We start from the raw sequence: 144,179 nt of genomic DNA, 5'->3' as shown, positions 1-144,179 counted from the left end.
AAAATCAAAGCTGTGGTCTCTCAGCATTTGTGTCACCCTCTTGGTAATACATTGTGACAGTGCTATGCCAATCACAGGACTGGCTGAACAGAATTACAAATTATTTAAACAGTTCACAGAGTTATTTAAGTTGTAGTTTATTGGTTTGACCCCAAGCTCTGATTGAATTCTCAGGGAAGCCTCCACTATGTACATTTTGCACACTGATAGACCTCATGCAAGGAACAGGGAGAATTAATTTTATACCCTCGGCACATCTTGCTGCCATATAACCTTGTTAGCCTCAGATCCAGTTACAGGTCATTCATGATGGAGCACAGGGAGCCTTGTAAAAATTTTTCAGCAGCTGCTATTAGAAAGCTATGTAGCCTTTGGTCACATTCACAGCTTAACCCCTTCCATACCGCGCCATTGTAAAATGACGTCGGCAGGAATCCTTTCTCGATCCGGGCCGCCGTCATATGACGTCCGCCCGGTCTCGCCGCTACTGCGCGCCCCCGGGGGCGCGCAGCGCGGCGATCGTGGGTGAGGCTCGTCCCTCGGACTGAGCCCAACCCCGATCAAGGTAAACAGCCAATGAAATTGGCTGTTTACCACGTGATCGGCTGTGTCAATCACAGCCGATCACAGGAGCGGCTCCAGCGCAAGCGCTCGTTCCTTCCTCAATGCGTGCCCCCCCGGGGGCGCGCAGCACGGCGATGAGGCTCGTCCCTCGGACAGAGCCCATCCCCGATCTAGGTAAAGAGCCAATGAAATTGGCTTTTTACCACGTGACCGGCTGTGTCCAATCATAGCCGGTCACAAATGTCAACAGAGAACACGGTAACTAGCTGTCACCGTGTTCTCCTCCTCACACACTGATCCTGTGTGAGGAGGAGATTGTGGTAATAGCTAGTTACCAAGTACAGTGCACCCCAACCACACTGATTGCCCCCCCCCAATAAAAAGCACCTGTCACTAGCCCATCAAAGTACCTGAGTACCTGTCACCAGCCCATCATGTACTCTGATGACAGGTACTCGGGTACTCTGATGACAGGTACTCGGGTACTCTGATGACGGGTACTCGGGTACTTTGAGTACCCGTCACCGGAGTACCCGAGTACCCGTCATCGGAGTACCCGAGTACCTGTCACCTACCCATCAGAGTACCCGAGTACCTGTCACCTACCCATCAGAGTACCCGAGTACCTTCCACCTGCTCATCAGAGTACCTGACACCTGAAGTACCCGAGTACTTGCCACCTGCTCATGGAGTACCCATCACTACTCATCAGTACTCATCGGTACCCATCAGTACCTATCACCTATCAGTATCAGTACTGATCATCCGTACCCATCAGTACAGTATCAGTATCACCTATCAGTATCAGTACTACTCATCAGTACCTATCACCTGCCTATCACCTGCCCATAAGAGTACCCGAGTACCTGTCACCTGCCTATCGGAGTACTCGAGTACCTGTCACCTGCCCAGCAAAGTACCCGAGTACCTGTCACCCTTCATACAGCCACCATGTCTAAGTCCAAATAGGTTTATATACGTCCTCCGTTTAAACCTAAATACCGGTGTTATGGCAGCAGATAGCTGCCATAACCCTGGTATTTTTTTAAACGGTGGACGGTTGGCTTTCTGATAAGGGTGGTCCCAGCGGCGGATTCGCCCCCCCCCCCCCCCCTCCCGCCGCATTCTGGTCCTTTTCCCCGCTTACCGGACCCGCCGGCAGCGGGGAAAACGATCCGGTCCCGGATCCTCACAGACAGGATGTCGAGTGAGGGCAAGCTTGCCCTCACTCGACTCTATGGTCTTGGAGGACCGCAGCTACGGCAAACGTCGTTGCCTAGCAACCAGTTTAAAAGGTCCCTTTTTTTTTTTTTTTCATTTTATTTAATTTTTTTTTTTTCTATCTTTTAGTGTACTTGTGAGATCTGAGGACTTTTTGACCCCAGATCTCACAAAAAAGAGGTCCTGTCGTGCCTTTTTCTATTACAAGTAATGTTTACATTTCTTGTAATAGAAATAAAAATGATCAATTTTTTTTTTAAAAAAGCAGTGTAAAAATAAAAAATAATAAATAAAATAAATAGTAAAAAAAAATAAAAAAATTAAAGCGCCCTGTCCCCGTGAGCTCGCGCGCAGAAGCGAACGCATACGGAAACCCCGCCCACATATGTAAACAGTGTTCAAACTACACATGTGAGGTATTGTCGCGATCGTTAGAGCAAGAGCAATAATTTGAGCCCTAGACCTCCTCTGTAACTCTAAGATAGCAACCTGTAGAAATTTTTAAAGTGTCGCCTATGGGGATTTTCAAGTACCAAAGTTTGTCACCATTCTGTGAGCGTGCGCAATTTTGAAGCATGACATGTTGGGTATCTATTTACTCGGCGTAACATTCTCTTTCACATTATGGAAAACAATTGGGCTAACTTAACTGGTTTCTTTTTTTTTTTAATTCAAAAAAGTGAATTTTTTCCCAAAAAATTGAGTTTGGAAGACCGCTGCGCAAATACGGTGTGATAGAAAATATTGCAATAATCTCCATTTTATTCTCTAGGGTCTCTGCTAAAAAAAATATATAATGTTTTGGGGTTCTAAGTAGTTTTCTAGCAAAAACAACTGATTTTAGCTTGTAAACACCAAATAGGCCTAGGCAAGTGGCTAGGATGCATGATGATGCTCCTTGGATGTTGGGCCCCTCTATATGGCTAGGCTGTAAAAAAGTCTCACACATGTGGTATTGCCATACTCAAGAGGAGTGGCAGAATGTATTATGGGGTGTCATTTTTACTATGTACATGCTATGTGTTAGGAATATCCTATAAAATTGACAACTTTGTGTAAAAAAAAAAAAGTTTTTATTTTTTTCCCACATTTTCCAAAAACTTGTGGAAAAAAATAACATGTTCAAAGGACCCATAATGCCTCATAGAATATACGTTGGAGTGTTTGCTTTCCAAAATGGGGTCATTTTGTGGACTTTTCCATTGTATTGGTGCTCTAGGGCCTTGAAAAGTGTGATAGGTAGTAAGAAAGTTTTATGTGTATTTATGCTCCTAAAACGCCTTATAGTGCTACTTGGACGTGGAGTCTCTTTTTGTGGCCAGGCTGTGTAAAAGTCTCACACATGTGGTATCACCATACTCAGAAGGAGTAGCAGAATGAATTTTGGGGTGTCATTTTTGCTATGTACATGCTATGTATTAGAAATAGCTTATAAATTGACAACGTTTTGGGAAAAAAAAGAAAACATTTTTTCTTCATTTTTCCAAGAATTGTGGGAAAAAATTATAACAACTTCAAAAAACTCACCATGCCTCTTACTAAATACCTTGGACTGTCTACTTTACAAAAAGGGGTCATTTGGGGGGTATTTGTACTGTCCTGACATTTCAGGGCCTCAAGAAAGGAGATAGGCCATCAGTACATCTGGTGTGATCAATTTTCAGTAATTGGTACCATAGCTTCTAGACTCAATAACTTTCACACAGACTAAATAATATAAACTAATTTGGGTTAATTTTACCAGAGATATGTAGCAGTATAAATTTTGGCCCAAATGTATGAAGAAAAATTAATTTTTTGCAAAATTGTATAATAGAAACTAAAAAAAAGTGTTTTTTTTTGCAAAATATTTGCTCTTTTTTTGCTTATATCACGAAAAAAAAAACCCAGTTGTGATCAAATACCACCAAAAGAAAGCTCTATTTGTGTGAAAAAAAATGATAAAAATTTTGTTTAGTTACAGTGTAGCATGACTGAGCAATTGTCATTCAAAGTGTGAGAGTGCTGAAAGCTGAAAATTGGTCTGGGCAGGAAGGGGGTCTAACTGCTCTGTATGGAAGCGGTTAAAGATCACACAGAAAAGTCATGCACATGGAATAACTTCTGTGAAAAAGAATCACCTTGCAATAATAGAGTCAGACGATTCAGCAACTCCACTCCAGGCTTCTAGCAGGCAGCATGTGTTATCTTCGCAGTGGGGAGAACATCTCCTCCCCCTGCACTCTATTGGTGTCAGCTGGTCAGCTGACTTTCTTTCACTGTCCCACTGCATCAGCCTCCTCTGTTTATTGGAGGATCGGCAGGGCTGAGGGCGGGGCAGCAGCAGACTGCTTTACAGAGCAACCGGCCGCTGTGGACACCTCTCCCCTCTCCCCCCCCCCCCCCGCCGCTCCGCACAACGATCGGGGAGGACAGCAGTTACAGTACTAGTAGCCACTAGCAGATCAGTCGGGACTCATCAGGCGGACGGACGGGCCCATAGTTCCGCTACTGACTGGGGGGGATTTCACCATACCTGTCCCCCCCGCATTATTTCCTGGGGGGGGGGGATGTGTCCCCCCCGGTTCCTACGCCCATGGTTCTGTCGTGCAAAGCCGTGAACTCAAAGAGTCTGCGTTTCTGGCATTCATCCTTAGGCGCATACTGCCTTAAATGTTAGTACCATTCAATGCACTGTCGATCAGAAGAAACTTTCAGCCTCTTATTGAGCTTTACAGGCGGCTGGACATTTTTGGGCCTGTACATTCATTCCACTCCAACATGCCAGAACCTTGCTAAACGCCCAGTGTGAGTGATGCAAATAGGAGCAGACACACATTAGCACTCAAAATGTTGAAGCATTGCCTAATTAAAGTGCTTGAGAATTAGCCATGATCTTAGGGTTTGGGATATTGTGGCTAAATGCATCTCTAAATCCCTGCACTACACCCTTTTTTTTTTTAATTTAAAGTTTCTCTTTAAATGTTGATGAACGGGACTCAAGTTAGTACTTCTGTGTGGAAAATGTGACTGGCAGAAATAAGATCAACTTTACATTTAAGGGGCCCATTTATAAAAATGTCTCAAGCATTTACACAGCTGTCACAAATAACCCTTCTGTTTTGTCTAATATATTTATTTCCTGTGATCATCAGCTTCATCTAGTGGCCCTAATGCAGTATTTTCCTAAACTACCTCAATCAGGAAAATACTGCATTAAAAATAATGCTAACAATGCTAAAAATAAAACCTATGTGGCTCACGGCCAAAGTTAAAAAAAGCTATAATTAAGAAAAAAGAGAGGGATCCGCCCTTAGGATAAAAGATCTAGTTTGAGAATTTATGAAGATTGGCTGCAGCCTACCTCTTAACTGTTCACATAAGTGTTCAGTAGAGATGTAATGGGCCATACACACTATAAGATTTTCTGAAGACTTTTTCCTTTATATTTACCAGAACCATATAATATGAGGTCAAACCTAAACACTTTCAATTTGTACGCAATCTGGCAGGCCCTTGCACTACATAGAAAAGGTAAATCTGAAGGAAAAAGTCTTCAAAAAATCTTATAGTGTGTATGGCCCTTTAGGGTAACAAGGAGGTAAGTGGTGCTGCCAAAAATAGTATAGAGGGACAGAAGAAAGTATGTGACACTGTGTCCACAGGGTATGGAACTAATTCACAAATGAGTGTACAAATAATAGAGTGAACATCAGGTGAAATGTGATGATTAATATCAGAAAGTAAACATAAATAAATATTCAATAAATTCCATACAGAATTAATATCCAAAAAAATTACCCATATAAAACAGAAATATATATACTTATGGAAATAAAGTGCATATAAATAAGGTCACTGAGTGCCTCAGTGATATAAATAATACAGTATATCAAAAATAGTAGTGAACCACAGAAGGTGCAAAAAACAATTAAGGTGCAACTGCAAGGTGCTACAATTAAAGTACAACTGCAAGGTGCTACAGTGACTTGTGACTATATGCGCATATGCTCCATGCAGAGTAGACCCCGCAGGAAAAAAGGGGCAAGTGTAAAAAAATTGCGATTCCAAATCGCATATGTGGCAGGAAAAGTGAAAAAATTCAAAAATATACAAAAATACAATATAGTGAGGTGTAATCCTCCAAGGAATCTACTATAATAATAGTCCCAATCGCACAAAAGGTGCTTAAGTGCAGGAATTTAGATTGGTGCAACTTTGATGTTGGTATGATAGTCCAAATCACATAAAAATGTGCTCCAGTGCAGATTTTTACTCGGTGCAGCTTCACAACATGGGTGCTCGGTGTGACCTCAGTGACTCTTCAAGTGGGGCCGGTGTGGTGGGTCAAGGTGCTCCCCTCACTCCCAGGACCGCACTTACCAGAAGGGGGTACCCCTACAGGAGTAATAAGCTTATATTCCAAGCTAGATATGGCGTATGTTCTCAATGGCCAGGTGTGTTCTGGGTATACATATGAGGAAAAAGACTCGTATAGTGTAGTACAGTTTAAAAGGTGCAAATTTTAATAGAAAAATGTACTCAAATATACAAAGTAAAATTCTGGCATTCCAAAACGGCATAAGCTGGGAGGTCTGCCGCGGTCTGTCTGTTCCGGAATGCTATGCATTCCACGTGGTCCAGAAGTGCGTTCCAAGAGTAAGGGCGAAAGTGATGTAGTGATGCTTTACGTGTTTCGTCATAAAGACGTCATCAGGAGTAGGACACAAAAATTCAAAGTGAACGACAGATTGCAAAAGATTGTAGGACAGACCCCCAAAAAGTTTTCAAATATATTAATAGTAAAAAGGTCAGGTCTGAGCATGTAGACTATTTACAAAATAATCTGGAGTGGATGACTGGGACAAAGACAAAGTAAATTTATTAAATACTTTCTTCAGCTCTGTGTATACAAAGGAGCATGAGGGAGCTCATGACCATAATGAGGATGGTATTGACACAGCCCCAAATGATCCACAATGGCTCAAAAGTGATATGGTCCAGAAATATTTAGACAGAATAAGGGTGGATAAAATGCCTGGACCAGATGGCATCCACCCACGCATCCTAAAAGAACTGAGCTTTGTCATTTTAACCACTTCAATACCAGGCACTTTCACCCCCTTCCTGCCCAGGCCAATTTTCAGCTTTTAGCTATGTTGCATTTTGAATGACAATTGCGTGGTCATGCAACACTGTACCTAAACCAAATTTATGTAATTTTTTTCCCCACAAATAGAGCTTTCTTTTGGTGGTATTTGATCACCGCAAGGTTTTTTATTTTTTTAAACAAATCTAAACAAATAAAAAAAGACCGAAAAGTTTGGAAAAAAAAAGAAAAAGTTTTTTTGTTTATGTTATATAATTTTGTAAATAGATAAATTTTTTCTGCACTGATGAGCACTGATGAGGCTGCACTGACAGGCACTGATGGGGTGGCACTGATAGGCGGCACGGATAGGCAGCATTGGTGGGCACTGATAGGCAGCACTGCTGGGCACTGATAGTGCAGGCAGCATTTATGGGCACTGATAGGTGGCACTGATGGGCACTGATAGGCGGCACTGATGGGCACTGCTAGGCAGCATTTATGGGCACTGATAGGTGGCACTGATGGGCAAGGCGGCACTGATGGGCACTAATGGGCACTGATAGGCGGCACTGGTGGGCAATAACTGTCACTGGTGGGCAGCACTGATAGATGGCAATGATGGGCACTGGTGGGCACTGATGAGGAGCGCATTGGCGGGCAGCACTGATGGGGAGGGCACCGCAGGGCTCCCTAAGCCCTGATTGCCATCCCTGGTGGCCATGGTTGGCATCCCTGTGGTCATGGGCAGGCATTCCTGGTGGTTCTAGTGGCACCCCCCCCCCCCCCCGAGGGTCTGCACTGGTAATCAATGGTCTGATTACCAGTGCAAATATAAAACAAAAAGCTATCAGCGCAGCCAAAATAATCAATGAAGAGACCGGCAGCATACACTCACTGTGCTCACACCTCACAATACAAATTCAATAAACCAATAATAGTGATGCGCCAGTCAAAAAATGATGATGACCAGTGATTCGATAAACTTATAAATCAGTGTCCATATAGAATAAATCAATAAGTAAATAAACTCCCATGTGTTCAAAAAGTGATCCTGTGTAGAACTTTCAGTGAACTGTGCAATCCCACCACCAAGTGAATTGGTCTCTCACCTCCACTTAAGACCCTATCATGGGTCAGTAACAGCGTGGTAGTATACACAGGTATCTCCAGACCACATAGACTTTAGAGAGCCTTTTTAACCTCCAGAGCGATTACTCCACTCCAGACCTTATCATGGGTCACTAACAACGTAGTGGTATACACAGGGATCTCCAGACCACACAGGCTATAAAGGACCTTTTTACCTCCAGAGCGGTTAACATACATAAAGGAAAGGAAAAAGAAATCTAGTGCTCTCTGTTGTCGATAAGCAGTGTTGGGACTCTTACTTTTTATTATCTTTATAAATAATATGGGGCCTTTCCAGATGACACATCCTGTAACTTCCTTACAGGATGTCTCCAACTTACAAGCTGACCTCAATGCACTGTTTCATTGGGCAACTATGTGGCAAATGAGGTTTAATGTTGATAAATGTAAAGTTATGCACTTGGGGGCAAAGAAAATGCATGCATCATACATACTAGGGGGAGTAGAACTGGGGGAATCCATAGCGGAGAAGGATCTGGGTGTTCTGATAGATCATAAGCTTAATAATAGCATGAAATGCCAAGCTGCGGTTTACAAAGCAAGCAAAGTCCTTTCTTGTATTAACAGATGCATGGACTCCAGAAAGAGAGATGTCATTTTGCCCCTGTACAAATCATTAGTAAGAACTCATCTGGAATATGCAGTTCAGTTTTGGGCACCAGTTCTCAAAAAAAGGATATCTGGGAACTGGAGAAAGTGCAGAGAAGGGCAACCAAACTGATAAGAGGCATGGATGGGCTCAGCTATGAGGAAAGATTAGAGGAACTGAATCTATTCGCTCTTGAGAAGAGGAGAATAAGGAGGGATATGGATCAACATGTATAAATACATAAGGAGTCCATATAGTGAACTTGGTGTTAAGTTATTCACTTTAAGGTCAACACAGAGGACAAGGGGACCCTCTTTACATCTAGGAAAAAAGAGATTTTGTCTCCAAACACGGAAAGGTTTCTTCACAGTAAGAGCTGTGAAAATAATATTGTCTAGCTGTCAGTGGCGGCTGGTGCATTGGGGGCGCATGGGCGCCGCCCCCCCCATCTACATGCAAGGCGCCATACGCATAAAGTTCAATGGGGCTTTTTTTTTTTTCTTTAGCCACTTACTACCCCCCTGCCGTCAAATGACGGCGGAGTGGTGTACCTATTATCCTGGGACGCCGTCATATGACAGCGCACCAGAACAGCCTTTCTCGCGCGCCCCCGGGGGCGACCGGAGCGGTGATCGTGACTGTGCCGTGTTTCTAGGACACGGCGCGATCCCGATCTCGGTAAAGAGTCAATGACATGACTCTTTACCCATGTGATCGGCTGTGTCCAATCACAGCCGGTCACATGTAAATGAGGAAGTGCCGTTATTCGGCTCTCCTTGGCTCACACTGTCAGTGTGTGAGGTGAGGAGAGCCGATCAGTGGCTCCACCTCATAGGGGACACAAAGAAATGTAATCAGGGCACTGATTACACAACAGTGAAATAAAATGCCATAACTGCCAACCATCAGTGCCCACAGTGCCCGCCATCAGTGCCCACAATCAGTGCCCATAGTGCTGCCAGTCAGTGCCCATCAGTGCCTGCTCATCTAGGCACTGATGGGCACTGACTGGCAGCACTATGGGCACTGAGTGTGGGCACTGATGGTGCCGCCCCTCAGTGCTCATCAGTGCCGCCCCTCAGTGCCCAGCAGTGCCGCCCCTCAGTGCCCAGCAGTGCCACCTATCAGTGCCCAGCAGTGCCACCTATCAGTGCCGCCTATCAGTGCTCATCAGTGCAGCATATTAGTACCTCCTTATCAGTGCCACCTCATCAGTGCCCATAAGTGTCAACTCATCAGTGCCCATAAGTGCCACCTCATCAGTGCCCATCAGTGCAGCCTATCAGTGCCCATCTATGCCGCCTCATCAGCGCACATCAGTGAAGGAGAAAAATTTTTTTATTTTCAAAATTTACTCACAGAAAATAAGAAAAACTTTTTATTTTTTCAAAATTTTCTGTCTTTTTTCTTTTTTTTTTGTAAGAAATAAAAATCGCACAGGTGATTAAATACCACCAAAAGAAAGCTCTATTTCTGTGAAAAAAAAAAGATAAAAAAATGTCATATGGGTAGAGTGTAGCATGACCGCGCAATTGTCATTCAAAGTGTGAGAGCGCTGAAAGCTGAAAATTGGCCTGGACAGGAAGGGGGTGAAAGTGCACTGTAGACAAGTGGTTAAGCATGTGATTAGAGCCAGAGGCTCTAATAGGCTAAAAAAAAAAAAAAAAAGTGGGCTCGGGGCGCAATATGACAATAGCAAATGAATATTCACTTTTGTCACACGGATCCTCCTCCTGGCCAATCAGGAAGCGGGTCCTGAGACCCAATTTCCGATTGGCTGAAAGGAGAAGCCATGCCATTGGCCATGGAGGAGGAGACGCAGAAGACTGAGGGGAAGAAGCCAAAGCCGCCGCCATCGTTTGCTGCTGCCTGCCCTCCCTCCACATGTCCAGGCAGGGTGAGTGAACCAGCAATGTGGGGGGTGGGTATGGTGTGCGGACTGGTGTGGTCCGGGGGGGTATGGTGTGGTCCGTCTAACGCCCCCCCCCCCCCCCCCCGGCCCATGGAGCACCAGCCGCCACTGCTAGCTGTCTCCCTGTTAAGCAGAGAAACTGAAAACTATATACACTCACTATTGCACCTTCCTAGGAGAGTGCTACAAGTACAAACACATACACACAGTACAGTATATGCATAACTTATATTTTGCTCTCATGGAGCCTAAAAACCTAAGGCACTCTATAATCCAACTATCATTTTTCATTAGATCAGGTTGTAGCTTGCCACTGCCACCACCACATTACCTTCTTAGCCTTGTTATTGGTACTATACAGATAGCAAAATCAATGCTGACAAGTCAATAAAGAATAAACAGATCATGTAAATGCCCGTCTTCAAGGTTACATGCATACGGCCGTTAAAAGTTTACTGATATTTTCCTGTAAAAAAAAAAAAGTTCCTGCCTAAGTGATTCTTGCTTTTGCCTTGTAATTTATTTATTTTTAAATACCATAATGCATGGTATACATACATTAGCATGTCCCCAGATGCAGATTTTTGGATTTTGCATTACAGATCTGAAAGTAGTGCACATTTATGTATCTGTTATGTCTCCACTGAAAAGAATACAGCTGCTTTCAGATCCATAAATAAAAAATGCTTGTAAATGTGTGTTTTTATTGCTGTGTGAATGTAGCCTAAAACTGGATACACACTATACAATTTTCTTTAGATTTTTTCCCTTATGCCTCGTACACACGTTCAGATAATCGTACGATAAAACTCTCTTTCGAATTGATCGCACGATAATCTGATCGTCAGTACACAGCTTTCGACAGCTGATCACGACAGTTCGTCCAACAAAATCCGAAAGGACAAACACGAAAAACTTCTGTCGTACGATAGCCTAGCGAACGACAATCATTTAATCAGTACAGTATGCGTCCGCTAAAAATCGATCGTCAGGACTGCACATGATCAGAAACACTAAAATAGCACGGAAAAAGCCTGGCTGCCATTGTTTTTGTTTTTCACCATCTGATACGTAGCTACGCAACCAGGAAGCTTTTCCGGAATCGTACGTTTATGTGCATTGTTGAATTCGATATTAGTATCATGCAACAAAATGCGAACGATAAGTCGTCTGTACGTGTGTACGAGGCATAGACTTACCAAAACCATACAATATGAGGTCACACCAAAACACTTTCAATTTGTATGCAATCAGGCAGGTCCTTGTACTACACAGTTGAAGGAAAATCTAAGGAAATCTAACAACAAAAGTTGTATAGTGCGTATCCAGCTTAAAGCCCCGTACACACAATCAGATTATCAAACGATCTGTCGTCCGTTTTTTGTGGCATGCTAGTCTGATGTGGAAAGTGAAGAGGTTATTTTCATATGAATTTTCCCGTACGACAGAATTCTACTTCAGAAGTGATGTCATGTGCTGGATTGTTTTGTATGTCTTCTTTCTCTCTGAGCATGCCTAGTCTTGCTATTAAGATTTTTTTCTGTCTAAATCTGCACTAATGAGACGAAAATCAGACGTTGTATTACGGACAACAAAAATTTTATAGCCTGCACATCAGGATTTTGTCAGCTGAAAAGTCGGAGTCGTCTTTCGAAAGCACCATACTAACAATCCGAAAATCGGCAGATCGGTCGTCGGACGAATTTTCCCTACAGATTTTCTTATCGTGTGTACGGGCCTTTAGACTAAGCTTTGACATAACACAATCTAAGGGTGGAAAGTCACATACACACACTCACATGCGATCCATGTGCTAGAAACGTTGCTTAACTCTTGCAAATTAACGAAAACTTTAGAATCACATTACGTCTATACAAACAAATTAAAATCCATGACGGAGTGCCGTACCTGGAAAGCAGAGAATGTAGCTGTAAATGAGTCATGAAACACGCTGAACCGAATGTTCAGGAAGAGCGTGTCATGTCGTTACCTGCTGTGCTGAGACATAGAAGCAGTTAAAGATGCTTTACTCCACATTACTTTTCATAGGCTATTTTTTAACTATAAAACCTATTTCCATATTATGGTGAGGAGTTAGGTGGGGGCAAATGAGTAAAAAGAACTCCTTTCTATGTCCTCTTCCTCCAGTATGTTCCCCTCTATGCAGACCTCCTACTGCTTGTTGCATGTGAAGCAGAACATTTCCTAATAGAGATATACTGGACATGTGAGAGGGGAGGGGCAGGAGAAAACCTACTTGTGATATTGTATGGGCGAGACAGGAGAAGTCAGGTCGTTTTAGGGCTTGTTTACACTTGCAGCCATTACTACAGCCCCTCTGAAAAGCAATCTGCTGTGAACTGCTTTTCAAAAGGCATTTGACAGAAGTCTCAGGAGCAATTTGTCACCTCCTGAACAACTGTATTAACCCTTGAAAGCCTGCAGTACAACATCACAGTTGCATGTAATACACATGTTTGTAGCATAGCCATTTGGAGGTGGCACTGCCTGCGGGATGCGGACTGTGGTAATATTTTTGCTGATTCTTCATGGAAACTATGGCATTGTGTTTTAACAAGGCAACTGGCAGCTGGGTGGTCAGTGAACACCATGACTCAACCACCTATTTTGCCCCCCCCCCCCCCAGCTGCCTGTTTAAACTCTGGAGCCTGTGGGCATACAATCTCTACCAGTACACTAGCCAAACCCCAAACCACAGTGACATTGGTGAGCTAACAATGAAAATTCTAAACCTATTTAAGAGGAACCACAGCCTTTTTTTTTCCTGTCATCTATATCCTCTGTTTGGAAAAATAAATGTGTTCAATGGCTCATTCAAACAGGCACAGAGTCCTGTCCTTCGTGCAGATTCGAAAACAGACGCTGTGGGGTTTATTTACTAAAGCTAGAGAGGGCAAATTAGTCACAGTTATGCAGAGAAACCAATCAGCTTCTAACCTCAGCTTGTTTATTTAAAGGGGAAGTACAGCCTAATACCTTAACCAGTTCCTACCCGCCCCCCGTTAAATGACGGAGGAGCGGTGGATCCATTATTCTCGGACGCTATCATATGATGGCGCACCAGAACTGCCACTCTCGCGCACCCACAGGGGCACGCAGATCGACGATCGTGGCCGCGCCGAGTTGCTAGGACATGGCGCGACCGCGATCTCGGTAAAGAGTCAATGACATGACTCTTCACCCATGTGATCCGCTGTGTCCAATCACAGCCGTTCACATGTAAATGAGGAAGTTCCGTTATTCGCCTCTTCTTGCCTCACACTGTCAGAATGTGAGGAGAGGAGAGCCGATCAGCGGCTCCTCGTCATAGGGCAGACCAGGACAGGTAATCAGGGCACTGATCATCAGTGCCCTGATTACACAAAAGTGAAATAAAGTGCCAATCGATGCTCACCATCAGTGCCCATAGTGCTGCCAGTCAGTGCCCATCAGTGCCTGCTCATCTAGGCACTGATGGACACTGACTGGCAGCACTATGGGCACTGATGGTGCTGCCCATCAGTGTCCATCAGTGCCGCCCGCTAGTGCCACCTCTCAGTGCTCATCAGTGCCACCTTTCAGTGCTCATTAGTGCCGCCTATCACATAGTTGCCAACATTTGAAAAAAAATTCCAGGGACACTTTGCAGCACAGCTATCAATTATATACCACACCCACTTCTGTGAAGCCCCACCCACTCCACATAATGAATCTCCGCCTACTTATCATCAGATTATAGGGTCTACTCAATAAAGAGAGAATTACAGGAAATTGAAAAGGGAATTTCAAACTTGAGGCCAAGTAGCAGAGTTGGAATAATTCTCCCATTCAGCTGCACTGCTTCTGCCTAAAGTTTAAAATTCTCATCACAATTCCCTGCAATTCTAAAGTGTCAAATGTGCTCAGGTGTGACCATACAAAAAATGTAACATGTAAATATAAATAAAGTGCAAGGTAAATATCGCTAAGCACGATAAAACCTAATTATAATATCTGGTATAATTAGGTTTTATCATACTGTCTTATTTACATCTCGCACATTATTTATATTTACATGTTACATTTTTGTATGGTCACACCTGAGCAGGGTTTGCACATAAGATTGTTTCTTTCATCCTACCTACCTTCATAACTAATAGACAAAGCTACAAGCTATATTATACAAAAATTAATTAAATGAGGAAGTACCTACATCCCAATTATGTATAGGAAAAAAAAATGGAGAAACTGGGGCAAATAGGAGAAATGGATTTTTATGGTACAGTACTTGGACAGATAGTCAGACCTAGTAATGTATATAAAAATATCAACATTTTTTTATTGTATACACAGTAAAATAAAAATTTAACACAAAGAAAAAAATCATCAAATACATCAAAATATAATACCTTTGATCTTTTTTAAGCATTTGATGATTCATTTTTTTGATATTTTTTATATACATTAGTAGGTCTGACTATCTGTCCAAGTACTGTATCATAAAGAGCAGCGTGTCAGGGTGGGGAGAGAGGAGAGAACAGCGTGTCAGAGTGGGGAGAGAGGAGAGAGGAGAGAGCAGCGTGTCAGGGTGGGGAGAGAGCAGCGTGTCAGGGTGGGGAGAGAGGAGAGAGCAGCGTGTCAGAGTGGGGAGAGAGAAGAGAGCAGTGTGTCAGGGTGAGGAGAGAGGAGAGAGCAGCGTGTCAGGTTGGGTAGAGAGCAGCGTGTCAGGGTGGGTAGAGAGCAGCGTGTCAGGGTGGGGAGAGAGGAGAGAGCAGCGTGTCAGGGTGGGGAGAGAGGAGAGAGCAGCGTGTCAGAGTGGGGAGAGAGGAGAGAGCAGCGTGTCAGGGTGGGGAGAGAGGAGAGAGCAGCGTGTCAGGGTGGAGAGAGAGGAGAGAGCAGCGTGTCAGGGTGGGGAGAGAGGAGAGAGCAGCGTGTCAGGGTGGGGAGAGAGCAGCGTGTCAGGGTGGGGAGAGAGGAGAGAGCAGCGTGTCAGGGTGGGGAGAGAGCAGCGTGTCAGGGTGGGGAGAGAGGAGAGAGCAGCGTGTCAGGGTGGGGAGAGAGGAGAGAGCAGCGTGTCCGGGTGGGGAGAGAGGAGAGAGCAGCGTGTCAGAGTGGGGAGAGAGGAGAGAGCAGCGTGTCAGAGTGGGGAGAGAGGAGAGAGCAGCGTGTCAGGGTGGGGAGAGAGGAGAGAGCAGCGTGTCAGGGTGGGGAGAGAGGAGAGAGAAGCATGTCAGGGTGGGGAGAGAGGAGAGAACAGCGTGTCAGAGTGGGGAGAGAGGAGAGAGCAGCGTGTCAGGGTGGGGAGAGAGCAGCGTGTCAGGGTGGGGAGAGAGGAGAGAGCAGCGTGTCAGAGTGGGGAGAGAGAAGAGAGCAGTGTGTCAGGGTGAGGAGAGAGGAGAGAGCAGCGTGTCAGGGTGGGTAGAGAGCAGCGTGTCAGGGTGGGGAGAGAGGAGAGAGCAGCGTGTCAGGGTGGGGAGAGAGGAGAGAGCAGCGTGTCAGAGTGGGGAGAGAGGAGAGAGCAGCGTGTCAGGGTGGGGAGAGAGGAGAGAGCAGCGTGTCAGGGTGGAGAGAGAGGAGAGAGCAGCGTGTCAGGGTGGGGAGAGAGGAGAGAGCAGCGTGTCAGGGTGGGGAGAGAGCAGCATGTCAGGGTGGGGAGAGAGGAGAGAGCAGCGTGTCAGGGTGGGGAGAGAGCAGCGTGTCAGGGTGGGGAGAGAGGAGAGAGCAGCGTGTCAGAGTGGGGAGAGAGGAGAGAGCAGCGTGTCAGGGTGGGGAGAGAGGAGAGAGCAGCGTGTCAGGGTGGAGAGAGAGGAGAGAGCAGCGTGTCAGGGTGGGGAGAGAGGAGAGAGCAGCGTGTCAGGGTGGGGAGAGAGGAGAGAGCAGCGTGTCAGAGTGGGGAGAGAGGAGAGAGCAGCGTGTCAGGGTGGGGAGAGAGGAGAGAGCAGCGTGTCAGGGTGGAGAGAGAGGAGAGAGCAGCGTGTCAGGGTGGGGAGAGAGGAGAGAGCAGCGTGTCAGGGTGGGGAGAGAGGAGAGAGCAGCGCGTCAGGGTGGGGAGAGAGCAGCGTGTCAGGGTGGGGAGAGAGGAGAGAGCAGCGTGTCAGGGTGGGGAGAGAGCAGCGTGTCAGGGTGGGGAGAGAGGAGAGAGCAGCGTGTCAGAGTGGGGAGAGGAGAGAGCAGCGTGTCAGAGTGGGGAGAGAGGAGAGAGCAGCGTGTCAGGGTGGGGAGAGAGGAGAGAGCAGCGTGTCAGGGTGGGGAGAGAGGAGAGAGAAGCGTGTCAGGGTGGGGAGAGAGGAGAGAGCAGCGTGTCAGGGTGGGGAGAGAGCAGCGTGTCAGGGTGGGGAGAGAGCAGCGTGTCAGGGTGGGGAGAGAGCAGCGTGTCAGGGTGGGGAGAGAGGAGAGAGCAGCGTGTCAGAGTGGGGAGAGAGAAGAGAGCAGTGTGTCAGGGTGAGGAGAGAGGAGAGAGCAGCGTGTCAGGGTGGGTAGAGAGCAGCGTGTCAGGGTGGGTAGAGAGCAGCGTGTCAGGGTGGGGAGAGAGGAGAGAGCAGCGTGTCAGGGTGGGGAGAGAGGAGAGAGCAGCGTGTCAGAGTGGGGAGAGAGGAGAGAGCAGCGTGTCAGGGTGGGGAGAGAGGAGAGAGCAGCGTGTCAGGGTGGAGAGAGAGGAGAGAGCAGCGTGTCAGGGTGGGGAGAGAGGAGAGAGCCGCGTGTCAGGGTGGGGAGAGAGCAGCGTGTCAGGGTGGGGAGAGAGGAGAGAGCAGCGTGTCAGGGTGGGGAGAGAGCAGCGTGTCAGGGTGGGGAGAGAGGAGAGAGCAGCGTGTCAGGGTGGGGAGAGAGGAGAGAGCAGCGTGTCCGGGTGGGGAGAGAGGAGAGAGCAGCGTGTCAGAGTGGGGAGAGAGGAGAGAGCAGCGTGTCAGGGTGGGGAGAGAGGAGAGAGCAGCGTGTCAGGGTGGGGAGAGAGGAGAGAGCAGCGTGTCAGGGAGGGGAGAGAGCAGCGTGTCAGGGAGGGGAGAGAGGAGAGAGCAGCGTGTCAGGGTGGGGAGAGAGGAGAGAGCAGCGTGTCAGGGTGGAGAGAGAGGAGAGAGCAGCGTGTCAGGGTGGGGAGAGAGCAGCGTGTCAGGGTGGGGAGAGAGGAGAGAGCAGCGTGTCAGGGTGGGGAGAGAGCAGCGTGTCAGGGTGGGGAGAGAGGAGAGAGCAGCGTGTCAGGGTGGGGAGAGAGGAGAGAGCAGCGTGTCCGGGTGGGGAGAGAGGAGAGAGCAGCGTGTCAGAGTGGGGAGAGGAGAGAGCAGCGTGTCAGAGTGGGGAGAGAGGAGAGAGCAGCGTGTCAGGGTGGGGAGAGAGGAGAGAGCAGCGTGTCAGGGTGGGGAGAGAGGAGAGAGAAGCGTGTCAGGGTGGGGAGAGAGGAGAGAACAGCGTGTCAGAGTGGGGAGAGAGGAGAGAGCAGCGTGTCAGGGTGGGGAGAGAGCAGCGTGTCAGGGTGGGGAGAGAGCAGCGTGTCAGGGTGGGGAGAGAGCAGCGTGTCAGGGTGGGGAGAGAGGAGAGAGCAGCGTGTCAGAGTGGGGAGAGAGAAGAGAGCAGTGTGTCAGGGTGAGGAGAGAGGAGAGAGCAGCGTGTCAGGGTGGGTAGAGAGCAGCGTGTCAGGGTGGGGAGAGAGGAGAGAGCAGCGTGTCAGGGTGGGGAGAGAGGAGAGAGCAGCGTGTCAGAGTGGGGAGAGAGGAGAGAGCAGCGTGTCAGGGTGGGGAGAGAGGAGAGAGCAGCGTGTCAGGGTGGAGAGAGAGGAGAGAGCAGCGTGTCAGGGTGGGGAGAGAGGAGAGAGCAGCGTGTCAGGGTGGGGAGAGAGCAGCGTGTCAGGGTGGGGAGAGAGGAGAGAGCAGCGTGTCAGGGTGGGGAGAGAGCAGCGTGTCAGGGTGGGGAGAGAGGAGAGAGCAGCGTGTCAGGGTGGGGAGAGAGGAGAGAGCAGCGTGTCCGGGTGGGGAGAGAGGAGAGAGCAGCGTGTCAGAGTGGGGAGAGAGGAGAGAGCAGCGTGTCAGGGTGGGGAGAGAGGAGAGAGCAGCGTGTCAGGGTGGGGAGAGAGGAGAGAGCAGCGTGTCAGGGAGGGGAGAGAGCAGCGTGTCAGGGAGGGGAGAGAGGAGAGAGCAGCGTGTCAGGGTGGGGAGAGAGGAGAGAGCAGCGTGTCAGGGTGGGGAGAGACTCTACCTGTCCTAGGACACCTCCACACACTGTACCGTAGAGCCCCACTCAGTATATACCGCAGGGCAACATAATGCATATACCCAGCGTTGTGTGTACGTGCTTTCATCTTGTTTAGTGCATTGGCAGTCCATTAGGCTGGCATAACAAAACACACGTTAACGCATGCCATAATGCACGCCGCAATGGACTGTTTAAAATGTAGTGAATTATAGTATAAACCATAGAACAGCTTGAGAAATGCCCTATTGATTTCCATGGATTTGCAGCATCTGTTGTAAGATCAAACACTTTTTAAGATTTGATCTTTTTACAACATGGAGTAAAAATCAATCTTAAAAAGATTTAATAGAAAGAGTCATAATCCCAACTGAATATTGGGGTGCATGTAAAAATGAGTCTATTGAAAAAAACAAAACCCAGAACAAAATAAAAATGTAATATAACAGCTCTCTATACTGCTTTTGCACTGCTTTTTCTGTAAATCCAGAACCTCCAAATCTTCACAGATGGAGAAGGGGGACCCAATTTAATAACATATGCCCTTACCCTGCCCACTGTGCATCTTAATCATCACCAAATTCCATCATTGCTTCAAAAATATGGAACACAATCACAGGGTGGGCTCTAATATAAAGAGCAATATAAATACATTAGTCATTATATTTATTTATAACAATTTATATTTACTAGCTATAGGTTTGCATGACCAATAGAAGAACAATTATGGAGCAAGGAAGAACAGAGGGATCTGCGTCTAAAAGATGGACTCTCTTCCTTTAACCACTTAAGCCCCGGAGGATTTGGCTGCTAAAGGACCAGACCCCTTTTTTCAACTTGGCACTTCGTGACTTTAACTGATAATTGCTCGGTCATGCAATGCTGTACCTAAACGAAATTTACGTCCTTTTTTTCCCACAAACAGAGCTTTCTTTTGGTGGCATTTGATCACCTCTGCGCTTTTTATTTTTTGCGATATTAATAAAAAAAGAGCGAAAATTTTGCAAAAAAATGACATTTTCAACTTTGTCTTTTAAAAAATATCCAATATACTCAATTTATGTCATTTTTTTTGGCCAAAATATATTTAGCTACATGTCTTTGACAAAAAAAAAATCAATGAGCGTATTTTTATTGGTTTGCGCAAAAGTTATAGCGTCTACAAACTATGGTGTAAATACTGAAATTTACGAAGCTTTAATTTCTGACTGCCTATCTCATTTCATGAAGTGCTAAAATGGCGGGGCAGTACAAAACCCCCCCAAACTACCACTTTTTGGAAAGTAGACATCCTAAGGAATGTTCTGAGAGGCATGTTGAGCTCATTGAATATTTTATTTTTTTGTCACAGGTGTTTGAAAAATGACTAAAAAAATTTTTTTTTTTTTTTTTACACAAAGTTGTCATTGAAATGATATATTGCTCACACATGCCATGGGTATATGTGTAATTACACCCCAAAATATATTCTGCTGCTTCTCCTGAGTACAGGGATACCACATATGTGAGACTTTTTGGGAGCGTAGCTGTGTACGGGAGCCGGAAAACAAATCACCACCATCAGAATTTCAAAGGGCGTACATTTTTCATTGCATTTTCTCACTACCTATAACGGTTTAGGAGGCCCTGAAATGTCAAGATACCACAAAACCCCCCCAAATGACCCCATTTTGGAAAGTAGACACCCCAAGCTGTTTGCTGAGAGGCATGGTGAGTCCATGGAATATTTTATATTTTGCCACAAGTTTCGGGAAAATTACAATTTTTTTTTTTAATTTTTTTTTTTTACACAACGTTGTCACTAAAAGATAAATTTCTCACACATGACATGGGTATATGTGGAATGACACCCCAAAATACATTCTGCCGCTTCTCCTGAGTATGGGGATGCCCCATGTGTGAGACTTTTTGGGAGCCTAGCTGTGTACAGGACCGCGAAAACCAATCAACACTCTCAGGTTTTCTAATGGCGTAAATTGTTCATGTCACCTCTGCACTACCTGTCGCAGTTTCGGAGGCCCTAAAATTCCAAGATAGCACAAAACCCCCCCAAATGACCCCATTTTGGAAAGTAGACACCCCAAGCTGTTTGCTGAGAGGCATGGTGAGTCCATGGAATATTTTATATTTTGCCACAAGTTCCGGGAAATATATATATATATATATATATTTTTTTTTTTTTTTACACAAAGCTGTCAGTAAATGATATATTGCTCACACATGCCATGGGTATATGTGAAATGACACCCCAAAATACATTCTGCTGCTTCTCCTGAGTACAGGGATACCCCATGTGTGAGACTTTTTTGCAGTCTAGCCGAGTACAGGACCCCGAAAACCAACCTCCACTTTCAGGCTTTCCAAGGGCGTAAATTGTTGATTTCACTCCTGACTACCTATCACAGTTTCGGAGGCCCTAAAATTCCAAGATAGCACAAAACCCCCCCAAATGACCCCATTTTGGAAAGTAGACACCCCAAGCTGTTTGCTGAGAGGCATGGTGAGTCCATGGAATATTTTATATTTTGCCACAAGTTCCGGGAAATATATATATATATATATATTTTTTTTTTTTTTACACAAAGCTGTCAGAAAATGATATATTGCTCACACATGCCATGTGTATATGTGAAATAACACCCCAAAATACATTCTGCTGCTTCTCCTGAGTACAGGGATACCCCATGTGTGAGACTTTTTTGCAGTCTAGCCGAGTACAGGACCCCGAAAACCAACCTCCACTTTCAGGCTTTCCAAAGGCGTAAATTGTTGATTTCACTCCTGACTACCTATCACAGTTTCGGAGGCCCTAAAATTCCAAGATAGCACAAAACCCCCCCAAATGACCCCATTTTGGAAAGTAGACACCCCAAGCTGTTTGCTGAGAGGCATGGTGAGTCCATGGAATATTTTATATTTTGCCACAAGTTCCGGGAAATATATATATATATATATATTTATTTTTTTTTTACACAAAGCTGTCAGTAAATGATATATTGCTCACACATGCCATGGGTATATGTGAAATGACACCCCAAAATACATTCTGCTGCTTCTCCTGAGTACAGGGATACCCCATGTGTGAGACTTTTTTGCAGTCTAGCCGAGTACAGGACCCCGAAAACCAACCTCCACTTTCAGGCTTTCCAAGGGCGTAAATTGTTGATTTCACTCCTGACTACCTATCACAGTTTCGGAGGCCCTAAAATTCCAAGATAGCACAAAACCCCCCCAAATGACCCCATTTTGGAAAGTAGACACCCTGAGCTATTTGCAGAGAGGCATGTTGAGTGTTTTGCAGATCTCACTTTTTGTCACAAAGTTTTGGAAATTGAAAAAAGAGGAAAAAAAATGCATTTTCCTGTTTTTTCTTCATTTTCCAAAAAAAATGAGAGCTGCAAAATACTCACCATGCCTCTCAGCAAATAGATTGGAGTGTCTACTTTGCAAAATTGGGTCATTTGGGGGGGTTTTGTGCTATCTTGGAATTTTAGGGCCTCCGAAACTGTGATAGGTAGTCAGGAGTGAAATCAACAATTTACGCCCTTGGAAAGCCTGAAAGTGGAGGTTGGTTTTCGGGGTCCTGTACTCGGCTAGACTGCAAAAAAGTCTCACACATGGGGTATCCCTGTACTCAGGAGAAGCAGCAGAATGTATTTTGGGGTGTCATTTCACATATACCCATGGCATGCGTGAGCATTATATCATTTACTGACAACTTTGTGTTAAAAAAAAAAAAAAAATTATTTTCCCGAAACTTGTGGCAAAATATAAACTATTCCATGGACTCACCATGCTTCTCAGCCAATAGCTTGGAGTGTCTACTTTGCAAAATGGGGTCATTTGGGGGGGTTTTGTGCTATCTTGAAATTTCAGGGCCTCTGAAACTGTGACAGGTAGTCAGGGGTAAAATCAGCAATTTACGCCATTAGAAAACCTGAAGATGTGGATTGGTTTTCGGGGGCGCGTACACAGCTACGCTGCCAAAAAGTCTCACACATGGGGTATCCCTGTACTCAGGAGAAGCAGCAGAATGTATTTTGGGGTGTCATTTCACATATACACATGGCATGTGTGAGCAATATATCATTTAGTGACAACTTTCTGTAAAAAAACAACACAAAAAAAAGAAATAATAATTTTCCCGACACTTGTAGCAAAATATAAAATATTCCATGGACTCACCATGCCTCTCAGCAAATAGCTTTGGGTGTCTACTTTTCAAAAAGGGGTCATTTGGGGGGTGTTTGAACTGTCCCGGCATTTTATGCTCAATCTTATCCACACATCACCCACTCTTCTAACCACTTGAAAACCAAGCCTTTTCTGTGCCTTTTTGTTTACATGAAAAAATATTTTTTTTTTACTAGAAAATTACTTTGAACCCCCAAACATTATATATTTCTTTAAAGCAGAGGCCCTATAGAATAAAATGGGGGATGTTGCAAATTTTTTTGTCACACGGTATTTGCGCACAGATTTTCCAAACGCAATTTTTGCGAAAAAAATACATTTTTTTTTAATTTATTGCACAAATACACTATATAATTCCAATTTTTTTGGTAAAATTTAAAAGATGATCTTATGCCGAGTTCATAGACACCTGACATGACATGCTTTAAAAATTGCGCACGCCTGCGCAGCGGCAACAACGTACGTACATTTTTAAAAACTTTAAAAGTCTCTACAGGTTACCACTTTAGACTTACAGAGGAGGTCTACTGCAAAAATTACTGCACTCGATCTGGCGATCGCGGCGATACCTCACATGCATGCTGAAATTGCGGTTTACATATGACACTAGACCAACGCTTGCGTGTGCCATTGCGTGCAAGCACGGGGGGAAAGGGGGGGGGCTCAATTTTTTTTTTTTTTTTGCTTTTTTATGTTATTTTGACACCTTTCCTTTAATTTTTTTTTTTTAAATCATTTTTATTGTTATCACAGTGAATTTAGATATCCCCTATGATAGCAATCGGTAGTGACAGGTACTCTTTTTTAAAAAAATTGGGGTCTTTTATACTCTAGATCTCTCCTCTGACCTTAATGTATCTGACCACGCCAAAATTGGTGTGATAAAATACTTTCCCAATTTCCCAATGGCCCTGTTTATTTCTGGCGAAAAAGAAGTCATGAAATGCTCGTAGCCTCCGGCATCTTAGGCCATAGAGATGATTGGAGCCATTCTAATCTTCAATTAGCTCTATGGTTAGATAACTGAACCACCGGCTGCACTCTCGGGTTAACCGGTGGGACAGGAGAGCCCGAGAAAAACCACGGAAGGCTGCGGAAGGCGGCGGTGGGGGGGGGGGAGACCCCTCCCACTGCATGTAAAAGCAGTCTAGCGGCCAATTACCTGCTAGGATTGCTTTTACATGTTAGCCGACCGCTGGCTGTAAAAAACGATACCAAGATGATGCCTAAATCTGCAGGCATCATCCTGGTACAACCACTCAAAGTCCAGCAACGTACCAGTACATTGCTGGTCCTTGTTTGGCATATAGGTTTTTTTTTTTCATGCAGCCTGTGGGCTGAACGGAAAAAAAGAGAACCTATCAGAAATCAGCACAGGAATAATGCGTAGTATTACTCATCATTAACCGCCCAAACAACCACCCACTGAATTTAATGATGGGTATACACGACACTATCCACGTATACCAAAATAGGATTTTAACTGCAGTGCTGAAATCAGAAAATCACCACAGCTGCTATCAGCAAAGGTATCCATATATGCTGAGCGCAAACACTGTTTGTGTCAGAATATATAAAATCAATGCATGGTAGCCGACGAGGGACCTGCAAGAGAAACAGGTCACAAAAGAATGAAAAAACAAACAAAGTACATTAAAAAAAAGTACATTAGGAAGAGTAGGACATATAAAATGACTGACACAACAAAAGTTTTTGGATTCTCATCATTAACCGCCCAAACAACCACCCACTGAATTTAATGATGGGTATACACGGCGCTATCCACGTATACCAAAATAAGATTTTAACTGCAGTGCTGAAATCAGAAAATCACCACAGCTGCTATCAGCAAAGGTATCCATATATGCTGAGCGCAAACGCTGTTTGTGTCAGAATATATAAAATCAATGCGTGGTAGCCGACAATTACCTGCAAGAGAAACAGGTCACAAAAGAATGAAAAAACAAACAAAGGACATTGAAAAAAGTATAGTAGGAAGGAGTAGAAGGACATATAAAATTACTGACACCACAACAGTTTTTGGATCCTTTTATTTTACTTTCTAACTGTTCCTTTATTTCTTGATTTGGGAGGGAGTGCGATCTTCTGCGATCTTCTCTTCCAGCTTGGGTCTCTCAAAATGTCGATGGACATCCAACATCCTTCGAGACCCTGTGTTTATGTGCCCTACACTGTGTCGTGCTGTACCCTACACTAATACTCCACTAGTGTATGGTAGCGCTCAAAACATTCCCCGATGCAGAGACCAGGATGGTCAGGACATTTGGGACAATAATAACGGGTGTCACGCCTAAATCCGCGCCTGCTACAGACACGACATCGTCTTTGGGGTCGTATTTGGGTAGGGGTACTCGGGAGGGCATAAGGAAAATGCCTCTCATGCAGCCGGCTCACTGCATCTGGAAGGGGAAGTTGGGCAGGCATGCCTCCTGGGTACAGGTAGGCAAGGATGACCGCTTCCTGGAATTCCCGGAAGGGTCCAGTTCGTCCTGACGCCCTGTATAGGACAAAGGCGTTCAGCATAGCCAATTGGAAAAGGTAAACAGACACTTTTTTGTACCAGCGTCTGGCTTTACGGGCAACTAAATACGGCGCCAAAAGCTGGTCGTTAAGGTCCACCCCTCCCATGTTAAGGTTATATTCGTGGACACAGAGGGGTTTCTCCATAACGCCAGTTGCCGTAGGGATTTGGACTGTCGTGTCTGCGTGAAGGGAGGACAGAACATAAACATCCCGTGTATCCTTCCACTTCACCGCAAGTAATTTGTCCGTTTTCAAGCAGGCTCTCGCCCCCCGACTAAGACGGGAATTTACAAGCCGTTGGGGGAAGCCCCGGCGATTAGGTCGCACGGTGCCACATGCGCCAATTTGTAAATCAAGCAGGTGACTAAATAGTGGCACGCTTGTGTAAAAATTGTCCACGTACAAATGGTACCCCTTTCCGGATAAGGGTGACACCAAGTCCCAAACAATCTTACCGCTGCTCCCTATGTAGTCTGGGCAGTTCGGGGGCTCCACAGTGCTATCTTTTCCCTCATAGACACGGAAATTAACTGTATAGCCTGTGGCCCTGTCACAGAGCTTATACAACTTGACCCCGTATCTGGCACGCTTGCTGGGGAGGTACTGTTTGATAGCAAGACGGCCAGTAAATTTAATCAGGGACTCGTCAATGCAGACAACTTGTTCGGGGGTAAACAAGGCTGCAAACCGCTGATTGAAGTGGTCTATGAGGGGCCGAATTTTGTGGAGCCGATCGTATGCAGGGTCTCCCCGAGGACGACAGACTTCATTGTCGCTGAAATGCATAAATCGCAGAATTTGCTCGTATCTCCCCCTGGACATGGAGGCAGAGTACATGCGCATATGGTGAGCTGGGCTAGTGGACCAATATAGCCGCAATTCACTTTGTTTAGTTATGCCCATGTGGAGGGAAAGGCCCAGAAAGATCTTAAATTCGGAAACCGTTATAGGATTCCAGCCGAATCGTCTGGCAAGGTGCGAATTTGGGTTGGCGGCGATAAATTGTTGAGCATATAAATTTGATTGATCCACAATAGATCTGAAAAGATCTTCCGTGAAGAACAGCTCAAAAAAGTTCAGGGGCGTAAAACCAGCTGTCTCCACGTGGATTCCAGGTTGGGCGGTGAATGGGGGAAGTACTGGCGCTGTAGAATCAGTGGGTTGCCAATTGGGATATGCCAGCGCATCAGGGAGGGCACTATGGGCTCTACGGGCCTGTCTTCGAATACGCGGTGGCTGCGGGCCACTACTTGTGCTAGCCACCGCACCAGCTTCAACTGCACTTAGGGGACTCGCCACGTCACCAGGTCTTACTGCAGTGCTGGTTGTACTAGGTCCAGGTTGTACTAGGCCGCTGGCGCTTGCCAGTTCGCCAGAAGGATGAGCGGCACTAGTACCCACACTCTGCTCCATACGAGCACCCTGCGATTCCTGCATTTCAACAACACCAGAATGGGGTCGGGTACGCCTGGGTCTAACAGGGACCCATCTGTCGTCGGAGCTGTCTGTCAGGGAGCCGCTGCTGTCATCTGGTTCGTATACTGACCCTGATTCTGCCGGTGAGGCTTCCCCATCGCTCTCACCTGACATGGTCATCATACTGTAAATAGCTTCATCACTGTACGAACGTTTAGACATTTTGGTAACTAAATTTACCCGTACAGTGATGCGACTCACAGGTAATAAAAGCACCTGGTTGTCGAAGACTATTTCAAGCGCTACCAAAAAAACTGCTAATGCTAGCAGGGATCAGGCCTGACTCTGCTAACACAGCGGTTTTGTGTCTTGTGTTTTTTGTAAGTGACAGTAATCTATTGATTACTACACTTACCTGGGTGAAAGGGTTAAACGCAGGTGCTGGCCGGAATCAGTGCTGATCGTGCAAACACCGCGTTTTGGGAACCCTAAACTATGGGGGCGCTAGTATAGCTCTGATCAGATCAGATATTGATCTGTTCAAACACTATACTAGAAATGGAAGTGTAGGTGCGTGCGTGCGTGTGTGGTGATCAAGGGGTTACTTCTAAACTATGCGCCGGGGATCTGGGGGGGGGTGGCGGGGACCCTAAACCTCCTTTGGGAAAGAAACTAGCTAGCTAGCGCAACCTCAAGTCACAATGACACCAATACAAAATACAGTAAAAACAGTATATTATGTGTGTATTAGTGCTAATGTGACAGAGGGTGTAGGGGTTAACGGGATGTGATCAGGGGGGGATCAGGGGTTTAAATCTTTATTGGGAGGGACTGGCGGGTATCCTAAGGATAAAAGGAACGGTGGCAAGCGCTAAACCTGGTCACAAGTCACACTTATACGGGTATATAGAAAATGCTATATACTGTATACAGTGTGCGTTGTGGCAGGGGGTGTAGGGGTGATCAGGGGGGGATCAGGGGATTAAATCTTTATTGGGCGGGTGGCGGGGACCCTAAACCTCCTTGGGACACAAACTTAGTCGCCTGCGCTAATTCTGATCACAATCACACTAATACAAAAATACAAAAACACAGTATATTACGTTTGTATTAGTGCTGATGTGACAGAGGGTGTAGGGGTTAACTAGCGGTGATCAGGGGGGGGTCAGGGGAGATCAGGGGCTCAAATCTTTATTAGGGGGGGGTGGCGGGTAATTCAAGTGGAAAAAAGGGGGTCGCAAGCGCTAGACCTGACCACAAATCACACTTATACGGGTATATAGCAAAATGCTATATACTGTATACGGTGTGTGTTATGGCAGGGGGTGTAGGGGTGATCAGGGGGGGGTCAGGGGCTTAAATCTTTATTGGGCGGGTGGCGGGGACCCTAAACCTTCTTGGGACAGAAACTTAGTCGCCTGCGCTAATTCTGATCACAATCACACTAATACAAAAATACAATAACACCGTATATTGCGTTTGTATTAGTGCTGATGTGACAGAGGGTGTAGGGGTTAACGGCGGTGATCAGGGGGGGGTCAGGGGAGATCAGTGGGTTAAATCTTTATTAGGGGGGGGTGGGGGGTAATTTGAGTGGAAAAGGGGGGGTCGCAAGGGCTACACCTGTTCACAAATCACACTTATACAGGTATATAGGTATATGCTATATGCTGTATATAGTGTGTGTTGTGTCAGGTGCTGTAGGGGTTAATTGGGGGGGCGATCGGGGGTGAAATGTGCCTATCTAAGTGTGTATGTACGTGCTTGGTGCTGTACTTACAATTAGATGTGCTCTCCTCTCACGCTGGATCCGAAAAGACCGTTGGGAGGGGAGGGCACATCTCCTCTAAGCCTGTGTTTACATTTCACAGGCTTAGAGGGAGATCTGATTGGGCAGGACCGATCAACAGGTCCAGACCAAAAATGATTGGCCTGGACCTGATGACTGATCGGTTCTGAACCCAATCGAGTCATCGGCGGGACCGCGGGTGCGCGCGCGCGCGCGCCAGAGCGGCGAAGGCTAGTGACGTACCGCTACGTCACTCTGCCTGGCCGGGGCTGACCGCCGCAGTATATAGTCGTGCGGCGGTCGGCAACCGGTTAAATAAAGGCCCATTCTCAGATCTACAAATGCAAATGAGAAGATCTGGACAGCCGCTCTCCAATGCAATCACCTTTATTAGTATAAAAGACAGTCCATACAGCATAACGGAGGTGGAGGAATCAGCTGTAGCTAATGTGTTTCATGTCCTATTGGTGCTTAGTAATAGCTCAGATCTACAGAAATGGATTTGAATCAAGCAGTGTAGGCTTAAAATATTGTGGGACTACAAGAGCCAGCAAAACACAGTTGCTAAGTAGGAACTACAAGAGCCAGCATAGCATGGCTGCTGAGACACATAATTTAAAATTAATATAATTGTAAAAGACATTTTGTAATGTCTACATGTCACTTCTATAGCAGCCTCCTTTCTGATTCACAATGCATGTCTTAAGGCCCGTACACACGTGCAGATTGTCGGCCGAAAAGATTCGGCCGTCGACCGATCGGCCGATTTTCGGCTTGTTAGTATGATGCTTCCGACAGCGCACTTTCGGCCGAACAGAATCTGTCATGCAAGCATTAAGATTTTTGTATGCCGACACCAGAACGGCCGATTGTTCGCCAGTCAGTACAGAATTCGGCCGACAGACAGCAGATTCGCAAGACTGGGCATGCTCAGAAAAGAAAAAACACAGGGAAAGTTAACCATTACATGACATCACTTCTGCAGTCGGCGGACAAAATTCGTGTGCAGTCTTTTGCACTTTTCAGCGGACACGACAGCCCGGGGACAAAAGACGGCCGATCGTTCGGCCGACGATTGGTACGTGTGTACGGGGCTTTATTCATGCAACTCAACTCTGCATGATGCCTTTGTGTTGTAGATTACAAGAGCCTGCATACAATGGCAGATGGGACTTGTAGTTCTGTAACATCTGGCAACCCACGTGTTGCTTCCACAGCTGGGATGCAGATAATTTCATGTATAATTCATGAAATGCAAACCTGTGTGATGCCATTCTTTCAGCTGCTGATTAACTACAAGAGCCTACATGAAACAGCAGCTGGGACTTATAGTTCTATAAAAGCTGGCAATCCACATTTTGCTCCAACAGCCCTTTTGCTTACTGATAGATTATAATGCATCCTTTATTCATCTAATAGATCTCTGCCTGGTGCCATTGCTCTGGGATTGCTGTGGAACTACAAGAGCCAGCATAAAATGGTGAGCTAGGATAGCTTGCAAAGAACATGTTGCAGCTACAGTATTCTGATGCCCCCTGCTGCAATACAATGCACGTGTAATAAATTGGAGTACAATGCATGTGTAATAGATTGCAATACAATGCATGTATAATAGATTGGAGTACAATTCATGTGTAGTTGAAACAATGTCATCCCTCTGGCTGCTGTGGAACTACAAGAGCCAGTATGGAATGGTAAGCTAGGACTCCTGCAACAGCTATTAGTCATCCTATTGCATCTACAAAATTCTGATGCCCCCCCTGCTGTAATTCAATATATGTGTGGTTTGAACAATGGCATCCCTCTGGCTGTTGTGGAACTACAAGAGCCAGTATAGAATGGTATGCTGGGACTTCTGCAACAGCTAGCAATCAATATTTACATCTATAATATTTGTATTTCCTCCAGCTGCCATGTAATGCATTTTTAATGCAAGCAATGCCATTACTCCAGCTGCAGTGGAACTACAAGAGCCAGCATAGAGTGGTAGCTAAGCTTGTAGTCCTGTTCCAGTTAGCTATGGCCATGTGGCTTCCACAACCCCCCTGTTTTAATACAATGCATGTGTAACTCATGCAATGAAACCTTTTGTGATGCCACCATGCTGTGAAACTTCAAGAGCCTGCACCCCCATCAGATTGTGGCTGTCAGGGCATGCTGCCCCCTGTAGTTTCTAACACCTCTTGTTTCTCTCTCTCCCCCTCCCTTCTCTCCTCCCCTCCTCATCCTTTCCCTGGCTACTGCTCTGCTCACATCTCCCTGCCTGCTCCAGGGCTGCACAGACACCTGTACTGCTGCTGTGTTCCCTACTTGTAAAGAAATCTGCCGGCAGGCACTACACACTGTCTGACTCACTTGAGGAGGAATGTTGTTCTTCTTGTTCAGAGGACGTCTGACTCTTGTAGCCTTGTGTGTTCAGTCTGAGCGCGCTGAGTGCGAGGGCGGGGCATGCGGGCGGGGGCGGGGTGTACCCGGAGTTAAACTATTCATTCGACAGGCACAGTCAGAGGCCAGCCCCCACCACAGTTCACCCAATCACAGGGCGCCCGCCTGCCATCCTAAGCAGGAAGACAAGATAATAATGATTGCTGGACTCACACTGAGCGCAGGGACAAGAATAAAGGTCAGACCGCCCCTCCTGTCTTCCTCACTGGCCGGTGTTCTAAAATTTTGTCGGACCCGTGAAAAAATCGGACCTCGTCACTTCCGGTGACAGAGCGTCACAAAACAGTTGATAGGAGTCGTCCGTGCGCATGCGCAGAAGACATTTTTCGAGGTTTGGCAAAATTATAACAGAGAACGGACAGCTGATTGTGAGAAGGCGGGGCTGATGTGCGATGGGACGGAGGCACATATGCAGAGCTGGCGGAGGAGGCGGGACGGAGGTGCGGCCGTGTAATATATGCAGGGCTTAAGCGACTCCCTGTTTTATTATCTTTAGTAATTATCGTATTATTTATCCTTCGGATTTCATGACATTTAGTATTTCTATAATGCAACATAAGAAATACTAAATGTAATGAAATCCTAAGGGTAAATAATACGATAATTAGTAAAGATAATAAAACAGAAGGAGTCGCTAAAGTCCTGCATTTATTACACGGTCGCACCTCCGTCCCGCCTCCTCTATTCAGCTCTGCAGATGACGCGGCGGTGTCTTCCGTCCCACCTCAGCCCCGCCTCCTCTCATTCAACTGGTCGCTCTGTGTTATAAGTTTACCAAACCAAGATAATGTCTGGTGCGCATGCGCACTTGAGACTCCCATAACCGGAAGTGACGAGGTCCGATTTTTTCACGGGTCCGACAAAATTTTACAACACCGGGACAAGTCCCGGCAGTATAAATTGCCGGGACAAGGTCCTATTTGGTGGGACTGTCCCGCCAAAAACGGGACTGTTGGCAACTATGCTATCAGTGCTCATCAGTGCCGCCTATCAGTGCCACCTATCAGTGCCCATCAGTGCAGCATATTAGTACCTCCTAATCAGGGCCACCTCATCAATGCCCATAAGTCCCACCTCATCAGTGCCCATAAGAGCCACCTCATCAGTGCAGGCTATCAGTGCCGCCTCATCAGCTCACATCAGTGAAGGAGAAAAATGATTTATTAAAAAAAATGTCTGTCTTTTTCCTTTTTTTTGTAAGAAATAAAAATTTCATATGGGTACAGTGTAGCATGATCGCGCAATTCAAAATGTGAGAGCGCTGAAAGCTGAAAATTGGCCTGGGCAGGAAGGGAGTGAAAGTGCACTGTATTGAAGTGGTTAAATTCTCCCCTGCAATCATTATTGTGAGCGGAGTTCAGTCTAATGTGTTAAAATGAAAAAATTCCAGTTTTTCTACCTGAATTCTGCAGTATTCAGTTCTGTCACATGACTTCACTTCCTCTTCCTGCTGAGTCCAAGAGCAGCAAGTGGGTGTGGTTACTGAAAGCTAGTGAAATCAGTTCAGGGAGGAGCCCTGTTCCTGTCTAGCCAGTGGGCATATTCAGAATGGGAGATGCTGATTATAGGTTTCCGCCCAGTGTTCTCTCATCAGTAAGGATGCATTATCAGACATCCCAACCTGCAAAAACTCATTTCAGGGAGGTGGCAAAGTCATTTCGGGGAGGTGTTTAGTGGTTGCTTCCTCGTGCTGCCATTCAGTCTCTCCAGTCCCTTCAGTGTGAGGGGATCGTGGAGAGACGTTGGTTCCCCGGCCTTATAAAGCCTGTCGCGCAGGCGCCGTGGGTCCCGCACGTACTCGGCTAGTTACGCAATTGGCGCGATCCGGGTTACTGCGCATGCGCCCGAAGGTGCGCGCGCATCCCGAGGTCCGTCATTGCGTATTGGCCGCCGACACGGAGAGGAGGAACCAAGATCCCTGGGAGGGGGATCTTGATGGGGAAGATGGTATGTCCCGATGTTCCATCTTAACCCCTGGTTGTCCAGGGGCTTACCGTGCCGGGTGCGATTTTGTCCATGCTGATATGAGGCTCAAGTAAATAACACAGAATAATCATATAGTTAAAGGAAATCAAACATTGATATCACATAATAGGTCATATATAAGCAAGTAATGGAACAAAAAAGATAAATGAAAAAAGCTTAGTTTTAACAGCAGTTTCAAGAGTATAATTCTCTGGTTTATATGGGGGCGATCAGGCTTGGGGTACATTCTGGGAAGAGGGAGGGAAAGGGGGAGGGAAAAATAATAGTAGAAAATAAAAAATAAATAAAAAATAAAAAATAAAATATAAAATAAATGAATGAGGGGAGAAGGTAGAAAGGAGGGAGAGGGTAGCGGGGAAGTTTTGTTTAGTTTTGATGAACCTGAATAAGGGATTTCATCATGGTAAAGTATCTCTATGGAGTAGTATCCTGTGAGGTGGGTGTCACATTGTTTTTTAGTTAGCAGAACTATGTACAAGAATTTTGGTGAATGGATGAGAATACTTCCTTTTTTGGAAAAATGGATATCTATTGTCACATTCAATCAGTTTTTCCCGAGGCGAAACCCTCAAGGAAGGGACGGAAACTTACAATCTCGTTTAGGCCTGGTGGTTTGGTTGCCTTTAAATGTTGTATCCATCTTGTTTCTATTTGGAGGAGTCTTTTGTTCCAGTCTCCTCCCCTGTGTGGAATATGTATTCTCTCAAGAGCAATAAATGTCACTTTGGGCATTTTGTAGCCGTGTTGGTATATTACGTGTCTCCCCAAAGGGAGATAGGGGTTGCATAGCTCCATACTGTTTATATGTTTGTTTATTCTCTTTCCCATCTCTTGTTTGGTTTTGCCAATGTAGTATGATCCACATTCGCAGCGCATGAGGTATATTACTCCTCTAGTCCTACAATTAACGAAGTGTTTGGGTCTGAATTCTTCACCGTTAGGAAGTATTGTATCAGTACATTTTTGGATGACCTTACATTGGGCACAACTTCCACAAGGGAATGTGCCTTTGGCTTTACAGGGGTCTTTCCTGCTTCCCTCTTTGTATTCACTATGCGTGAGATTCTGTTGTAGAGAGCCAGCTTTTCGATATGTGATCCTTGGGGTGTCTGGTATAAGATGTTTTAATGTGGGGTCTTCTTTAAGTATAGGCCAGTGTTTTTGTAGTATTCTTTTGATCTTTGGATATTCATTAGTATATCTCATTATAATCCTGGTATTGTCACTTTCCTTCGTGGTTTCTTTCTTTTTCTTTTTGAATAGGATTTCTTGTCTTGATTGTATATTGACCTTATTGTAAGCTTTTCTGAGGTACTTTTTGTGTATCCCCTTTGGATGAGTCTTTCAGTTAGAAGTCTTGCTTCCTGTTGGAAGTCTTGATCAGCTTTACAGTTTCTTTTAAGTCTCAGGTATTGGCTATATGGAATAGCTCTTTTAAGGGGTGTGGGGTGAAAGCTGGAGGCATGTAGAATAGTATTTCCTGCAGTCTCTTTCCTGTAAAGTGTTGTCTGTATTTGGCCAATTTCATCTTTTATTATCCAGGTATCCAGAAATGCTACTTTTGTCTTACTATAATTTGACGTAAAAAACATGTTATGATTGTTGGTATTCATTTTATTTAGGCATCCTTTTATTAGTTCTTCTGGTCCATCCCACACGATCAGGATATCGTCCAGATATCTTTGCCATAATAGTATATGGTCGGTATACATACGGTTTTCTTCATTGTTTAGGAATTCTCTTTCCCAATCTCCTAGGTATATGTTGGCGTAGGATGGGGCACAACTTGTGCCCATCGCTACGCCACATGTCTGCAAATAGTAATTACCATCAAAGGTAAAGTAATTATGATTAAGAATGTATTCCAACATCCGGGTGATGAATTCATTAAATTTAGTTTCACGGTCACTTCTTTGGCTTAGTGTTTTTTTAATAATATCTATTCCTTTTTTATGTGGGATATTATTATACAGCAATTCTACGTCAACTGTAATAAGGAATGCTGTTTCTGGTATAATCATATCTTCCAAGATTTGAAGGAGGTGTACCGTGTCCTTAATGTATGAAGGTAAGTTGGTGACGTACGGTTTTAGGTGTGCGTCAATTACCTGGCTTGTAGTCTCGGTAATATTTCCGTTTCCTGAGACTATGGGTCTGCCTGGTGGGTTTATTTTGTTTTTATGTACCTTGGGGAGGGCGTAGAAGGTTGGTGTTCGTGGATGTTTAATCTTCATAAAATTCCATAGGGTTTCCGTAATTGTCCCTGCATTGAGGGCTTTGTCTAGTATTATGTTGAAATCTTCATTAAAGGCGTTGATCATAACTGGTGATATTCTTTTGTAACAGTTGGGGTTGTTCAAAATTTTCAAACACATTTTTTTGTAATTTTCATTATTCATAAGTACGATATTACCGCCTTTATCGGCTGGTTTTATTGTGATTTTTTCCAGATTTTGTAGTTCTTTTATTGCTAATTTTTGGTTTTTGGTAAGATTTTGTGTCTTATGGTCCTCTTTTAGTTTTTCAATATCTTTCGTAATTTCCCGAACAAACTACTACTCTGCTACATGATCAAAACAAACCCCTTCTTGCATTATACATCCTAATTCATGAGAAAATAAAGAAATAATTCACACAGGACACATGTACACATATACATATAGCACCCTACAGGTAGGTGCTAGTTAAATGTATAGTGGGCTTTGTCTGCCTAACAGCAGGGCCATGAATTATCTTTGCTAGGGTGTCATGTTTCCCAGGTGTGTCTGCTGAAGGGGGGAGTCTCCCCGCTGGTTCTGTGAGAGGCTTCTCATAGGGCAGTGGAGAAAACCCAATCAGGGATACATTCAGGCTTATAACTTACCCCGGAAGGCAGATTCTGCTGCAAAGGATTCTGGGAGTGGGTATAAGTTTGAGGGAAGGCATGACTCATGGTCTTTGGCGGGAAGCAGGGTCCCAGGAGGGAGAGGATGGCTGTCTCTCCTCCTGTCAGAGGAAGGGGATGTCTCGGGTGCTGCCTGAGAATCCAGAGAGTGCTGAGTTGAGCCGAGGGGGATCCGGTGTGCTGAGAACCAGCATAGAGCGAGAGGGGTCCAGTCCCAAGAAAGCCTTCACAGGTCGTGAGTACTGAGGATTGCCCCTTGGGGTCTGCCTAGTGTCAGAGGGGACCACTCCGGAGAAGGTTCTAGGATCCAAGTGTCAGCTAGCTGTAAAGGGGGTACCTAGTCAGAGGACCCTGAAGTGATAGAAGGGGTACCTAAGTTGAGGACTCTGAAGTGGTAAAGGGGGCGCCTGCAGTTTGGGCCCTTAAGAGTTAATGCACTGTGTGAGTGCATCAGTTGAGAGTTGCAGCCTTACAGGAATACTCAGCAAGCTACCTCATCCAGGGCAAGGCTGGAGAGAGTAGTCAGTGACTTTGCAGTGCAAGCAGTGTCAGATGTTCAATGTTCCACAGTCCTGGATCTGCTAGACTTAAGTCGGTGTTCCAGCACAGCTTTCAGAGATACCATGAGTTCAAAGTGTCTGTAAACGTTGGCTGGCATCAAGACAGCGCTAACGGGCATTTTTGCTACAAAAGTCCCAGAATTGTACATAGTAGAGCCAAATGAGTATCCCACTCATTCTCTTCTCCCATCCCCTTAAATACATTAAAACAACCAAACAAAGATGCCGGAGCTGTCAATGTGTCAGTTCTCACACCCAGGGCCACAGCTTGCATGGGCTGGAGAGGTAACTGGTAACAATGGCAGACCCACATCAGGCCACAGGCCTGGAAATCCAGCTACATACAGTATAGCTGTTCTGGGGGGGGGGGGGGGGGGCACATATACAGCATAGCTGTGGGGGGGAGGTGCACATATACAGCATATCTGTGCTGGGGGGGGCACATATACAGCATAGCTGTGGGGGGTGGGGGGAGGGGAGGTGCACATATACAGCATAGCTGTGGGGGGGGGGAGGGAGGTGGACATATACAGCACAGCTGTGCTGGGGGGAGGGGCACATATACAGTATTGCTGTGCTGGGGGAAGGGGCACATATACAGTATAGCTGTGCTAGGGGGGAGGGAGGTGTACATATACAGTATAGCTGTGCTGGGGGGGAGGGGCACATATACAGTATAGCTGTGCTGGGGGGGTGTTAGCTTGTTCACGTCAGGAGGCAGTTGCAAGATGAATTTGCATTTAGGTCCCGGACCTAAGACCTTTCAGTTCTGACTCCCTCGTATAGTGAATTTTCCTTCTCTGGCCAGGAGATGTAAAAGCATACAGCACTTAAGCTTGATGAAAATACATCTAATTTATTCATTTACAGTTCACATATTTATGGGCCATTTGAGCGGGAAAAACCAGTTTAAACTGGTGTACAATCCATGGGTCAGTTTAACAATAGAATAGATCTACTAAGAAAATACATGAAAAGGTTTTTGTTGTCCCTAACACATTGATGTAAATGTGAGACGTCTTGTGTTTGGAGTATCTTTTGTGGAAGGGCCTTCCCATCTATGCTGAGCTGTCTGATGTGTTTATATGTCTGTACGTATCAATGTGTGACTTGTTAATGTAATTGCAAGAGACCATTTTCCATTGTAAGGTGGGCACTAGCTGAAATGTATTTCTCTGGTATCGTGAAATATTATTAATATCTCATTAAGGCACATTGGTACACTCTTTCAGGGGGCACATATACAGTATAGCTGTGGGGGGGGGGGGGAGGTGTACATATACATCATAGCTGTGCTGGGGGGGAGGGGCACATATACAGTATAGCCGTGCTGGGGGGGGGGCACATATACAGCATAGCTGTGCTGGGGGGGGGCACATATACACTATAGCTGTGCTCGGTGGGTGGTGAGGTGCATACATACAGTATAGCTGTGCTGGGGGGGGGGGGGTGCACATATACAGCATAGCTGTGCTGGGGGGGAGGGGCACATATACAGCATAGCTGTGCTGGGGGGGCACATATACAGTATAGCTGTGCTGGGGGGGCACATATACAGTATAACCGTGCTGGGGGGGCACATATACAGCATAGCTGTGCTGGGGGGCACATATACAGCATAGCTTTGCTGGGGGGGCACATATACACTATAGCTGTGCTGGGTGGGGGGTGAGGTGCACATATACAGTATAGCTGTGCTGGGGGGGGGGGTGCACATATAAACTATAGCTGTGCTGGGTGGGGGGGGGTGCACATATACGGTATAGCTGTGCTGGGGGGGTACACATATACAGCATAGCTGTGCTGGGGGGGTGCACATATACAGTATAGCTGTGCTGGGGGGGAGGTGCACATATACAGTATAGCTGTGCTGGGGATGGGAGCTGCACATATACAGTATAGCTGTGCTGGAGGGCGTGCACATATACAGCATAGCTGTGCTGGGGGGTGCACATATACAGTATAGCTGTGCATGGGGGGGAGGTGCACATATACAGTATAGCTGTGCTGGGGGGGCACATATACAGTATAGCTGTGCTGGGGGGGGCACATATACAGTATAGCTGTGCTGGGGGGGGGGGTGCACATATACAGTATAGCTGTGCTGGGGGGGGGGGTGCACATATACAGTATAGCTGTGCTCGGGGGGTGCACATATACAGTATAACTGTGCTGGGGGGGTGCACATATACAGTATTGCTGTGCTGGGAGGGTGCACATATATAGTATAGCTGTGCTGGGGGGGGGGGGGGGGCACAAATACAGTATAGCTGTGCTGGGGGGGGGAGGTTCACATATACAATATAGCTGTGCTGGGGGGGGGGGGGTGCACATATACAGTGTGGCTGTGCTGGGGGGGGAGGTGCACATATACAGTATAGCTGTGCTGGGGGGGGGGGGGGGGTGTACATATACAGTTTAGCTGTGCTGGGGGGGGGACATATACAGTATAGCTGTGCTGGGGGGGGGGGGTGCACATATACAGTATAGCTGTGCTGGGGGGGGTGCACATATACAGTATAGCTGTGCTGGGGGGGGGAGGTGCACATATACAGCATAGCTGTGCTCGGGGGGTGCACCTATACAGTATAACTGTGCTGGGGGGGTGCACATATACAGTATTGCTGTGCTGGGAGGGTGCACATATACAGTATAGCTGTGCTGGGGGGGGCACATATACAGTATAGCTGTGCTGGGGGGGGGGAGGTTCACATATACAATATAGCTGTGCTGGGGGGGGGGTGCACATATACAGTGTGGCTGTGCTTGAGGAGCACATATACAGTATAGCTGTGGGGGGGGGTGTACATATACAGTTTAGCTGTGCTGGGGGCACATGTACAGTATAGCTGTGCTGGGCTTTGAATGAAGACTACCATAGGAGAAGGAAGCTGGACACGGGGGGGGGGGGGGGACTGTCAGTGTAGCTGGAAGTACTCTGGGATCTCAGCTCACCGTCTACAATGATCATAGTACAGGCCACCACACTAAGTCTATGTTTCCACTAGCGCAACTAATTAGTGGCACCTATTCCCATATATGCGACTTTGAAAGTCAGCGACCTTGAAAAGGTACCTGCACTACTTAGATGCAACGTTTGATGTGACTTTGATCCAGGGAGTGTAAAGTTGCATCAAAGTCGCACTCTAAATCGCAATAGTGTAAACGTAGACTAAGGCCCCTTTCACACAGGCGGACCGTTCAGATCCGCCTGTCAGTTTTTCAGGCAGATCTGAATGGATGCCCCATGCATCTCTATGGGGCATCGGATGTCAGTGGGGACATGTCCGCTGACATCCGATCCGATCCGTCAAACCTGGAAGGATGGAAACCCTATTTTCCATCCGTCCAGTGGATCTGATGAGAACGGAAAGACGGTCCGTTCCCATCCGATTCCCCCATAGAGAACAGCTGGGACCTGACAGCTCAGTCTCTGCACACAGCGCGGAGACAGAGCTGCCATCCGCCTGCTCAGCGGGGGGATCGGTGAATCAATCTCCCGCTGAGAAATACGGAGTCCGCCAACGGACTCCAATGTGTGAAAGGGGCCTAAAGCTTTGTTTCCAGTAGTGTGATTTTCATGCGATTTTGGGCACACAAAGTCGCATGAAAAGTCATAGCCCATTTATTTCAATTGCACCCATTCCCATCTATGCGACTTTGAAAATCAGTGACTTTGAAAAGGTACCTGCACTACTTTGATGTAACTTTTGATGCGACTTTGATCCAGAGAGTATAAAGTTGGATGAAATTTGCATCTAAGTTGCATTTTAATAGTCGCAATAGTGGAAACGTAGACTAAAGTCTCTTTCACACTTGTGCGACTTGCAATTTGGGAGTGCAAAGTCGCATGACAAGTCACACTCCATGATTTTCAATGAGTACCGTTCATTTCTGTGTGACTTCAAGTTGCAACGACTTCAAAGTAGTCCCTGCACTACTTTGGTCTGACTTTGATGGGTTTTGAGGTCCAAAGACATAGGCATTGCTTCAAGTCCAGTCAAAATCTGTGGCAAAAAAACGCGGCAAAGTCGCGCGACTTTTAGGCCACACAAGTGTGAAAAGGGCCTTAAGCTCCATTTCCACTAGTGCAACTAATTAATGACACCCGTTCCCATCTACGTGACTTTGAAAATCAGCAATTTTGAAAAGGTACCTGCACTACTTTAATGTAACTTTTGATGCAACTTTGATCCTGAGAGTGTAAAGTTGGATCAAAGTTGCAGCAAAGTCGCACTCTAATTCACAATAGTGGAAATGTAGACTAAAGCTCAGTTTCCACTAGTGCGACTTATCATGCGACTTTGGATACACAAAGTCGCATGACAAGTCACCACCCATTCATTTCAGCGGCACCTGTCCCCATCTATGCAACTTTGAAAATCATCAACTTTAAAAAGGTACCTGCACTACTTTGATGCAAATTTTATCCAGAGAGTGTAAAGTTGGATCAAAGTTGCATCAAAGTCGCACTCTAAATCACAATAGTGGAAATGTAGACTAAAGCTCTGTTTCCACTAGTGCGACTAGTCATGCGACTTTGGACACACAAAGTTGCATGAAAAGTCACAGCCCATTGATTTCAATGGCTCCTGTTCCCATCTATGTGACTTAGAAAATCAGCGATTCTGTCAGGAAAACTGAAAATTTCCTATCAAATACTTAATTTTCCTTTCCTGGTGAACTCCATGGCAGCAGCAGTTCCCTCCCAGAGTCATGAGTAGGCTAGTTACGGAACGCAACCTCTGGCTCAGAGCAAAGACTTATGGAAATGGGGTCCTATAGGTGAGGAGTGGAGGCGGGGTTAACTCATACGTATGCTGCCATGGAGTCCATCAGTAAATGAAAATTACAGTAAGTATTTGATAGGAAATTTTCATTTTTTAAGCTTGGGCCAGGCTTAACCACTTGCCGACCCCCACACGACTATTTACGTCGGCAGTCAGCCCCGGCCAGGCAAAGTGACGTAGATCTACGTCGGCACTTCCCGCCGGTCCAGTGCGCGCTCCCGCGCCCCACCACCGCCGCCGATGGCTCGATTGGGTTCAGAACCGATCAGTCATCAGGTCCAGGCCAATAATTTTTGGCATGGACCTGTAGATCGGTCCTGCCCAATCAGATCCTGTTCTGAGCCTGTGAAATGTAAACACAGGCTTAGAGAAGATGTGCCCTCCCCTCCCATGATCCTTTTTGGATCCAGCGTGAGAGGAGAGCACATCTAACTGTGAGTACAGCATCAAGCACACCCACACACAGGTAGATAGGCACATTTAACCCCCGATCGCCCCCCCCCCCCCAGTTAACCCCTACACCACCTGACACAACACAGACTGTATACAGCATATAGCATTTTCCTATATACCTGTATAAGAGTGATTTGTGGTCAGGTGTAGCGCTTGCGACCCCCCCTTTTCCACTTAAATTACCCCCATCCCCCCAATAAAGATTTAACCCCCTGATCCATCCCCCCCTGATCACCGCTAGTTAACCCCTACCCCGCTGTCACATTCAACACTAATACAAACGTAATATACTGTTTTTTTGTATTTTTGTATTAGTGTGATTGTGATCAGAATTAGCGCAGGCGACTAAGTTTCTGTCCCAAGGAGGTTTAGGGTCCCCGCCACCCACCCAATAAAGATTTAACCCCCTGATCCCCCCCTGATCACCCCTACACCCCCTGCTACAACACACACCGTATTCAGTATATAGCATTTTCCTATACTGTATACCCGTATAAGTGTGATTTGTGGTCAGGTGTAGCGCTTGCGGCCCTCCCTTTTTCACTTAAATTACCCGCCACCCCCTCCAATAAAGATTTAACCCCCTAATCACCCCTAGTTAACCCCTACCCCGCTGTCACATTCAACACTAATACAAACGTAATATACTGTGTTTTTGTATTTTTGTATTAGTGTGATTGTGATCAGAATTAGCGCAGGTGACTAAGTTTCTGTCTCAAGGAGGTTTAGGGTCCCCGCCACCCACCCAATAAAGATCTAACCCCCTGATCCCCCCCTGATCACCCCTACACCCCTGCCACAACACACACTGTATACAGTATATAGCATTTTCTATATATCCGTATAAGTGTGACTTGTGACCAGGTTTAGCGCTTGCCCCTGTTTCTTTTATCCGTAGGATACCCGCCAGCCCCTCCCAATAAAGATTTAACCCCCTGATCCCCCCTGATCACATCCAGTTAACCCCATTCCCCCCTGTAACATTGCACACTAATACACACATAATATACTGTTTTTACTGTATTCTGTATTAGTGTGATTGTGACTTGGGGTTGCGCTAGCTAGTTAGTTTCTATCCCAAAGGAGGTTTAGGGTCCCCGCCACCCCCCCCCCCCAGATCTCCGGCGCATAGTTAGAAATAACCCCTTGATTACCACACACGCACGCACATACACTTCCATTACTAGTATAGTGTTTGAACAGATCAATATCTGATCTGATCAGAGCGCCCCCATAGTTTAGGGTTCCCAAAATGCGGTGTTTGCACGATCAGCACTGATTCCGGGCAGCACCTGCGTTTAACCCTTTCACCCAGGCAAGTGTAGTAATCAATAGATTACTGTCACTTACAAAAAAACACAACACACACAACCGCTGTGTTAGCAGAGTCAGGCCTGATCCCTGCTAGCATTAGCAGTTTTTTTTGGTAGCACTTGAAATATTTCTTGACAACCAGGTGCTTTTATTACCTGTGAGTCGCACTACTGTACCGGTAAATTTAGTTACCAAAATGACCAAACGTTGGTACAGTGGTGAAGAGATATACAGTATAATGACCATGTCAGATGAGAGAGATGGGGAAGCCTCACTGGCAGAATCAGGGTCAGTATACGAACCAGATGGCAGCAGCGGCTCCCTGACAGATAGCTCCGATGACAGATGGGCCCCTGTTAGACCCAGGCGTACCCGACCCCATTCTGGAGTTATTAATATGCAGGAATCGCAGGGTGCTCGTATGGAGCAGAGTGTGGTTACTAGTGCCGCTCATCCTTCTGGCGACCTGGCAAGCGCCAGCGGCCTAGTACACCCTGGACCTACTACAACCAGCACTGCAGTATCACCTGGTGACGTGGCGAGTCCCCTAAGTGCAGTTGAAGCTGGTGCGGTGGCTAGCACGAGTAGTGGCCCGTAGAGCCCATAGTGCCCTCCCTGATGCGCTGGCATATCCCAATTGGCAACCCACTGATTCTACAGCGCCAGTACTTCCCCCATTCACTGCCCAACCTGGAATCCACGTGGAGACAGCTGGTTTTACACCCCTGAACTTTTTTTAGCTGTTCTTCACGGAAGATCTTTTCAGATCTATTGTGGATCAATCAAATTTATACGCACAACAATTCATCGCCGCCAAACCAAATTCGCCCCTTGCCATACCATTCGGCTGGAAACCTATAACGGTTTCCAAATTTAAAATCTTTCTGGGCCTTTCCCTCAACATGGGCATAACCAAACAGAGTGAATTGTGGCTATATTGGTCCACTAGCCCACTTCACCATATGCACATGTACTCTGCCTCCGTGTCCAGGGGGAGATACGAGCAAATTCTGCGATTTATGCATTTCAGCAACAATTAAATCTGTTGTCCTCGGGGAGACCCTGCATATGATCGGCTCCACAAAATTCGGCCCCTCATAGACCACTTCAATCAGCGGTTTGCAGCCTTGTTCACCCCTGAACAAGTTGTCTGCGTTGACGAGTCCCTGATTAAATTTACTGGCCGCCTTGCTATGAAACAGTACCTCCCCAGCTAACGTGCCAAGTACGGGGTAAAGCTATATAAATTGTGTGACAGGGCCACAGGTTATACAGTTAGTTTCCGGGTCTATGAGGGAAAAGATAGCTGTGTGGGGCCCCCCAACTGTCCAGACTACATAGGGAGCAGCGGCAAGATTGTTTGGGACTTGGTGTCACCCTTATCCGGAAAGGGGTACCATTTGTGCGTGGACGACTTTTACACAAGCGTGCCACTATTTAGTCACCTGCTCGAATTACAAATTGGCGCATGTGGCACCGTGCGACCTAATCGCCGGGGCTTCCCCCAACGGCTTGTAGATTCCCGTCTTAGTCGGGGGGCGAGAGCCTGCTTGAAAACGGACAAATTGCTTGCGGTGAAGTGGAAGGATACACGGATGTTTATGTTCTGCCCTCCCTTCACGCAGACACGACGATCCAAATCCCTACGGCAACTGGCGTTATGGAGAAACCCCTCTGTGTCCACGAATATAACCTTAATATGGGAGGGGTGGACCTTAACGACCAGCTTTTGGTGCCGTATTCAGTTGCCCGTAAAGCCAGACGCTGGTACAAAAAAGTGTCTGTTTATTTATTCCAATTGGCTATGCTGAACGCCTTTGTCCTATACAGGGCGTCAGGACGAACTGGATCCTTTCGGGAATTCCAGGAAGAGATCATCCTTGCCTACGTGTACCCAGGAGGCATGCCTGCCCAACTTCCCCATCCAGATGCAGTGAGCCGGCTGCATGAGAGGCATTTTTCACATGTCCTCCTGAGTACTCCTACCCAAAGATACCCCCAAAGAAGATGTCGTGTCTGTAGCAGGCGCGGATTTAGGCGTGACACCCGCTATTATTGTCCCAGATGTCCTGACCAACCTGGTCTCTGCATTGGGGAATGTTTCGAGCGCTACCATACACTAGTGGAGTATTAGTGTAGGGTACAGCACGACACAGTGTAGGGCACACAAACACAGGGTCTCGAAAGATGTTGGATGTCCATCGACATTTTGAGAGACCCAAGCTGGAAGATCGCAGTCCCAAATCAAGGAGCAACAGTTAAAAACAAAAATAAAAGGATCCAAAAACTGTTGTTGTGTCAGTCATTTTATATGTTCTTCTACTCTTCCTGCTGTAATGTACTTTTGTTTGTTTTTTCATTCTTTTGTGACCTGTTTCTCTTGCAGGTACTCGTCGGCTACCACGCATTGATTTTATATATTCTGACACAAACAGTGTTTGCGCTCAGCATATATGGATACCTTTGCTGATAGCAGCTGTGGTGATTTTCTGATTTCAGCACTGCAATTAAAATCCTATTTTGGTATACGTGGATAGTGTCGTGTATACCCATCATTAAATTCAGTGGGCGGTTGTTTGGGCGGTTAATGATGAGTAATACTACGCATTATTCCTGTGCTGATTTCTGATAGGTTCTCTTTTTTTTCGTTCAGCCCACAGGCTGCATGAAAAATAAAAAAACCTATATGCCAAACAAGGACCAGCAATGTACTGGTACGTTGCTGGACTTTGAGTGGTTATACCAGGATGATGCCTGCAGATTTAGGCATCATCTTGGCATCGTTTTTTACAGCCAGCGGTCGACTTACATGTAAAAGCAATCCTAGCAGGTAATTGGCCGCTAGACTGCTTTTACATGCAGTGGGAGGGGACGACCCCCCCCACCGCTGCCTTCCGGCAGCCTTCCGTGTTTTTTCTCGGGCTCTCCTGTCCCACCGGTAAACCCGAGAGTGCAGCCGGTGGTTCAATTATCTAACCATAGAGCTAATTGGAGATGAGAATGGCTCCAATCATCTTTATGGCCTAAGATACCAGAAGCTACGAGCATTTCATGACTTCTGTTTCGCCAGAAATAAACAGGGCCATTGGGAAATTGGGAAAGTATTTTATCACACCAATTTTGGTGTGGTCAGATGCGTTAAGGTCAGGGGAGAGATCTAGAGTCTAAAAGACCCCAATTTTTTTTAAAAAAAGAGTACCTGTCACTACAGATTGCTATCATAGGGGATGTTTAAATTCACTGTGATAACAATAAAAATGATTAAAAAAAAAAAAAAAAAAAAAATGAAAGGAAAGGTGTCAAAATAAAATAAAAAGCGCAGGAGGTGATCAAATACCACCAAAAGAAAATTTTGTTTGGGTACCACATTGCATGACCGCACAATTGTCAGTTAAAATCACAAAGTGCCAAGTTGAAAAAAGGGGTCTGGTCAGGAAGGGGGTAAAATCTTCCGGGGCTTAAGTGCTTAAAATTGGTGATAAACTTTACTGAAACTTTTCAGCAATACAGTCCAACAATGCAGTCACAGTTTTTCCTTAATTAGCTAATTATCTCTAGGCTACCTAGTGCATACCTCCCCAAGGAAGAAGTCCATAGGTGGTCGAGTCCTTCTTAGGCAGTGGTGGTCAAATCTTTTAGCTTGACCTCCCAGTTCTTCCCTTGCAGGTCCTGGACTGCTCTGAGCAGAGCCCTCCCTGTTAAGTAGAGCTTTTGCTTTAAAACTGGCCATACATGGATAGAAAATCATTAGAAAAAGCATTCTATAAGCCCAATCGCTTGACTTTACAAAGTGGGTGCATTTTGATTCTCGAAATGCAAAGTTTTATGCCAAAAGAAAGACCCATCACGTTGGAATTTTGTTGCGTAATCAAACGATTTTATAAACATTAGTAGGTAAATCAATCGTAAAAACGCGCAGCGCATGTGCATTCATCATTGATCGACAAAACATGTACCATTTACGTTGTTAACGATGAATAATGTGTAGAAAACAATTTGATACAATGATGGCATTAACACACAGTCGTTTCTCAGATCTTTATCAAAAACGAAAGTTTTTTCTATCCATGTATGGCTAGATTAACCACTTTAAGACCGAAAGGATTTGCCCCCTTAATGACCAGGACCTATTTTGCGATTTGGCACTGCGTTATTTTAACGGACAATTGCACGGTCGTTCAACGCTGTACCCAAGCTAAATTTACGTCCTTTTTTTTCCCACAAATAGAGCTTTCTTTTGGTTGTATTTGATCACCTGTGCGATTTTTATTTTTTGCGCTATAAACAAAAAAAAGAGCGACAAGTTTGAAAAAAAAAAAAACATTTTTCACTTTCTGCTATATAACATTCCAAACAAAATTTAAAAACCAAAATTTTTTAACATCTTAGGCCAATTTGTTTTTTGCTACATGTTTTTGGTAAAAAAAAAAATTGCAATAAGTATATTTTGATTGGTTTGCGCAAAAGTTATCGTGTCTACTAACTACGGGAAAGTTTTATGAAATTTTTAATGTTTTTTTTTTTTTTTACTAGTTATGGCGGCGATCTGCCATTTTTAGCGAGACTGCGACATTGCGGCAGACTGATCGGACCCTTAACTGACATTTTTGACACTTATGGGGGTACCAGTGACATTACTACAGTAATCAGTGCTAAAAATATGCACTGTTACTGTAATAATGACACTGGCAGGGAAGGGGTTATCAGTATAGGTGATCAAGGGGTTAAATGTGACCCTAGGGGAGGGATTCTAACTGTGGGGGGGGGCTTGGCTTCTGAGATAACCACAAAAACATGTGATCCTCTATAGAAGGATCACATAAGCTCTGTGATCCTTTCAGGGAGAAGAACCTTCTCTCTCTGCGGGGAGCAATCGCGGGTGTCAGGCGGCAATCGGAGCCACCTGGCACACGCATCGGTTTCCCCGCTGACAATCGGGGGCAGGAGCGTGCCGGCGGTGGCGCACGCTCGCCCCCTAGCTCTTCCCAGGTGAGCGACGTAGACCTACGTCATTTTGCCTGTACGAGCCAGCCTGCCGCAGTAAGGCCTCATGCACACTGGACGTTTTTGGAGCTGCTGTTAGCAGCGTCAGACATTTTTTTTTGCAGCTGCAGAACGCCCATCCATGTTATTCTATGGCCTCATGTACACATAGAGCTTTTAGGAGCTCCAAGTGGCATAGGCGTTTTACAGCTCCAAAAAAACCCCAGGAACTGTGCGTTCTGGAGCTGCAGCGTCAAGCTGTAAAAACGTCTGACGCTGCTAAAGGCTGAATAACGTGGCTTAACGTGTGCCACGTTACACGTTTTTTTTTCTTCCATTCAAAATCAATGGTTCCCTATGGGAGCCTATTGATTTGAATGGAAGTCGCACCGCAGGTCGGATCAGGGTGATCCGACTTGCGGCGCGACTTGCGCTGTGAGAATCTTGAGGGGGAACTCCACGCCAAAATGGGGAAAAAAACGGCGTGGGGTCCCCCCCAAAATCCATACCAGACCCTTATCCAAGCATGCAGCCCGGCATACCAGGAAAGGGAAGGGGACGAGCGAGCGGCCCCACCCCCCCTGGATCATACCAGGCCACACGCCCTCAACATGGGGGGTGTGTGGGTGCTTTGGGGCAGGGGGGGCTCTGCACCCCCCACCTCAAAGCACCTTGCCCCCATGTTGATGAGGACAAGGGCCTCATCCCCACAACCCTGGCCGGTGGTTGTGGGGGTCTGCGGGCAGGGGGCTCATCGGAATCTGGAAGACCCCTTTAACAAGGGGGCCCCCCAGATCCCGGACCCCCTCCCTATGTGAATGGGTATGGGGTACACTGTACCCCTACTCATTAGGCAGTGTATGGAAATAACGACAGGAGACGTTTTGGAAAGTTTATTAAAAATCTTCATCCGGCTCTTCTTGTCTTCTCCTCTCCGGGGTCTTCTGCTGTCCCCTCCTCTCGGGGGTCTTCTGCTCTTTTGCTGTCCGCCCTTCTGCTGTCCTCTCTTCTTGTCTTCTCCTCTCCGGTCTTCTGCTCTTTTGCTGTTGGCTGTCGGCTCTTCTTCTTCCTCCGGTCCTCCTCTGACGACATCTCCGGTGATTATGCCGGGCTCTGGTCTCTGCAGCTTATTATATAGCCATTAGGGGCGTGGCCGCCAGATGACGTCATTGGGAGACCACGCCCCCTTGTGTCACATGTGACTGTTTCCCGGCGTCTCTGTTTTAGTACCATCTAAGAAGCATATTTTCTCTAAGGGGGTCAGAGATTTGGAGAAGTGGTTATTTTTGGTTATGTTCGAGACATAACTATGGATCTGCCTGTAACCCCAAGGTGATAAGGCCCTATTGTCTAGCTCTGCTCTCAACGTGGAGTATGGTTTAATTTTCCCTTTGTGTAGGCAGTGGGTGATTCGTAGTGGACGATTATTGCACATGTATGGATTTGGTTGGATGGGGAGGCCTGGTGGGAAGTCTGGATTCGAATGCAGAGGTGTCAATTGTCCTGGAGTGTTAGAAAAGTCTGTTTTCGTAGTAAGCTGGCGGAATACTTTAAGAGTAGCCCCAATTAGGGGATGGTTTTTCAGGGGGGTTGGACATTTGGCCCTTGGTATCCACAGTGAATTAGTAACCAGTGAAGTAACTTCTCCAAAATTAACCCAGTCCTTATTGTCTGTATGACAGTTCCAGTCTATTATGCGGGCAATATGTCTGGCATAATAATACTTTTTAAAGTCAGGGAAACCCATGCCCCCACTTTGTTTTGGCAGTGTTAGTAATTTAAGGTTGATACGTGGTCGTTTTGATGCCCAAAGGAATTTTCTCAATTTAGATTGTAATGTGTGAAAAAAGGTCCTTGGTATGTCTATAGGTATAGTTTGAAACAGGTATAGTGCTCTTGGGAGTAGTGTCATTTCGATAATGACAGCTCTTCCAAACCAGGAAAAATGTTGTAAAGTCCAATTGTGAAGATCCTTGTTAATGGCTTGAAGCAGAGGAATGAAATTCGTGGCATACATGGCTTCCAGCTTAGGTGTGAGCCAGACTCACAAATATTTAAGTGCCTTTTCCTCCCATTTAAAGGAGCAATTGTTAAGGGCAGAGAGCAGCGTGTCAGCTTTTAGTGAGATATTAATCGCTTCAGATTTTTTATAATTAATTTTAAAATTTGATACGTAGCTATAATGTTGAAATATCTTGCAAAGATTTGGTAGAGTGACACGTGGTTGAGTGATAAAGAACAAAAGATCATCTGCATATGCTGCAGTTTTATATGATCTATCGCTGACCTAGAAGCCATGTATGGAGACACAATCATTTATTGTCCTCAATAGTGGTTCTAGGGTGAATATGAAAAGTAATGGGAAAAGGAGGCAGCTTTGTCTGGTTCCATTATATATGGGGACCGTTTGTGAGAGTGTACAGTTAATTTTCAGTTTTTCTGTAGGGTGTTGGTAAAGTGCAGACATCCAATTAAGCATATTAGATTTTAGGCCAACGTGTGAGCAGGTTGCCTTTAAAAAGCCCCAAGAGACCCTGTCAAAGGCCTTTTCGGCATCGGTTGACAGTGGCATGCCCTCAAATCTTTCGGTATGTGCTTTGTGGATGAGGTTCAGGGCTTACATGGCATTATTCCTTGCTTCCCTACCTGGCATAAATCCCACTTGTTTGGGTCCAATGATCATGTGCAAAAGAGATCGCAGCCTGTTTGCTAATATTTTGGCAAAAAACCTAATATCCAGATTAACCACTTCTGGACCAGAAGGATTTGCCCCCTTAATGACCAGGCCATATTTTGCGATTCGGCACTGCGTTATTTTAACTGACAATTGAGTGATCATGCGACGCTGTACCTAAATAAAATTTATGTCCTTTTTTCCCCACAAATAGAGCTTTCTTTTGGTGGTATTTGATCACCTGTGTGATTTTTATTTCTTGCGCTATAAACAAAATAAGAGGGACAATTCTGAAAAAAAACCTATATTTTTCACTGTCTGCTATATAACTTTCCCCCAAAAAAAAGTAAAAATCAAAATTTTTTAACATTTTAGGACAATTTGTTTTTTGCTACATATTTTTGGTAAAAAAAATCACAATAAGCGTATTTTGATTGGTTTGCGCAAAGGTTATCGTGTCTACTAACTACGGGAAAGATTTATGTCATTTTTATTGTTTTTTTTTTACTAGTAATTTGCGATTTTTTGCGGGACTGCGACATTGCAGCAGACAGATCGGACCCCTGACTGACATTTTTGACACTTTTGGGGGGACCAGTGAGATTACGACAGTAATCAGTGCTAAAAAAATATGCACTGTTACTGTAATAATGACACTGGCAGGGAAGGGGTTAACACTATGGGTGATCAAGGGGTTAAATGTGTACCTAGGAGCGTGTTTCTAACTGTGGGGGGGGCATGGCTTGTGAAATGATCACAGAGACCTGTGTTCTTATATAGCAGGATCACAGGTGCTCTGTGATCATTCCAGGGAGAAGAACGGTCAGCTGTGTCTACAACAGCTGACCGTTCTTCTCTCTCAGCGGGGAACGATTGCGGGTGTCAGTGTCGGGATGGTTGAAGTCCCCTAATATGATGACTTATCCCAGCTTTGCTGCGTTACCCAACAGTGATAAAAATTCCAGCTCTGCCTCCTCCCTTTGGTTCAGTGGCCTATAACAAACTCCCACAATTACTTTCCCCTTTACTTCTTCCCTATGGAGTTCTACCCTCACGGATTCTAACTCCGTACTCATCCATTCCATAATACCACTCCTCTCAACCACCTTTACATTATTCTTGACATAGGGACATCCCCCTCCCCCTCTTTTTCCTTCCCTGTCCTTCCGATATACAGAATACACTTCGATATTGGTCAGCCAGTCATGTGAGGGGTCAAACCAAGTTTCTGTTATTCCCACAAGGTCTATGTCCTCTTCATGTACCAACAGTTCCAACTCATTCATTTTATTAGCTAGGCTCCTGCCATTTGCGTATACCCCTCTTAGTTTGGTGGAAGTTGATAGTGAATAGTGCTTACTTTTATTCCTGTTTGGTCTGAGGTTTGTCCTCACAGACCCCCGATGGTTAACGTTACGGAGCTACTGTCGCTGCTGACCCCAATAATACCTTCTGTTCCTTGCTCCCTCCTAACTGACTCTACCTCTGAGCCCTCTCCCCATCTCCTAGTTTAAAAGCCCCTCCAACTTCGTGGCCAACTTTCTCCCCAATAGAGCTGTACCGTCCCCATTAAGGTGCAGCCTGCCCTTACTAAAGAGCCGGTAGCCGACTGAGAAGTCAGCCCAGTTCTCCAGGAACCTGAAACCCTCCTTCCTACACCAGTTCCTCAGCCACTTGTACAGTTCCCAAATTTCCTTCTGCCTCTCTGGTGTGGCTCGAGGTACAGGCAGTATTTCAGAGAAAGCCACCTTGGAGGTCCTATTGCTAAATCTATTCTCTAAGTGCCGGTTCACATTATTGCGGTTTGCGAGATTGCATGTAATTCAGAGCGCACTGCTCCTTCATTACATGCGATCTCATGTGCGGATGCGAGTTCAGCCATACACTTTGTATGGCTGAATTCGCACTGTATCCGCAACAAACATGCACAAGAAGCATTTTTTGAGCCGCCTCAGAATCGGATCGCACAGTGGTTCACACTTGTGCGATCCGATCCTCTGCGAACTGTCATTTCGCACTGCGATATGCGAACAAACTGGGGGTGTCGTTAACATTTAATTGACACCCCCTGCGTATCGCATATGGCAGTGTAAACTGCCAGATGTGCGGATGCGATGTGGGAACACGCTGCATATTCGCAGCGTTCCCACATCGCACAAGTGTGAACCGAGCCTAAGTCCCTGAAATCATTCTTTAGTATCCTCCACCTTCCTCTTACTTTGTCTTTGGTACCTACATGCCCCGCCCAATAATCTGTCCACCCAATCGGCGATGTGTGGAGTCCCCTACTACCACAACCTGTCTAACCTTTCCTGAGTCTCGGCCCCCCTCCTTCCTGGAGCCACCACTCTCCTGGCAGCTGGGGGGGGGGGGGCACCTGCTCTAGCACTGCCACCCCTGAGCTGATATCCCCATCATCATGCAACTTGGCATATTTGTTGGGGGTGTATCGACTCAGGACTGGCCTCCCTAGTGCTCTTCCCTCTTCCCCTACTTCTAACTGTCACCCAACTGCCTACCTCTGGTGCTTGCGTCTCCACTTCTTCACCTTCCTCTATGCAGGCCCCTGCCAGCACCTGCTGGGTAATGTCCAAGCTCCTTTCCAGGTTGTTGATGCTTTGCAGTGTTGCCACCTTGTTTTCTAGATCCAGGATCTGGGCTTCCAGAGAAACAAGTCGCTCACATCTTGCACAGCAGTATTTGCCCTCGATTGGGTTATCAAGGAACGCATACATGCTGCAAGAAGTGCACTGAGCGGAATCCCCAATCCTGTCAGACATTATTACCCTCTACTCTATGGGGATAATTTGGATAACGACCTGCTATTCGTTACCTACACTACCTCTATCTCCCCTGGTACTAAACCTGGGGTACTCACCGGTCACTAGGGTACTCACCCATCGCTAAGGTACTCACCAGTTGCTAAGGTACTCACCAGTCACAATGTCACAAGGTATTCCTGCTCGCTAAGTCCTCCTTGTTGCTACGGTTACTCCCGGTCGCTAGGGTTACTCCTGAGTCGTTTAGGTTACCCTCTGTCACTAAGGTTGCTCCCAGTCGCTAAGGTTGCTCCCAGTCGCTATGGTGGCTCCCAGTCACTACGGTTGCTCCCAGGCACTGACGTTGCTCCTAGTCGTTAAGGTTCCACCCGGTCGCTAAGGTTACAACCGGTCGCTAAGGTTACACCCAGTCGCTAAGGGTACACCCAGTCGCTAAGTTTCCTCCAGGTCGCTAAGGTTACTTACAGTCGCAAGGTACTCTTATTCACATGGTTACTCCCAGTCGCAAGGTACTCAGTCGCAAGGTACTCCCAGCCGCAAGGTACTCCTAATCACACAGTTACTCCCAGTCACAAGGTACACCCAGACACATGGTAACTTCCAGTCGCAGGTACACCAAGTCACACTGTTACTCCCAGTCGCGAGTTACAATCGGTCGCAAGGTACTCCCAGACACACGATTACTCCCAGATGCACGGTACTCTAAGTCGCAAGGCACTCCGAGTTGCAGTCGCAAGGTACTCCCATTCAGAAGTACTCTTAGATATTAAGGTATTCCCAGTCTACTGTTTGACTCTGATGTCAGTTTGTGCAGCCTACCCCTGCCGACCCTTCAGTAACGCCTGTCCCCCCCCCCCCCCTGGATCGTCCCACGCAGCCTTCCTGATTAGAGTGAGCAGAGCAGATCAGCTCACTACTCCTAGGCTCTGTATAGGTCTCTGTATAGTCTCTGTATACAGTAGTATAATATAGTCCCCCGCCACCCCCCCCTCCCGATCAGCTAATCAGCCATCCCTGCTCACGTCCCTGCTGCCTCTGTCACCTGTCCTCCTGTCCTGTTGTGTCCGTCCTCCTCCGCCGCCGTTACCGCCGCTCTGTCACTAGCGCTTCTCACCCTCAGAGGTCCCCCCGCACCCGACACCCGGCTTCCTTGTGCAGCTTCCCCCACTGCAGCAGCTCCTCTGCACACAGTGCACAGCTCCCCTGCTGCACACGCTGTTCCTGATCCTCCTCCTCACACAGCTCACACAGGTTCTGGCTTCTCCAGCTGAGAGACAAGAGAGAATATCCTTAGTCACACTACATTTAATGTTTGTATGCACTGTTTATTACTGATCTTGCTGATTTATGAATTAATATCAGTCTAGTGGTACAGAACTCTATTCAAAGTTACTTTGGCAAAGGGATTACATTTTCCAACATGGGGATGAACAAAAGTTGATCAGCAAATTAACTTCTGTTCAACCACAGTGGCCATACATAGACAGAACTTCAGCTGGTCCCTGGCCAGCTTGGTGGGACCTGGCAACAAAACAGGGCTATGAACAATCAAACTGCATTTAATACATTTTTGTGTTTATTGGAAAGGGAAACAAAATGAGATAAACAATTAAAAAGTGATATAAAACAGCAGTTTGAGAACGTACACACAAAGCATAATTTAAAACAAAGTTGATACAAATAGCTTTATACTTTCTATTCAATACCATCCCTAGATATAAATACTTTCATTCCTCTGAAGTGTTGCATATGTAGAAGGGCAATGCTGTTGATAGAGATGTTCTACCAAAGTGTTGCTCCCTGGTAGCATAGTTTTCTGGTTACGATTCATATAATTCCAAAGGTGCAAAGCATAGGATTCATTGAAAGTTGGCAACTTCTTCCAAACCTTATAGTACTCTTGCCAAGATGGGTACTTAATAGGATAAAATCGGTCAGGATTCAAAAAAGAAATATTGCCACACATGATATCTTCTGTATGGTTAAAGTTTGGTAAAGTACATATTGTTTTCAAAACACGAGTAAAGAGATGAGGTCCTTGATGTCCCCATCGTTTGCCATTATAATTTTGAACAAAATTTTCCATGCATGTCCAGGTGAAGTTATGCTGAGGAGAAAATCCAAAAACACCATTGCTGGAATACTGGTTTGATTCACCTGCCAAAAAGTCCATATAGGGTATTGACCGCATTGAGATGATGTCTGTGTCCATATAAATGCCTCCATATTTCCAGATCAGTGCTAGTCTGCATGCATCTGAACTTATATGGATCCAGTATGTTTCCAAAGTAGTATTAATCTAGAAAGAACAGGTAAAAAAAGCACAGATTCAATAGTTATGCTCACTTACAGGTTCTCATTTGTGCAGGTCATGGTATGGTTTCTGTTATAATGAAGTAGCTTTCTAAGTTCTAATAACTAAGTTCTGTTTTGAACCAAGGGAGGTACTTGGCTAAGTGGTGAAACATCTTCTTCATAACAGAACAGGACTAATTGAATGTGACTAGCTACATATAAATACCAACCTTATTGTTCTCTTCATTCTTCCCAAGCCCTCCTGTTCTCTAGCTTCCTTGTCACCTTTTCCCATGCTCACCTTCAGGACTTCTCCCAAGCTTCCCCCATTATCTGTAACTCCCTACCACAATCTACCTGACTGTCTCCTTGTCTGTCCACTTTTAGACCATCCCTGAAACTGTTTCTCTTCAAAGAAGCCTATCCCACCTCCACCTAACATATGTACTTGTATTTTCTCCATCAGCTCATCCCCAACAGTTATTACCTTTTGTATCACGTTACCCTCCCTATTATATTGTAAGCTCTAGTGAGCAGAGCTCGCAGATTCCTACTGCAATAAATATATTCCTATGTAGCTCTACCCCCACAGGAGCCTCTTGAGTTTTTTTGCTTGCCTGGGACTCCCACTGTTTAATCCGCAGCCAGTCTCAGTATATTTTCCCACACAGCCAGGTACACACACTCTTACGCTAGTTGTCTTCAATAACCAGTCTAGGGAAAGTGTTATTTTTTTTTTTTTTTTGTTTTATTGGAGAACTTGGATAGGAGAAGGGATTTAGTAGGATTCTCCAAATGGATTATTCATATATGAGGATAGCTTTCTCAGTAGAACTGTGTAGCAGATTGTCAGTAGAACTGTGCAGCAGACTGTACAAAATAGAAAGTCCCTTTGTAATAGGGAGAATTGAGTGGACCTTGCTTCTTCAAGACACCAACCGGTATCCCCTTTAGCCTACACCCAGAAGCTGATGTTTAGCACCCAGAGGGGGCGTTAGCAGTACCAGTCTATAGGATCCCTTTAGGGGGGTCTGTACTTACAAGGCCCTGACCACAGGTCACCTTCCTCTGTGATACCAGACAGGATACGTAGACATCCTCCCTCAGTCATCTCTCAAGAGAACCATAGGTTTCAGCTTTAATCTTTCAGGCCCTCAAGTCACCCACCTGAGGCCACATGGCAGCCTGTGCTGAGGAGCGGACACAGGTCCCCTCCTTACCTGGACCTCTCTCTGTAGAGAAAGGCCAAGAGTACATGCGCTCATCAAATATAAATACAGGCACCCAGTATGCTAAGGGGCACCTCCTCTTTTTTTTTTTTTTTTCCCCAAAATGTTTATTGAAGAAAAAAACATGGTTAGCAAACAATTAACAGACATTATACATGAGTATGAAGTTGTAGATAACAGAAGGTAAAAGTAATAACATTAAGTATGTGTTGTCAAACATGTAAGGTAAAGTTCAAATACTGTAAATGCAATAATATTCAGTTCATCAAACAACAAGGAGTAATTCAATGGTATTGGGGGGTAGCTTTATTATATTGCAGAATATGATGTAGCCTAAGTGGGGGTTAAGGAGAGGTCCTTATGACCAGCATAAGGACAGTAGAAGAGAAAGGAGAAGAGATAGAAGAGAGGGGTAAGAGAGAGAGAGAATAGAGCAAGGAAATAATGTAGAGGGGTGGGGGGGGGCAGGGAAGGCCATAGGGAAGGGTGCAAGGGAGAGTCGCTTAGAGTGAATGATATAATTCTGTGAAATGAATATCAAGCATAATGTTATTTATTTGTCATTTCTGTTGACGAGTTGGTTGTACTCTTGTGAATGTTTGAAGATGATCCAATCTTCCCAGGTTTTAGTATATCTGTTTGGAGAGTCGTGAATTGTAGAAATGAGCTCTTCCATCTCTGAGATTTTGTTGATTTGAGAGAACCAAGAGGTAAGGGATTGGGTTTTTGAGGTGCCCCATAGCCTTGGTACACATAATTTGGCAGCATTGATCATGATCATAGGAAGAGATTTGAAGTATTTAGGGTAGGGTTTGGAGTAAAAGTGGAGCAGAAATTGTGCTGGGTGTAGTTGCAGATCTAGAGAAGTGACTTTGTGAATATATAGTCTGACCATGTCCCAAAACGGCTGTAAACGAGGGCAAGACCACCAGATATGCATTAAATCAGCGTGTGATTGCTTGCACCTCCAACATTCATCTGGTATGTTTTTATTACATTTGTTGAGTATCAGAGGTGTGCAATACCATTTGGTAAGTATTTTGTGGTTGTTTTCTTGAATGGAAACATTTATAGAGCCCTTCAGGATGTTGCGAAATATTTTTTCCCACTGTGTGTCTGTGAGGGGAATCTGAACATTTGCAGACCAGTCATCAGACAATTTACCCATGTGCGTTAGACAAGTTTCCCAGAGGAGGGAGTGCAATGTAGATAGTAGGTGTTGTTGAGGCCGTTGAAGTGCACATATTTGTTAAAATTTAGTAAGTAAGGAATCGTTAGAGTTTTTCTTCAATCGAGGGGTAATGAAATAGTGTAGCTGGATATATTCCCATCTGGTCAGGGAGGGGGTGTTTAGTATTGTTTTTAAATCTTCAAAATCGGGAAGTTTCTGATTCCGCAAAAGGTGGAAAATGCTTATTCCTATATCATTGGGAACTGAGTGTAAAGAGTGATGTGATTGACCCGGAACGAATTGGGGATTGTTTAATAAGGGCGTGAGGATGCTATTATCTTAAATCAGTTTATGTTTGGCATTTACGGAATGGAAGCAGCGAATAGTAGGGCCAATTAGAGGATGTTTTTTTAACGCCTCTTGTGTATCTGAGTATGAAAGCCATGGAATACATTGAATAGGGATCGATGAGAAGGAGCTTTCCAGTTCCACCCAGTCTTTCCTGTGTTTTTGAGTGTGCCAGTCTGCTATACGCAAGAGGTGGGAGGCCTGATAGTAGAGGTAAATATCAGGAATGCCCATGCCCCCTTCGGATTTGGGTCTGGAGAGTAACGAGAATTTGACGTGCGGTGCTTTATGGTGCCAAATGAATAGTCTAATAGCTTTCTTCAGAGAAGAAAAGAAGTGGAGTGGTAGGTGAATCGGGAGTGTTTGTAGGAGATACAAAATACGTGGAAGGATGTTCATCTTAACAATTGCAGCCCGGCCGAACCAGGAGAAATGGGCTTTATTCCATTTCTTGAGATTCTGATATATTGTCTGAGATATGGGTAGGTAATTTTTCTTAAATATAGCATTCAGATTAGTGGGGATTTCAATGCCTAGGTAAGTGATGGAATCGGGTTTCCATTTGTAGGGGAAGGTTTGTTTACATTGTTCAACAATTTTGCTAGGTATAGATATGTTAAGAGCTTCTGATTTAGTTCTGTTGATTTTAAAATTTGCAATATATTGAAATATTTTCAGCTCCTTTTGTAGGTTGGTCAAAGAGATTAGGGGGTTGGAAAGAAAGAGCAAGACATCGTCTGCGTACGCTGCAATTTTATAATGGTTAGTGGCAGAAGAGACACCGGTTATGTCAGGGTTTAGTCTAATGCTTTTAAGGAGGGGTTCAAGTGTCAAAATGAATAAAAGTGGGGATAAGGGACAACCATTGCTGATGGTGAAGGCATTCGACAGGGAGCCATTAACGCGGACCCTGGTCGAGGGGCCATGATATAGAGCCAGAACAAAGGCCATTAATCTGGAACCCAGACCTATTGAGTTGAGGACAGCTTCCAAATAATCCCATGCTAACCTGTTGAATGCCTTCTCCGTATCAAGTGACAACAACAGGCCCTTTTGAGAAGTGGAGGAAAGGATGTGGTGTATATTAAGTGCTTTGAGCGTGTTATCCCTAGCTTCCCTACCAGGCACAAAACCTACTTGGTCAGAATCAACTAAGGAAGGGATAAACGATAGAAGACGTTTGGCTAAAATTTTAGCAAATATTTTAACGTCTACGTTAAGTAGGGAAATTGGCCTATAATTTTGTACTTGCGTTGGGTCTTTGCCTGGTTTCGGTATAACCGAGATATGTGCCTCAAGAAGTTTGGAGTGCCTTGAATTAGGGTTATCCAGACTGTTGAATGTTTTCAAGAATGGTGTTGTTAGGGTATCCGTAAAGGTTCTATAATATGCCAGGGAAAAGCCGTCTGGTCCAGGGCTTTTTCCAGATTTAATTTGTTTTAAAGCCAAGTTAAATTCATCTGCCGATAATGGGACATCGATATTGGCGGATTGTTCTTTAGTAAGTGGTTTAAAACCGTTGAGATGGAGGTACTCTTTAATATATTCGGTTCAGGAATTACTAATTAATTGCGGTTTATGTTCGGGGGGTAAATTGTAAAGGGATGTGTAATATTGTGTGAAGGCTTGGGCTATTTCAGAGTTGGAATGTCACTATGAGGTGGATAGTGTTCTGAGCTCTCTTGGCAGCCAGTGCCCTAGCAAGGTACTTACTGCTTTTATTACTAAATTCATAGAACAGTTTTTGTGATAATATGAAACGTTTTTTGATCTTAGTGTTGAACATTTCTCTGATTTTGTCTCTAACCTTTTCAAGGTCTTTTAGATTTTTTTAATGCGTGCGAACGTTTATGCGAAAGTTCGAGCTTTTTAGCTTGCGAGAAGAGCTCAGATAGATTTCTTTGCCCTAGTTTTTTCCTATGAGCAGCCATTTTTAGAAGAGTGCCCCTGACAACACACTTGTGGGCTTCCCATACAGAGGAGGTTGCCACATCAGGGGTATCGTTTGTTAAAAAGTAATCTGAGATTTGCTTTTTTATTATTTACGCATTTTGGGGATGCATGATGATGGACTGGTCTAAACGCCAAATTTTTTCCTGTTTGTGAGCCTGAGGTATAGTTAGTGTGGCTGAAATGGCGCAATGGTCCGATATGCACATTGGCTCAATGGAGGTTTTTTTAAGTAGGTGGATATCTTTTTGTGTGATAAATAGGTAATCCAACCTGGAGTATCTGTTATGTGGGGGTGAGAAATAGGAATAATCTCTAACTGTAGGGTTCAGTAAGCGCCATGAATCGTGTAACGTGAGATCCTGTAATTGTGTCCTGACCTGCTTCAATGCTTTATATGGGAGTGAGGAGGTTCCGGTGGACGCGTCCTCCACAGGGTTAAGAGCCAAGTTGAAATCTCCTCCGTAAATAGTACACCCCTCTTGAAAAGAGGTGAGAACTGAAGTCCTTTCTCGAAAGAAACTGACCTGAGCCTTATTGGGTGCGTAAACATTGACTAGGGTCAGAAGAATTTTCCAGAGTGTTCCTTTGATGCACACAAACCTGCCCCCCCTTGTCAATCAGGGAGTCAGATATCTTGAGGGGAACATTTCGCTATTAAAATCGAGGCCCCTTTGGTTTTAGCCAGATTGTTTGTGGCGTGAAGCATTGTTGGGAATTCTCTGGTGTGCCATTTGTGAACGTGGTCAGACTTGAAATGTGTTTCCTGTAAAAACACTACATCTGCTTTGAGTGAGCGGAGGTAAAGGATTCATTTGGATCTTTTTTCAGGGACGTTCAGACCTTTCACATTGATAGAGACAATTTTAAGATTTTTGAAGGAAGGTTCTTGTGTAGACATATCCATAACGAAGGCTGTATTAAAGGACAGGTGGGTGAAAGGAAGAATGTAGGAAAGGAGGGAGAGGGGCACAAAGATAAGGGTGAATAGGAAGATTAAAGAAGTACTCCCCTTATGGGGGTTGTAGGAAATGCGAACCAGCAGCAGAAAAAGTCCCTCTTTTGGAGTGGATCAAAGGTGTCCCCATCCATCTGCACAAGCGGCAATTTAATATTTGAATGGAAAATAGAGGTCATGTATAAGCATGAGTGCTGAGAACTACAAGGGCTAGATTTTAGCAAAAAGTCATATGTAAGATAGATATTACATTAGAGTGTATCACGTCTGAGTGGCACAATCTAATAGACCTGTAGGTTGTCAAATAAGCATAACTTGTAGCTGGAGACTAACTTTCCTTCATGAAAAAACAGCAGAAACTGATTGAACATGTATGTGCCCAGTAAAGACAAATAAGAACTACAAAATCATCAAGACATACCCACACCTCGAGGCGAGTACCGGCGTAGACTGGATTTCCACCTGTGCTCTGAGTATATAGGAAAAAATCAGGTGAATTATCAAAATTCAGCGGTAATACATCCTAGTAAAAATGCTAGGGTTTTAGATTGGTAAGTATCGCCATCTAGTGGTAATATTGGAATAGGGACAGCAATAATAATAATAAAAAAAAGGAAAAAAGAAGATATAGATTTCTAAAGCTCTACAGTGGAAGGTAGTATGCATCCAATACTCTTCAGCGAGGATATATTGTGGGATATGTCGAGATCTAAATGAACAATTAACTGATAAAACATATCAAACAAGGAATCTCGTTCGTGATACTTCTCTCTGAGAGTTACCCAACCCTTAAGAGTGTTGGCAGTTTATCTGGGAGAGAGAGGGAGGAGGAAGCACCTGTCAGCATTAGTTTAGTTTAATATAAGACAGATAAGGCTGTTTGTAGGTAGGCACAATTGGTACATTGTCTCTCCCTATATAATTAGCAGGGAGGGGAATTCTCCTTCATCAAATAAAGAAGAAGAGAGGGCAGTGAGTACACATGAGTCTGTACGTATGTTCAAGAGGGCCTATAAAGATACAGAGTTCAGTCAATCTTATATGCAATTTTCCCTCTTTTCTTCCCTCTTCCCCTTCCCCTCCCTCCTCTTCCATTTTTTTTTAAGTACTGCTAACCATGCAGTCATGGTCAGTGTACCCCTCCTTTTCTTGTGTAAACACTGAAGAGAAGAAAGCATTAAGCACGGTTGCCTTCTCTGTGTCCTCTGTAACCATCCTCCCATCATCGTTAATTATGTGTGCAACATCCTCTGACTTTGTTTTTTTGCTGTTGATAGATTTAAAGAATTTCTTAGGGTTCTTTTTACTATCCTCTGCTATTTGTCTCTCGAAGTTGATTTTAGCAATTTTGATTTTGTATTTACATTTCTTATTTGATTCCTTGTATTGCTGGAAAGCCGATAATGTGCCCTCCGATTTATATTTCTTGAAGGCCATTTTTTTTTTTCCCCTAAGTTTTTTTACATTACGGTTTAGCCAGCTTTGGCTCTTCTAAATGTATTTCCCATATGAATGCACTGTGGGATGCTTTTGTTTAATATGTCCCTAAAGCATTCCCATTTCTCCTCCGTTGTCAGTGTTCCTAGGGTTTGGTCCCAGATTATTTTCCCTATCATTGAGCACAGTTTGGGAAAGTTTGCCCTTCTGAAGTTTAGGGTTCTTATGTTCCCCTCTTGCCTTACTATATTGTTGTTTACACTAAATGTGATCAGCCTGTGATCACTAGAACCCAAGTTGTCCCGGACTCCTACATCTGAGATTAGATCTGGGTCATTAGTAATTAATGGATCCAGCACTGCATTCATTCTAGTAGGAGAATCCACGAACTGAGACATGTAGGTGCCCTATAAGGTTTTCCTGAAGAGATGGGCATTTAGTGAGTGTGCAGTCCCCTCTTCCCAGTCAGTGTCGGGATGGTTGAAGTCCCCTAATATGATGACTTATCCCAGCTTTGCTGCGTTACCCAACAGTGATAAAAATTCCAGCTCTGCCTCCTCCCTTTGGTTCAGTGGCCTATAACAAACTCCCACAATTACTTTCCCCTTTACTTCTTCCCTATGGAGTTCTACCCTCACGGATTCTAACTCCGTACTCATCCATTCCATAATACCACTCCTCTCAACCACCTTTACATTATTCTTGACATAGAGACATCCCCCTCCCCCTCTTTTTCCTTCCCTGCCCTTCCGATATACAGAATACACTTCGATATTGGTCAGCCAGTCATGTGAGGGGTCAAACCAAGTTTCTGTTATTCCCACAAGGTCTATGTCCTCCTCATATACCAACAGTTCCAACTCATTCATTTTATTAGCTAGGCTCCTGCCATTTGCGTATACCCCTCTTAGTTTGGTGGAAGTTGATAGTGAATAGTGCTTACTTTTATTCCTGTTTGGTCTGAGGTTTGTCCTCACAGACCCCCGATGGTTAACGTTACGGAGCTACTGTCGCTGCTGACCCCAATAATACCTTCTGTTCCTTGCTCCCTCCTAACTGACTCTACCTCTGAGCCCTCTCCCCATCTCCTAGTTTAAAAGCCCCTCCAACTTCGTGGCCAACTTTCTCCCCAATAGAGCTGTACCGTCCCCATTAAGGTGCAGCCTGCCCTTACTAAAGAGCCGGTAGCCGACTGAGAAGTCAGCCCAGTTCTCCAGGAACCTGAAACCCTCCTTCCTACACCAGTTCCTCAGCCACTTGTACAGTTCCCAAATTTCCTTCTGCCTCTCTGGTGTGGCTCGAGGTACAGGCAGTATTTCAGAGAAAGGCACCTTGGAGGTCCTATTCCTAAATCTATTCTCTAAGTGCCGGTTCACATTATTGCGGTTTGCGAGATCGCATGTAATTCAGAGCGCACTGCTCCTTCATTACATGCGATCTCATGTGCGGATGCGAGTTCAGCCATACACTTTGTATGGCTGAATTTGCACTGTATCCGCACCAAACATGCACAAGAAGCATTTTTTGAGCCGCCTCAGAATCGGATCGCACAGTGGTTCACACTTGTGCGATCCGATCCTCTGCGAACTGTCATTTCGCACTGCGATATGCGATCAAACTGGGGGTGTCGTTAACATTTAATTGACACCCCCTGTGTATCGCATATGGCAGTGTGAACTGCCAGATGTGCGGATGCGATGTGGGAACACGCTGCATATTCGCAGCGTTCCCACATCGCACAAGTGTGAACCGAGCCTAAGTCCCTGAAATCATTCTTTAGTATCCTCCACCTTCCTCTTACTTTGTCTTTGGTACCTACATGCACCATGACCGATGGATCCTCCCCAGCCCCGGACAATAATCTGTCCACCCAATCGGCGATGTGTGGAACTCAAGCGCCCGTTAAACAACATACTGTTCGGCTACCACGATCGCTTTGACAGATTGCCCTCTCTGTCCTTTTGGTAATTGAGTCCCCTACTACCACAACCTGTCTAACCTTTCCTGAGTCTCGGCCCCCCTCCTTCCTGGAGCCACCACTCTCCTAGCAGCTGGGGGGGGGGGCACCTGCTCCAGCACTGCCACCCCTGAGCTGATATCCCCATCATCATGCAACTTGGCATATTTGTTGGGGGTGTATCAACTCAGGACTGGCCTCCCTAGCGCTCTTCCCTCTTCCCCTACTTCTAACTGTCACCCAACTGCCTACCTCTGGTGCTTGCGTCTCCACTTCTTCACCTTCCTCTATGCAGGCCCCTGCCAGCACCTGCTGGGTAATGTCCAAGCTCCTTTCCAGGTTGTTGATGCTACGCAGTGTTGCCACCTTGTTTTCTAGATCCAGGATCTGGGCTTCCAGAGAAACAAGTCGCTCACATCTTGCACAGCAGTATTTGCCCTCGATTGGGTTATCAAGGAACGCATACATGCTGCAAGAAGTGCACTGAGCGGAATCCCCAATCCTGTCAGACATTATTACCCTCTACTCTATGGGGATAATTTGGATAACGACCTGCTATTCGTTACCTACACTACCTCTATCTCCCCTGGTACTAAACCTGGGGTACTCACCGGTCACTAGGGTACTCACCCATCGCTAAGGTACTCACCAGTCACAATGTCACAAGGTATTCCTGCTCGCTAAGTCCTCCTTGTTGCTACGGTTACTCCCGGTCGCTAGGGTTACTCCTGAGTCGTTTAGGTTACCCTCTGTCACTAAGGTTGCTCCCAGTCGCTATGGTTGCTCCCAGTCACTACGGTTGCTCCCAGGCGCTGACGTTGCTCCTAGTCGTTAAGGTTCCACCCGGTCGCTAAGGTTACACCCAGTCGCTAAGGGTACACCCAGTCGCTAAGTTTCCTCCAGGTCACTAAGGTTACTTACAGTCGCAAGGTACTCTTATTCACATGGTTACTCCCAGTCGCAAGGTACTCAGTCGCAAAGTACTCCCACCCGCAAGGTACTCCTAATCACACAGTTACTCCCAGTCACAAGGTACACCCAGACACACGGTAACTTCCAGTCGCAGGTACACCAAGTCACACGGTTACTCCCAGTCGCGAGTTACAACCGGACACACGATTACTCCCAGATGCACGGTACTCTAAGTTGCAAGGCACTCCGAGTTGCAGTCGCAAGGTACTCCCATTCGGAAGTACTCTTAGATATTAAGGTATTCCCAGTCTACTGTTTGACTCTGATGTCAGTTTGTGCAGCCTCCCCCGCCGACCCTTCAGTAATGCCTGTCCCCCCCCCCTGGATCGTCCCACGCAGCCTTCCTGATTAGAGTGAGCAGAGCAGATCAGCAGATCATCTCACTACTCCTAGGCTCTGTATAGGTCTCTGTATAGTCTCTGTATACAGTAGTATAATATAGTCCCCCGCCACCCCCCCTCCCGATCAGCTAATCAGCCATCCCTGCTCACGTCCCTGCTGCCTCTGTCACCTGTCCTCCTGTCCTGTTGTGTCCGTCCTCCTCCGCCGCCGTTACCGCCGCTCTGTCACTAGCGCTTCTCACCCTCAGAGGTCCCCCCGCACCCGACACCCGGCTTCCTTGTGCAGCTTCCCCCACTGCAGCAGCTCCTCTGCACACAGTGCACAGCTCCCCTGCTGCACACGCTGTTCCTGATCCTCCTCCTCACACAGCTCACACAGGTTCTGGCTTCTCCAGCTGAGAGACAAGAGAGAATATCCTTAGTCACACTACATTTAATGTTTGTATGCACTGTTTATTACTGATCTTGCTGATTTATGAATTAATATCAGTCTAGTGGTACAGAACTCTATTCAAAGTTACTTTGGCAAAGGGATTTTCCAACATGGGGATGAACAAAAGTTGATCAGCAAATTAACTTCTGTTCAACCACAGTGGCCATACATAGACAGAACTTCAGCTGGTCCCTGCTGAACTGGCCCAATTTCGATCCATGTATGGGCAGCTTTTGTTCTTGAGCATGAAGAAGATGGGAGGTGTCCCTGGCCAGCTTGGTGGGACCTGGCAACAAAACAGGGCTATGAACAATCAAACTGCATTTAATGCATTTTTGTGTTTATTGGAAAGGGAAACAAAATGAGATAAACAATTAAAAAGTGATATAAAACAGCAGTTTGAGAACGTACACACAAAGCATAATTTAAAACAAAGTTGATACAAATAGCTTTATACTTTCTCTTCAATACCATCCCTAGATATAAATACTTTCATTCCTCTGAAGTGTTGCATATGTAGAAGGGCAATGCTGTTGATAGAGATGTTCTACCAAAGTGTTGCTCCCTGGTAGCATAGTTTTCTGGTTACGATTCATATAATTCCAAAGGTGCAAAGCATAGGATTCATTGAAAGTTGGCAACTTCTTCCAAACCTTATAGTACTCTTGCCAAGATGGGTACTTAATAGGATAAAATCGGTCAGGATTCAAAAAAGAAATATTGCCACACATGATATCTTCTGTATGGTTAAAGTTTGGTAAAGTACACATTGTTTTCAAAACACGAGTAAAGAGATGAGGTCCTTGATGTCCCCATCGTCTTCCATTATAATTTTGAACAAAATTTTCCATGCATGTCCAGGTGAAGTTATGCTGAGGAGGAAATCCAAAAACACCATTGCTGGAATACTGGTTTGATTCACCTGCCAAAAAGTCCATATAGGGTATTGACCGCATTGAGATGATGTCTGTGTCCATATAAATGCCTCCATATTTCCAGATCAGTGCTAGTCTGCATGCATCTGAACTTATATGGATCCAGTATGTTTCCAAAGTAGTATTAATCTAGAAAGAACAGGTAAAAAAAGCATAGATTCAATAGTTATGCTCACTTACAGGTTCTCATTTGTGCAGGTCATGGTATGGTTTCTGTTATAATGAAGTAGCTTCCTCAGTTCTAAGTTCTAATAACTAAGTTCTGTTTTGAACCAAGGGAGGTACTTGGCTAAGTGGTGAAACATCTTCTTCACAACAGAACAGGACTAATTGAATGTGACTAGCTACATATAAATACCAACCTTATTGTTCTCTTCATTCTTCCCAAGCCCTCCTGTTCTCTAGCTTCCTTGTCACCTTTTCCCATGCTCACCTTCAGGACTTCTCCCAAGCTTCCCCCATTATCTGTAACTCCATACCAGAATCTGCCTGACTGTCTCCTTGTCTGTCCACTTTTAGACAATCCCTGAAACTGTTTCTCTTCAAAGAAGCCTATCCCACCTCCACCTAACATATGTACTTGTATTTTCTCCATCAGCTCATCCCCAACAGTTATTACCTTTTGTATCACGTTACCCTCCCTATTATATTGTAAGCTCTAGTGAGCAGAGCTCTCAGATTCCTACTGCAATAAATATATTCCTATGTAGCTCTACCCCCACAGGAGCCTCTTGAGTTTTTTTGCTTGCCTGGGACTCCCACTGTTTAATCCGCAGCCAGTCTCAGTATATTTTCCCACACAGCCAGGTACACACACTCTTCCGCTAGATGTCTTCAATAACCAGTCTAGGGAAAGTGTTATTTTTTTTGTTTTATTGGAGAACTTGGATAGGAGAAGGGATTTAGTAGGATTCTCCAAATGGATTATTCATATATGAGGATAGCTTTCTCAGTAGAACTGTGTAGCAGATTGTCAGTAGAACTGTGCAGCAGACTGTACAAAATAGAAAGTCCCTTTGTAATAGGGAGAATTGAGTGGACCTTGCTTCTTCAAGACACCAACCGGTATCCCCTTTAGCCTACACCCAGAAGCTGATGTTTAGCACCCAGAGGGGGCTTTAGCAGTACCAGTCTATAGGATCCCTTTAGGGGGGTCTGTACTTACAAGGCCCTGACCACAGGTCACCTTCCTCTGTGATACCAGACAGGATACGTAGACATCCTCCCTCAGTCATCTCTCAAGAGAACCATAGGTTTCAGCTTTAATCTTTCAGGCCCTCAAGTCACCCACCTGAGGCCACATGGCAGCCTGTGCTGAGGAGAGGACACAGGTCCCCTCCTTACCTGGACCTCTCTCTGTAGAGAAAGGCCAAGAGTACATGCGCTCATCAAATATAAATACAGGCACCCAGTATGCTAAGGGGCACCTCCTCTTTTTTTTTTTTTCCCCAAAATGTTTATTGAAGAAAAAAACATGGTTAGCAAACAATTAACAGACATTATACATGAGTATGAAGTCGTAGATAACAGAAGGTAAAAGTAATAACATTAAGTATGTGTTGTCAAACATGTAAGGTAAAGTTCAAATACTGTAAATGCAATAATATTCAGTTCATCAAACAACAAGGAGTAATTCAATGGTATTGGGGGGTAGCTTTATTATATTGCAGAATATGATGTAGCCTAAGTGGTGGTTAAGGAGAGGTCCTTATGACCAGCATAGGGACAGTAGAAGAGAAAGGAGAAGAGATAGAAGAGAGGGGTAAGAGAGAGAGAGAATAGAGCAAGGAAATAATGTAGAGGGGTGGGAGGGCAGGGAAGGCCATAGGGAAGGGTGCAAGGGAGAGTCGCTTAGAGTGAATGATATAATTCTGTGAAATGAATATCAAGCATAATGTTATTTATTTGTCATTTCTGTTGACGAGTTGGTTGTACTCTTGTGAATGTTTGAAGATGATCCAATCTTCCCAGGTTTTAGTATATCTGTTTGGAGAGTCGTGAATTGTAGAAATGAGCTCTTCCATCTCTGAGATTTTGTTGATTTGAGAGAACCAAGAGGTAAGGGATGGGGTTTTTGAGGTGCCCCATAGCCTTGGTACACATAATTTGGCAGCATTGATCATGATCATAGGAAGAGATTTGAAGTATTTAGGGTAGGGTTTGGAGTAAAAGTGGAGCAGAAATTGTGCTGGGTGTAGTTGCAGATCTAGAGAAGTGACTTTGTGAATATATAGTCTGACCATGTCCCAAAACGGCTGTAAACGAGGGCAAGACCACCAGATATGCATTAAATCAGCGTGTGATTGCTTGCACCTCCAACATTCATCTGGTATGTTTTTATTACATTTGTTGAGTATCAGAGGTGTGCAATACCATTTGGTAAGTATTTTGTAGTTGTTTTCTTGAATGGAAACATTTATAGAGCCCTTCAGGATGTTGCGAAATATTTTTTCCCACTGTGTGTCTGTGAGGGGAATCTGAACATCTGCAGACCAGTCATCAGACAATTTACCCATGTGCGTCAGACAAGTTTCCCAGAGGAGGGAGTGCAATGTAGATAGTAGGTGTTGTTGAGGCCGTTGAAGTGCACATATTTGTTAAAATTTAGTAAGTAAGGAATCGTTAGCGTTTTTCTTCAATCGAGGGGTAATGAAATAGTGTAGCTGGATATATTCCCATCTGGTCAGGGAGGGGGTGTTTAGTATTGTTTTTAAATCTTCAAAATCGGGAAGTTTCTGATTCCGCAAAAGGTGGAAAATGCTTATTCCTATATCATTGGGAACTGAGTGTAAAGAGTGATGTGATTGTCCCGGAACGAATTGGGGATTGTTTAATAAGGGCGTGAGGATGCTATTATCTTTAATCAGTTTATGTTTGGCATTTACGGGAATGGAACCAGCGAATAGTAGGGCCAATTAGAGGATGTTTTTTTAACGCCTCTTGTGTATCTGAGTATGAAAGCCATGGAATACATTGAATAGGGATCGATGAGAAGGAGCTTTCCAGTTCCACCCAGTCTTTCCTGTGTTTTTGAGTGTGCCAGTCTGCTATACGCAAGAGGTGGGAGGCCTGATAGTAGAGGTAAATATCAGGAATGCCCATGCCCCCTTTGGATTTGGGTCTGGAGAGTAACGAGAATTTGAAGCGCGGTGCTTTATGGTGCCAAATGAATAGTCTAATAGCTTTCTTCAGAGAAGAAAAGAAGTGGAGTGGTAGGTGAATCGGGAGTGTTTGTAGGAGATACAAAATACGTGGAAGGATGTTCATCTTAACAATTGCAGCCCGGCCGAACCAGGAGAAATGGGCTTTATTCCATTTCTTGAGATCCTGATATATTGTCTGAGATATGGGTAGGTAATTTTTCTTAAATATAGCATTCAGATTAGTGGGGATTTCAATGCCTAGGTAAGTGATGGAATCGGGTTTCCATTTGTAGGGGAAGGTTTGTTTACATTGTTCAACAATTTTGCTAGGTAGTGATATGTTAAGAGCTTCTGATTTAGTTCTGTTGATTTTAAAATTTGCAATATATTGAAATATTTTCAGCTCCTTTTGTAGGTTGGGCAAAGAAATTAGGGGGTTGGAAAGAAAGAGCAAGACATCGTCTGCGTACGCTGCAATTTTATAATGGTTAGTGGCAGAAGAGACACCGGTTATGTCAGGGTTTAGTCTAATGCTTTTAAGGAGGGGTTCAAGTGTCAAAATGAATAAAAGTGGGGATAAGGGACAACCATTGCTGATGGTGAAGGCATTCGACAGGGAGCCATTAACGCGGACCCTGGTCGAGGGGCCATGATATAGAGCCAGAACAAAGGCCATTAATCTGGAACCCAGACCTATTGAGTTGAGGACAGCTTCCAAATAATCCCATGCTAACCTGTCGAATGCCTTCTCCGTATCAAGTGACAACAACAGGCCCTTTTGAGAAGTGGAGGAAAGGATGTGGTGTATATTAAGTGCTTTGAGCGGGTTATCCCTAGCTTCCCTACCAGGCACAAAACCTACTTGGTCAGAATCAACTAAGGAAGGGATAAACGATAGAAGACGTTTGGCTAAAATTTTTGCAAATATTTTAACGTCTACGTTAAGTAGGGAAATTGGCCTATAATTTTGTACTTGCGTTGGGTCTTTGCCTGGTTTCGGTATAACCGAGATATGTGCCTCAAGAAGTTTGGAGTGCCTAGAATTAGAGTTATCCAGACTGTGGAATGTTTTCAAGAATGGTGTTGTTAGGGTATCCGTAAAGGTTCTATAATATGCCAGGGAAAAGCCGTCTGATCCAGGGCTTTTTCCAGATTTAATTTGTTTTAAAGCCAAGTTAAATTCATCTGCCGATAATGGGACATCGATATTGGCGGATTGTTCTTTAGTAAGCGGTTTAAAACCGTTGAGATGGAGGTACTCTTTAATATATTCGGTTCGGGAATTACTAATTAATTGCGGTTTATGTTCGGGGGGTAAATTGTAAAGGGATGTGTAATATTGTGTGAAGGCTTGGGCTATTTCAGAGTTGGAATGTCACTATGAGGTGGATAGTGTTCTGAGCTCTCATGGCAGCCAGTGCCCTAGCAAGGTACTTACTGCTTTTATTACTAAATTCATGGAACAGTTTTTGTGATAATATGAAACGTTTTTGATCTTAGTGTTGAACACTTCTCTGATTTTGTCTCTAACCTTTTCAAGGTCTTCTAGATTTTTTTAATGCGTGCGAACGTTTATGCGAAAGTTCGAGCTTTTTAGCTTGCGAGAAGAGCTCCGATAGATTTCTTTGCGCTAATTTTTTCCTATGAGCAGCCATTTTTAGAAGAGTGCCCCTGACAACACACTTGTGGGCTTCCCATACAGAGGAGGTTGCCACATCAGGGGTATCGTTTGTTAAAAAGTAATCTGAGATTTGCTTTTTTATTTCCGCATTTTGGGGATGCATGATGATGGACTGGTCTAAACGCCAAATTTTTTCCTGTTTGTGAGCCTGAGGTATAGTTAGTGTGGCTGAAATGGCACAATGGTCCGATATGCACATTGGCTCAATGGAGGTTTTTTTAAGTAGGTGGATATCTTTTTGTGTGATAAATAGGTAATCCAACCTGAAGTATCTGTTATGTGGGGGTGAGAAATAGGAATAATCTCTAACTGTAGGGTTCAGTAAGCGCCATGAATCGTGTAACGTGAGATCCTGTAATTGTGTCCTGACCTGCTTCAATGCTTTATATGGGAGTGAGGAGATTCCGGTGGACGTGTCCTCCACAGGGTTAAGAGCCAAGTTGAAATCTCCTCCGAAAATAGTACACCCCTCTTGAAAAGAGGTGAGAACTGAAGTCATTTCTCGAAAGAAACTGACCTGAGCCTTATTTGGTGCGTAAACATTGACTAGGGTCAGAAGAATTTTCCAGAGTGTTCCTTTGATGCACACAAACCTGCCCCCCCTTGTCAATCAGGGAGTCAGATATCTTGAGGGGAATATTTCGCTATTAAAATCGAGGCCCCTTTGGTTTTAGCCAGATTGTTTGTGGCGTGAAGCATTGTTGGGAATTCTCTGGTGTGCCATTTGTGAACGTGGTCAGACTTGAAATGTGTTTCCTGTAAAAACACTACATCTGCTTTGAGTGAGCGGAGGTAAAGGATTAATTTGGATCTTTTTTCAGGGACGTTCAGACCTTTCACATTGATAGAGACAATTTTAAGATTTTTGAAGGAAGGTTCTTGTGTAGACATATCCATAACGAAGGCTGTATTAAAGGACAGGTGGGTGAAAGGAAGAATGTAGGAAAGGAGGGAGAGGGGCACAAAGATAAGGGTGAATAGGAAGATTAAAGAAGTACTCCCCTAATGGGGGGGTAGGAAATGCGAACCAGCAGCAGAAAAAGTCCCTCTTTTAACTGCTATAGGGGTGGGAGTTGCTGGTTGATATCAGCTCCCAACAGAAGGAGCTGTTTGGGGTTGTGGTAAGAAGACAGGAGAGATGATGGTGGATTAAAGGAGGTGAGTTCTAGTCGTGGAGTGGATCAAAGGTGTCCCCATCCATCTGCACAAGCGGCAATTTAATATTTGAATGGAAAATAGAGGTCATGTATAAGCATGAGTGCTGAGAACTACAAGGGCTAGATTTTAGCAAAAAGTCATATGTAAGATAGATATTACATTAGAGTGTATCACGTCTGAGTGGCACAATCTAATAGACCCGTAGGTTGTCAAATAAGCATAACTTGTAGCTGGAGACTAACTTTCCTTCATGAAAAAACAGCAGAAACTGATTGAACATGTATGTGCCCAGTAAAGACAAATAAGAACTACAAAATCATCAAGACATACCCACACCTCGAGGCGAGTACCGGCGTAGACTGGATTTCCACCTGTGCTCTGAGTATATAGGAAAAAATCAGGTGAATTATCAAAATTCAGCGGTAATACATCCTAGTAAAAATGCTAGGGTTTTAGATTGGTAAATATCGCCATCTAGTGGTAATATTGGAATAGGGACAGCAATAATAATAATAATAATAAAGAGAAGATATGGATTTCTAAAGCTCTACAGTGGAAGGCAGTATGCATCCAATACTCTTCAGCGAGGATATATTGTGGGATATGTCGAGATCTAAATGAACAATTAACTGATAAAACATATCAAACAAGGAATCTTGTTCGTGTTACTTCTCTCTGAGAGGTACCCAACCCTTAAGAGTGTTGGCAGTTTATCTGGGAGAGAGAGGGAGGAGGAAGCACCTGTCAGCATTAGTTTAGTTTAATATAAGACAGATAAGGCTGTTTGTAGGTAGGCACAATTGGTACATCATCTCTCCCTATTATATAATTAGCAGGGAGGGGAATTCTCCTTCATCAAATAAAGAAGAAGAGAGGGCAGTGAGTGCACATGAGTCTGTACGTATGTTCAAGAGGGCCTATAAAGATACAGAGTTCAGTCAATCTTATATGCAATTTTCCCTCTTTTCTTCCCTCTTCCCCTTCCCCTCCCTCCTCTTCCATTTTTTTTCTTGGAGCCTTTCTTAGTCATTTTGGTATTGGTTATATTCAAGGAGCAAGTGTTGATCACAAGCAATACATGTCAAAAAAGGGCTCAAGATGATTATAAATGCAATCTTTGGATTCCAAGCTTGTTGCTATACGGATAGAAATGCAATGTCCTACTCAGATTCTTCGAGGTCTTCTGTGGGCAGGAGATGAAGGGACACTACCCTGGCCAGGGTTGTGCCTGTACATTCGTGAAGGAGATGAATTAGGTGATAGCCTGCGTCTTCTGAGGAAGGCAGAGTCATCCTGATGCACAGTGTCCATTTCTTCAACATGTGGGTTAGGGTGCTGTCTGTTCACATGAGACCAGCCTGGGATTTCAATCAGAGGTAAGCCCAGAGTATTGCAGAAGATCGCAGTTTCCTCTGGGTGTCTAAGTGAGAGTCCTCTGGAACCAGCAAACAGGCAAAACGGGAACTTCCACTTGTAGGGAATTTCTCTATCCCTGAGGAGGTTTAATAGTGGACGTAAGTCTTTTCGATTTTGTAATGTAATCGGGGAGAGATCCTGGAATAATTTAATTTCAGAGCCCTGGAATAATATGCGACCCCTGATCCTAGCATTACGGAGAATTTCTTCTTTTAGTTTAAATTGTGCTAGGCAACCGATAATGTCCCTGGGAGGGTCCGATTCTCTCCCTTTGGGACGCAGTGCACTGTGAAGGCGATCAATCTCTATTGGGGTATCAGGAGGTCTTCCTAATAAGTCGTTGAATATGGTGAGGGCAGTCTGCGTTAATTGAGCAGGTTCGATGGATTCTGGGAGGCCTCTAATGCGAATGTTATTTCTGCGACCTCTATTTTCAAGATCTTCCAGATGCCAATGGAGATCTCTTAGTTGTGTAAAATGATCCGATATGTCTCTCTGTGCACTCAGTATGCCTGTGTCATGTCTGTCTGTTATCTCTTCAACTTCTTCTAGCCTTCCAGACATGTTATGCATCTCCCTTTTGAGATCTGCAATAGCTGCTGAAAGGGTGGATTTTATGTCATCAGCTATAATCTTAAGATCCTGCAGTAATACACAGTGTGAGGATGCAGAGTGACCAGGAGAGTCATTTGGTACACTGAGAGCAGTAGAGGGAGACATGGGGACATTCACAGTTGCAGTGCTTGTCCCTTGAGGAATGAGTGCTTCTCTTACTGCCATGCTGGTGGATGCAGCCTGCACTGCAGTGTGGGATGTCTCTGCTGTCTGTTTCTTAAACATGTCAGGAACCTGGACTCCAGAGCGTTGAGCTTGATCTCTGGGAGAGCGAGATCGGGTGGAAGATGAAGCCCTGTCACTTTTTCCCATTTTAGCTCAGGTAATTACCTCTATGAGCGGATTAGGCAGATGGATGGTGGGACTATTTGTTTTACAAGTGTGCCACCATTGATGTCAGGGCCAGGCGCCCTGAGAACTTTCTATGCAATGAAAATCATTTGGGATGAAACCGCAAAAAATAGGATAGTCACTATTCCTAAGTAGGGATGTAGACTTAATACAGTAGAATAATGAAAGCTGTTTGTGGAGATAGATGCTTCACTGTCTGTAGAACCCACTCAGTCTGACATGTGGTTAATATGTCAGTGCATGCAAGATAAACTGAAGCTGCAAGCTCTTGTGGGCTAGGTGGGCTGTCTGTTACAGCTTCCAAATGGCCTGTGAAGATGCCTTTGTTTGATTTGGGGAATGTATAAGAAGGAAGTGGCCTTACCGAGTCCCGGGCTTCGCGGCCGGGTACCGCTTTTAGGCGAGTCCCTGGGTTCTGGCTTGACTAGGCCTCGAGTGCAGATCTGCTCCCGGTGGTTCTTTTTTAACAATTTTTTGCCAAGCAGGACCCTTGGAGTGTGGGGAGGCTTAGTAGGGCAGAAATGGTCCTCCAAATGCCTCCAGAATCGAGGATTGCAATGGATTCGCTTTAAGATCGGCGGAGCTCCTCTCCTGCACGTCCGCCTCAGTGTGCTTCCCACCTCCTCTTTTAATTGGCTAGGGCTGTAAAAATATTCATGCTTTCAGCTGCCAGGTGTCCACCCACTATCCAGCACCTCCCATAGCTGTTAGACTCAGTGTGAAACTTCAAGACAACATGAGCAGCATCAGAGCACACTGAGCAGACTAAAAAAAAAACCACAGCTTTTTGTTAAGCAGCACATACATTTATCTACGGTTTCACTGCTAGGCAGAGAAACCAAAAAACTATCGGAAACTCACTCTAGCACCTACCTAGGAGGGGGCTACACCTATATATTGTGAAATAGATTTTTTATTTTTTTACACTTTCTGCTGGTACCATTAACGGTGGAAGGGAGTTCCATACATCTTTACCTTCCTAACAGGAAAGAACCCCTAGGGTTGCTAGAATGCCCCTAAAAAGTGCATAGGGTTCTGGGTCATGCCCCAGGGACTATTAATCACACAAAAAAAAGTTCTTTAAATTGTAGTTTTTGATAGAGAGCCAATTATTGAAAAAATTATTAAAAAAAAATGGGATTTCTTTGGATTTAGTGTCTGGGGGGTCTAAAAGGTATACCTGTGAAGTTTCAGCCCTGTAGCATGTCCAGAACCAGAAAAAAAAAGATAATTTTTCTTAGAATTTCAGTAGCGCAGGGATGGTGTTACCCTCCTTTCACACCTATATGTGTGTATGTGTATATATATATATGTTTGAAAAAAATAGTCCTAAAATTAGGGTTATCTACAGCGCTTGCTAAAAGATTTTATATAATATTATGTGAATATAAATATATATAAAGGAACTAATGTGCAAAATAAATTTTCAAATCCATTACTCAATGTGCAAATAGTGCCAATGTGCAATACAAATCAATTAATCAATATTCCAAGTCCATACGTAGATAAAAATTATAAAAAAACTTTTTCTTGTTTTTCTAGTGTACAATGTAGGTTGTAGAGTTACAAATAAAATTTCAAAGTGCAAATGCTTGTGCAAATCAATAACTCAATATTATAAGTTCATGCATAACAATAACATAAAAAGCACTTTTGCACCTTTTACCAGTCACTAAATTGTGTCTTGAAAGAGCACTGGCACATTTCCTAAGAAAAGGATTTCTCACGGATTATATATTTGATTTTTATTTATACCTTGGACATTTTTTTATATATAGTTATTGCACAAAAGAAAAATGTATTGATTTATGCATGAACTTATAATATTGAGTTATTGATTTGCACAAGCATTTGCACTTTGAAATTTTATTTGTAACTCTACAACCCACATTGTACACTAGAAAAACAAGAAAAAGTTTTTTATAATTTTTATCTATGTATGGACTTGGAATATTGATTAATTGATTTGTATAGCACATTGGCACTATTTGCACATTGAGTAATTGATTCGAAAATTTATTTTGCACATTAGTTCCTTTATATATATTTATATTCACATAATATTATATAAAATCTTTTAGCAAGCGCTGTAGATAGCCCTAATTTTAGGACTATTTTTTTCAATCTCCATTTTTTACTACTGCTGCTGCTACTTCTTACACAAAATTAAAATTTACTATTATTACATTTTAGATCATTTTATACACATATTTAAAGGTAATTTATATTTAATAACTCCTAGGCGCGGGGAGTATAACTTTTTTAGAAAAGGGATACTTACCTTCATATATATATATATGTGTGTGTGTGTGTGTGTGTGTGTGTGTGTGCGTGTGTATATATACCCCTATACAGAAGTTCAGATGTCATGCCTTCCTCCAAAGATGCCCAAAAACGCCCAATAAACGCCTGAAACAAAAACGTCCAGGTGTGAAAGGAGCGTAACCCCATCCCTGCGCTACTGCAATTCTAAGAAAAATTATCTTTTTTTTCTGGTTCTGGACATGCTACAGAGCTGAAACTTCACAGGTACACTTTTAGACCCCCCCCCCCCCCCGACACTAAATCCAAAGAAATCTCTTTTTTTTTTCTTTTCAAAAATTTTTTCATTAATTGGCTCTCTAGCAAAAACGACAATTTTTAAGAACTTTTTTTTTGTGTGATTAATAGTCCCTGGGGCATAACCCAGAACCCTAGGCACTTTTTAGGGGCATTTATTGGGTTTTAGGGCTTCAAAATGGTGTTTTTTGATTCCAGATGTTCGGGTCCCATTGATTTCAATGGGGTTCTGGAATCCGAACTAAACTTTCGGGAAATTCAGGTGTTCTGGTCGAACCGAACTTTTCAAAAGTTCGATCATCCCTAGTCCTTTCCTCAAGCGCTGGGCCTGTGGAAGGAAAGGAGTCCCGATAACCTGCGAAGCTCACATGTGTTTACACTGATAATCAGGGCACCAATCATCAGTGCCTTTATTATCAGTGCAGCCCCATTAGTGCCTATCAGTGCAGATTATCAGTGCCCCTCAGTGCTGCTTCATCAGTGCCGCCTCATCAGTGCCTATCAGTGTAGCCTCATCAGTGCCCATCAGTGCAGCATATCAGTGACCATCAGTGTAGCCTAATCAGTGCACATCAGTGAAGAAGAAAAAATATTTATTTGCTCAAAATGTTTGGTATTTTTTCATTTGATTAGCAAAAAAAAAATAAAAAAGTGTTTAAATACCACCAAAAGAAAGCTCTATCTAACTAAAAAAAAAAATAAAAAAATGTCACATGGGTACAGTGTTGCATGGCCATGCAATTGTCATTCAAAGTGTGAGTATACTGTAGATCTATGTTTGTCCCAAGTATGTTTTTGAAGCCATTTACTTTTGACTGGCTCACAACCTCTGCTGGAACTGTATTCTAAGCATCAACTACCTTTTAAGTAAAATAATACTTTCTAAGATTAGTTTTAAACTTTCCTCCAGTTAGTTTGAGATCATGTCCCCGTGTTACTGATTTTGGTTTCATATTGAAAAAAATGCCTTGAACCTTATTCACCACCTTGATGTATTAAAAGGTTTCAATCATGTCATCCCTTTCCCTTATTTCCCCCAGACTGTACATATTAGGTTCCTGAAGTCATTCTCAATATGTTTTATCCCCCTGTAGAGGTGACCAGATTTTTAAATTGAAATCCGGGGACATATCATTTTCTTTATACTGATAATGGCGGTAACGAGCGACTTATAGCGGGACTGCGATATTGCAGAGGACACATTTTCTTTTTTTAGGGACCAGTGACACTAATACAGTGATCAGTGATAAAAAATATGCACTATTGCTGTACTAATGACACTGGCTGGGAAGGGGTTAACATCTAGGGCAATCAAGGGGTTAAATGTGTGCCTAGCCAGTGTTTTCTCACTGTGAGAGAGGTGCTTATACTAAGTTAAGGCATAGATCCCTGTCCCTGCTTTGCAGGAACACAGGATTAATGTCTTCCATACTGATAGACCGCCTGCCGTTCTGCCTGTGTACAGAACGATCAGCCGATACTGGCAGACATCGAGTGCGCAGGACCCGCTGATCGGCTTCGATACCTGGAAATGCAGGATCACGTATATATATATATACCATACTTGCCAACTGTCCCTTTTTTCCTGGGACAGTCCCTGCAAATAGGAGCCTGTCCCAGGTAATTTATATTGTCCCTGGAAGCGCCTGTTAATCGGGCTGCCCATAAATGTTACGCAGAAATAGTGCAGTTGAATGGGAGACTTATTCCAACTCTGCTACTGTGGCCTTAAGTTTGAAATTCCCTTTTTAATTTCCTGTAATTCTCTCTATATTGAGTAGACTCTATGATCTGATAAGTAGGCGGGATTAATTATGCAGAGTGGGTGGAGCTTCAGGGAAGTGGGTGTGGTAATTGATAGCTGTGCTGCAAAGTGTCCCCGGAAATTCTTTTTAAATGTTGGCAACTATGATATACACATGATCCTGTGCAGCACGACCACCCTGTAGCAGTAAATCTGCTATGGGGCAGTCGGCAACTGGTTAAGATCATCAACATTATGATAACACACAGGTAGGGGGCACTCTATCATGGCTCTAGCTGGCTCTGTCACAGTGTGTCACATGACATGGCTGCTGGGTGCTGATTTTGATAAATTATGACCAATAAGCAGCCATTTCATGTGACACACTGTGACAGTGCACTGCCAGCCAGAGCCATGATAGACCGCCACCTGCCTGTGAGTTATGATACCATCCATGATGCCAGAGAGACAGGCACAGTGCAATGTAATCTTTTCACAGACACCCCCAAAGCACCCCTGTGTTGAAGGCTTGAAGGCACTGGCAGCCCCACGATCAGATCTGCTTCTCCTCTGTTCCTGCTGCTGGACACTGTCAGCTGAGCTCAGCTGCCTCTCTCTGCCTGTCACCGCCGCTGATGCCCTCCTCACAGCTTCTCAAGTCTTGCTCTCCGAGCTCCCGCTACTACTGGGTGAGGAGTGGCGCTGAGCAGAGGAAGAGCACTCCGCCAGGGAAGGCAAGGGGATAGGCAGGCTGGCAGGCTGGCCGGGACTTGAGCCAAGGCAGCAGAACGTGCGAGCGGGAGCGGAATGGGCATGCGCCCAAAATGGAAGAATTAGTCCCTCCGCTCTGACCAGCACATGATCCTCAGAGAGGGGCATGGATAATAGAAAAAATACACCCCCTGAGCTAGTAGGAGCAGCGGCGCGGGGGTATATAATTCAGAATTTTTTTTTACATTTCTGCACTGACTGTCTTTCAAATTGCCCCGTCCCCTGTTCAAATCAAATCTGGGGACAAAACCGGGGACAGACTTGGTCCGGGGACAGTGTCGTCAGTCCGGGGACTGTCCTCGGAAACCGGGGATGTCTGGTCACCCTACTGTAGAGATTCAGCCTGGGGCAGGGTTAAGAGAGGGTTAATTGAAGAGGGCAGGTAGTTTCCCTTCAGGGAACAACAACAAAAAAAAAAAAACAACAAAAAGAAAAGGGGCGCACGACCTAGTGCATTACCACTAAAAAAGTATTAAAAATATTAAAAAGTATACATTATACTCACAAAGCAGGTGTGAATGGACACACATCAACATAATACACATAAAGTCTCCAAGGTATGTGTATTATGTTGATGTGTGTCCATTCACACCTGCTTTGTGAGAATAATATATACTTTTTAATATTTTTAATACATTTTTAGTGGTAATGCACTAGGTCGGTGCGCCCCTTTTCTTTTTGTTGTTGTTCCCTAGTTGGTTCGGATACCCTTGATCCTGAGGGGGCAGCAAGACCACAAGCTTTGTCCACTTAAGTCTGAAGTATTCCTCTTCCCTCCGGCCTGTTTTTCACTCGAGCACAGGAGAATTGTTCTACTACTTGGCAAGTTTCCCTTCAGGACCTGCTTATTAGTCAGGTGGTCTGAAAGTGTCAGTGGAGCTGTTTGCTAACAGCAAGAGAGATGTCTGCTTGCTCTCTGAAGGTTCCACTTGTGGATTGTGACTTGCTGGCAAAGCTAAACTCTGTAAAGGACTGTAGCTCTGGCTAGAGCTGTGAAGTTTTTGCTTATAAGCCTGACTGCTGCAGAAACTGAACTCTAACCATGTAAGGGACTGTATTTAAAGACAAGTCTGTTGTTTCTTCTGTTTGTTGTGCCTTTATGCTGAATAAAGCAACTTTCACTTTACTTGAACTGTCTCCGAGCCGGCTTTTCACCTCTCTGATCCTGACAATTGGTGGAGGATGAGGGCAGTTTGAGTGGTGCAGGCCAATCCCAAGTACTGGGTTAAAGCTGTACAGCTTGTGAAAACTTCTGAAAAAGCAATGGAGTAATTCTTAAAGCAGTTGATGGTGTTTAATGCTGCACAGCAGCGAATGAAAAGTGCTCAACGGGAAACAACCCGCTTACTGGTGGAACAGATAGCAGGTTTACAGAGAGCAGTAACCCAGCAGGTTGAAAGGTGAAAGGCAGTGTAGCAGGCCCTGTAAAAGATGATGGCCGCAGGCAATGTTGAATCGTATCTAGCAATGTTTGAGCAGATTGCAGCAAGAGAAGGTCTGCCTGAGAAAGACTGGGCGGACTGGCTCCCTGACTGCAGATTCCCAACAGGCATACTATGTCTTGGACCCTGAGTCAGCACGGGACTACAAACTGCTGAAAGCAGAAATACTAGCAAGTCCTCTGGTGCTGCTTCCAATCATCGAGGTTCCCTTTGATCGCATAGCCATGGTCTTGCTGGGTACATTACCCAAAGTCTAGGTTCAAAGGAAGAGGGTGTTGGGCGCTTCCGACCAAGCCAAGGGGAGAAACAGGGGAAGTTCACCGCTGTAAGAGGGATGCAGGGGATGTCTCCAAAGTCTTGTGAGGAACCGTCACAAAAAGTTGAATACTAGGCTGCACTGACGGGAGAAACTCAGAGGAATCCGTTGGTAAACATGAAAAAGAAAAACAGGCGCCATGTAGTAAGCCATAAAATTTATTGCACAGCAATTTACATAGTATCTTACACTATGGTAAGCTTCAATCCGTATCTCAGCGGGTCCAGCCGCACGATCCGGCCGTCCACCGGCCCGGAGGTGACGTCACAGGAAGCTGGTCCGGAGGGTTGGTTACATCGGAAGCCGCAGTGAAACGCAAGCTCCCGGAAATGACGCAACGCGTTTCGGAGCATGCGCACTCGGCTCCTTTCTCAAGCGTAAAAGGGCTGCCACCTAGAGTCCGGTTTAAATACGGCAGCCTTCAATCAATTCATCGTAAGAACCAGGAAAAGGGCGGCGCAATACTCTGCAGGACCAGCTACATGACCAGCCCACTACAGGATGCGCTCATAATAGTGGTAATAAAACTTTTGGACTGGGGCTTTTTTTAAAAAATGCAATACAACAATTATTACAAACAAAAACACAATATTAACATATATAGCATATACGTTATCCAGGATGGATGCCCGTTGACATAGCTAACACTGATGCCATGTTTATTAAAAAATAAAAAATAAGAATAAAAATGAGAAACAAATTAAAAAGGAAGAAAGAGAATACATATATGTATATGCATATATATATATCCACATGTAATTATAAAAAATACATACACATATGCACATAAATATAAATAGGAAAAAGTGGACTGAGAAAGGAAAACGAGCTACCTCATGACACTGGTTGTAGGTTCGTGAACAAATTCACGGATTAGTACTATCCCTACCATGTACTCACGAGGGGGGGGGGGGGGGGGAGAAAGAAAAGAAGGCTCGTTTTTTTTGTAATCCATGGAGAGTTAAAATCTTATATCATAAAAAGCACCTCACCATATTTATACATAAATATGTGGAATAACTATAAAATATATAAAAACTTATTAAATATTAAAATAGTGCATACATTAATATATGTATACACTATGTGATACATGCTCAAAAATACTGGGAGAGAATAGAGATGGTTAAGAATAAACTGACTCATAAAATCGTGTTTATATCTAGCTCCTCGTTCAGTCCCCCGGGCGAGAGAACGTTCAGAGCGTATATCCAGTAGGTTTCCCTACTGCTCAGACGCCTGAACCTCTCAGCCTCGGAGGGACCTTTGGGAATAGCCTCAATCACCCAGACATATAGTCCCTCAGTGGATTTGTCATGGTGATGGAGGAAGTGTCTAGGGACACTGTGGTGATCTTTGCCCTCCTGGATATAGCGTCGGTGCTGACCGAAGCGTGCTCTCAGGGTCCGTATGGTCCTACCTACGTAGTGCAGGCCACACGGGCATACCAGGCAGTATACCACAAATTCGGACGAACAGGTATGGAATTCATTAATTCCATACCTGTTGCCTCCAATCACAAAGTCCTTCTGTCCATGTTTCACATATTCACATGTCAAACATTGTTTTTTACGGCACTGATACATGCCAATAACATTAAAAAACGTTAAGGAGGGGGAATTATGTTTTTTGGATTTCAGTTTACTAGGTGCAATTTTTGTTTTTATGTTCGGGGCCTTTCTGTATGAAAAACGCGTTTTTTCAGAAAGCACTGTTTTCAAGTGAGGATCTTGGAGCAGAAATGGCCAATGCTTTTTTACCACCCGCTCCATCTGTCGATGGTGGTTGTGGAACTGGGTTGTAAACCTCATCTGTAAGCCATCTACTCCAGTTTTTTCCGACTTCACTTTCTGTGGTGCTAAATATTGGGAAAAAGCCTGCTCTACAATAGTGTCTGGATACCCTTTTTCCAGAGATTTTTGTTTAAGAGCTGTACCTTGTATTTCATAATCTGAGGTCTTGGTACAATTATGTCTAAGTCTACAAAATTGGCTTTTCGGGATGTTGTCTAACCAACGAGGATGGTGACAACTCTGGTAATGCAACAAAGAGTTGCCTGCGGTCGGTTTTATATAATTCTTGGCTAGTATGTGCTGGTTGTCATGATGGAGGTCTAGGTCAAGAAAAGCCAAATGATCAGGATCGACCACAGAGGTAAACCGAGGAGCTTGATATAAACACGATTTTATGAGTCAGTTTATTCTTAACCATCTCTATTCTCTGTTCTATTTTTCCTCCCCTTCCTTGTAACCCCTTCCCCCCCTTCTCCCAGTATTTTTGAGCATGTATCACATAGTGTATACATATATTAATGTATGCACTATTTTAATATTTAATAAGTTTTTATATATTTTATAGTTATTCCACATATTTATGTATAAATATGGTGAGGTGCTTTTTATGATATAAGATTTTAACTCTCCATGGATTACAAAAAAATGAGCCTTCTTTTCTTTCTCCCCCCCCCCCCCTCCTGAGTACATGGTAGGGATAGTACTAATCCGTGAATTTGTTCACGAACCTACAACCAGTGTCATGAGGTAGCTCGTTTTCCTTTCTCAGTCCACTTTTTCCTATTTATATTTATGTGCATATGTGTATGTATTTTTTATAATTACATGTGGATATGTATATGCATATACATATATGTATTCTCTTTCTTCCTTTTTAATTTGTTTCTCATTTTTATTCTTATTTTTTATTTTTTAATAAACATGGCATCAGTGTTAGCTATGTCAACGGGCATCCGTCCTGGATAACATATATGCTATATATGTTAATATTGTGTTTTTGTTTGTAATAATTGTTGTATTGCATTTTTTAAAAAAAGCCCCAGTCCAAAAGTTTTATTACCACTATTATGAGCGCATCCTGTAGTGGGCTGGTCATGTAGCTGGTCCTGCAGAGTATTGCGCCGCCCTTTTCCTGGTTCTTACGATGAATTGATTGAAGGCTGCCGTATTTAAACCGGACTCTAGGTGGCAGCCCTTTTACGCTTGAGAAAGGAGCCGAGTGCGCATGCTCCGAAACGCGTTGCGTCATTTCCGGGAGCTTGCGTTTCACCGTGGCTTCCGATGTAGCCAACCCTCCGGACCAGCTTCCTGTGACGTCACCTCCGGGCCGGTGGACGGCCGGATCGTGCGGCTGGACCCGCTGAGATACGGATTGAAGCTTACCATAGTGTAAGATACTATGTAAATTGTTGTGCAATACATTTTATGGTTTCTTTTTCAAAGTCAGCTAGGGGACACCAATACATTTTAGTTGTCCTTGACTATGCCACCAGGTATCCCTAAGCATTTCTAAGGAATTGCTCATCCAGGGTCATCCCACAGAAGTTGTCTCATATGTTCATGACAACGGGGCTCCCATCCAAGATTTTGACGGAGCAAGATATCCTATTCATGTCAAAAGTTACGAAGGAGCTCTTTAAACTGTTTAAATGTAAACATTTGTGGACTTTGGTGTATCATCCACAAACTGACAGGTTGGTGGAGCAGTTCAAAAAAAGCCTTAACCACTTTACCACCGGAGGATTTTGCTGTCTTCCGTCCAGGCCACTTTTTGCGATTCGGCGCTGTGCGACTTTAACTGACAATTGCGCGATCGTGCGACGCCGTACCCAAATGAAATTTACGTCCTTTTTTTCCCACAAACAGAGCTTTCTTTTGGTGGTATTTGATCACCTGTGCGATTTTTACTTTTTGCGCTATAAACAAAAAAAGAGCATTTATTTTGAAAAAATAACAATATTTTTAACATTTTTTTATATGAAATTCCCCCCAAAAAAAATGTAAAAACCAATTTTTTTAAAAATTTTTGGCCAATTTGTTTTCTGCTACCTATGTTTGGTAAAGAAAAATCACAATAAGCGTATTTTGATTGGTTTGCGCAAAAGTTATTGCGTTTACTAACTAAGGGAAAGATTTCTGTCATTTTTGGTGTTTTAGTTTTTTAACGCGTAATGGCGGCAATCTGCGATTTTTTTTTGCGGGACTGCGACATTGTGGCGGACAGATCGGACCCTTGACTGACATTTTTGACACTTTTGGGGGTACCAGTGACATTACTGCAGTAATCAGTGCTATATATATGCACTGTTACTGTAAAAATGACACTGGCAGGGAAGGGGTTAATTTTATTGGAGAGGGAGGGGTTAATGTATGCCTGGTGCTTACTGACGTGTGGGGAGGGGGAGGGGACTGAGTGAGTCATGGACAGATCGGATGTCCAGCTATGCTGAACAGTCCGATCTGTCACTCCCTGTCACTATGGAGATCCGCCCGCTTGTGTTTACACAGGCGGGCGGATCTCCACACTAGATCCCCGACGATCGGGGGAAGAGCGGCGGTGATCGCCGCTGCTCCTCCCCTGGCCCGACTCCCGCTGTGACTGAAAACAGCGGGAGCGAGCCTCCGGCGGCGCGCAAGCGCCGCCCAGAAGGGGGAGTGTCTGACGACGTAGTACTACGTCGTCAGACGATAACGAGCCACTCTGCCGCAGTAATATTACTGTGGGCGGTGGTAAAGTGGTTAAAGGGGATGCGGTTGAGGATAATGGTCGTGATTGAGATTGCTTGTTGCCTTCCGTGTTGTTTGCCATACAAGAGATACCCCAGGTCTCCACTGGGTACTCTCCTTTTGAGTCAGTCTATGGGAGACACCCCCGTGGACTACTGGATATAGTGAAAGAGAAGTGGGAACAAGAAGCTTCCCCTTATCGGAGTATGGTGGAACATATTATATAATGCAGGATCGAATAACAAAAGTTATGCCCATAGTTAGGGAACATTTGTAGGCTGCGCAAAAGGCCCAGAGTCATGTGTACAGAGGCTCTGCCAAGGTTAGAGAGTTTATACTTGGGGATCGGGGTTCTTGTACTAGTGCCTACAGTAGAGAGCAAGTTTCTTGTCAAATGACAAGGACCCTTTGAGATAGTCGAAAAGGTGGGAAATGTCCACCAGCCAACCAAACGAAAACCCTATCAGATTTATCACGTCAATCTGATCAAACCATGGGAAGATTGGGAGGTTTTGACAATAAGTCAGAAGGTTCCGGAAGATCCAGAATCCCAGATTATGAAGGTAGGGATTGTAGAGGCCCTTTCCCCTTCACAAAAACAGGAGTCCTGGGAATTTTTGCAGAGAAATTTTGAATTTTTTTTCAAATCTGCCAGGCTTAACCTCGATAATTGAACATGATATCATCACAGACCCTGGCGTTCGGGTAAACCTTAAACCGTTTTATGAGCAAACAAGCTTTATTGAGTTGTATAACAAGTATACATTTACAGCAACACAGCATAGTTGCATATACATCACAAAGGAACAAAACAATAAAGAATAAAAAAGAAAAAAGGAAAGGTACTTCTTTAACAGCTGCAATACAGGTAGTAAATAGCATATATGGTGTACATCATACATTACAATATAACCAATAATTTACCGTATGGAAGAGAAAGGCAGAGTTAATTGTGTGTCTAGTTCACCCAACCGAAGGGAAGCCATACATTAGCACTAGACAGATTATCAAAAAAGTAACCGCACTAAGTGCACTACAACGATTGTGAGCACAGTCTATGTATAGTAAACCCAACTTAGAATGTAACTGCCTAAGGGGCATATACTGTATATCAAATATCAGGGTATTGTTAAGGGGTACATGCCAGTGAGGATTGTAACTATCTATCCCATATTTTATTATATTTACCCGGACATCCCCTATTGTTGTAATTGGCTTTCTTTTAACGCAGAGTGGTATTCACCTCGGCAATCCATGCTGCAGGGGTAGGGGCTGTGGCCTGTATCCACCTCCTGGCCAATAACTTTCTGGCAATAAACAGGGTTTCATGCACAAACTTTGCTGTATATTTATCCATGTCTGAGTCCGAGAATAGTCCCAATAAACATTGCCTTAGGTCCATTGTCACTGATGAGCCCATTTGATCATATAGAAACTGCATCACTTGTTCCCAGAATCGATTAACCCAGGGATAGTGCCAGATTAAATACCCAAAGGTGCCAATGGAAGTCAAGCACTTAGGACAATCAGGACTCCGGGAGGGACACAATTTAGCCATCTGTGTAGGTTTAAGGTAAGCTCTATGGAGAATATATATATGTGTGTCAGTCTGTCTGATATCTTAGGAGACACCGGCCTACCCACTTCCAACACCTCACCCCAATCCTCATCATCCACTTCCCCGGTATCCATTTCCCATCTAGACTTGAGAGAATAAGTCGGCTAGGTTGTGGATGGGGTGATTAACATGTCATAAAAAAATGGAATTAGTTTACGAGACTCATTCCCCTTCAGTACGGATAAAACATCAAGGGACTGTTAATGTGGGTAAGTACTAAAAAATTGTACCCATAAAGCTTGACGCAACTGAAGGTATCTAAAAAACAAGTGGTTTAGCAAAGTAAACTCAAGTTTTAGTTGGTCAAATGTTTTGACGTTACCATCCTGCAAGACATGCGACAATTAAAATATACTATGTAAAATCCAGACCTTCGGATCAGGGATCTGCAAGAGCTCACTCAGTTGCTTATTGTACCATAAAGAAGTGTCCTCATGTATCAGAGCAATTCACTTTTGCCATAGCCAGATAGAGATGTATAGAACTGTTCGCCGGCGAACAGTTCCCGGCGAACTTAGCATGTTCGCGTTCGCCGCTGCCGGCGAACATATGCGATGTTCGGTCCGCCCCCCATAAGACATCATTGAGGCAAACTTTGACCCTGAACTTTACAGTCAGCAGACACATTTCCAGCCAATCAGCGTACCTCCCTCCCACACCCTCCCACCTCCTATAAATAAGCAAGGGCAGCATCCATCTTAGATCATTCTGAAGCAGTGTGTGTAGTGAGAGTAGGGAGAGTGCTGCTGCTGCTGCTGCTGCTGTTAAGCTAGGGACAGTTAGTCAGTGTTCCTGGTCTTGCAGTGTTCTTGGTCCACTACTGCTGTAATATCAGCACCCCAAAAAGCCCTTCTAAGGGCTGGTATTTGTGTTTTTTTTTTTATATATATATATATATATATATATATATATATATACCTAGCGTCCCCAAAAGCCCTTTTAAGGGCTGGTAATTGAGTTGTTTCTTCATATATATATATATCTATATCTATCTAGTGTCCCCAAAAGCCCTTTTAAGGGCTGGTAATTGAGGATTTTTTTATTTATATATATATACATATATATATATATATATAGTGTCCCCAAAAGCCCTTTCAAGGGCTGGTAAGGTAATAGATTTTTTTCTTTATATATATATATATATATATATCTATTGTACACTGCAGTTGCCTGCCCGCTGTGTGTGAGAGGCCACAGACCTACCACAGACTGTACTGTGTGCACACCACACTCATTTCGGGTGGCACAGGCACAGTACCTGGCATTTTAAAAAATATTTTTTTTTTCTCTGTCATAATTGCAGTGAGTGCTGTGTCAGGTCCACAGAGTGCACTGTACCCACTGCAGTGCACTGCCCACCACTGATATATATACGTTGGCACAGCATCTTGTTGCAATAAATTGAAAAAAAAAATATTTTTTATTATTGCAGTTGCCTGGGCTGCCAGTGACTGTCAGGTCCACAGAGTGTACTGTGCCCACTGCAGTGCCACTGTGTGCCCACCCACCACTGATATATAAGGTGGCACAGCAGCTTGCAAAGTAAAAAAAAAATATATATTTTTTTAAATTGCAGTTGCCTGGGTGCCAGTGACTGCTGTCAGGTCCACAGAGAGTGTACTGTGCCACTGCCCACCCACCACTGATATATAAGGTGGCACAGCAGCTTGCAAAGTAAAAAAAAAATATATATTTTTTTAAATTGCAGTTGCCTGGGTGCCAGTGACTGCTGTCAGGTCCACAGAGAGTGTACTGTGCCACTGCCCACCCACCACTGATATATAAGGTGGCACAGCAGCTTGCAAAGTAAAAAATATATATATATATTTTTAAATTGCAGTTGCCTGGGTGCCAGTGACTGCTGTCAGGTCCACAGAGAGTGTACTGTGCCACTGCCCACCCACCACTGATATATAAGGTGGCACAGCAGCTTGCAAAGTAAAAAAATATATATATATTTTTTAAATTGCAGTTGTCTGGGTGCCAGTGACTGCTGTCAGGTCCACAGAGAGTGTACTGTGCCACTGCCCACCCACCACTGATATATAAGGTGGCACAGCAGCTTGCAAAGTAAAAAAAAATATATATATTTTTTAAATTGCAGTTGCCTGGGTGCCAGTGACTGCTGTCAGGTCCACAGAGAGTGTACTGTGCCACTGCCCACCCACCACTGATATATAAGGTGGCACAGCAGCTTGCACTCATAGTACAACAGTAACAAGACATTAAAAAAAAAATGACAGGCAGAGGCAGGCCACCCCGCAAGGGCCGTCGTGGTCGTGGTGCTGTGATTTCCTTAGGCTCTAGAATAATGCCCAGTGTTCAGAGGCCACCACAGCCCCTGAACTCAAAAAATTCTGAGGCCATAGTTGACTGGCTTACACAGGACACCCAATCGTCTACAGCTTCCGCTCGGAACCTTAATGCACCATCCTCCTCCAGCTCAGCTTCGGGCACCTCTCAATTTACCACTCGCCAGCCCGCCGGCACCACCACCAACACTAGCACCACAGCCGCTTCACTTGATCCGTCAGAGGAGTTATTTTCACATCAGTTTGAAGAAATAAGTGATGCGCAACTATTAGTGCCAGAGGATGTAGATAACGGGGATATGTCTCAGTCAGGCAGCATTATACACATGGACGTACATTGTGATGATGATGATGTTGTACCTGCTGCTGCTGCCTTTGCTGAGTTGTCAAGTGAAGCGGCTGATGATGACGATGTGTCTGTGGATGTCACCTGGGTGCCTGCTCGAAGAGCAGAAGAAGAGGGGGAAAGTTCAGATGGGGAGACAGAGAGGAGGAGGAGACGAGTTGGAAGCAGGGGGAGGAGGTCATCGCAAGGAGCTAGTGGCGCAGTCAGACAGCATGTAGATTCGGCACCCGGGGTCAGCCAGACAGCACGCCAATCAACGCAATCTGTTGCCACCACCAGAATGCCGTCCTTGCAAAGCTCAGCAGTGTGGCATTTTTTTTGTGTGTCTGCCTCTGATATCAGCGATGCCATTTGTAACCTGTGCCAAAAGAAACTGAGTCGTGGGAAGTCCAACACCCACCTAGGTACAACTGCTTTGCGAAGGCACATGATCTCACATCACAAACGCCTATGGGATCAACACATGAGTAAAAGCAGCACACAAACTGAAAGCCACCATCCTCCTCCTGGTCCAGCATCTTCAGCCACGTCAACCACTGCTGTCCTCCATGCCCCCTATCAACAACCCGCCCCTCCGCCTCTCACCTTCAGCAGTTCCTGCTCGTCACCTGCCCACAGTCAGGTGTCTGTGAAGGAAATGTTTGAGCGCAAAAAGCCAATCTCGCAGAGTCACCCCCTTGCCCGGCGTCTGACAGCTGGCTTGTCGGAACTCTTAGCCCGCCAGCTTTTACCATACAAGCTGGTGGAGTCTGAGGCCTTCAAAAAATTTGTCGCTATTGGGACACCGCAGTGGAAGGTACCCGGCCGAAATTATTTTTCACAAAAGGCAATCCCCAACCTGTACTCTATTGTGGAAAAGGAAATCATGTCACGTCTGGCACACAGTGTTGGGGCAAGGGTCCATCTGACCACTGATAGCTGGTCTGCAAAGCACGGTCAGGGCAGGTATATAACGTACACTGCGCATTGGGTAAACCTGCTGGCGGCTGCCAAGCATGGAATGCGTGGCTCTGCTGCAGAGGAGTTGGTGACACCGCCACGACTTGCAGGCAGGCCTGCTGCCACCTCCTCTACTCCTCCTACTCCATCCTCTTTGCTAACCTCCTCGGCTGAGTCCTCTTCTGCTGTTGCGTCTTGCTCCACACCAACTGCACCCCCCCAGCTCCCCAGGGGCTATTCCACATGCCGGATACGACAGTGTCACGCTGTCTTGGGGTTGACTTGCCTGAAAGCAGAGAGTCACACCGGACCAGCACTACTGTCCGCCCTGAATGCACAGGTGGATCAGTGGCTGACCCCGCACCAACTGGAGATCGGCAAAGTGGTGTGTGACAACGGGAGCAATTTGTTGGCGGCATTGAATTTGGGCAAGTTGACACATGTGCCGTGCATGGCACATGTGTTGAATCTGATTGTGCAACGTTTTGTGCAGAAGTACCCAGGCTTACAGGACGTCCTCAAGCAGGCCAGGAAGGTGTGTGGCCATTTCAGGCGTTCCTACACGGCCATGGCGCACTTTGCAGATATTCAGCGGCGAAACAACATGCCAGTGAGGCGCTTGATTTGCGACAGCCCGACACGTTGGAATTCAACACTGCTAATGTTCGACCGCCTGCTCCAACAAGAAAAAGCGGTCAACGAGTATTTGTATGACCGGGGTGCTAGGACAGCCTCTGCGGAGCTGGGTATTTTTTTGCCACGCTACTGGACGCTCATGCGCAATGCCTGTAGGCTCATGCGTCCTTTTGCGGAGATGACAACCCTGGTGGTCAGTCGAACCCAAGGCAACATCATCGACCTCATCCCATATGCGTTTTTTCTGGAGCGTGCCCTGCGAAGAGTACTGGATCAGGCTGTAGATGAGCATGAAGAGGAAGAGTTGTGGTCCTCATCACCACCAGAAGCAGCCTTGTCGTTGTCAATTGCTGGACCTGTGGCAACGCAGAGAGAGGAGTCTGAAGAAGAGAAGTCAGAGGAGGAAGGTGGCTTTGAGGAGGTGGAATACCAGCCACAGCAGGCGTCCCAGGGGGCTTGTTCTCACCTTTCGGGGACCCTTGGTGTTGTATGTGGCTGGGTGGAGGAAGAGACCTTCAATGATGTCAGTGAGGACAAGGAACGGGACATGGCTAGCTTGGTATCCAACCTTGTGCAAATTGGGAGTTTGCGGTTGTGCAAATGGACTGACTGACTGTTAAACGGGGAGTTTGGTCTGTCAGAGTTTGGTCTGTCACTGTGAAGCGGGCGACGGGCGTAACCCTTACACTACTTGACCGATAAAACATCATACCTGATCGTATTCACACACTGGATGTTTTAGTGCTGGTTTACACTGCCGCTACCACTAAAGTAGCGTCGCTTCCAGTGCGACTTTGGCGCGACTTAGCGCGACTTTGGCGCGACCTCATCGCGAGGTGACTTTTTATTTGGCCAATCACAATATCATGTTTTGTGACCGTCACCTAATTTCCTTTTCCTGTTTTTTGTTTTACATATTTCCCCATGTGTGCAGTGTTGTCTGTGTCATAGCTCAACTGATAGGCATGTTTGCCTTGGCATATCATATTTCAGCTTGCCAGAAAGAAAAAAAGACAGCTGGAAAGACACTGCATTAGTTTTCTACTAAAAATCATAAGAAAAATGCTGTTTTTTTGGGTTGTGGACATACTACAGAGCTGAAACTTGACAGGTACACTTTTTAGACCCCCCAGACACTAAATACAAAAAATGACATGCCTGCCTAAAAAAATGCCCGATAAATGCCTGCAAGAGAAAAAGACAGCCGCAGAGAAGCCGTATTCCTGAAAATATAAGAAAAATGCTGTTTTTTAGGGGTTCTGGACATGCTACAGAGCTGAAACTTGACAGGTACACTTTTGTGACCCCCCAGACACTAAATACAAAAAATGACATGCCTGCCTAAAAAAATGCCCGATAAATGCCTGCAAGAGAAAAAGACAGCCGCAGAGAAGCCGTATTCCTGAAAATATAAGAAAAATGCTGTTTTTTAGGGGTTCTGGACATGCTACAGAGCTGAAACTTGACAGGTACACTTTTGTGACCCCCCAGACACTAAATACAAAAAATGACATGCCTGCCTAAAAAAATGCCCGATAAATGCCTGCAAGAGAAAAAGCCAGCCGCAGAGAAGCCGTATTCCTGAAAATATAAGAAAAATGCTGTTTTTTAGGGGTTCTGGACATGCTACAGAGCTGAAACTTGACAGGTACACTTTTGTGACCCCCCAGACACTAAATACAAAAAATGACATGCCTGCCTAAAAAAATGCCCGATAAATGCCTGCAAGAGAAAAAGACAGCCGCAGAGAAGCCGTATTCCTGAAAATATAAGAAAAATGCTGTTTTTTAGGGGTTCTGGACATGCTACAGAGCTGAAACTTGACAGGTACACTTTTGTGACCCCCCAGACACTAAATACAAAAAATGACATGCCTGCCTAAAAAAATGCCCGATAAATGCCTGCAAGAGAAAAAGCCAGCCGCAGAGAAGCCGTATTCCTGAAAATATAAGAAAAATGCTGTTTTTTAGGGGTTCTGGACATGCTACAGAGCTGAAACTTGACAGGTACACTTTTTAGACCCCCCAGACACTAAATACAAAAAATGACATGCCTGCCTAAAAAAATGCCCGATAAATGCCTGCAAGAGAAAAAGCCAGCCGCAGAGAAGCCGTATTCCTGAAAATATAAGAAAAATGCTGTTTTTTAGGGGTTCTGGACATGCTACAGAGCTGAAACTTGACAGGTACACTTTTTAGACCCCCCAGACACTAAATACAAAAAATGACATGCCTGCCTAAAAAAATGCCCGCTAAATGCCTGCAAGAGAAAAAGCCAGCCGCAGAGAAGCCATATTCCTGAAAATATAAGAAAAATGCTGTTTTTTAGGGGTTCTGGACATGCTACAGAGCTGAAACTTGACAGGTACACTTTTGTGACCCCCCCAGACACTAAATACAAAAAATGACATGCCTGCCTAAAAAAATGCCCGCTAAATGCCTGCAAGAGAAAAAGCCAGCCGCAGAGAAGCCATATTCCTGAAAATATAAGAAAAATGCTGTTTTTTAGGGGTTCTGGACATGCTACAGAGCTGAAAATTGACAGGTACACTTTTTAGACCCCCCAGACACTAAATACAAAAAATTACATGCCTGCCTAAAAAAATGCCCGCTAAATGCCTGCAAGAGAAAAAGCCAGCCGCAGAGAAGCCATATTCCTGAAAATATAAGAAAAATGCTGTTTTTTAGGGGTTCTGGACATGCTACAGAGCTGAAACTTCACAGGTACACTTTTTAGACCCCCCAGATGCTAAATCCAAAGAAATTTTTTATTTTTATTTTTTTTTAATTTTTCCAATAATTGGCTCTCTATCAAAAAATTATAATTTTTAAGAACTTTTTTTTGCGTGATCCCTCTCCGGCATGCCACAGTCCAGGTGTTAGTCCCCTTGAAACAACTTTTCCATCACTATTGTGGCCAGAAAGAGTCCCTGTGTGTTTTAAAATTCGCCTGCCTATTGAAGTCTATGGCGGTTCGCCCGGTTCGCCGATTCGCGAACATTTGCCGATGTTCGCATTCGCCGTTCGCGAACCGCGAATTTTAGGTTCGCGACATCACTATAGCCAGATCCCAAATCCTTCTGTGCTGAAAGAGGAGATCAGAACGGCTCGGAACACAAGGGAAGCCACGGAGACCCCTCAGTATGTCACAAAAAAAGATGAGGGAGATCGTAATCAGAGCTCTGGCACACCAAAGATACATATGTCACCCTGTCATTTTTATCAAAGTGATACAGATGAGATAGCTGAGCTGCCAATAATCCCAGGTCAGGAACTCACAATCCACCCAGCATTGTGGAGTTCTTTACGGCTTTCCAGGACAATTTGTTTCCTACTAGTACCCCAGATGAATGACTTCAGTAATTTGTCCATAATGTTAACATATTTCAGTGGTATATGCACCGGGAATGCCATAGAATGTATAATATCTTTGGCAGCAAGACCATTTTAACTAGGCTTATTTGACCCATACCCCCCCCCCCCCCCACCCCCAATGATAATTTAGCCCATATCTGTGTCTTGTTCTTAAGTAACAGTATGAGAGGCTATATATTCAGAGGGACACGTTCCAACAATGCTCTGTACACCCGGATACCCAAATATCTAAAGGAGCTGACTCTCGTCAGCGGTACAGAAGCTTGATCTATTGAGTGGGGAAAGTCGTCTATGGGAGGAATTTGAGATTTGTCCCAATTAATCTTTTTTTTTTAAATTATAATTTTTATTAAGAGAAAGGGAATACAATACAATAAAAGGAAACAACGCAATTATCAAACAGTGGGGGGAGTGGTGCCCTCGGAGAGAGCATAGAAACATGAAATAAACAACATCAAAGAGCAAAGTCCAATGAAACACAGAACTGCAATGTGGCATACGGTAAGAAATGGACAGGCAGTAAATACATAAATCTGAAAGGGAACAAAATTCAAGTGGACTCAGATGCATGTAGATCCCAATCATCCCATTCAGTGTTAAATTTTTTGAGTTCATCATGCACAAATGCCGTAAGGGACTCCATCTCCCGGATCCCCGAGACCAAACGCAGTAAGAGAGACTTATCCGGAGGCGTGTGTTGTAGCCAACAAAGTGGGATAGCCCTCTTAGCGGCCAAAAATGAGGAAGGAGATCAGTTTGTTTACAGGTCTGGAGACACCAGGAAATGGAAGACGCAGCAAATAATGCAAAGGATCAATCGGCAAATGTAAACCCGTAATAGACAAAAGCAAAGACATGACCATTGACCAAAAGGGTTGTATAATAGAACAATTCCAGAAAATGTGATAGAGGGTGCCCTTTTCCACCCTACAACGTCAGCACATAGCAAAGCAGGATGGGTTCATCTTGTGGAGACCAATGGGGGTCCTGTACCAGAACAAGAGGATCTTAAGTGCAGTCTCTCTCTGCGCCATGCACCTAGAAGACTTAAAAGCAGAAGTCCAAATTTTTTTTCACATAGGCAAAGTGATAGGTCAATCCAGTATCCCGGACCACTTGTGAATATAAGAGTGGTACTCTTCAGTCAGCAGTGTGGCATAGTGAAGAATATTATAAATTGAGGACTAGTGATGGACGAACATCGGCCAGGGTGGTTCGCGAACGCAAGCCGCAAATTTTCTCAAAAGTCCGCGAACCGCGAGTTCGCGGCGGTCCCCATTGACTTTAATGGAGGGCGAACTTTAAAAAACTTTAGGTCATATTTGCAGCCACAAAAGACGTACTAGCTGTACACAAATAGTCCCAACACATGGACAATGTCATAACAGAAGTATTGCAATTGAAAAAGTTGCCCAAAATTTTTTTTTTTTTTTTACAGCAAAAAATATATTTTTTTTTTTTCATAAGTCAGCCAGAACTGACAGCAGCCGGTAAATACATTGTCTAATACATATAGGGTCCATTCACACATCTGTAAAATGGGTCCGCATCCATTCCACAATTTGGCAGAACCTTTACAGACCCATTGTTTTTCATTTCCAGTCTGAAAAATTAGGCATTCACAGGATCAAGAAGTAAGTGTCGGCCATTCCAGGCCCCAAAAATTAGCCCACATGCGTTTACCTGACAGCTAAGAACGTAGTATTCTGTGGCTGAAGGTACATTATGCATTCACAGGATACAGAAGTAAGTGTCGGCCAGTATTGGCCCCAATAATTAGCCCACATGGGTTTACCTGACAGCTAAATACGTAGTATTCTGTGGCTGAAGGTACATTAGGCATTCACACAGTATACAGAAGTAAGTGTCGGCCTGTATAGGCTGCAAATATTAGCTCACATGGGTTGAACTGACAGCAAAGAACTTAGTTTTTGATGGCTAGAGGTACAGTAGGCGTTCACAGTATACAAAAGTAAGTGGCGGCTTGTATAGGCTGCAAAAATTAGCTCACATGGGTTGAACTGACAGCAAACTTCGTTTTTGATGGCTAGAGGTACGGTAGGCATTCACAGTACACAGAATGGTAAGTGTCGGCCTGTAGAGGCTCCACAAATTAGCTCACATCGGTTGAACTGTCAGCAAAGAACGTAGTATATGATGGCTAGAGGTACAGTAGGCATTCACAGTACACAGAACGGTAAGTGTCAGCCTGTATAGGCTCCAAAAATTAGCTCACATGGTTTGAACTGACAGCAAAGAACTTCGTTTTTGATGGCTAGAGGTACAGTAGGCATTCACAGTACACAGAACGGTAAGTGTCGGCCTGTAGAGGCTCCAAAAATTAGCTCACATCGGTTGAACTGTCAGCAACGAACGTAGTATATGATGTCTAGAGGTACAGTAGGCGTTCACAGTATACAGAAGTAAGTGGCGGCCTGTATAGGCTCCAAAAATTAGCTCACATGGGTTGAACTGACAGCAAAGAACTTATTTTTTGATGGCTAGAGGTACAGTAGGCGTTCACAGGATACAGAAGTAAGTGGCGGCCTGTATAGGTTCCAAAAATTAGCTCACATGGGTTGAACTGACAGCAAAGAACGTAGTATATGATGGCTAGAGGTACGGTAGGCATTCACAGTACACAGAACGGTAAGTGTCGGCCTGTATAGGCTCCAAAAATTAGCTCACATGGTTTGAACAGACAGCAAAGAACTTCATTTTTGGTGGCTGGAGGTACATTAGGCATTCACAGAAAAAATAATTGTCGGCCCTGAAAGGCCCCAAAAATTTGCAATTCAATGGACATGAAATGCCTTTTATGCCGCTGTATGTAGTGAAGCCAAGGACCAGGAATTGTTGTGGGTGGATAGCGGTCTGGCGGATATTTGTGGCCTGGCATGAGGAATTTCAATGAAACCTGATCTACTGGTCACATGTGTTGAATTCCTCAGAGATCCATGCTTATAAATGTGAGGTAGTCTACACTGTCATGAGCTAGGCCCGGGCGCTTATCAGTCACGATCCCCCCTGCTGCGCTGAACTTCCTTTCGGACAGGACACTGGACGGGGGGCAAGCCAACATTTCCATTGCAAATTGTGCAAGCTCTGGCCAGAGGTCAAGCCTGCCCACCCAGTAGTCCAGGGGTTCATCACTCCTCAGAGCGTCCACATCGGCCGTTAACCCGATGTAGTCTGACACCTGTCGGTCTAGACGTTCCCCCATGCTGGATCCGGAGTACAGCTGTCGATGGTTCGGCTGAAAGAAGGATCTCATATCTGAAGTGACCAAGACATCTTCCAACCGCCCCCTTCTTGCAGGCGCTGTTGGATTGCTACCCGCAACTGTCTCTCTGTGACTGGAAATTCCTCTGCCAGAGCACGGAAAAGCAGAATGCAGCATTTCCCGCAGCAAAGCCTGGAAGTGCTGCATTCTGACCGCCCTCTGTGATTGTGGTAACATTTCCGCCATTTTGTGTTTGTACCGGGGGTCTAAGTACGTTGCCACCCAGTACTGGTCCTTGGCCTTTATGCTTTTTATACGGGGGGTCCCCCTTAAAACACTGCAGCATGTAGGCCCCCATTCCCACTAAACTGGAAGCGGTATAGTGGCCTGCTTCCAGCTCATCATCCAGGATAATGTCGTCCTCGTTCTCCTCCACCCCATCCACGGATAACACCAGGGATCCCAGAAAGGTTTAAAGCATGCTCTTCTTGCTCCTCCTCACCCCCCCTCCCCCCAGCTCCATCCTCCTCCTATGACTCCTCTTCAGACTCCTGCTGTTGATTTGTCTCAGATGGAGTAGCACCCCCTGGGAATTCATCCAACATTGTGACTTCCTGATCTTCCTGATCTTCCTGCTCCTGCTCCTCGACGGCTTGATCAGTGACACAATGCAATGCACGCTCCAGAAAGAAGACGTAAGGTATGATGTCACTTATGGTGCCCTGGCCGTGACTGACCAGTTTGGTGATCTCATAAAATGGCCGCAGAAGTCTGCATGCATCCCGCATGAGCAACAACTGGCGAGGTGAAAAAAAACCAAGCTCCCCAGAACCTGTTCTGCCGCTGAGTTCGAACAGGTAGTCATTAACTGCACGCTTCTGCTGGAGCAGCCTATCGAGCATATGCAATGTTGAGTTCCATCGCGTTGGGCAGTCACAAATAAGACACCTGAGGGGAAGGTTGTGTCGCCGCTGAATCTCAGCAAGGCGAGCCATGGCTGTGTAAGATCTTCGGAAATGGCCTGAGATCTTCCTGGCCTGCCGCAAGACGTCCTGGACCCCAGGGTATTTGCCAACGAATCGCTGCACCACCAAGTTCAGGACGTGTGCCATGCATGGCACGTGTGTTATTTTGCCCTGTTTCAGCGCGCTCAGCAAATTGGCACTGTTGTCGCACACCACTTTACCAACTGACAAATTCAGCGGTCTCAGCCACTGATCTGCCTGTGAACGCAAAGCTGAAAGGAGTGCAGGACCAGTGTGGCTCTTGGCTTCCAGGCAGAGACACTGCACAGCATGGCAACGTCTCACCTGGCATGTGGAATAGGTTCTGGGGATCTTGGGCGGCGCAGCAGAAGAAATGGTAGCAGCGGAAGAGGAGGAGTCAGCCTAGGAGGAGAGGGAGGATGAAGGAGAAGGAGAAGAAGAGGCAGGCCTGCTTGCAATCCGAGGCGGTAAAACTAAATCTACACGGGTGCCACTGGTTACATGCTTAACAGTCGTCAGAAGGTTTACCCAGTGGGCAGTAAAAGTGATATACCTTCCCTGCCCGTGTTTGCTAGACCATGTGTCTGGTCAGATGTATCTTGGCACCAACACTGTGTGCCAGAGATATATTCACTTGCCGCTGAACATGGCCATACAGCTCTGGAATGCCCTTCTGCGAAAAATATTTCCTGCCTGGGACCTTCCATTGTGGTGTTCCAATGGCCACAAATTTACGAAAGGCCTCCGAGTCCACCAGTTGATATGGCAGTAGTTGGCGGGCTATCAGTTCCGACAAGCCAGCAGTAAAATGTTGGGCAAGAGGGTTATCCGGCGTCATCATTTTTTTCCGCTCCAACATTTGGACCACAGAGGCCTGCCTTTTTCCAGAACAACGTGACGCGGGCATCATGGAAGGTGGAGTGGAGGACAAATGTGAGGAGAGAGGAGATGGAGAAGAGGCTGGACGTGAGAGTCTGGAGTGTGGCTTTGTGGGTTCTGACGGTGTGGCTCCCACTGGGCTTAGTGATGGGAATTCAGGTGCCTTTTTAAGGAGGTCGTCCCTAGGTGAGTGTTGGGCTTACCGCGACATATGCATTGATTGCAAAGGCTGCAGATGGCAACAACGTTGTCAGCAACGGACACATTAAAAAAAGCCCACACTGCAGAGCCATGTGCCGGCGTCCTGGGAGCGCCAGATGTGACTGTACATGGTTGATGGCTCGCTCCTGATACATTTGCAATCTGCTTTCTACCTCTTGTGCAATGCAAGTTCTGCCTGCCTCTCGTCCCTATCTGCCGGTCAGTCTCTCCCTCTGAATTCCCCTCCTCTTCCTCTCTTGTGGACACCCATGTGACGTCCATAGACATGTCATCATTCACGTCACCTTCCCCACCACTAACAATCGAGATCTCAGAGTTGGCAGCAACAGCAGGGACCAACCTCCTTGGGCTGATCTGGGTACTGTAGTCAGACTGCTGAGTGGCGGCTGTTGCTACCTCCTCTTAGTGATCTGATGCCAACAATGGCTGAGCATCGCAAATGTCTTGTGATGGATCGGAAAATAATTCTAGAGACTCAAGCGGAGGGTATGTGGTGGTGGTGGTGTTTGTGGTGGTGTCTTTGGGGGTGCACACAGCAAAGAGTGAAGAGGGTGCAGATAGAGAGGATGAGGAGGGTGCAGAAGAGAAAGGCAGAGTGAGCCACTTAACCAATTCTGGTACGTCCTTTGACATAATCGAACGCGCTTTCTGAAACTTCACATTTTGGCTCCGGCCTACTGCTCCTGCCCTACCCCTACCACCCCTGCGTAAGTGTCTGCCTCTTCCTCTGCCTTTCATGTTTTTTAAATTACCCTGTGACAAAAGTCTCTAGAGAATCGCAGTATATCTGTAAAAAGGTATATAACACCCCGCTTCAATCTGTGGTATTGGGGGGGGGGGCACAGGTTATCACACCAGTTCTACAAATAATTGGACAGTAACTGTTGTCACTGTGTGTAGCACAGTTAAAACAGCAAAAGAGGCCAAATTTTTGCAGGACTAAAATACAATCTTAGAAATGTATACTGTTAAATAACACCCCACTTCAATATGTGATATTGGGGGGGGCACAGTTTTATCACACCAGTTCTACAAATAATTGGCCAGTAACTGTTGTCACTGTGTGTAGCAAAGTTAACACAGCAAAAGAGGCCACATTTTTGCAGGACTAAAATACACTATTAGAAAAGTATAATGTTAAATAACACCCCACTTCAATATGTGGTATTGGGGGGACACTGGTTTATCATACCAGTTGTTAAAAAATTGGCCAGTGAGTTTGGCACTGTGTGTATCAGAATTAACACAGCAAAAGAGGCAATATTGTTGCAGGACACAAATACACTTATGAAAGTATACTCAGATAACACCCCACTTCAATATGTGGTATTGGGGGGCCACTGGTTTATCACACCAGTTGTTCAAAAAATTGGCCAGTGAGTTTGGCACTGTGTGTATCAGAATTAACACAGCAAAAGAGGCAATATTGTTGCAGGACACAAATACACGTATGAAAGTATACTCAGATAACACCCCACTTCAATATGTGGTATTGGGGGCCACTGGTTTATCACACCAGTTGTTCAAAAAATTGGCCAGTGAGTTTGGCACTGTGTGTATCAGAATTAACACAGCAAAAGAGGCAATATTGTTGCAGGACACAAATACACTTATGAAAGTATACTCAGATAACACCCCACTTCAATATATTGTATTGGGGGGCCACTGGTTTATCACACCAGCTGTTCAAAAAATTGGCCAGTGAGTTTGGCACTGTGTGTAGCAGAGTTACCACTGAAAAAGAGGCAATATTGTTGCAGGACACAAATACACTTGTAAAAGTATACTCAGATAACACCCCACTTCAATATATGGTATTGGGGGGCCACTGGTTTATCACACCAGTTGTTCAAAAAATTTGCCAGTGAGTTTGGCAATGTGTGTATCAGAGTTAAAACAGAAAAAGAGGCAATATTGTTGCAGGACACAAATACACTTGTAAAAGTATTCTCAGATAACACCCCACTTCAATATGTGGTATTGGGGGGCCACTGGTTTATCACACCAGTTGTTCAAAAAATTGGCCAGTGAGTTTGGCACTGTGTGTATCAGAATTAACACAGCAAAAGAGGCAATATTGTTGCAGGACACAAATACACTTATGAAAGTATACTCCGATAACACCCCACTTCAATATGTGGTATTGGGGGGCCACTGGTTTATCACACCAGTTGTTGAAAAAATTTGCCAGTGAGTTTGGCACTGTGTGTAGCAGAGTTAATACAGAAAAAGAGGCAATATTGTTGCAGGACACAAATACACTTGTAAAAGTATACTCAGATAACACCTGCTTCAATCTGTGGTACTGGGGGGGGGGCACAGGTTTATTACACCAGTTCTACAAATAATTGGCCAGTAACTGTTGTCACTGTGCGTAGCAGAGTTAACACTGCAAAAGAGGCCAAATTTTTGCAGGACTGAAATACACTCTTAGAAAAGTATACTGTTAAATAACACCACACTTCAATATGTGGTATTGGAGGGCCAATGGTCTATCACACCAGTTGTTCAAAAAATTGGCCAGTGAGTTTGGCACTGTGTGTATCAGACAACACAGCAAAATAGGCAATATTGGTGCAGGACACAAATACACTTATGAAAGTATACTCAGATAACACCCCACTTCAATATGTGGTATTGGGGGGGCCACTGGTTTATCACACCAGTTGTTCAAAAAATTGGCCAGGGAGTTTGGCACTGTGTGTATCAGAGTTAATGCAGCAAAAGAGGCAATATTGTTGCAGGACATAAATACACTTAGGAAAGTATACTCAGATAACACCCCACTTCAATCTGTGGTATTGGGGGCCACAGGTTTATTACACCAGTTCTACAAATAATTGGCCAGTAACTGTTGTCACTGTGTGTAGCAGAGTTAACACAGCAAAAGAGGCCAAATTTTTGCAGGACTAAAATACACTCTTAGAAAAGTATACTGTTAAATAACACAAACTTCAATATGTGGTATTGGGGGGCCACTGGTCTATCACACTAGTTGTTCAATAAATTGGCCAGTGAGTTTGGCACTGTGTGTATCAGACTTAACACAGCAAAAGAGGCAATATTGTTGCAGGGCACAAATACACTTGTAAAAGTATGCTCAGACAACACCTCACTTCAATATGTGTTATTGGGGGGGCCACTGGTCTATCACACCAGTTATAATACATTAAAAGTGATTTGTCACTGTTTGTAGTATTGCTGCAGCAACGCCCAGTCACCTCACCAGTAACAATGCTGCACAGTGCACAATACAAATCCACTATAATATGCTTTCTACAAAGTATATTATACTGTGGATTACACCCCTATATAGTGCACTGCACACCAATACCAAAAAAATTACAGCCCTTTAAATTACTTTTGTGGACATTAACAGAGCAATTTGTGTCACTGCCGATCTCTAGCTGCCCCTAAAGCACAGACTGGATACCTGTCCATAAACTGCAAAGAGACTGTAGTAGACGTATACCGAAATACCAGCCCTTTAAATGACTTCTGTGGACATTAACAGAGCAATTTGTGTCACTGCAGTGCCGATCTCTAACTGTCCCTAAAGCACAGACTGGATACCTGTCCCTAAACTGAAAAAAGACTGTAGTAGACCTATACCAAAATACCAGCCCTGAAGAGGACTTTTGTGGATCTTAACAGAGCTATTTGTGTCTGGCAATCTCTCCCTCATGAACACAGCAGACCTTTCCCTACGCTGACAAAAAACAGAATGTGAAATGGCTGCCTGCTCTGGTCTATTTTTAAGGTAGGGGGCATGTCCATGTGCTGAAATGTTTCAATTGGCTCTCCCGTTCCACCTGATGGCTGTGCCATGGGTCAAAGTTCTCCCCAATGTAAACTAATATGGCCGCTGCGAACAACGCCATGTGTTCGCAAAATTGTCGGGTAGCAAGCAAGAAAAATTTGCCGTGAACTGACCGCCGGGCGAACCGCAAGGCCATCCCTACTTGAGATCAACTCACTCCACCCTGCCGATCCAAGTTCTCTCACAGCTACAAATTAGATCCATGGAAGCTCTTATTGCCAATCTTTCTCTGCAATCATGGACAATCACAAAGATTAGCAACATTGGCCAACTTTTCCGGGGATCCCATTTGAAATCCTTTCAAGACCTACATATAGAGTTTCCCAAACCTAACGGTTCCTTTTATCAATGATTGCAAAATCAGACACCTCCTCAACAAACTCTTCATTGGCCCGAGCCCATTGGTAACCAACCTACTACAATATTTTGACTTATCGCCCACAAATAAAAAGGCAGTATCCTTTATTTATCAATTCCTTCTTAGACCCTTGCAACACTCTAAGTGCCGGTTCACACTGGTGCGATGCGGGAACCCTGCGAATCCACTGCGGGTTCCCACTTCACACCTGACTCACAGGCAGTTCACACTGCCATATGCGAACTGCTGGGAGTGTCAATACAAAATGAATGACACCCCCAGAGATTAGTTCACATCTTGCAGTGCGAACTGTCAATTCGGACAGGAATCAGATCGCATAGGTGTGAACACCCCTGTGATCCAATTTTGGTGCAGACCAAAAAAGAGTCCTGCATGACTTTGGTCCAAATGCAATAGAAATTCATCCATACAATCTGTATGGCTGAATTTGCATCGCACAGACATCGCATGTGATTTGCAGAGCAGTGCGGTGCGAATCAAATGCGATGTCTGAACATCATTATAATAAGACACCTACCATGACCTATTGGGAGCATCCATTTCAATTTTACACAGCGGTAACACAGTGGCACTTTGCAATCTCTAGAACCCTCAAATTGATGAAATGTATTGCCCACTGGGAATCGTCCCAAAAATTTTTATACAAATGGTACTATATGCCATATAGACTTACACAAACTTATCTGAACCATTCCCCACATCGATGGCGACATTGTGGATCCATTGGCTTGTTGGTGGGATTGTCATCTACTTAGGGACTTTCGATCAGCAGTATTTATTTTGTTATCAAATGCAACCAACACTCCTTGTAAACCAGATACCAAGTTAGCACTCCTAGGATTAGGCATTCATGAATGGACTTCCAAATTACATACCGTAATTACCTATGTGTTATTTTCTGTTAGACTTTCTATCGCTGGAAAGTGGAAAGATAAGGATCCTCCCACGCTTCTCTCTGGTATTCAAACTCTGAACGACCATGCTCATCAAGAGTATATGTTGTTAAAAGCTCACTTTCTCCACTTGAAATTTCCAAAATATGTGGCAACCTTGGTACAAAACCTTAATTGCACTAATAAGGTTTAGTTGCCCCGACTCTTATTGCCCATTAATCAACTCCATTGTTTTAGCGTTATCCATCAATGCTAATCGAACCTGTAACCTCATATCACTACCCACCAAGTGCTTGTGATCAGGTACTAGACATGTGGTTTTAGTCCCTATTGAACTAACCTTCCGCATGCACTCAGTAAAATTGTAGTATCTACGGCTTATATTCGACCCATTGGAGCCCTTGGGCCTCCAAATTTCCCTGTTGTTCCATTACCCTTCTATCTGCTCTTTTTCTCTATTTCTCCCGCTTTCCTCTTTGCACCTTTCACACTTTTCCTACAAAACTTGTAACTCTGGTTGTGTCTCGTATGCTTCCATCATTAGAGATGGTGTTAGCATACAAGGTTTGTATTTAATCAGCAACAACCACTGTATGTCATTGCTGTGTGCCTATTACATTGTATGACCACTAGATGGCAGTGTTACATTTTTGAGTTTATGTTTTGTCTATGCCTCAAAAAGTAATAAAGAAGAGTTCCTGCTCCGAACAAAAGCAGCGTTCAGTGAAACAACAGACTGTCTGCCTGTACTTTGTTTAGCCCCAAAAGGTTATGTCTAACAGGTTATGGGCCCAGGACATGTTACAGAAGCCCAGGAAATAATACAGATTACCCCTGGATATAGCCAGATACAGTGAGCTAAAGCAAGTAAGTGCAGGAGACAGCAACAGAAAGACGAACAGCAAAAATGGCTGCTGCCATCCCCTCAGCGAAGTTCTCCATTGCAAATCTGACAAATCAGAACTACCAATCTTGGAAATTCAAGATGAAAATGCTGCTTATAAGAGAAGGTACGTGGAAATGTATAAATGAACCAAGACCTGGACAGCCAACAGAGGAGTGGTTAGACAGAGATCAGAAAGCACAGAGCACAATCTCCCTGTGCATAGATGATGATCAAATCATACATATATGTAACTGTCAGACTGCTAAAGACATGTGGGAAGAGTTACAGAAAGCACATGAAAGAGTTAATCTCAGCAATAAACTGTATTTAATCAGAAAGCTCTATCAGACTAAGCTACAGAAAGACCAGGACATGCAGGACTATATAAGACAAACCTTAGAGATGGTGGAGAGACTGAGAGGGATTGGAGAAGAGATAAAAGATTTCCATGTTGCAGCGCTGTTATTAAGTGGACTTCCTGAAAGTTATGAGACACTTGTCACAGCACTAGATGCACGTCCAGATGATGATCTGACACTGGAATATGTTAAAGGCAAGCTTGTGGATGAATACAAGCGCAAAACTGAAAGCATGAGTAATGTGAGTGTGTGTTCAGAGACAGCTTTAAAGACAAAATTCAAAAATAAACACAGTAACGTGCAGCTAGAAAAGCGGGAATGCTTTGTGTGCAAGAAACCAGGACACCTAAAAGCAGATTGTAGAATCCGGAAAGCTAGAATGCAAAAACAAGTTGCATTGCAACAAGCTAAGAATGTCATAGAAACAAAGGAGTATGCATTCGAATCCAAAAATGGTGTCACCTCTGTGCAAGCATGGTGTGTGGACTAAGGTGCTACAAGTCACATGACAAATGACCAAAGTTTCTTCACTCAGCTTGATGAAAGCAAAACAGAAGGGATAACTACAGCTAATGGACAATTTATGAAATCAGTGGGAATAGGAGATGGCTTTCTATACTGTACTATCTCTCCAGATATCACTAAAAAGATCCATATGAGGAATGTTCTGTATGTGCCAGATCTTGAAAGCAACCTTTTGCCAGTAAAGAAACTCGCTAACCAAGGCGATGTAGTCACATTTCAGGGTGACAGTTGTATCATAACAAAAGGGGATTGCTTGCTTGCAAAGGCTAAAATCATAGATGAACTGTATCAGCTGAACTGCAGTGAAATGCTTAAAATAGCCAAAGAGGATAAACATTCAAACTGCATCCACACTTGGCACAGACGATTGGGGCACAGAAATTCTGATACAATAAAGAAAATAGTTGAGAATAACTATGCAAGTGGTATTAAGATTAATCCATGTGATCACATAATGATTTGTACCAGCTGTATTAAAGGAAAAATGGCAAGGACACCTTTTCCCAAGCAGACCAACAGCAAATCCCAAAAACCTCTGGACTTAATACATTCAGATCTTTGTGGTACAATGAAAACTATGACTCCAGGAAAGAAAAAGTACTTCCTGACATTCATTGATGATTACTCCAGATATACCACAGTATTTCTACTTCACAATAAAGATGAAGTACCAGAGAAATTAGAAGAGTATCTCGCTCAAGTAAACAATATTTTTGGCGGAATGCCCAGAGTACTACGAACAGATAATGGCTCTGAATATACAAGTGGTAAAACACAAGCCATTCTCAGGAAGCATAGAATTATGTTCCAGACAACAGTTCCATATAACCCAGAGCAAAATGGAGTTGCAGAGAGAATGAACCGCACACTGTGTGAAAGTGGGAGGAGCATGCTATTTGATGCTGATATGCCAACTACATACTGGGGAGAAGCTATCACAACTGCATGTTATCTTCAAAATCGTTTGCCGGGAAAAGCAACAATAAAAACTCCATATGAACTGTGGAACAAAAGGAAACCAGATTTAAGACACATCAGAATTTTTGGAAGTAAAGCCTATGTACACATTCCAAAAGAAAAACGTACAAAATGGGATGCATGTGCAAAAGAAGGTGTGCTTGTGGGGTACAGTGAATCTCAAAAAGGATACAGGATTTTACATCAAGACACGAACAAAGTAACAGTCAGCAGAAGTGTGATTATTGATGAAAGTTCTGTGTGCTCAAAGTTTGAACAACAGACTCAAACTTTTCAAACTGAGAAAGAATCAACATCAGTCACTCAAGAAAATAAGGAAAGTGATACAGAAATAGAAATAACTGCAGAAGAATCAAAACCTGAAACTGAACCAGAAATACCTTCAGTCTGAAAATCAACCAGAATCAATAAAGGTGTTCCAGCTGAACGTTTATCTTACATAGCTCGCAGAGCTGTTCAAACTGAACCAGGTTCATGGAAAGAGATGCAGAAACTGCCAATGCATGAGAAACAAGTATGGTATAAAGCCGCTGATGAAGAAATGACATCACTCAAAGATCTCCAGACATGGACACTTTCAGAGCTACCTCAAGGTAAACATGCCATAGGATGTAAATGGGTTTTTAAAACCAAATGTAACTCTGAAGGGAAAGTCTGTCGGTACAAGGCAAGGCTGGTTGCTAAAGGTTACTCACAGAAGTTCGGTGAGGACTATGATGCTACTTTTGCTCCAGTTGCTAAACAAAGTACTTTCAGAACACTAATGACAGTGGCTGCCATGCGTACAATGATTGTGAAACATCACAATATTAAGACAGCTTTTCTTAATGGTGATATTGAAGAAGAAATTTACATGTCACAGCAAGAAGGATATTTGAAAAAGGGACAAGAGCATTTTGTCTGCAAGTTGAATAAATCTCTTTATGGCCTTAAACAATCAGCTCGAGCATGGAACCTGAAGATTAATCAAGTTCTACTAAATGAAGGATTTACAAGAAGCAAAGCTGATCCGTGCCTATATGCTAAACAAGTAGACACTGAGTGGACGTATCTGCTAATTTATGTAGATGACCTGATCATTGCTCACAAAAACGACAATGAAATTGCAAAGTTAACAGGAGTACTCAACAAGCACTTTGAAACTAAAGACCTAGGTGAAGTGACATATTATCTTGGAATTGACATCCAGCGTGAGAAAGATGGAAGTTTCCTGTTGAATCAGAGTGCAAAAATTGAATCTATTCTTCAGCAATTCAACATGACAGAGGCGAAAGGAGCAAGCACACCTATGGATACAGTCTATCCAAAGTTAGAAGGAGAAGATGATCCAATGAACAATACAGACAAGCAGTGGGGGCACTTCTCTACATTGCAACCACTACACGTCCAGACATTGCAGCCAGCATGTCTCTTCTTTGCAGGCGAGTTGATAAACCACGTCAAAGAGACTGGAATGCGATCAAAAGAGTTATGAGATATCTGAAACAGACAAAAGACTTAAATTTGAAACTATCAGCAAGTGGTGGTTTAAACCTCGTGGGATATGTGGACTCCGATTGGGCAGGTGATCACAGCACACGCAAATCCACAAGTGGTTACTTATTAAAATTGGAAGACAGTCCTATACCTTGGTCCAGCAAGAAACAGATGTCAGTGGCATTGTCCTCTACAGAAGCTGAATACATATCTGCAGCTTATGCCAGTCAAGAAGTTGTGTGGTTACAGCAATTACTCAAGGATCTTGGAGAAGCAACATCAGAACCTACCGTCTTATTTGAGGACAATCAGGCTTGCATTAAGCTTGCAACAAGTGAGAAAATTAATGGAAGAACCAAGCACATCGATGTCAGACATCATTACATTCATGACTTAGTTGATCAGAAAGTGATTGTACTTGTGTATTGTGAGTCGGAAAAAATGATTGCTGATGCTTTGACAAAGCCACTAGCTAGAACCAGATTTGTGGATCTTAGATCAGAAATGGGATTGACATAGATAGTAGTTGTTGAGTGGGGGTGTTAGCATACAAGGTTTGTATTTAATCAGCAACAACCACTGTATGTCATTGCTGTGTGCCTATTACATTGTATGACCACTAGATGGCAGTGTTACATTTGTGAGTTCATGTTTTGTCTATGCCTCACAAAGTAATAAAGAAGAGTTCCTGCTCCGAACAAAAGAAGCGTTCAGTGAAACAACAGACTGTCTGCCTGTACTTTGTTTAGCCCCAAAAGGTTATGTCTAACAGATGGCATACAAACTTTTATCCTTAATTTGTGTAATTAGGCATTTCTCTCCTGGCAAGCATACGGTTGGCTTCTTTTGATGCATTGTTTGTTTAGCTATGGAAATTTTCAATAAAGAACTGCTGTAAAATGTAGTTGAAGGATTTGGATATATTTTTTTCATTCAGGTTGCAGGCTGAACAAACAAAATATATATGTGTATGGCCAAATTTAGTTAGGATAGAGCTAAAACATGCCAGGAACTCCAGAGGTCAAGCAGGCTAGAACTGCTACAACTATAGCTTTTACACCATTGTAATTTACCTTTATCTGACAAGTTGTAACTAGATAATCACAATAAAAATGATTCATCTCAGATAACAGATTTTCTCTCACATCTTGTGACAACGTGAGATAAAATAAAGGAAAAACTTGCTAATTGAATGCAGATGAAATAAAAACCTGATTTAAATATTTACAACTATATCCAAAACTATAAAAATACTTTAAAGGACAATTGAACCTTTGTGGAGTTGAAGAGGAACACACCTAAGCTTTTGACTAGAAAGTTAATGAACAGCAGCACACTGATGAGCACTGTGGTCCTCTGTCTATAAGTATGACTTCTGTAAGCCATAGAACCCCTATTGGCTAAGTTTTCTTTACCTTCGTCTCCTACTCCAGTGATGGCGAACCTTGGCACCCCAGATGTTTTGGAAGTACATTTCCCATGATGCTCATGCACTCTGCAGAGTAATTGAGCATCATGGGAAATGTAGTTCCAAAAAATCTGGGGTGCCAAGGTTCCCCATCACTGTCCTAGTCTGTGGGCTGCTAAATATGGGATTACAAGAAGCTAACTCTGACTTAGTTACTTAGATGTAGCACCCTCCTAAGTAGGCGTTTGAGAGAGAATATAGTTTTGAATATTTTCTGCTTACCAGAGAGATTGCCAGGTAAATCAATATTCTCTCTGCCTACCAGAGAGCAGGATCTGCTAGTGAGGAAGGTCTGCTCATGGTACTCAGGTGCAGCTCAGTTTGTGTGAAGTGTTTCACACTGGTCTAATAGAGAGGCACGTTGGACATTGGGAGGAAACCTGACAAATGAGTGCACAGGCATTTAGTACAGCCCTGGTGATTGGCAGATTAAAGTGCCTTGGTGTATGCTGGGATACTGTATAAATGCCAAGGGCACATGTGCTCGGGGTCTTTCAGCTGGAGAGCGGGGTCCCGGAGGGAGGGGTTGGCTGCCCTTCCTCTGTAGAAGTTTCCATGCGGCCCCAGATGGTTGACCTGATGGCTTGAGAGTCAGAGAGGAGCTGAACCTGGAGGTCCTGCAGAGCTGACTGGAAGGGAGACACTGGAAAGGATCTGATTCTGCATATAGTGAGTACTGATCTGTGTCATGAGGCCTGTCCTGAAAGGGCAATCCCTTCAGCTAGAAGAGTCAGTGGACAGGTGTCAGTTAAGGGGATGCTAGAGGAGGTCCTGAATATAATGTAGTCCCATAAATTCTCTTGCTGGGGAGAGCAAGAAGACTTAACCCTTCCATACAAGTGGCAGTATGATTAAAGCAACGTGATTGCTTCCACAAATAACCTGGTGAGGACAAGTCAGAGTTGTCCTTATCAACTGTAGATTGTTCCAGTTGAAGTATCCCACTATTCCCTTCTCCCTTCTAAGTTCCACAATAAATATAAAACCAAAACTCCTGGACTGTTTACTGAGTAACGAGCCACTGGGAGTAAGGATGGATGTGTGAACTGTCCCTAAGTGACTGTCTGCAGGTAATCAGATGAGGCCCAAGAAGTCATCATACAGCAAGCTCTATGGGTACAGTGCTACATATATATTGGCTCTTTGTCACAAAAATATGACTCCTGTAAGCCATAGAACCCGTATTGGATAAGTATGCTGTACCTCTTTCTCCTAGTCCAGTGATGGCAAACCTTGGCACCCTAGATGTTTTATAACTACATTTGCCATGATGCTCATGCACTCTGGGGTGCCAAGGTTCACCATCACTGTACTAGTCTGTGGGCTGCTAAATATAGGATTACAGGATGCTAAATCCAATGTAGTTACTTATGTATTGGTTCTTTGTTAAAGTATATGTAATTTTTATATTACACATAACTGGGTTGTGGTTTTCTACCTGCCTGAGATTCAGCTTTAAATAAGGTTGTGATTCCTAACTGGCACAACTGATAGCAAAGAAAAACTGTTCTGTAATATGTAGTTCTAATCAAATAGAGCTCCTTTTTCTTTCTTCAGTCTTTGAAGTCTTCTAAATCTTACCTTCTCATACCAGTATAAAAGAGGTGTATTGTTGAAAATATCTTCCATTATCAGTGGAAAGATGTGAATATTGTCGAGAGATAAAAGGCTTGGGTAATGACTGAGAACTTTCTCCTGATCTTCTGCATTTGAATAGTTTAATCCCTTCATGAAAACCACCACTGATCTGTCAGAGTAGATTTGAGCTGCTGACTCAATTGCACATAAAACCAAGGATGGGAGTTGTAGCCTTTCACTGGTTTCCAGAAATATGATGTTATTTCCACCACTCAGGATATCTTCTGCTGTGACTTTTGAATGCTTAGTTGTCCCCACAGTCGTGGCGTCGTCCGACTGGCCTAGAGATACAGTTGTATTTGCAGCATTATGTCCCATGTTTTCTATGAAGATGTAGGAAAAGTAAGGAATGTTGCTGTCCTTGTATGTAACCTTATACAGAAATCCAGCTGCTGTTATAAATAGCATTACAAAAAAAATCCTTAAGGTTTTTGTCATTGTTACTGTATGTAAACATAAATCTGCAAGAGAAAAAATGTAAATGAAAACATAAAAAACAATAAATAAATAAACAATGTTGCTATTTTTTTTTTACATCAATATTAGAACTTTAGGGGTACCAATATTATTGCCAATATTAAGTTTAAAAAAAACTAATGAATGCATAAATGAATAATACATTTTAATCATTAAATTAATTTAATTAGATTAAAGTGTAATAGTTATCTTATGTGACATAATCCTCAAGTTATCTTATGTGACATAATTCTTGAAGATGGCACCATTCTTGTTTTGCACAAAGAAAAAGGTAAAGTGTAATCCTTACAAAGTGTATGCAAATATACAAATAAAAAAAGTTTGATTAAAAACTGTTTTGTCAGCTTTTATTAAAAACATTACCATAGTATTTAGTAAGAAAATGTGCCAAATAAAAGCCTTACATATTAAAAACAATGCAAAAATAACTGGTCCTTGGTGTGATGATAATGCAGACTGGGCATCCCAAAAAAGCTGTGTTAGAGCACCTGCCAACCATGTTTTTTAGAAGTCCCAAGTGGCCATGATATTTTATAACAATAGGAGATACATAGCAGCTGTGACCCACCCTCTTAGAACTAGCTATAATCCCAAGAGTGCATCTCCTTAGTCATTTAACTTGAGTAAACAATTTGGTAAGGGTCTGAGCACTTTAATGGAACTTAGGGACTACTTAGCAGATACATTCTGAGTGCGGCCTTTGATACCATTTCTCATAATATCCTTCTTGACACATTAGTCTCCATTGGATTCACTGACACACCCCTGAACTGGTTGTAATCTTATCTTGCAAGCGGCTGTGAACCAGGTTACCTCCAGCTCCCAACACCGTGAATTGACGACCTTCTATGGGAATTTTACACTAATAAGCCTAAGCCTAAGTCTTCACTTAGAGACGTTTTTTAATTATTTTTTTTTTTTAAGTCTTATCTCTCTGGCTGTGCTTAGTTCCTCAAACTGAAATTCTTCAAATCTCAACCATCTCTACTCTCTACTGGCATGCCCCAGGGTTGTGTCCTGGGGCCCCTTCTGTTCATAATCTATCCTCATATTCTTCCTCATATTTCATATATTTAACATCCACTTTCATTGGTATGTGGATGACACCCAGCTCTACCTGTCCATTAAACCTACTATCACTCATCCACCCAAATCCCTTATTGACTGTTTACAGAAATTAAATCATGGCTCTCTTCCAACTTTCATAAATTAAACAGTGATAAAACCGAGGTTCTCTTCATTGGCATGCAATCCACCCTGACAAAGCCTAACAGTTAATATTGATAACTTCACAGTCTTTCCTTCCCCTCAGGTAAAGAGTCTGGGTGTCATCCTTGATAGTACATTATCTTTCCAAGCCCATATCAGTAATGTTACTCAGTCAGAACTTCCACCTATGCAAGATTAATCGCCTCTGTCCATTCCTCACACATAATGGCACTGCCGTTCTAGTTCACAATATGGTCACTTCCTGCATAGATCATGACAACTCCCTTTTTTGGTCTCCCTCTCAAGTCCCTCCATAAACTGCAACTGGTTCAGAATTCTGGTACCTGCATCATCACTAGAACCCCCTCCTTTAATCACATCACTCTTGTCCTTCAGCACCTCCACAGGCTTCCGGTTAAATATCCTATTTATTTCAAGATTCTGTTACTTACCTTTAAGATCATTCATAACCTTGTTCCTCTGTACCTTTCTGAACTCCTGCAAATCAACAGACCCTCCAGTACTCTCAGACCTTCTTCTTCTATCCTTCTCAATATTCCATCCGCCTGTCTGACCACTATGGGACTGAGAGTATTTAACCACTCTGCCCTCGAATTAGGAACACCCTGCCTCCTAACATCCGCAATATCTACTTCCCGCCCATCTTTAAATCAATTCTCAAAACTCATCTCGTTAAATTAGCGCACTCTGTCTGACTTTATTGATTTGTTTTTGTAATTTAATGGTTATGTAATGTATATTTATTTTATTTATTTATTTTTTGTTGCTCTGTTGCTATCTTTGTAAGGTGACCTTTGGTGTTCTGAAAGGCGCCTATATTTAAAATGTATTATTAATATAACTAATAAGCAGGCATTTGCCAGAGCTGTAAATACCTATTTGAGGTCTTTACAATAGGTCTGGCATGGAACACTGAACTCTGTCAGGGTTTGCCTATAATCTCAATGTCTGATAACAATAAAACACCTAGAAGATTATAATTTAATCTAATTTAATCTAAGTGATATTGAAAAAGCAAGCAGATGTCCTCTCAGATAACCCCCCCCCCCCCCCCTTCATAAGTAGTTTAGTTTGAGCAATTAGTGAATATACCTCTAGTGAACCTTGTTCAGTGTTTCAACTTCAGTGTATTATATAACTCCTGAGATAATACCAGTACCACTAGGACTTTAGGCCTAAACATCACTATATTAGAAGGTAGTGGAGGCAAACTGGACACATTACCACTGCTAGGTGAAATAGCCATCCAATACCCATCATATTTGGATTAATTTGAAAGGTCATTTCATGCTGAACAATTATATACAAGACACCAGACTGTAACATGTAGGGATTTAAAGATATTAGTATCTTTAAAGAACGCTTTATCTGTGGGAGGGCAACTGTATGACCATAAACCCATACCTCTCAACCGTCCCGGCTTCTGCGGGAAAGTCCCTCAAACATAGCATTTTCCCGGTGTCCAGCAGAAGTGGGCTTTGTCCTGCGCTCCAATGTCACATTGGTGGCAGCTTCAAGTACAGTGCAATGACTGTATACTGGACCTACACTTGTGCTGTGGAACAGAAGTCGGATCACTCCCTCTTTGACTGTAACTGCCCCAGGTAAACAAAAGTTCACTGCCTGGGAAGCTTCCAATCAGGGCTAGTCTGCTGCAGCCAATCAGTTCTTCTTACCAGGCTTGGTGTCCTTGGATGGGTACTTTGAGAAGTTGCAGCTTGACAGGTTGGCAGGTTGGCCTTCGATGTCAGGAATGGGAGCAGACTGGCACTGTGGGTGATTTACAGCTTTCTGAATGTGAGAATCGCCAGTGCTGAGCTGAGTGGAGAAAGCACCCTGCCGGCATGAGCTTTAACCCTTGCTGGGCTAGGAAATGTTCAGTGAAGGGGATTGGGCATTGTGAAGGGGAATGGGGGGGACATTGAGTGCAGAAGTGGCATAATGTGGAGGGGAATGGGGGCCAATGTGTATGGGGGTAATGTATGAAGGAGGGGGAAGTGTGTAAAGGGAGGAAGTAATGTGTGTGAGGAGGGAAGCGGTATACAACAAATATGGAGGGGGGTAATGTGTGCAAAATAGGACGGTGTGTACAGAAAGGGGAGAAATGTGTGCAAGAAGGGGCTATGTGTATAAGGAGGGGGTAATGTGTGAAAGAGGGGGCTGTGTGTACAGGAAGGGGAGTAATGTGTGCAAGAGGGGGCTATGTGTACAGGGAGGGGGGTAATGTGTGCAAGAGGGGGCTGTGTGTAGGGGAAGGGGGTAATGTGCAGAGAAGGGAGCAGTGTGTACAGTGAGGGGCATACCGCCCAACTGTCCAGGATTTAGCAGTTCTGTTCCAATATTTTAACTAAATATCAGTGTCCTGCGAATTGCAGAGCCCATTGCCAGAACAGTGGCACCATAGCACAGGCACCTTCCCTGCCCTGACAAATTAAATGAAATTCTTCTTTAGGGTAGGCTCAGACAAAGTGTTATCTCTCTGTCTAATTTCAGTGTACACAAAATCATCTGTAAAGGGAGCAATTTTTTTATGATTGTGCTGGGGTTGGTATGTGTCTGTGAGACTCCTACTTGTGGTACAACAACCAATGCATAGTTAATAGGTACAAGAAAGCCAGGGTGTTTTTTCAGCCTTGCCTCTTAAACCCCTCCCACCATTAACAGTTTGGCCATACTAATTTTTTTTTCAATGCACTGCGATCCACCACAGGTCACTTCCCATCCGAAGTGTCCCTCATTCTCAAGTTCTAAAGTTGGGAGTTATGATAAACCTGCAACGTCCAATCAGCCATTCCTCAGGACCTCTTGATTAGTCAGATTATTTCTGTCCTCGTGGACAAGAAAAGAGGAGCTGCATCAGCAGTCTGGAGTTCAAATAAAGAACCTCAGATCTATGAGAGCCACTGATTCATCGACTGGACTATGCTGAATTATTTTTTCCCTTGTAATATTCTTTTTATGTACATATTTTGTTTTCACCATTTTACCTTTTTTATTATAAAAAAAAATATTTTGAAAAGTGTTAATATTATACTATTATTATTATTATTATAGTGTAAATTTCTAGATATGCCTGTCTGTGCTGACAGTGTGTAACAGATATTTATTTTTAAGGCCCGCACACATTTGACGAAAATCTGACGAAATATCCTCCGATTTTTCTCTCTCTTACTCAGCGTTCGTAACCGTTTTTAGTTGACAGTGCATAAATGGTCACAACATTTCTCGTCCAATTTTTTTTTTTATGACGTTTGTTCATAGAGTGTGGTGTAAGTACGTATACGTGTGACCCCCGAGGCTACGCCTTTGAGTTCCTTCTTGCGGATGTGATGTGGCCTTTTTTTCTCGGATCGTTTGTGGAACTGCGCTTCAGATTATTCTAAAATTTCGAGAGTTTATCACCATTTTCGATTATACAACAATCTTGGAAGATGGAGATCGAAACATCCGAGACCCTTGCAATACTTGGTCTTAAAATTCTGGCTATCCAAAGGCAGCAGAAAAAGAAGATGAAGAGGAGAGCATGGTGCAAGAGGTGGCTGCTGAACCGAGACCAGTTCTTTCATATGTCATTACTGAGTGAATTGAAAGAGAACAATCCTGATGACTTCAGGAACTATTTACGGATGACTCATGAGTGTTTCCATGTACTCCTGAGTGCAGTGCGGCAAAACATCCAAAAGCAGAACACCATTCTGCGGAAGGCTATCACTGCAGAACATCGATTAATCGTCACTTTGCGATACCTGGCCACAGGCAGAAGCCTACAGGATCCTACATTCACTACAGGCATCTCTCTGCAGGCTCTTGGAGTTATAATACCTGAAACCTGTAGTGCCATCATCCAAGTCCTCCAGGAAGAATACATAAAGGTACATATACATGTATTTTAAACTCAATTGATAATTGTTGAATATACCTGTTCAATTTGCAAAACCTAAAAACATATATATTGATCTTAAAAATGTTTTTTTTTTTTCTTCTTGTATGTTATCAGTTCCCTACAACTGCAGAGAAGTGAAAGCAAATATAAGTCAGATTTAACCAGCAGTGAAACTTTCCAAATTGCGGAGGAGCTGTGGACGGTAAACACGTTAGAATTAGCCCTCCCCCAAAATCTGGTTCCTATTATTATAACTACAAGGGCTTTTTTAGTATCATTTTGATGGCTGTTGTAAATGGCTACTACGAATACATATATCTGGATATCAGGAAGAACGGTCGTAATTCAGATGCCGGGGTAATCGATCAAACCGAATTTTATAAAAGGTTGACGGAACTCTAAGTTTGCCTGCCCATGAGGATAACATTGAAAACATGAACTTTGCATTCGTAGCAGATGACCTCTTTGCACTCCGAAAATGTTTTAAAACCATTCCCTATGTGCAATCTCACATGTGAACAGCGAATATACAATTATCGACTGTCTCGGGCTAGGCGTGTAGTGGAGAACACCTTTGGGATTATGGCAAATCGGTTTAGAATTTTCCTGACTACCATCAACCTGGCCATATATAAAGTCAACAATCTTATTCTTTGTTGCTGTATTTTGCATAATTTTCTTCGGAGACATGCAGATAAATACATTTCTGCGCATCAATTTGATGAGGATCCAGCTAGGGCAGGGAACACATCTGGTGCACAGGAGCATGAAGTTCTGGATGTCATGACACCCATTGGCATGGGCCGTCCTGGACTAGCCACTCAGAGCGCTAGACAAAACAGGCTAAACTACTTGCATTATTTCAATGGAGTTGGAGCAGTAGAGTGACAAAATGACATGTAAACGTCAGGTTGTGCATATTCTTTAAACTGCTAATGTTTCCTTATTTCAAATACCCACCTTAAATGCATGGTGTTGTTTTTCATGGTATATGCCTGTTGTATCACATAGTTTATTAAATTTTTACTGTTCATATCATATATTTCTTCTTGTTCAGAGTGTTATAAATAATTAATAAATATATATATATATATATATATATATATATATATATATATATATATACACACGTCATGATTCTCTTGTCTTCTATATTTGCGTCTACACATACCAATTGATTGATCAGTTAACATAAGCCTATTGACTATTATAAAGCATATTTGGAGAATCCCCTAGGGGTGGGACTTTAAAGGCCACTCAAAAATTGTACAATTGAAAAGATATTATAATATGTATGTATAAATTTTATTACACAAAAAATATATAAGAAATTGACATACAAAAATATGCAACAGTAAACGGTAAAATTGGCAAAACAGTGTTTGTAAAAAGATGTGCATATCACTCAACCAACTATTCCGTGCAAGATCCGACGTTTCAAGGTAAAAACCTCTTCTTCAGGGATTTTAGTGGAAATAGTTTTTCTGTAAGTATTAGAGAGATATATCATAGCAGACAATTGTCGATGTAACAAAATACATTAACAAATTATGGTTATAAATAGATTTAGAGTATAAACATATACTTGCTGTGGCAAGAACATTTAAATGCAAATATATATACACTTACATGGTTGAAAAAAGTATGGACACCAGAATTGTTTTGCCATAGGATAAAAACATGGAATATTAACGACACCCACAAAGGCTATTGTCAGCTTTGTCTGTAGGGAGAAGGTTTGGTGCTTGGAGCAAGCCAAAAAAATGTGTCAAATGAGCATGCGATAGTAAGAAATGTGCAGGCTGGGGGACAATGTCTCAACTGGAGTCCAAGATAGCCCGACCAGAAAGGCGGAGGTCAATCAACAGAATGCTGTGAGGGGTAAATAAATGGGTCTAATGAATGAAAATATCTTGAGAAAGCAGGTTGTTCTATACATATAATATGCAAGCATTACATTAATGCAGCAGAGCAAAGTGACTCAAAATCAATAAGGTCCCAAACAAATCAGAAAGTGTCCTGCAAAGGTTTTCTCATAGATGAGAAGGCTATATATGTATAAAGATGATTTGTTTCAAAGAGACATGTCCTGGTATATGTGCATACATAGATGTATGAGTATATGCACGCCTAGGAACTAGCATGATTATTAACTGCTATAGAGCTAGAGCCAAATGAGAGGGATATTAATTCCTCTGTTATGCAGATATACATAAGTATGTAGTAAACATAAAATAAATATTATACCAAGGGCATGGACAGAGTATGCATATATGTAGTTAAAAGGTTTTTTAGAGTCGAGAAAAAGCCTTCAAAGTTGACCCCAATGATAGTATAATACTAACCTTGTGACAGAGAGCCCCACGGCGACCTTACTCCCAGCAATGGATGTACAAAGTACTCCATGTCGGGAGTGGTGCCTATGTAGGGGCGCTGTCAGGTGAAAGCAATCACATTGATTGCCTCTCAGCCCTCTGACAGCTGTGGGCTCCCCGAGCGGCGCTCGCCAGACCCGCCCACAGACCCACCCCCACGCGCACAGGAAATGCATCATCGGAGGGGGCGGAGGCGTAGCCGGCGGGCGTCTCCCACCAGCACGGGATATGACGCCGCTGCTGCGTGGAGACGCATACAGCGGCGTGTCCCGGAAGTGGGGAAGACATCCGGAGATGTCAGCAGAGAAGGTCCCCACTGCCGGAAAATCACCGGACCCTGTAATAGGGTCCCGGACCCCGTGCTGGGTTGGACAAAAGGCTCCCAGGATGCACAGATCCTCGCATGCATGGAAAAAGAAAAAGGAGAAATCAAATCCAAATACATATATATTGTGTATCCAAATGAAAGAATTTAAGAAACAGTATATAAACAGATTAGCCATTTGGAGATCAAAGAAATATTATGTTAGCAATACCATCAGTTCTTTAATTACTGTGATATTGTATATTTTAATGAGATATCAAAGACACTCGCTTTCAGATGAAAAAATATGTATGGAGGGCAAATAGTCCAGCAACCACTAAAAATGTATATTATAAATATTCCCAGATGACAAAGAACATGTAGTTACAAAGCTAACAAATAAGAAACTGCGGGTGGTGTCAATTCCATATTTTTTTACAAATTGATTCAAAAAGACATTAATTGCATAGACATCAAAGTCAAGGGGGAGATGTGTGGATAGTCAGATAGATGTGGGGTATATCTAGATCGCTAGCTAAATATGTCACATTGCACATGGGGTACCTGGAGAGGAGGAGGGTGATCTCATCTCTCAATGCCTCCAGAGGCAAAGCCCTCCAAAAAAGGCCTGAACGATACCATATCGTTAAGGCCTGGGGGTTCCGTTGCCTTGAGAGAATGGATCCATCTCAGCTCCATTTGGAGGAGGCGCTTGTTCCAATCGCCTCCCCTGGGGCTGGGATGGATCCGGTCAAGGGCCAAAAATCTGATTTTGGGGAATCTTCCACCATGTGCAATAGACACATGGCGACCCAGGGGTAAATCGGGATCGCACTTACGCATACTGCTGATATGCCTGTACATGCGTTTCCAAAGTTCTAACTTGGTCTTGCCAACATAAAAGCATTTACATTCACAGATTAGGAGGTAAACGATTACGATGGTCCTACAGTTTACAAAATGTTTGGCCTTGAATTTTTGACCATTAGGAAGGATAGGGTTCTGTATAGTATGCATATAACTGCAATAGTGGCATGCACCACATGAAAAAGTACCTTTGTACTTGCATGGGTCAAAGGTGGACTGACTTTTCAGTTCACTGCGTACTAGTTTATCCTTCAGAGCTGGTGCCCGTCTATACGTAATTGACGGTTTGTGAGATAAATGTGGGCTCAGAGCTGGGTCGAGGGCTAGAATATGCCAATATTTTTCAATGATATTTCTTAAGTCCTGATGTTGTTGGGAATAACTCGTAATGATTCTCAAAGTATTGTCATTTTTACGGACCCTAGGGACCAGAAGTGAGTCTCTGTCGCTCAATAATGCTTTTTTATATGCAGATTTTAACAGCTTATGAGAGTATCCTCTCGCCAGCAATCTGTCCCTCAAGTCAATGGCCGCTGTTTTAAAAGTATCTAAGTTAGTACAGTTTCGACGCAAACGTAGGTACTGGCCCATTGGAATCGAGCGAATGAGAGGTTGGGGATGAAAACTAGTGGCGTGGAGAATGGTGTTCCCAGCAGTGGGCTTGCGATAAAGCCCACTGCGGAGAACACCATCCCCATCACAAAAGACCTCGACATCCAAGAAGGTTATCTTGGTGGCATCGGCATGCATTGTGAATTTCAAATTAAATTCATTGCGATTCAATCTTTCTAGGCATTTGTTGAGCAGCTCTCTAGATCCATCCCAAACTACAAAGACATCATCAATATATTGCATCCATGTGCAAATACAGTCTGTATATATCGTGAGGTCTTCATCTGCCAAAAAATTTTTCTCCCATTCCCCCAGGTACAGGTTGGCGTAGGATGGGGCACAACAAGTGCCCATCGCTACGCCCTGTACCTGGAGGAAATTGGAGCCCTGAAAAGAAAACACATTATGTGTTAGAATGTACTCCAACAGAGATAGCATAAACTCCCCATATGCATCAAGGCCAGTACTGGTGGCGATCGTGTGGCGTACAGCTGCGACCCCCCTAGAATGGGGGATCGAGCTGTATAGAGCCTCGACATCAATCGCCACCAGTAGGCACCCAGGGGGTAGGGTGAGGTCACTGATCTTTTGTAGAAAATGTATAGTGTCGCGTATGTAAGATGGAAGTTTTACGACAAAAGGTTTCAAAAATTTATCAAGGACTTTGCTTGCGCTGTCCATGATTGAGCCGCACCCGGAGATAATGGGTCTCCCTGGGGGGTCCCTAGGGTCCTTATGGACCTTTGGGAGGGCATAGAAGGTTGGAACCACCGGAAAGGCTGGGCGGATGTACTCCCAAGTGTCTTTAGTAATGATGTTGTGCAGATAGGCTGTATCTACCAACTCATAAAAAGAAGTATTGTATTTATTAATGATATCATTTGTGATGGGTCTATACCATTCACGATTTCGTAAGATTTTTTGACACATACGGATGTACTGTGTGTCGTCCATTAGGACGATATTGCCCCCCTTATCCGATGGCTTAATTATAATTGATTGGTTCTTGGCAAGGGAGTTTACAGCTTGTCTCTGTTGGGACGTGATATTAGATGTATTTGAAGACTTAATTTTTAACTTATCCACATCATTGGAAACCATTTTCAGAAAGGCGTTTATGTTAGAGTTTTGTATCGGAGGACATTTGTCAGATTTTTTCTTAACAATGGGATGAGGGCATGGAGGTTCATTGGGTGCTTGATCGACACTCGCTAACAGAGAGGGAAGATCAACGCAGTCAATGAGGTCCTCGTTCTCTTCTAAGAGCGATATCAAAGTTTCGAGAGCAGGATTATGGGGAGTATTCAGAGGTGTATCTTTGGACTCTTTATTAAATAGGACTTTAAAGTTCAACTTGCGCGCCAATAAATGCAGGTCCTTGACAAAATCAAATTTGTCAAGGCCTGCATTTGGACAAAAGCTTAATCCCTTCCGAAGAGCCATGGATTCATCATCCGTTAAAATGTGACGTGACAAATTAATAATGGTGGATTCTGTAGGGGGTGAGCCAGGAGTGACTAAATGGGTTGTGGTGGAGTGGGGTGATGTGAGGATAGCTGAAGTGCTTGCTGGTGGAGAATGTCTGAAAAAGATGCGTGTTGTAAATCAATAGTGCTAGTGATGGTGGAGGGGGGTTGAATGGGTGTGGGAGTAGTGACTGTTGAGGTCAAGTTATGTGATAATAGTTGAGGATTATTCTCAGCTAATTGATTTGTGACCGGTGATTTGAATAAAGGGTATACATTTTTAGAGGTAGGTTTTGTATTTCGTTTTTTTGAGGAAGATTGATTACCATGTAGGTCACCTGGGAAGGGTCTTTTAGGGCGATCATTGTTAGCTGTTTTTTGATTTGGATAGGGATATTGGATACTTGGTGGCATAGGTGGATCAACTTTTCTATTGATGTTGGAATTGAATTTACGTGTTGTCCAATCATATGCTTTCCCTAGTTTGAATGTATTTTTATCGCGATTGAACTTTTTCTGTTTTTTGCTCATGATGTTTTTGTTGAATATGTCTAGATGTTGCTTTAATTTGGATTCACGATCTTTGAATGTCTTGTGAGCCTTAAAATTTTGAATCTTTTCACAAAGTGAGGAGATTTCTGTATCCAATTTTTTTGATCTTAAAGTATACTCATCAATGAGGTGTTTCATTAAGGAAGTGGAACAATCACAAAGTGACTGTTCCCACTTCAATTTGAAAGCTGGACTAACATCGTCCAATGTGGGGAAAATTTGAACTCTGAGTCCAAAAGGATTGATACTTTCTCTGAGATAATCACCAAAAGATTTTACATGCCAAAAAAAAGAGGATTTCTTTTCTAATAATTTCGTTAGTTGAAAAAAACATGAAAAAATCTCAATATCAATATATTCCTTCTGGTTATATTCATCTGTATACTGAGACATAAGAGTCTCCCAATCGTCTCCTACAAAACCTGACATCACAGACGCCCACTAGATTGATGTCTTATGCGACAAGATAATAACACTAAAATGTTAAACACAGAAAAATGAGGGAAAACAAATTGATAAATAAAAATTGCAGTGAAGCAGAGGGCAGGGGATATGGAAAAACAATATCCTATGCCCTTAAGCAAAACTTCAAAAAGGAACCACAGTGGGAGCGAGCGGGGATATGGTATTTGCTACCAAAATAGACAATATGTAGGTGTGCTCCCGCTGTGTTCCTAAATGTGAGTGCCACATCCTGATATGAGAAGCATATTTGGAGAATCCCCTAGGGGTGGGACTTTAAAGGCCACTCAAAAATTGTACAATTGAAAAGATATTATAATATGTATGTATAAATTTTATTACACAAAAAATATATAAGAAATTGACATACAAAAATATGCAACAGTTAACGGTAAAATTGGCAAAACAGTGTTTGTAAAAAGATGTGCATATCTTGCACCAACTATTCCGTGCAAGATCCGACGTTTCAAGGTAAAAACCTCTTCTTCAGGGATTTTAGTGGAAATAGTTTTTCTGTAAGTATTAGAGAGATATATCATAGCAGACAATTGTCGATGTAACAAAATACATTAACAAATTATGGTTATAAATAGATTTAGAGTATAAACATATACTTGCTGTGGCAAGAACATTTAAATGCAAATATATATACACTTACATGGTTGAAGAAAGTATGGACACCAGAATTGTTTTGCCATAGGATAAAAACAAATCCAAATTAAAGCAACATCTAGACATATTCAACAAAAACATCATGAGCAAAAAACAGAAAAATACATTCAAACTAGGGAAAGCATATGATTGGACAACACGTAAATTCAATTCCAACATCAATAGAAAAGTTGATCCACCTATGCCACCAAGTATCCAATATCCCTATCCAAATCAAAAAACAGCTAACAATGATCGCCCTAAAAGACCCTTCCCAGGTGACCTACATGGTAATCAATCTTCCTCAAAAAAACGAAATACAAAACCTACCTCTAAAAATGTATACCCTTTATTCAAATCACCGGTCACAAATCAATTAGCTGAGAATAATCCTCAACTATTATCACATAACTTGACCTCAACAGTCACTACTCCCACACCCATTCAACCCCCCTCCACCATCACTAGCACTATTGATTTACAACACGCATCTTTTTTAGACATTCTCCACCAGCAAGCACTTCAGCTATCCTCGCATCCCCCCACTCCACCACAACCCATTTAGTCACTCCTGGCTCACCCCCTACAGAATCCACCATTATTAATTTGTCACGTCACATTTTAACGGATGATGAATCCATGGCTCTTCGGAAGGGATTAAGCTTTTGTCCAAATGCAGGCCTTGACAAATTTGATTTTGTCAAGGACCTGCATTTATTCGCGCGCAAGTTGAACTTTAAAGTCCTATTTAATAAAGAGTCCAAAGATACACCTCTGAATACTCCCCATAATCCTGCTCTCGAAACTTTGATATCGCTCTTAGAAGAGAACGAGGACCTCATTGACCGCGTTGATCTTCCCTCTCTGTTAATCAATCAAGTGTCGATCAAGCACCCAATGAACCTCCATGCCCTCATCCCATTGTTAAGAAAAAATCTGACAAATGTCCTCCGATACAAAACTCTAACATAAACGCCTTTCTGAAAATGGTTTCCAATGATGTGGATAAGTTAAAAATTAAGTCTTCAAATACATCTAATATCACGCCCCAACAGAGACAAGCTGTAAACTCCCTTGCTAAGAACCAATCAATTATAATTAAGCCATCGGATAAGGGGGGCAATATCGTCCTAATGGACGACACACAGTACATCCGTATGTGTCAAAAAATCTTACGAAATCGTGAATGGTATAGACCCATCACAAATTATATCATTAATAAATACAATACTTCTTTTTATGAGTTGGTAGATACAGCCTATCTGCACAACATCATTACTAAAGACACTTGGGAGTACATCCGCCCAGCCTTTCCGGTGGTTCCAACCTTCTATGCCCTCCCAAAGGTCCATAAGGACCCTAGGGACCCCCCAGGGAGACCCATTATCTCCGGGTGCGGATCAATCACGGACAGCGCAAGCAAAGTCCTTGATAAATTTTTGAAACCTTTTGTCGTAAAACTTCCATCTTACATACGCGACACTATACATTTTCTACAAAAGATCAGTGACCTCACCCTACCCCCTGGGTGCCTACTGGTGGCGATCGATGTCGAGGCTCTATACAGCTCGATCCCCCATTCTAGGGGGGTCGCAGCTGTACGCCACACGATCTCCACCAGTACTGGCCTTGATGCATATGGGGAGTTTATGCTATCTCTGTTGGAGTACATTCTAACACATAATGTGTTTTCTTTTCAGGGCTCCCATTTCCTCCAGGTACAGGGCGTAGCGATGGGCACTTGTTGTGCCCCATCCTACGCCAACCTGTACCTGGGGGAATGGGAGAAAGAATTTTTGGCAGATGAAGACCTCACGATATATACAGACTGTATTTGCACATGGATGCGATATATTGATGATGTCTTTGTAGTTTGGGATGGATCTAGAGAGCTGCTCAACAAATGCCTAGAAAGATTGAATCGCAATGAATTTAATTTGAAATTCACAATGCATGCCGATGCCACCAAGATAATGTAATGTTCTGGTACCTCTGGTACCCTTGTCTCCATATTTCTCCTCTCCTAATTGCGTCCCATCTTGTGTAACAAGGGACGCATATACCTTTAAGACCGGATGACATCATTGCCGAGCGCCGCTATGAGCGGCTATTTCAATTGCCGGTTTGCTCTCACTCATCGCTCGTTCAAACCACATGTTCATCGCACCTACTCCTGTGAAGTCGGAGCTGCTGACATTCTCCCTTGCTGAACTGAAGCCGGAAACCTCGCTGGTTATCCGTATCTCGCTACGGGATCACCCCTCTCCAATGGACACTGTTACTCCTAAACCTATCTAAGTGATAAGTACCCCGCAGGGGATTCTTACTAACCAATCTCCTACTGTCATCTACTGCAATTACCAAGACTATCTGTATCTATCTATTCACTATCATCTGCATAGACTGTTAGCTCTTGGGACTACCTTCAACTATCCTTGCACTAGGTTACTCTGTCTAAGTATACTCCATCTATGTCCTCTTACCATCTGCACTATACTTGACATCAGAACCTATCTGCTTTACCATCACCTGCAACTCTCCTAATACTACTTCTAGTGCTCACCATACAATAGCCTGTCTCTCATCTATACATCCTCATATATTCTATCCCTCCATTAAACATCTATTAATATATATATGGTATATAACAGGCTGTACACGGTGATGAAGTCCTGAGAGTTGGATATGTTTGTTCAACAGATTCTCTACAAGGCTACTGAGTGTAATAATTCTGCAGCTGTAAATCCATCCACTAACAAAAACGCATGAACGTTACAGATTGAACGAGCCTTTAAAAAAAATATGGATTCAGCAGAATTATCCACTCATGTACTACAATTAAAACAGCAAGTAGAAGCATTGATCCTTGCGCTTACAGAGGTACAAAATGAAAATCAGACCTTGAGACAGCAGCTTGGCCGTCTCACACAGCCTCCTGCTGCTCAGCCCCGTGAGCCTAAGATAAACCCTCCTATAGTGTTTTCTGGTGATCGGAGCAAATTCCGTGAATTTAAAAACGCATGTCGATTGTTTTTTGTTAAAACCTCTAACCTACACTACTGACCAAATTAAGGTTTGTACCATCATCTCCTATTTAACGGGTGAACCCCGGGCCTGGGCAGATGCTCTCTTTGAAAAGGATGATCCACTCCTTAATTCTTATCCCTTATTTCTAGCACAACTTGCTAGTTTATATGAAGACCCCAACAAGCAGAGTACCGCTGACACCCAATTACGGGCCTTAAAACAAGGAAGGAGACCTGTTGAAGATTTCGTGGCGAATTTTAAAAGATGGTCCCCTGATTCAGGGTGGAACGACACATCTTTGCGAACGCAGTTTAGACTCGGCCTATCTGAGGCCGTTAAAGACGAGCTCGCCCGAGTGGATTTACCTGGCAGTCTAGAGGGACTGATACAGACCAGTATCAATATTGACAGACGACTACGAGAAAGAAAGGCTGAGAAGATGGGCTCACCATTTTCCAGTCCTTCTCGGATGTTGCCTGTTGACCCTACTCCTATGGAAGTAGGAATGATACGTCCACCTCTGACCCTTTCTGAACGTGCCAGGAGGAAAACTGAACATCTTTGCATATACTGCGCATCCCCGAATCATTTGGTAAACGGCTGTCCTCTTGTCCGCAGAAAAGAGGTTGAGTGTTCAAATGTCTTGCTAGGGGGACTCACAACTTCCTTTTCTAATCCTTATCTTTTTGTTCAATTAACATTGCAGTGGGACCAAACTAGGATCACCACCAAGGCTATGATTGACACCGGATCTTGTGGAAACTACATTGACATTTGTTTTGTCTCCCTTAATAAAATACCTATTGTTTCAAAACCCAAACCTGTCTCCGTTAGTTTTATTAACGGTACCCCTTTATCCTCTGGTCCTATCACCAGTCAGACACAGGCACTTTTAGTAACTGCTGACGAGTCTCATGTGGAGACCACCACCTTTGATGTATTAACTTCACCACATTTTCCAATCATTTTGGGACTTCCCTGGTTACACATACATCAACCAATCATCGATTGGAAAACAAGAACGTTAGCCTTCTCTTCTCACTATTGTGAGACGACGTGTAACCTCCCCGCACATGATAGGATCCTGTCTGTACTGCCGGATGACATTATCCCTAAGTGTTATCAGGATTTATCGGAGGTTTTCCTTGAGAAAAACGCTCAAATGCTACCTCCCCATAGGGACTATGATTGTTGTATCGATCTACTCCCTAATAGCAAGTTGCCTTTCGGACATGTTTATCCTCTCTCACAGGATGAACTCTCTCATCTTAAGGAGTATCTGGATGAGAACTTGGCAAAAGGATTCATCCGACCTTCTACTTCCTCCACTGCTGCTGGGCTCTTCTTCGTCCGCAATAAGGACTCTAGCCTTAGGCCTATCATTGATTTCAGACAATTAAATGCCATCACAATAAATGATCGTTATCCTTTACCTCTTATTCCTGAACTTATCGAACAGGTGCGTGGGGCTTCTTTCTTTTCAAAATTGGACCTAAAAGGGGCATACAATTTAATTCGAATCCGTAAAGGGGATGAATGGAAGACGGCATTCAGAACCAGATACAGACTGTTTGAGTACCTTGTAATGCCATTTGGGCTATGTAATGCTCCCGCAGCCTTCCAACGGTTTATAAATGAGATATTCCGAGACTTGCTTGATGTTTGTGTGGTAGTATATTTGGACGATATACTTATCTATTCTCATTCCTTACCTGAGCACATAAAACATGTGAGACTTGTGTTGTCAAGACTACTTGCACATAACTTATATGTTAAATCAAAGAAATGTTTGTTTCATAAAGAGGAAGTACTATTCCTAGGATATATTATATCTAAAAGTGGAATCAAAATGGACATGAGCAAAATATCCTGCATTCTGGATTGGCCTGTGCCAACCACTCGCAAAGCATTACAAAGGTTCCTAGGATTCTCTAATTACTATAGGAAATTCATTAAGAACTTCTCTGCGATTGTGAAACCTCTCACACAACTTACAAGCACGAAGAAACCATTTAATTGGTCAAAAGAAGCAAATGGAGCATTCTCTCTGCTGAAATCAAGCTTTACTACTGCCCCCATACTATGCCATCCAGACCCATCCCTTCAATACATCTTGGAGGTAGATGCGTCTAATATGGCAGTAGGAGCAGTTCTCTCACAACGACCAACAAACACCTCACCTCTTCACCCAGTTGCTTTCTTTTCATAGTCATTAAGTAGCCCCGAGGTGAACTACCCAGTAGGTGAGAAAGAGTTATTAGCCATAAAACTGGCGTTAGAGAATTGGCGACATCTACTTGAGGGCACTCAATTGCCAATTCTGATATATACTGATCACAAAAACCTTCAATACCTTCAGACTAATAGAACTCTTTCCCACCGGCAGGTACGGTGGTCGTTATTCTTTCTGAGATTTAATTTTTTAATGACTTACACGCCCGCAGACAAAAATAAAAAAGCGGATGCACTCTCACGACTAGCCGAGAAAGATTGTACTGAGGTTCCCTCAGTTTCTATAATACCACTTGAACGTATTATCGGAGTCGTTCGCTCCCTGAAGGAGGAGATTTTGCACAGCATAGGATTGGATTCACCTCCACCACAACTAACTACTGACGCAGAAGGCTTCCTCTACTACAACGATAAATTATACATACCCCCTACTATGCGAACCAAGATCTTAGAATTGTCGCATGATGTACCTATGGCAGGACATATGGGTATGACTAAAACTCTCAATCTACTCACTAGGCAATTTTGGTGGCCAGACATGAAGACAACCGTAAAAAAGTTTGTTTCATCTTGTGATCTGTGCAAGGTCTAAAATTGACAACACGAAACCATCGGGGTTACTTTGTAGTTTACCGATACCCCAGGTTCCGTGGGAAGTGGTATCCTTAGACTTCATAGTGGAACTACCACCTTCCAAAGGATTCAACACCATCTTGGTGTCAGTGGACCATCTGACCAAGATGGCACATTTCACTCCTATCCGAAAACTACCTTCATCCAAACAAACAGCGGAATTACTTGTGAAACATGTCTTTAAGTTACATGGTATTCCAAAAACACTGCTGTCTGACCGTGGTTCACAATTCATCTCAAAGTTTTGGCTAGCTCTATGTCAGATACTGCGAATAGAGCGTAACCTTACTTCTCCCTACCACCCTCAGACCAACGGACAGACAGAGAGAGTTAACCAGTGCATTGAACAGTACCTGCGTTGCTATACTTCGTATCTACAGGACGATTGGGCAGATCTCCTCCCGCTGGCGGAATTCGCCTATAACAACGCTACTCATAGCACTACTAAGCAAAGTCCGTTTTACCTGAATTATGGGTTTCATCCCACACTCCTTCCTCCACGTATCTTGCCATCAAGTAATCCAGTGGCATCTGATTATCTTGCCCAGATAAAGGATTCTCTGGGATTACTCAACAATACCATATCCCATGCTCATAGCCAACAAAAAAAGTACTACGACCTCCGTAGGAAACCCTCTCCCCAATATGCCATTGGGAATCTTGTTTGGCTTTCTACAAAAAATCTGAGACTAAAAATCCCTAGTAAAAAACTTGGACCTCTATTTCTGGGACCTTTTCCAATAGAGAAGCTTATTGGAAAAGCTGCAGTACAACTCACATTGCCAGTAGACCTCAAGATACATCCTGTCTTCCATGTGTCTCTACTGAAGCCCCATGTTCCTAACCAAGGAATAAGGCCTACTATCTCACCTCCACCTCCTGTACAAGTGGAAGGTGGAGAAGAATTTGAGATAAAAGAAATTTTGGATTCCCGTTTCAATAGAAGAAGACTCCAGTATCTTGTACGATGGAAGAACTATGGGCCCCAAGATGACACCTGGCTGGATGCCTCCGATATACATGCCCCTAGACTGATTTGCAATTTCCACTCGAAATATCCGGAAAAACCAGTTCTAGAGGCCTTCCGGAGCCGGCCTTAAGGGGGGGGGTACTGTAATGTTCTGGTACCTCTGGTACCCTTGTCTCCACATTTCTCCTCTCCTAATTGCGTCCCATCTTGTGTAACAAGGGACGCATATACCTTTAAGACCGGATGACATCATTGCCGAGCGCCGCTATGAGCGGCTATTTCAATCGCCGGTTTGCTCTCACTCATCGCTTGTTCAAACCACATGTTCATCGCACCTACTCCTGTGAAGTCGGAGCTGCTGACATTCTCCCTTGCTGAACTGAAGCCGGAAACCTCGCTGGTGATCCGTATCTCGCTACGGGATCACCCCTCTCCAATGGACACTGTTACTCCTAAACCTATCTAAGTGATAAGTACCCCGCAGGGGATTCTTACTAACCAATCTCCTACTGTCATCTACTGCAATTACCAAGACTATCTGTATCTATCTATTCACTATCATCTGCATAGACTGTTAGCTCTTGGGACTACCTTCAACTATCCTTGCACTAGGTTACTCTGTCTAAGTATACTCCATCTGTGTCCTCTTACCATCTGCACTATACTTGACATCAGAACCTATCTGCTTTACCATCACCTGCAACTCTCCTAATACTACTTCTAGTGCTCACCATACAATAGCCTGTCTCTCATCTATACATCCTCATATATTCTATCCCTCCATTAAACATCTATTAATATATATATGGTATATAACAGGCTGTACACGGTGATGACGTCCTGAGAGTTGGATATGTTTGTTCAACAGATTCTCTACAAGGCTACTGAGTGTAATAATTCTGCAGCTGTAAATCCATCTACTAACAAAAACGCATGAACGTTACAGATAACCTTCTTGGATGTCGAGGTCTTTTGTGATGGGCATGGTGTTCTCCGCAGTGGGCTTTATCGCAAGCCCACTGCTGGGAACACCATTCTCCACGCCACTAGTTTTCATCCCCAACCTCTCATTCGCTCGATTCCAACGGGCCAGTACCTACGTTTGCGTCGAAACTGTACTAACATAGATACTTTTAAAACAGCGGCCATTGACTTGAGGGACAGATTGCTGGCGAGAGGATACTCTCATAAGCTGTTAAAATCTGCATATAAAAAAGCATTATTGAGCGACAGAGACTCACTTCTGGTCCCTAGGGTCCGTAAAAATGACAATACTTTGAGAATCATTACGAGTTATTCCCAACAACATCAGGACTTAAGAAATATCATTGAAAAATATTGGCATATTCTAGCCCTCGACCCAGCTCTGAGCCCACATTTATCTCACAAACCGTCAATTACGTATAGACGGGCACCAGCTCTGAAGGATAAACTAGTACGCAGTGAACTGAAAAGTCAGTCCACCTTTGACCCATGCAAGTACAAAGGTACTTTTTCATGTGGTGCATGCCACTATTGCAGTTATATGCATACTATACAGAACCCTATCCTTCCTAATGGTCAAAAATTCAAGGCCAAACATTTTGTAAACTGTAGGACCATCGGAATCGTTTACCTCCTAATCTGTGAATGTAAATGCTTTTATGTTGGCAAGACCAAGTTAGAACTTTGGAAACGCATGTACAGGCATATCAGCAGTATGCGTAAGTGCGATCCCGATTTACCCCTGGGTCGCCATGTGTCTATTGCACATGGTGGAAGATTCCCCAAAATCAGATTTTTGGCCCTTGACCGGATCCATCCCAGCCCCAGGGGAGGTGATTGGAACAAGCGCCTCCTCCAAATGGAGCTGAGATGGATCCATTCTCTCAAGGCAACGGAACCCCCAGGCCTTAACGATATGGTATCGTTCAGACCTTTTTGGAGGGCTTTGCCTCTGGAGGCATTGAGAGATGAGATCACCCTCCTCCTCTCCAGGTACCCCATGTGCAATGTGACATATTTAGCTAGCAATCTAGATATACCCCACATCTATCTGACTATCCACACATCTCCCCCTTGACTTTGATGTCTATGCAATTAATGTCTTTTTGAATCAATTTGTAAAAAAATATGGAATTGACACCACCCGCAGTTTCTTATTTGTTAGCTTTGTAACTACATGTTCTTTGTCATCTGGGAATATTTATAATATACATTTTTAGTGGTTGCTGGACTATTTGCCCTCCATACATATTTTTTCATCTGCAAGCGAGTGTCTTTGGTATCTCATTAAAATATACAATATCACAGTAATTAAAGAACTGATGGTATTGCTAACATAATATTTCTTTGATCTCCAAATGGCTAATCTGTTTATATACTGTTTCTTAAATTCTTTCATTTGGATACACAATATATATGTATTTGGATTTGATTTCTCCTTTTTCTTTTTCCATGCATGCGAGGATCTGTGCATCCTGGGAGCCTTTTGTCCAACCCAGCACGGGGTCCGGGACCCTATTACAGGGTCCGGTGATTTTCTGGCAGTGGGGACCTTCTCTGCTGACATCTCCGGATGTCTTCCCCACTTCCGGGACACGCCGCTGTATGCGTCTCCACGCAGCAGCGGCGTCATATCCCGTGCTGGTGGGAGACGCCCGCCGGCTACGCCTCCGCCCCCTCCGATGATGCATTTCCTGTGCGCGACGGGGCGGGTCTGTGGGCGGGTCTGGCGAGCGCCGCTCGGGGAGCCCACAGCTGTCAGAGGGCTGAGAGGCAATCAATGTGATTGCTTTCACCTGACAGCGCCCCTACATAGGCACCACTCCCGACATGGAGTACTTTGTACATCCATTGCTGGGAGTAAGGTCGCCGTGGGGCTCTCTGTCACAAGGTTAGTATTATACTATCATTGGGGTCAACTTTGAAGGCTTTTTCTCGACTCTAAAAAACCTTTTAACTACATATATGCATACTCTGTCCATGCCCTTGGTATAATATTTATTTTATGTTTACTACATACTTATGTATATCTGCATAACAGAGGAATTAATATCCCTCTCATTTGGCTCTAGCTCTATAGCAGTTAATAATCATGCTAGTTCCTAGGCGTGCATATACTCATACATCTATGTATGCACATATACCAGGACATGTCTCTTTGAAACAAATCATCTTTATACATATATAGCCTTCTCATCTATGAGAAAACCTTTGCAGGACACTTTCTGATTTGTTTTGGACCTTATTGATTTTGAGTCACTTTGCTCTGCTGCATTAATGTAATGCTTGCATATTATATGTATAGAACAACCTGCTTTCTCAAGATATTTTCATTCATTAGACCCATTTATTTACCCCTCACAGCATTCTGTTGATTGACCTCTGCCTTTCTGGTCGGGCTATCTTGGACTCCAGTTGAGACATTGTCCCCCAGCCTGCACATTTCTTACTATCGCATGCTCATTTGACACATTTTTTTGGCTTGCTCCAAGCACCAAACCTTCTCCCTACAGACAAAGCTGACAATAGCCTTTGTGGGTGTCGTTAATATTCCATGTTTTTATCCTATGGCAAAACAATTCTGGTGTCCATACTTTCTTCAACCATGTAAGTGTATATATATTTGCATTTAAATGTTCTTGCCACAGCAAGTATATGTTTATACTCTAAATCTATTTATAACCATAATTTGTTAATGTATTTTGTTACATCGACAATTGTCTGCTATGATATATCTCTCTAATACTTACAGAAAAACTATTTCCACTAAAATCCCTGAAGAAGAGGTTTTTACCTTGAAACGTCGGATCTTGCACGGAATAGTTGGTTGAGTGATATGCACATCTTTTTACAAACACTGTTTTGCCAATTTTACCGTTTACTGTTGCATACTTTTGTATGTCAATTTCTTATATATTTTTTGTGTAATAAAATTTATACATACATATTATAATATCTTTTCAATTGTACAATTTTTGAGTGGCCTTTAAAGTCCCACCCCTAGGGGATTCTCCAAATATGCTTCTCATATCGGGATGTGGCACTCACATTTAGGAACACAGCGGGAGCACACCTACATATTGACTATTATAAAAGACCATATCTGATGTTTGAATAATTAGAGAGAAACTGTACTTACAAAAACAGAAAAATATACTTTATTGCCACAATTTACATAAAAAAAAAAGAAGGTTAGTATAATGATTAACATTATAAATTGGGCATAATTTCCCTGGTGCAATTTATTTTATTGTTTTGGTAACATTTTCAAACATTAAAGTGCATAAACAAAGTGCTGTACATTACAGTAACGTTGTGCAATGTCATCTTGAATTCACCTCTTAATATTTGCAGAAAAGTGAACACTTTTTATTAGGCAAACAATGTCTTTTATACATAATTACAATACTTAGGAGTGTCATTGTCTTCCATCTTGATTCCAGGTGAGGAGATAATTGCACAAGATAAATTAACCTTAATTTTATTAAGATTAATGAAATGTACTAAAAGAGGGTGGTGGGAGGGGGAGGGGGAGGGAAGGGGATGTAATGGGTTTGGGAGACAACTGCATCCCTGTGTCAGAGCACAATATTGGAGATGATTATCTCTGTGAAAACATGCATATAACTTCAAAAAATTCTATGCAACCTGCAAAAAATGTAACAGACCTCATAGAATTTCGGTGGAAGGGCAATGACATGTTTAAAACCAGAAAACAACATTATTAAATAAATGTTCACAACCATAACACCATAGCAGACTGTGGCAATAACAACATAAATGAGTCTCAAAGGTCTACATTTTACCAAGTACGTCGATAAAGTCCTGCAATTTTTGACGTAAAACAGTCGCTGCATCCCTTATGTTTTCTAATTTGTGACAGCAGTGAAACAAATCCATTGTCAGTCTTGTAATTGTGCCACTATCCACACCACGACCTGTAGTAATAAAGACAATTATCAAACCAAAATTGTCAAAGATAATGTTAATTAAAAAAATATGTCAACATACATGTGTAGGAGACATACTCACTGTCATGTATTCTTGAAGAAACATGATCGTCTGCATCTTCTCCATCCAAGCTCACATCTAGATTTGGAATGTCATCTGTAACTTGACTTGAGGAATGGTCTTGTATGTCAATTGCAGAATCTGGATATGTTGAATGCAGAATATCGTCTTCATTCACAGTGGTTGTGTCCACACCTTATTGAAAAAAAAAAAGGTAAAAGTTTACATTTTGGCGGGTGGGGGGGGGGGGGGCTTGGTGGTGACATTGTTTTTTTTTTCAGTTCTCCAATATAATATTGACCTTTTCTAAGAAAAAAATGTCTGAGAGCCTTGTGAAACATAGCAAATATGGAGACAGTTTTCAATGATATTATGTAGAATACCGTATTATTCAACTAACCTGTGCATGACAGATCTTTGCTGGCAATTTTCTCCAGTGTTTCCTCTTCAAATTTGAGATCTTGTATACTAGTTGTATCCATTCTCTTCGAACTATCCTCATCACTGACATCTATCTGTAGGACTGTTGATTATAAAAAATGACATTAACATACTGTAGTATTCTACATAATTGCAGCAAGGTGAATGAAATGTGACAGTACACTTGCTGAGGATCTCTCTCTCTCTCTTTATATATATATATATATATATATATATATATATATATATATATATATAATATACTTACATACATACATACATCTTTCTACATATATGTCAAATATGCAATGTTCATTGGATAGGAAACAAATCATACATTATGTGCACCTACCTGTACTGCTCTGAAGGGTGTCTGAGTCCACGTTTTCAATTCTAATTGTTGAACACTGCTCACTTTACTCATGTGTCCTGCTAGCATATCTTTTCCTATATATTTTCCTTCTAGAAAGGTGCTTCTTGAGTTTTCCTGAAAGGAAGAATATATCATATCAATCCTAAATGCTTACAACAGGTGCACAACAGATGCACAGTTCTAACACATTGCAAAAAACATAAGATGAAAAGCCACAATACTTATTTTTCTTTAGGATTTTATGAATACTTGCAAGCTTCTCAAGTTCTCGATGTTTGAGATCTGACCATCTCTTTCTCACTTGCTCTTTGGATCTTTCAATCCCACACTTTTGTCAGAATCTGGTCCTTTCTGGTGTTTGGTTTGAGGTAGTTGTTCAACCTTCCATCATAATCGTATTTTTCGAGCATGTACACCATCTCCACCAATTCTTCCCTGCTCATGGCTGTTGCCTTGCCTCGCTCTGCTTGGTTGCTGCACTTGCGGCCTTCTCCAGTGTCCTCCATCTTTCTTGCAGCTCTGTGTCACAGATGGCGGCTGGCGGGCACATACCGACTCCACGTGACAGTCAATGGTGGAGCAACGCACAGAACACACGAGAGGTGAGAGACGTTGGTCACGAACCTTCTATAAAACCGTTAGCACACCGGAACTTTCGTCATTGTTACAGAAGTTCTACAGGAAAGTTTCTCTGTACTATGGAACTTTCTCCATCAACAAAGTTCACCCACCAAAGAATCTTTGCTGTACGATCGAAGGTAAATTTATTTCTTTAAAAGAATATTCTTTGTAGTGTATATGCTATTACAAATGATGGTTGACATTCCATTTGTATGTTGCAGGTGACATGGCAGACAAGTTCACATCACCTTCCTTCTTGCACCAATTTATTGAGGAATACAGACAGATGTCGTGTTTATGGAAAATTAAATCCAAGGAATAACAGGGTTCTGAAAAATGAGGCTTTGGGATAGCTTATGGAGATGTGGAAAACCATAAGTCCTAATGCAGACATTAACTATGTGAGGAATAAAATTTCCAATCTGCGCACAGTGTTCAAAAAGGAATTGAACAAGATGAGGGAGTCAGAACGTTCTGGAGCTGGAGCAGATGACATCTATGTGCCAAGATTGTGGTATTTTGAAAGCTTACGCTTTCTGACGGATCAGTGTGACTGCAGGCCTTTATTGTCTACATTACTATCTACCTCTACTGAGTCTGAGTCACCTGAACTGGTTGGAGAAGAGCACAAGGAGATACCGTTCACACAAGAGCCATCACTGACCCAGGAGTTCTAAGGGACACCGGTAAGTTTTTTTAATTTTAATTTATAATTACATTTTTTTTAGTTAGATGAAAAAGATGTTTATATGTCTTTTCTCATTATCATCTCTAGGACAGTGACACTGTAATGCCCACACCACACTTGCCTGTAGCGAAAAGGAAGCGGAAAACATATTGAGGATGCTACAACGTTGTTTTTAAGTCAAGCTTCAGCAGCTCTAACCAAAAAAAAATATGATGCGTTTGGGTTACTGACTGCAAATAAATTGCGTAGCATGTCTGAGGAACAAAGACAAATGGCGGAGTGCCTGTTACTGAACATTCTCAATAAAGGAGTAAGAGGTGATATTACCAACAATACTTGTGTGTCTGGGTACATGGCTCCTACTCCACCTCCACGTCCAGCTTCACCTCTGCCAACATCACATTGGCGTTATCCTGGATCAGATGCACATAATAACTCATCATTGCCCCAGGATTACAGATACACTAATTTATGAATTTGGTTACATATGAAATCTTTGGTTTTTCAACTTTGCATTTGTACTTTTTTAATAATTTATGTTAAGTTACATTTAAGAGTGATAAATATATGAATTTATTTCCATTTCCAGTTGAGATGAGTAGTGTTCAATGTTTTGTTTATTTTGTTTAAAATAATAACAAAAGTTAAGAGCCGGTTCACACTGCCGTGACCATAAAGTCGCCCCATGTCGGAGCGACTTTTTACCGCGATTTTACCGCGACTTTACCGTGATTTTACCGCAACTTTACTGCGACTTTACCGCGACTTCAGCGCGACTGACGACTTTGTGTTTGGCCAATCAGAATATGATGTGTTGTGACCTAATTCCCCTTTTCTGTTTTTTTTACTCATTTCCTCATTGCCCACCAGTGCCACATATCAGTGTCCACCAGTGCCACTGCCCACCAGTGCCACGTATGTGTCCACCAGTGCCACTGCCCTCCAGTGCCACGAATCAGTGTCCACCAGTGCCACAAATCAGTGTCCACCAGTGCCACATATCAGTGCCACGTATCAGTGTCCATCAGTGCCACGAATCAGTGTCCACCAGTGCCACATATCAGTGCCACGAATCAGTGTCCACCAGTGCCACGTATCAGTGCCATGAATCAGTGTCCACCAGTGCCACGTATCAGTGCCACGTATCAGTGCCACGTATCAGTGTCCACCAGTGACACGTATCAGTGCCATGTATCAGTGCCACATATCAGTGTCCACCAGTGCCACATATCAGTGCCACGAATCAGTGTCCACCAGTGCCACGTATCAGTGCCACGTATCAGTGCCACGTATCAGTGTCCACGAGTGCCACGTATCAGTGCCACATATCAGTGCCACGAATCAGTGTCCACCAGTGCCACATATCAGTGCCACGAATCAGTGTCCACCAGTGCCACTTATCAGTGCCACGTATCAGTGTCCACCAGTGCCACGTATCAGTGCCACGTATCAGTGCCACTAATCAGTGTCCACCAGTTCCACGTGTCAGTGCCACATATCAGTGTCCACCAGTGCCAAATATCAGTGCCACGAATCAGTGTCCACCAGTGCCACGTATCAGTGCCATGTATCAGTGTCCACCAGTACCACAAATCAGTGTCCACCAGTGCCACGTATCAGTGCCACGTATCAGTGCCACGTATCAGTGCCACGAATCAGTGTCCACCAGTGCCACGTATCAGTGCCACTAATCAGTGTCCACCAGTGCCACGTATCAGTGCCATGCATCAGTGCCACGTATCAGTGTCCACCAGTGCCACGTATCAGTGCCACATATCAGTGTCCACCAGTGCCACATATCAGTGCCACGAATCAGTGTCCTCCAGTGCCACGTATTGGTGCCACGTATCAGTGCCACTAATCAGTGTCCACCAGTGCCACGTATCAGTGCCACGTATCAGTGTCCACCAGTGCCACATATCAGTGCCACGAATCAGTGTCCACCAGTGCCACGTATCAGTGCCATGTATCAGTGCCACGTATCAGTGTCCACCAGTGCCACGTATCAGTGCCACTAATCAGTGTCCACCAGTGCCACGTATCAGTGCCATGTATCAGTGCCACGTATCAGTGCCACTAATCAGTGTCCACCAGTGCCATGTATCAGTGCCACGAATCAGTGTCCACCAGTGCCACGTATAAGTGCCACGAATCAGTGTTCACCAGTGCCACTTATCTGTGTCCACCAGTGCCACTCACACAGACCAAGCAGAGATAATGGAATATATATATACCATTATATATATATATATATATATATATATATATATATATATATATATATATATACCATATAGGCATGGCTGCAATGTGGGGAATGCCTGGCTAATCTCTTTCTTCTTCCTGGAAAGTCTGATAACAAGTCGCTTCAATTAAGATAAGGAGGCGACTCCCATTGAAGTATATGGGACAAGTCGGATCACAGGTCGCCTCAAAGTAGTACAGACCCTTTTCTGAAGTCGGAGCGACTTCAGTAGTGCCAATTAAGACGGCACTGATTGATTAACATTGCTTTTGTTATGTCAAGCGACCTGGGGTGACCTGGGGCTACACAAGTCGCCTCACAAGTCGTGCTAGTGTGAATGGGCTCTAATACATAAAATAATAGTTGTGTTTTTATTTATCCCACACACATACATCATTGCAATGCGTATATATATATATATATATATATATATACAGTATATATCTACATGTGTACACATGTAATGTAACAACATTGGTGTGTAGAGTTTGCATTACATATCCCCTGTAGACTGAATACACATGTAATGAAACTAATGAATTACTATACACATACAAAGACAATGGATATCTAAAGTCTTCACAACACTGTAGGTTTCTGTATGCTGACATATCAACATTGCTGTATAGAATTTACACATCCCCTGTAGACTGAATACACATGTAATGTAACTAATGAATTGCTATACACATACAAAGACAAGTAATACAACGAATATAGATACGAATTAAGTTGAAATTAATTAATTAATACGAAATTAATTTAAGTTGTTTTTTTATGATAAACTTCTGGGTCGTCAGCAACTTCCGATCAGGCGCGGCCTTTCGTAGCCGATTTTTCTCCAACATACTGTGTACATATTAAACGAAAATTGGTCATGCTGAGGACGGTCGATGAAAATTTTGGTGTTTGTCCCTCC

General features: G+C 43.8%; 1 protein-coding gene across 1 annotated transcript; it reads right to left on the bottom strand.

Annotated features, from left to right (window-relative positions):
* Window positions 1-55,189: 55,189 nt before the first annotated feature.
* On the bottom strand, window positions 55,190-116,331 carry LOC309550426 (alpha-1,4-N-acetylglucosaminyltransferase-like; the record flags this gene model as incomplete). The annotated part of the gene is made up of 4 exons (XM_082250808.1): window positions 55,190-55,777; window positions 67,058-67,633; window positions 114,121-114,569; window positions 116,316-116,331. The coding sequence occupies 4 exons, from the start codon at window positions 116,329-116,331 to the stop codon at window positions 55,190-55,192; spliced, it is 1,629 nt and encodes a 542-aa protein (XP_082106934.1).
* Window positions 116,332-144,179: the final 27,848 nt, after the last annotated feature.

This window comes from Pelophylax lessonae, assembly GCF_965119305.1.
Source record: "Pelophylax lessonae genome assembly, chromosome: 3".
In the NCBI taxonomy this organism is placed as follows: domain Eukaryota; kingdom Metazoa; phylum Chordata; class Amphibia; order Anura; family Ranidae; genus Pelophylax; species Pelophylax lessonae.
Note: the sequence above shows the minus strand (reverse complement) of the source record. Positions and strands in the feature narration are given on the sequence as shown.